Raw genomic sequence first — 144,179 nt, 5'->3', positions numbered from 1 at the left:
GACGTCACGAGGGTTTACGGAATGGTCCGGAGACGAAGATTGATATATAGGATGACCTTATTTGATTACCGGAAAGTTTTCGGCATTACCGGGAATGTGTCGGGAGTGACGAATGGGTTCCGGATGTTCACCGGGGGGGCCAGCCCACCCGGGGGAAGCCAATAGACCTTAGGGGTGCCACACCATCCCTTAGTGGGCTGGTGGGACAGCCCAAGAGGCCCTATGCGCAGGAGAAGAAAAAATCAAAGGAAAAAAAGACGGGAAGTGGGAAGGAAGAGAAGGACTCCACCTTCCAATCCTAGTTGGACTAGGATTGGAGGAGGACTCCTCCTCCCCCCCTTCGGCCGACCCCTTGAGGCTCCCTTGAGCCTCAAGGCAGGTCCCTCCCCCTCCCTCCTATATATATTGAGGTATTAGGGCTGATTTGAGACAACTTTGCCACGGCAGCCCGACCACATACCTCCACGGTTTTTCCTCTAGATCGTATTTCTGCGGAGCTCGGGCGGAGCCTTGCTGAGATAGATCACCAACAACCTCCGGAGCGCCGTCACGCTGCCGGAGAACTCATCTACCTCTCTGTCTCTCTTGCTGGATCAAGAAGGCCGAGATCATCGTCCAGCTGTACGTGTGCTGAACGCGGAGGTGCCGTCCGTTCGGCACTAGATCGGAGCGGATCGTGGGACGGATCGCGGGACGGTTCGTGGGACGGTTCGCGGGCCGGATCGAGGGATGTGAGGACGTTCCACTACATCAACTGCGTTTCTTAACGCTTCCTGTTGTGCGATCTACAAGGGTACGTAGATCGGAAATCCCCTCTCCTAGATGGACATCACCATGATAGGTCTTCGTGCGCGTAGGAAATTTTTTGTTTCCCATGCAACGTTCCCCAACACATGCCATGCAGGTAGAGACAGAAACCGGGTGTGCGGATATCAACAAGTCTGTGGCTAGCGCCCGTGCGTACGCCGCCATCATCGAGGATAAGTATGCCGCCATCATCGAGGAGAAGTAGAACATGAGAGGACGCCGACCGCTTGGGGTCCCACGAAGGCCACCACCAAGGTGACGCTGTTGTACCCAACCGATGTCTTTCTCGTTCTTCTTTCGCGAAGACAACTGTAGATCACGCATGGCTCCAAGGAATTCCTAAAGTTTTGGGTGGAATGGGAATTGCTATTCTTGGGGGAGCATCACGGCCACACGAAGCCACGTAGTCAAAGACTGGGGAAACCTAGATAGCAAATCCAACAAGCTAATCATCACTGTCTTGCACAAATCATTTCGGGCGTTTGCCCTTAGCCCCTTATTATCTGAACTGGGGTAACCTAGATAGAAATCATCATTGATGCTTGACCCCGTCCCAAGTCGGACACAGATCAGGTGACATGCAAACGGCATGTCACCGTGGGCCTCGCGGCCTCCGATCCACCGCCCAGCCTGCATCCAACGGACCACAGCTTTCCAAGGCAAAAACAACATCCACACACAGAACACAGACCAGGTCAGCGGTAAAATCTGGTGGGGAAGGCAGGGAAAAGGCGGGCTTTGGCGCGGCGATTCACCGGCGTCTCGCCGGGGACGAGCGCCACCGCGAACGAGGACGAGCACCGTCGCGAGCAGGGGACCGTTCATCATCGTCAGCGACCACTTCTCAGGTCCCCCCTCTCTCTCTCTCTCTTATTCCATTAGTGCCAGAGGTGGAGCCAGCTTTGAGTCAGCAATATATTCTCTGAATCTGCTAAGCTTTGTGGTTTTAACATAGGAACTACTTCTATTTTGAGTCAGCACTACATTTCTGAATAATTCTATTAACTTGTATACTACAGCACTTGCAGCGAGTATTTCTGAATAATACTATTCAGAAATTTGGCAGCGAGTATTCCTGAACAATTCTATTCAGAAATTTGGCAGCACTTGTATACTACTACAGCACTTGTAATTTGGTAGAATTGTTCTACTACAGCACTTGCAGCACTTGTAGGAAATTTGGTAGTGAGTATTTCTGAATAATTCTATTCAGAAATTTGGCAGTGAGTATTTCTGAATAATTCTATTCAGAAATTTGGCAGAAATTTGACAGCACTTGTATACTACTACAACACTTGTATACTATTGTTTGAATTTCAGTTAGCTTCTATCTTGTTCCACTAATTTGTATGCACCGTGGAACTTGGCAGAATTGTGTTTGTGCGATGGGATCGATTGGCAACACGATACCCGAAGTTGGTATGCGGTTTAGAAATTTGGATGAAGCTTGGGAATTCTGGGTGCAATATGGAGGTCACATAGGCTTTGATGTGAGGAAAAGAAATACCATCAAAAGAAGAACTGATGGAACAATCACTTCATGTAGGTTTGTTTGTTCCAATGAAGCATTCAAAGAAAAAGTCAAACAAATCACGAGTCGAAGCGCATTAGAGCTGAAACAAGAACAAATAATAAAGTTCGGATGATTGTTTCATTTGATCGAGTGGCCAAAAATTTTGAAGTCACTGAAGTTGATTTGGAACACAATCACCTCCTTCAATTGCCACAAACCTGTCACTTGTTGGCATCACAAAGGAAGATTTCAGATGTGCAAGCTTTAGAGATAGAAACAGCCGATGATTCTGGAATTATGCCAAAAGCTTCACATGAGTTTGCATGTCGTCGAGCTGGTGGGAAGTTCAACGTTGGTTACACTTTGACTGACCAAAAGAATCATTTGCGAACCAAGCGGCAGCGGGAGATGGCTTATGGACAAGCTGGTAGTATGTTGAAGTTCTTTCGTGACAGGATAGCTGAGAATCCATCATTCCAATATCATTTGCAGTTGGATTGTGAGGAGCATATAGCCAACATATTCTGGGTTGATGCTAAAATGCTACTTGACTATGCACACTTTGGTGATGTTGTCACTTTTGACACTACATTTGGCACGAACAAAGAGTATAGGCCATTTGGTATTTTTCTTGGGCTCAATCAGTTTAGAGAAACAACCATTGTTGGTGCTGCATTGATGTTTGATGAAACATGTGACTCATTTATATGGCTCTTTGAGACATTTCTAGCCGCACACAATGGAAGGCAGCCTAGAACTATCTATACCGATCAAGATGCAGCAATGGGAGGAGCCATAGGGAAGGTCTTCAAAGAATCATATCATGGACTGTGTACATTTCATATCATGCAAAATGTTGTCAAACATTTAACTCAAGTGGGAGTGGAGGATGAAGTGGAGGATGGAGAAAAATAGCCTCATATTATCACAGATTTTGGTTCTTGTATGTATGGATATGAGGACAAGGCAGCATTTGAAGAAGCGTTTGACAATATGAGGCTCAAAGTGCATAAGCAAACTTGGTTAGATATCATCTACAAGGTTAAAGAAAAATGGGCTGAATGTTATATGAGAGATGTCTTTAGCTTGGGAGTGAGAAGTACACAATTAAGTGAGAGCTTCAACAATGCGTTGAAAAATCATTTGAAAACAGATTTTCATATTCGTCGGTTCTTGATGCATTTTGAGAGGACGGTGGAAGTAAAAGGAGCAAAGGAATTGCAATCTGAATTCAATGCAAGAAAATATATACCAAGAATTAAGATGTACACTCCTATGTTGGTGGAAGCAAGCAAAGTGTACACTTCGATTATATTTGAAGCTTTCCAAGGTGAGTATGAAAGATCAACGGCTGCATGTTGTGGAGTATTGGATGGAAATAACAGATTTGCCGTTGCTATTGCGAGTTTGCATGGTGATTTAGAGTTTGAGGAGGAGCGCATAGTGATAGGTGATCCTTTGACCAAAACGGTTTCATGTAGTTGTGAAATGTTCAATAGGACGGGGATATTGTGTGGACATGGTCCAAAAGTCCTTGATTTGATGAATATAAAGACATTGCCGACACATTATGTCTTGAAGAGATGGACTAGAGAAGCTCGCAATGGAAGTATACAAGATAAGGAAGGAAGGGAAGTGGTACAAAATCCAAAACTTGAAGCTCAACTTCGGTACAGGGATTTGTCTCATCAATTTCACAATGTGGCACATGGAGCAGCCAGCTCCCCACAGTGTTGTTTGCTATTGGCAAATGCACTTGCCTCTGTTGCACGTAGCATACAGGAAATACTCAATGCCACTAGTGCTATGGATGAACCATATAAAGACAAAGAGAATGTTGAACCAAATGTGCAGCAAAGAGATAAATTGCTTAGAGCTGCACGACTGAAGAAAAAAGAGGTTCCAGCAACAAAATTAAGGAGAAAGAAAACTTGGCTTGATAAGTTACTCAAGGGGAAGCGCATACCATTGAAATCTACCGCGCCTACCAAAACGGGAGAAAATGTATGTTGCAATTGGTACATGATATGTTTTTATTCTTCATTTGTAAACTAATTACTATATTTTTCATTAACAGCCAAAAAAGAAGAAGGATGGTGCGTAAAAAAGGAAGAAGGATGGTGTGATGCCCAAGATGCGACCCTATATTCAATTTGGCACGAAGGCCTCGTCAGGGATAGAAGCGCATCTCGTCATGTCGCAAGAATGGATATCGTTACAAGTACATGTACTGAAAAGAAGAGATATATATAGAATTGGCTTACACTCGCCACAAGCTACATCACAGTCACAACAGTACATTACATATTCATCAAGAGTAAGAGCAGGGTCCGACTACGGACGAAAACAAACGACAAAAGAAGAACGACGTCCATCCTTGCTATCCTAGGCTGCCGGCCTGGAACCCATCCTAGATCGATGAAGAAGAAGAAGAAGAAGCAACTCAAAATGAACAGTCAACGCGCTCGCGTCAAGTAACCTTTACCTGTACGTGTTGTAGTAATCTGTGAGCCACACGGGACTCAGCAATCTCATTTCCAAAGGTATCAAGACTAGCAAATCTTAATGGGTGAGGTATGGTTAAGTGGTGAGGTTGCAGCAGCGGCTAAGCATATATATGGTGGCTAACTTACGAGTATAAAAATAAGAGGGGGATGATCTACGCATAACGGACGTGAACTACTGATGATCAAATGAATTATCCTGAACACCTACCTACGTCAGACATAACCCCACCGTGTCCTCGATCGGAGAAGGAACTCACGAAAGAGACAGTCACGGTTACGCACACAGTTGGCATTTTTTAATTAATTAACTTCAAGTTATCTAGAACCAGTGTTAAACAAAAGTTCCACGTTGCCACATAACCGCGGGCACGGCTTTCCGAAAGATTTAACCCTGCAGGGGTGCTCCAACTAGTCCATCACAAATTACCACAAGCCGCATAGAAATCCTCCATCACGAAGCTCGCGATCTCGTCGGATTCCCTAGTGGAAAACCTCAACTCTGAGATTACCCAAAGCATCACCGGAATCCCGATGCACAAGATATTTCGTCAAAGGTAAAAATAATCCAGCAAGGCCGCCCGACGTGTCGACGATCCCGATAGGAGTCGCGTACCTCGTTCTCAGGACACGACGGATGGGTCACACTAGGAGATACCAAACCTCGGGTTGCCCCGCGGTGGCCCCGTAGTCTGCCAATTTGGACCAACACTCATGAGGAGCACTGGCCGGGGGTTGATTAAATTTCCTCGGGTTAATTACTCCCTATGCAGATCATTAGTTATTAGGCAAATGTAGTACCAAAGTTGGGAATTGCCAGACCAGCTTTAATCTAAAACGAATTATCAAGGGGGTCCCCATAACAACCCCGATCGTGTTAGGAGCGCTCGCTTATGGAACATAACACCGGTAGCCGAAACTAAGGGGGCAAAGGTGGAACAAAACACCAGGCTAGAAAGGCCCAGCCTTCCACCTTTTACCAAGTATATAGGTGCATTAAATTAAATAGCATTAATATGGTGATATGACAAGGAACCCATGTTATCACATGAAAGCAACTACACCTGCAACTAGCAACGCTATCAACAGGGTTAAGCAAGCAGTAACATATCCAATCAGTGGTTTGCTAGATTGAACAGGTTGAGGGTAATCATGGCATTGTTGAGAGGCTGTTATTTAACATGTGGTAGGCAACGAGACATAATCGATAGAAGCGATAAACTAGCATGGCAATGATAGTAATGGTATCTGGGGAAATGGTCATCTTGCCTGAGATCCCGCTTGGAAGAAGAACAACTCCGTGAAGTCGGTGAACCAACGTAGTCGAACGGGTCCTCACATTCCGACACGCTTGCGGAACTCTATCGAGACGGAGCAAACCGGAAACAAACATCAACACAAATATTCACCACACGATGCACAACATGATGCACAACCTACTATGATGCATGATCAGTTCAATGATGCAAGGGATGGCATGGCAATTCACCTCACGCAAACTCTACACATTAAATGAAGCTCGATATGCAACGGGTTGCATATCGACGAAACTCCACGTTTAATTATTTAATTCACTACCGTTAATTTACACGGCAATATTAAATTGTTGTTAACATGGCAAGGGGTGAAGCGGTGATCCTACATGGCATCCTAGACGGTTTAACTCGCGGAACATAGAACGGAGCAACGGCACAAGAACATGCAACACAAGATGTATATGCCATGAATGTGTCATGCATGCGAGTTCATAACACAGGCAAGAAGGGAAAGAAACAGGTGTCGCCACGGCGAGCGAAAACGAACCAAGGCGGCAAAACGGAAACGATGCCACGGCAACGTTCCTATCCCGATAACTCATCGAGATAACGTGCCAACGAATAGGGAGCGTGTGCGGGAACGCTAAATAAGGAATGGGGTGATCCCGGTTACCGGGTTCCCATGTGTCGAGGCACAACAAAAGAAGTACACGTGCAACGGGCAACATACGGTGCATACATATATTCAACTCATACAACACATGCATTCGCTACACGACATGTCTCATAGGTATACCTTCGACGCGTGCGAATCGGAGCGGATCGGTTCGAAGCGGCCGTCGTGGAAGTCGAGGTCGTCGTGGTCCTCGGGTCTCGTCGACGGTAGTCGTTCGCTCGGCGTCGTGGTTCACGGTCTTCGGCGTCGGTAGTCGAACTCGTTTTCGGGGTCGTCGAGGACGTAGTTGTCGTCGTGGTACTCGGGTCTCGTCGGAACCATGAAGGCGGGAATGGCGCATGCGGCGGCGGCAAACAGCAGCACAAGCAAGCGACGGAGGCCACGGCTACAAGCGGCAGCAACTAATATCGGGCTACGGCGTCTAGCACTAGTAGCAACACTCGGCACAGCAGCTAGCAAGCAACATCTACTAACAACATAGTAGCAAACTACAAGCAGCAGCAACACGCATCAGCAGGGCAGCAGCAAACAATAGCAGCTACAGGCAAGCAACTAACCTAGCAGCAACAAGCTAGCAACCGGCTAGGCACGCAACGCGCAACAACAGCAACCTACAGCGACGGCAGCCAGCAGCATCAAGCAGCAACGACAGCAAGTAACAACAGCAAGCAGCAGGCACAGCATCAGCTAGCAACAGCGACAGCAGGTGCAGCAGCAAGCAGGCCACGCAAGCAGGCACAGCAGCAAGCAGCAGCGCGACAGCTCGGCAGACACAACAAGCATGCGCAGCAGCGACAGCAAGCGCCAGCGGCAGCAGCACGCAAGCGGCAACGGCTCGGCACTAGCGCAGCAACAGCAACGGCAGCAGCAGCATCAGCGACACAGGGGCCTCGGGCCGGCCGGGAGGAGCCGAGAGGAGGAGGTCGGGGCCCTGGAGGGAATGGCCAGCGCGGCGACCACCGGGGAGCAGGGAGGGGGCGACCGTCGGGGAGCAGGCCATGGCGGCGCCGGCGGAGGTCTCCAGGCGGCGCGGGGACGGAGGCGAGGGCTCGCGCGGGGGCACGGCGGGGCGGAGCAGGCGGCGAGGCGCGGGGTTGGCGGCGCGCGGCAGAGGTCGGCCATGGCGGCGTGCTTGCAGCGCAGGGCGAGGGAGCACGGCGCAGAGGAGTGGATGACGGCGCTTGCGAGGGAGAACGAGAGGAGAAGGGGATCGACGGAAGCTGCGCGCTAGGGCTGGGGGAGCCTGCTCGGCCCTGGGCCGGCTGGGCAGCTCCTCCTCTCCCTTCTTTGCTATTTTTTTTTGTAAAACAGCAAACCCACTCACACGAAAAGGATTTAACAAAAGAAAAAAATAAAAATAATAATGAAAATATATTTTTTAACTACTTAAAAACATACCCCAACTATAAGAAATAGATTGGGCATTTTTTAAGAATAAAAATAAACCTTTCTTTTGAAGAATAAAATAAATCCCTTTTTTAGAAATAGAAAGAGACTCTAATTTAAAAAAAAAAACAAAAGAAAAAAAAATAAAGGAAACCCAAGGGGTTGCCCCCACATTTAATAGAAAGAAATTTTGAAGAGGAGGAACATATTGTTTTGAACCAAAAAAAATGAACTTTTAAATCTGCCTCAACTAAACTGAAAGAAAGGAGTTTGAAAACATGGTGGAACATAAGGGGTAAGAGCTTGATTTTGTTGCACCCAATCACGTTGCAAGGCCCTAAGGCACATACACACATGCGCTCACACTCAAACAACGAGGTGCAACTGGCCACACAAGACAAGCACAGAGATGACATGATGCCATGCATGATGCAATGATGCAAACTAAATGAAGAGACCACAAAATAAAATAACCACACGACGAAAACAGAAATAAAGGAGAATCTTCTGGGGCGTCGGTCTCGGGCTGTCACAGATGGTGTGCAAAAAAAAAGAATAATGATGTAGAGTCTCAAGTACTAGTGGAGAAGTGTGACGACACCAAAGGAGTAAATATGGAGCCCCAAGAATGCAATGCTATCATGAGTTTCACCCAGCTCTTGACAGCTCCGCCTTGTGGTGAGGATGATTTGTTCTAGCGTGCAAGCTCGCTAGAAGTATTTTGAACATAGTTAAGTATAGTATTTTAGACTAACTATAGTCGTCTTTTGGGACCTCAGTGTACAAATCAAATGACACTAAATGGCTGTTAAGAGCTTGCTGAATTCACTGGAAAGTGGTACTGAAACTTCAAATCATGTACTTCTAAATTACTTGTGATGAGGTGGGTTGTCTGAATCTAAATAATGATGAATGGCATGTCTAAACTTCTTATGAATATGAATGTAAACAGTATATTTTTTGTGCATCTGAGTGCAAACAGTATTTAAATATGAATCTGAGTGTAAACAGTATATTTTTTGTGAATCTGAGTAAAACAGTATATTTTTTGTGAATATGAATTTCTTATGAATATGAATGTAAACTGTTGCTTGCACTGTTTCCGGACTAAAAGGTTGATGTTTGTATTGTGTTTTGTTCAAAACACTTATTTGTACTGTTGAATGACTAAAAGATTTGTATCTGTATCATATAAAGTTCAAAACTCTGAAGTTTCAGAGCATATGGGCTGAAAACTGTGAAGTCTGGATGTTTTTGTCTGGAAAGCTGTGATGCGTTGGATGCAGGCTGGACGGTGGAGGGCCGCGTGGCACACGGTTGCATGTCACCTGATCAGTCTGACAAAACAAAACAGCTTAAACACTGGATTCGCACCTGTGAAACACAACAAAACTAGCGGGGATAAATAAACTTTTGAACACATATTATGGATAAATTGAAGTTGGGAAAAGAATAGTTCAGAGCTCACTAATGGCCTGTTCTGAATATCTCCATTCCGATTCTATATTTCTGACTTATGGAAAGATATACTTATTCTGCCATCCTCGCTCTAGCAGGACTCTTACTGCCAGGGAATACTGGCTGTACGAGAAGCACAGGAATTGGAAAAAAACAAACACCAGCAGGTTGAACACAGAAAACCAAGATCAACAGATATAAAACGACTCCAAACATGATGACTATATATGGTAGCAACATTAACTGATGAAGTTCCACCAACACAACCGAACGATACAATGACCAGAGCTTTAAGCAGTTCAAACACTTCTCGAGCTTTAAGCAGTTCAAACACTTCTCGACACAAATAACCCAAGCGACTAAAACAACTATCGCCACCACCAAACACCGCCACCGCCACCATAGATGTGGTAAAGAACCTGACACCATCTCATTTCTTCTTGATCGCAGCCTTGGTAACCTTGGCGCCGGTCGGCTCCTTCTTCTCCACGCTCTTGATCACACCCACAGCAACCGTCTGCCTCATGTCACGCACGGCAAACCGACCCAGAGGAGGGTACTGGGCAAAGGTCTCCACCACCATGGGCTTGGTTGGAATCATCTTGACGAACCCAGCATCACCGTTCTTGAGGAACTTGGGCGCCGCCTCCAGCTCCTTGCCGGACCGCCTGTCGATCTTGGTCTGGATCTCGGCAAACTTGACGGCGATGTGGGATGTGTGGCAGTCCAGCACAGGGGCATAACCGTTGCTGATCTGGCCAGGGTGGTTCATGATGATGACCTGGGCAGTGAAGTTGGCAGCCTCCTTGGCAGGGTCGTCCTTGGAGTTGGAAGCAACATACCCACGCTTGAGATCCTTGACAGCCACGTTCTTGACGTTGAAGCCAACATTGTCACCAGGAAGCGCCTCCAGGAGAGACTCATGGTGCATCTCAACAGACTTGACCTCAGTGGTAAGGCCAGTAGGGCCAAAGGTGACAACCATGCCTGGCTTGATGACTCCAGTCTCAACACGTCCCACTGGCACAGTTCCAATGCCACCAATCTTGTAGACATCCTGAAGGGGAAGACGCAGGGGCTTGTCTGAGGGCCTCTTGGGCTCATTGATCTGGTCAAGCGCCTCAAGCAGGGTAGGGCCCTTGTACCAGTCAAGGTTGGAGGACCTCTCAATCATGTTGTCACCCTCAAACCCAGAGATGGGGACGAAGGGAACCTTGTCAGGGTTGTAGCCGACCTTCTTCAGGTATGAAGAGACTTCCTTGACAATTTCATCGTAACGGGACTTCGAGTACTTGGGAGTGGTGGCGTCCATCTGCAACAGAACAAAAGAGCAATCCCATAAGATAAAACATAATTATTGAAAATTAGAGATGCAAACAAACACAAACACGAGAAACCAGCAAGTACTAGTGTGATGGCAGTTGCAGAGAATAAGGCATAACAAGCAAGCAAACAGTTCATTAGTCACTGAACATATATGATGACTTATGCTACAAGATGACCTAAGACTAGCAACAAGGCAAAAGTTATTCAATTAGAAGCAATTCAGCGGTACTAACGAGACTGGACATTTACCACGTAATTCTGAACCTTCACACATCAAACATATATGGACATTGCACATTTCTAAATTAAGAAAAAACAAAGTGGACAGAGGCCATTCAGTATACAGGATATTTCAGTACTAATGAACATTGACATTGACTTCCGAAAGTAAACAAAACATATGAAGTTGAATAGCAAGTATACCTTGTTACAGCAGCAAATCATCTGCTTCACACCAAGAGTGAAAGCAAGGAGAGCATGCTCACGGGTCTGGCCATCCTTGGAGATACCAGCCTCAAAACCACCAGTGGTGGAGTCAATGATAAGCACAGCACAATCAGCCTGGGAGGTCCCAGTGATCATGTTCTTGATGAAATCACGGTGACCAGGAGCATCAATGACAGTGCAAGAGTACTTGGTGGTCTCGAACTTCCACAGAGCAATATCAATGGTGATACCTCTCTCACGCTCAGCCTTGAGCTTGTCAAGCACCCAGGCATACTTGAATGACCTCTTGTTCATCTCAGCTGCTTCCTTCTCAAACCTCTCGATCACACGCTTGTCAATGCCTCCAAGCTTGTAGATGAGATGGCCAGTCGTGGTTGACTTGCCAGAGTCAACATGGCCAATGACCACAATGCTGATGTGGATCTTTTCCTTGCCCATGGCTGTTAACTACCTGCATAGACAATAAGAGGTGGTGATAAGAGTTCAAGAAATTCAATATTACTGTCTTACATTCAAATGAATAATGATTCATTGACAGTGATAATTTGGAACAACAACAAAATTAAACTATACAAACATTTGTAAATATACTGCATCAAAAAACACAGGCAGTGGCAGTGAAAACAGCTAATCCAGCGTAAGCATTGAAGATCTAATTAGCATCAACAGCACAGGATAACAAACATAATTACACACTGGAAAGCACCACTACAATTAATTCAAATTCATCCAGGGACAAAATTAGAAATATGTCCCAACGCTTCTTAACAGAAGATTAAGATAAACCTAATGACCAGAATACCTTGTCAAGTAGCCAAGCATGATCTAATCCGAAAGGGCAAGATTAGCAGGCAAGGCAACTACTTAACAAGGTAATTCAGGTTGAGAGCAAAGCAAATTGGAGATGCAGGGGGTCGTCTGCAGAAACACCCAATAGGAATCGAACCTATATGAGAAGGCCCCCGCAAGGAGGCCTTCAGTCTTTACCATTAGACGATGGGCACTTTTGCATCTCCAATTTGCTAACAATAGCACCACAACTTGTTACATATCCAAACTAGAAAAATTGCATACCAATCAGCGTAAAAACTGCAGGATGCTACAAACTAGTGCTGCAGGATTAATCAATTCAACATGCAATCGAGATATATAACGAGATGTACATCTACCTACCCCAACGACTGCAAATTAACCGATCGATCTACGGCAGGGCCAGTTTAGAACAAGAGACGTAGAGATCTCATCAAGCTATCAACCATAACCATGACTGACCATAACCATGCAAAGTTAAACAGATTCAGATCCTCGGAGACCAACACGACAAGCTCATGCGACAGGCTCGAGATCAAACCGAGCAGATCTGGGTAACCAGATCACGCGACAGGGTAAGAAACGAAACCGAGCAGATCGACCCGGATATCACCTACTGGCGGGCTAACGACCTACGCATGCGACGGCGTACGAGCGGGAGGGGGTAACCACCGGCGCGGGAACGGCCGGCGGGCGGCGAGGAGGGGTACCTGGCTGGCCGGAGACGAAGAGGAGGGGGGGCGGCGATGGGGTCAAAGCCTGCGGCGGGGGTGGGGAGGAGGAGGGACGATGCCGTCGGCCCCGCCTTATATAGGATCTCACGGGCGCCTAGGGTTTATCCGCGGCCTCTGGATCTTCGAACGGGCGGCTGGGATGGCGGTCACGTCTGGCCCGTTCGATCCCGATCGTGCGGTCGCTGGTGGCGCGCTGTGCTTTCGTTTTTTGGACTTTCGTAGCGCCTACGTTCGCCTTGGCCGTGAGGGAATATCCTCTTGCTTAAAATCGGAAATTGTTGAGGCCAAGTCATGTAAATGAATCTGCCTCAAAGAAAAAAAAGTCAGGTAAATGAATGGATGGATATAGTTGGGCCCGACGAAATTAGTTTTGGCTGCTCCCGTGGATGGAGAGTGATGCAGAGCCAAGATTCACTGACTAATTGACCACACATGTGTCTGCTCCCACCCCCCAAGGATCGATAAAATCAGAAGTACCTAGTGTATATTTGACTGATATACGTTAGTATGTATGTATTTGACCCCCCTATCAACGGTCATATCTAAATTCTGGCTCCGCATAATGTGAATATTCATCTTATGTATATATGAACATGGTAACATGCATTGATAGAAAGATGTTAAAGACATGTAGGCTCACATTGAGCTTTTTTCTACAGGTAGAACCTTACTTTATTCATTTTGAGTTGTTCATGTGTATCTCCCTGGTAAGACAATGGATACAACGCTTTTGAACCATTGGACTAACTTCTTGTGAAGGTATAATAAGCTACAGTTCATGAAAAACGTGTTTTGCGTGTTACGCGGTTCTACGGGGTTTGTTCTACAGCGTCAGCCAGTAAACTGTAAAAAATTAAATTTCACAATTTGACATCAATTTCAATGATTGGCGACAAACTTACACAATTAAACATAGTTTGTGCACAAATTAAATCATAGTTTTCAATCAAGACGCAAAAGAACGTCATGCAAAAGCAGCCACCGCTTTCACCACCATCTTGGTCATCGTTCTTGCTCTCCAAAACCGCAAAAGAACCTCACACAAATTGGTGTAGTTCTTCGATCTCGCGCGTTTTTTCGCTTACTCTTGGTCGAACACCGGCTTGTCAACCTTCTCCAGCCCATCTTCTTCCTTCCCGTGATCATGCACGCCACCATCCAACTCATTGTAATTGTAATAACTGATCGAGGCTTGATCTATGTCGACAATGTTATCGCCCAACAAGTCCACAAACTCGGCAATTGCATCGGTTCAAGCCATCCCTAATACGCTCATTAATTCACAAACAGACGCACTCACGAATAAAGAAACAAGTGAATAAATGAAAGTTTCATACATTGCACCCATTCGGCATGGTAGTCGGCAGGCATCCTCGGGGTTGCTCTTGACGGTGCAAGTGGGGGAGCCGTTGGCGAGGTTGCTCTTCCGGCCGGCGTCGCGGATGGTGGTCCGGACCGGGCGGAGGGAGATCAATGAAGGCGAAGGGAAGGGGAAGCGGGAACCGCCGTGTGGAAACGGCCATCCCGTCAAAAATCACCGTTGATAGGGGTCTAATGTTTACTATGCAGCTTTATTATTGTAGAAGTTGTTGAGCCTCCAAGTGGAGAGTTTTGTAGGACATGAGCAAATTTCCCTTAAGTGGATGACCTAAGGTTTATCAATCCGTGGGAGGTGTAGGATGAAGATGGTATTTCTCAAAAAAAACTGCAATCAAATACAAGAAATCTCTTGTGTCCCCAACACATCCAATACAATGATAAATTGTATAAGTGCGCTAGTTCGGCGAAGAGATGGTGATACAAGTGTAGTATGATAGTAGATATAGGTTTTTGTAATTTGAAAATATAAAAACAGCAAGGTAGCAAATGGAAACCAGCGAGCAAAATGTTGTATAAATGCTTAGAAATAAGGCCTAGGGTTCATACTTTCACTAGTGCAATTTCTGAACAATGCTAACATTGTAGAATCATATGGTCATCCCTCAGCATGCAACAAAGAATCACTACAAAGTTGATAAGTAGTAGAGAACATAAGATGAATTTGGTATAGGTAGTAGCACCACCTCAAAGTTATTCTTTGTGGTCAATCATTTGAGCTATTCCTATAAGTGTCACAAACAACTCTAGAGTTTGTACTAGAATAACATCCATGATACATATCAATCAACCCTAATGTCACCTAGATATTCGAATGTCACCTCAAGTATCTGTGGGTAAATTATGCGACATGCATCAAACAACGTCAGATATATCGTATTCAATTCAACACAAAGAACTACAAAAAGTACCCCCAAGATTTCTATGGGAGAACTTAGTATGAAAACGTGGAATGAACCCCTATGCATAGATCCCCAAGGTCACCGAAATCCGCAAGTTGATGCAATAACATATATGAAGTGAATCAATAGAATATCACATTGTCACCAGAGGTATCCACATGCAAGACATACATCAAGTGTTCTCAAATCCATCATTCAATCCAACATAACGAGATCTCAAAGGGAAAGATAAATTCATCACAACAAGGTAGCAAGGGAAGAACATCATTTGATCCAACTATACTAACAAAGCTCGCGATACATCAAGATCGTGACATCACAAGAACACGAGATAGATAGATAGATAGATAGAGAGAGAGAGAGAGATCAAACACATAGCTACTTGTACATACCCTCAGTCCCGAAGATGAACTACTCCCTCCTCATCATGGCCTTTGCCGGGATGATGAAGATGGCCATCGGAGATGATTTCCCTCTCCGATAGGATACTAGAAAGGCTCCAGATGGGTTTTTCATCGATACAGAGAGTTGCAACGGTGGAGCGGAAGTTCTTTGATTATTTCTAAGGGTTTCTGTATATATAGGATTTTCTTGGCGTTGGAATCACGTTAAACAGAGCCATGTGTGCCCCACAAGGCATCAAGGCGCGGCCAGGGGGTGGCCACGCCTTGTTGCCTTATGGCCCACAAGTGGCTCCCCTCTGGTAGTTCTTCCCTCCAATGTTGCTCATATGTTCCAAAAAAAATGTCAAAAAGTTTCACGCGATTTTGAGAACTTCCATTTTCTGCACAAAAAATAACACCACGGTAATTCTGCTCAAAACAGCGTCAGTCCGGGTTAGTTCTAAATAAATCACAAAAGTGCATCGAAGCCATATAAAAGTATTGTAAAACATAGGTGAATATGACATGAATCACTACCCCTATTAAAAGCACGAGTAGGCAAATCCAAATCACAATCTAAACCGTCTAATTACATAATCAATGGCCTAAAATCTTGGTTAACGAAAATTTCGTTAACAAGACGCTAATCCTCGCAACTCGCACGTCCTCTTCCCCCGCCTCCCCCTTTCACGCCCCTCGGCCCGCTCACCCGCACGTCGCTCGTCCCAGAACCAATCCCCTCTCGTCCCAGAACCAATCCCCTCTGCATATGCGCCTCCTCTCTCCTCCATCGACACCAAGCACCCTAACCGCTCCTCCCCGACATGCCTCGACGCCGCCCCACAACCGTGCTCCCGCACCCTACCCCACGCGTCACCGTCTCTCCTCCCAACTATCGTCGTCACCTCGCCTCACCATCCTCCCAGCAGAACGACAACCGGCATGGTCGGGGTCACTCCCTCACTCGCTCGAGCGTAACCGCCTTCATACAGTGAGAGCAAAGCGGATGCAGCGCTGGATCGAGTGGGCGGCACTGGAAGACGCATGGTTGGGGCGCTGGACTCGACCGGTGCGAGCGCTGCCACTCCTGCATACCAGGTTGTGGGCGAGGACGCGGGCTTGGGTGCCGCTGCTGCCGCCGACGGATCCACCACCACTAGCCAATTCGAGTGCGATGTTGTTTTAATTTTTAGATCCTGCGATTTTACTTTGTCCTTGTCGATTTCCGTCGGATGCATGGATTTCAGAGGACCAACGCGTGGATTTACAATCAGTCCTCTTCTGATGATTCTACTTGCAGGGATACCAATGCGTGGAAGGCGCCGCGGCCATGACAACAACATGGATGGAGCTGCTCCCAGTATGGTGTTTTATCCATTTTACACGTTAATTATGTGTTCCGTGGCTAGGTGTCTTGTGCAGTCCTAACATAGTTTATGCAGGACACTAGCAAGTGTTCCCCGTCGTACCTAGAGAAAATCAAGTTCGATGTATGAAAGGTTTTGCTCTTTCAAAATAAATGCATTTGTAAATAACAACCTTAATAATATTTTTAGGGAGGCTTAAGAAGGTTTCCTGAAAGTACTGAAAGGATCTGAACTTCAAACTCAGTTTTTTTTTCTTTGGTTGCTTGGCAGTACAGTCTGCAGTATATAAAAAATCTTCTCATTTCTTCAGTTATAGTCACATCTCTTGAGAAATCTTGTTAGAGGAAGGCGATGGGCTTTAGATAACTCAAAAAACGGGATAGTGGTAAATAAGAGGAAAATTGATCTTTGTAGTAAGGGCAGATTTATAAAAGTTTGGTACCAAATTTACCCTATTAGAAATAACAATTGATGGAGCTGGCATGTAAAAGGTAAGTACAATTTTTAAGGGAGGGGGGTATAACATCGTTGATTTTAGCTCTTATTGTTATAGATGGGTGGACAATACATCTCTACTCTGTCCTTTCCATAATTCTTGCCATGGTTTTAGTTCAAATTTCTTGACCAGAATTATGCATGAATTGGAGGGAATACTTTGGTACTTTATTAGTTTATTCTTGTTTATCTCTCATATATGTGTGCTCGTAAGCATTTCAGTTAATGTTTTGCTACCATGACAACACAAAATTCAGTTCATTGATTATCGGTTGGATATCTGATTGAACAAAGAAATGTATATTTAGGCATTGGACATGTTTCATGTCTGAAATTCCAGACTAGGCATTAGTTAATGGATAGATATACAAGGAGTAGTCTTGAAGTAAGATTGGTACAAGAAGGTGATCATAGCATCAGATTGTCTTAACTTGGCGCAAATCTCTGGTCATCATGCATGGGCATATCTCTTCCACCACCAAATCCAAGACATAAGTCAATGGTGGCTAACTTTTGGTGTATTTATTTGCTTTTCTTAGTCGATGGTGTAATAGTTATTTATTGGTTAGATCAGCTACCCAACTTGTATCTGTTCCGTTGTATGAGGCTCGAGGGTTAACCCTAGCTCTTGTGACAAACAATTCAATCAGAAAGTTGCTTTTTTTATATTTCGATTATCAAGCATGCATTTGTATACCAATGGTCAATTCTGAAACATAATAAGCAAGACCATGCCCTTTTGGCCATCGAACAAAAAAGTCTCCTCCGTCCTTTATTTGCACCAATCCTTGTGTAACCACATTGAAAAAGACTTGAGTTTCTAGACGGAAATAATAAATCAATGCGAGTTGTACTAGAGTATTGCAGATGATGTTGTTTATGATCATTTAGTGATAACACACAACATGCTATCTGGTTTGAAAAGGTGGTTCGAAATCTAACTTTCTCCAAAAGCAAGACTTGATGAGATTACCACTTATAAGTACTAGACTTTTTAGAATTCTTTCTTAGCCTTAGATGACCTTGATGTCATGAATGAATTTATTTTCCAGTGAATAGACACGTATCTAGCTCTGCACTTGTTTCACCTTTAATTATGAGTAAGTTTGCGACTTCGCCTCCTGCTAGAAATCTTGATTCGTCGCCTGTGATTGATGATGCTTGTGATACTACTGCTAGAGATGCCATGCTTGATACTATGTCTGATGATGCTATGCTTGATACTATGCCTGATGATACTATACTTGATACTATGCCTGATACTAGAGATGCTATGCTTGATACTGCTTTGCCTGATGATGCTAGAGATGCTATTTTGCCTGATGATGTTATGCTTGATACTGCTAGAGATACTCCTTTGCCTGATGTTCCACTAGGAGTGTTCCTTGATGCTCATATTGCTAGAGTTACTGCCAATGCTCGTGATGCTTCTGAAACTGCCGATACTATTGAGATAGAACCTGCTTTTGCTCCTGTTAGATCTAGCTCTCCTAGATATGAATTGCCTGATATACCTGAGGGTTACGTTATAGAGGGAGAGATAGCTGAGGATTTTCTTGCGTGTAAGGATGCCTATGACGCTGAGAAATTACTTCTCAAGTGGAAGGAAAAATCTCGGGAAGCTAGGCTGAAAAATGACCCAAAGTTTGCCACTTCGCCTATCTTTGTCACCGATAAGGATTATGAATTCTCTGTCGACCCTGAGATAATCTATCTAGTCGAATCTGATCCTTTTCACGGTTATGAGTCTGAGACGGTCATAGCCCATCTTGCCAAACTATCCGAAATAGCCAACATTTTCACTAATGAGGAGAAGATCCGCCACTACTATATCCTTAAGCTGTTTCCTTTCTCTCTAAAGGATGATGCTAAAGCCTGGTTCACCTCTCTTGCTCCTGGATGTGTGCGTAGTCCCCAGGAGATATTCAATTACTTCTGTGAAAAATATTTCCCTGCCCATAAGAAGCAAGCTGCCTTGCAGAAAATATACAACTTTGCTCAACTCCAAGAAGAGAGTCTTCCACAAGCTTGGGGAGGCTCGTCCAGCTACAGAATGCTTTGCCTGATCACCCTCTTAAGAAGAACGAGATACTTGATATCCTCTATAACGGACTTACCAATGCCTCTAGAGACTACCTAGATAGTTGTGCTGGTTGTGTTTTTAGGGAACGAACTGTAGAACAAGCTGAGACCCTACTGAATAACCTCTTGATCAACGATAATGCTTGGACTATTCCCGAACCACCTCCTAAGCCAACTCCTAAGAAAAGAGGTATTCTATTCCTCAGTCCCGAAGATATGCAAGAAGCCAAGAAATCTATGCAAGAGAAAGGCATTAGATCTGAAGATGTCAAAAATCTACCACCTATCGAAGAGATCCATGGTCTCGATAACCCGATACAGGTAGTAGAAGTGAATTCTCTGCGTAGGTTTGATGAGAGTGATATTCCTTTTGATAAACTTGCTAGCCTATGCTTTGATGAATTTGACAACTTTGTCGCCAAACAACAGAGTTTCAATGATTATGTTAGCAGACATTTGGAACAAAGTACTCGTATGCTTAGCCATTTAAGTGCTTGTGTAGAGAGAAATGTCAATGATCTGAAGCTTTTGAGTAAACATGCCTCTATGATTACTACTCAGGTAGAACAAGTACTTAAAGCTCAGAATGACTTGCTCAGTGAATTAAATGACAACTCTGTCAGAGTCATTACTAGAGGAGGCAAAATGACTGAGGAACCTTTGTATCTTGAAGGTCATCCTAAGAGAATTGATCAAGATTCTCAAGGAATCAATGCTCATACACCCAGTCATCCTAAGGAGAAGAAGAAGGACGATAGGAACCTGCACGGAAGTTCACCAAATACTATCACACCTGAAGAACCTAATGATATTTCTGCGTCTGATGCAGAAACACAATCAGGTGATGAACATGAACCTGATGACAATATGGACAATGATGTTCGTAATGATGCTCAACCTAGCAATGACGAGGATGTGGAGATTGAACCTATGGTTAATCCTGATGATCCACAACCTAAGAAATACGACAAGAATGACTTCACTGCTAGGAAGCATGGTAAAGAAAGGGAGCCATGGGTTCAGAGACCTATGCCCTTCCCTCCTAAGCCATCCAAGAAAAAGGATGATGAGGATTTTGAGCGCTTCGTTGAGATGATAAGACCCGTCTTTCTGCAGATGCGGTTAACTGATATGCTCAAGATGTCTCCGTATGCCAAGTACATTAAAGATATCGTGACTAATAAACGGAAGATACCAGATCTTGAGATCTCCACCATGCTTGCCAACTACACTTTTAAAGGTGGAACTCCTAAGAAACTTGGTGATCCCGGAGTGCCCACTATACCTTGCTCCATTAAAGGAAACTACGTAAGAACTGCCTTATGTGACCTTGGAGCCGGTGTTAGTGTTATGCCGCTCTCTCTTTATCGTAGACTTGAGTTGGATAAGTTGACACCCACTGAAATTTCTCTGCAAATGGCCGACAAATCAACTGCTTTCCCTATCGGCATTTGCGAGGATGTGCCTGTTGTGGTTGCTAATACCACTATCTTAACAGACTTTGTTATCTTGGATATTCCCGAGGACGATGCCATGGCTATCATCCTCGGAAGACCCTTTTTAAGCACTACAGGGGCTGTTATAGATTGCAACAAAGGCAATGTCACTTTCCATGTCAACGGTAAAGAGCACACAGTGCACTTTCCGAAGAAACGATATCCAGTACATTGCATCAATGTTATCGAAAAGACTTCATCGATTCTCATTGGGAGCTTTGAATGCCCTATTCCTCATGTCAAGATGAAGTATGACTTGCTTGTTCGGGAGATTCATATCCCCATTGTTACAACCCGATGCCGACACCCTAGAAGATTCCCCTTCTATTCTGTTTTCGTCGTGTGTCTATTTTCTTTTGTCGCATCATCATCGCATCATGCGCATCATCGGCATTGCATCGGCACCCCGTTGCCGCCAGTTTTCAAAACTTGCATCCATTGTTAGTTGCCGGTTCGCGTCGTTGTCCGTTCTGAGCCCGACAGCACACGCACGCGCCCGCGGCATCGTCGAAACCTTGTTTTAAAAGTGTGTTTAAAACTTTCTCTGATCGGGGTGAAGCTTGGCATGCGGTCATGATTAGTTATAGCCAGGCCGCCTGTCGAATTTCGTCGCGATCGGAGTTCGTCTGGTACCCGAACGGTCGACCGTAGCGGCACCGTATTCGGTCTACCGCCGGACGTCTGTCGGTGTTTTAAAATTCGTTACCGCGCCGCCCGTTTTCCCTCTCGTCTCCGGTAAACCACTCTACTCAGCTAACCCTAACCCGCCTCTCCGATCGGACCACACGATCGCGATCGGAGGGTCGAAAAACCCCAGATACCCTCTAACCTAGCCCCTCTTCCCTATTTAGACACCCCTAGACTGCCCCTTAGGGAAACCCTATCCACTACATAGTTTTCTATGCCCACCAACCGAACCAGCCGCCCCGAGCGATCTGCCTCTCTCCTCCCCACCGACAGGGCCCGCCAGGCCCACGGCTAGCCCGCCGGCCCCAAAACCGCCGCCGCCGCCTCCCGTGCTCCCGTGCCCCCCGCAGCCCGAGCCCCTCCTCCCGAGGCAGCAGCCTCGCTGCCGCAGTCCCGCGCCGCCCCGCAGCCTGGATCCCGCGCCAGCACCGAGGCCCGCCGCCGCCGGTGCTCGTCCCCTGCCGCCCCGGTCGCTGGAACGAGCGCTGCAGCTTCTCCGGAAGCCCAGATCCCGCTGCAGCTCGGAGCGCCGCCCCGCCACCGGTTGCCCGTGTGGCCGCCCGCAGATTCTCCCGTCGCCGGATCTGGAACCCCCACCTCCGGATCCATCAGTTCCCTGCGTCACCTCGCCTTGCCGGGGCCCCAACCGCCAGTGCCGTCTCCCTGGCGAGCCGCCACCGCGACGTCGTTCCCTGTCTCGGGCACGAGGACAGGGACGAGCGTTCCCTCGTCAATCCGAGTTGGGCCAGCGCCCCGCAACCGCTCCCCAGGCCGCCGCGTGGGCCAGAGCGCCCCACGGCCCAATCGGCTCCGACGGCCTGCCTCCTCTCCAGGAGCCCCTCGGCCCACTGCCTCCTCAAGGCCTGCTAGGTGAGATCCCCCAGCCCCCTTTTTTTACGCATAGCCGCCTCTTAGTTATTTTTTTACGCCTCAGTTTCGGCCCAGTAGCTTTTATAGGATTTATTTTTCGGTTTAGACAATTTCAGGATTTAGACATATATTAGAATCCCCGTATCTTTTAATCCGTAAATCGGATCGCGACGTGTAGTATATGGTTTCGGCGTAGATTTTCGCGTAGAATCTGTTTTTGCAACATGCATAATTGTTTGACATCGTTTAGCGTGCCTAATGCCTAGTTTAGCGTGCTTTATCAATAGGTTTAGTGCCCGCATTTATTTTCCGCGCATGTCCGGATTGCCCAAATGCCTTAGATAAAATGCCCATGTTTTAGGAACCACTTTTCCATGTATTTTGGAGTAGACGTTGGTATTTTTGCGTGTAGGGATTGCCGCTAGTTTATTTTCCCGTGAATAGGTTTTTTTCTCGCATTTTCATGTGGTATTATTTTGTTGTGCAACCCCACATATTTTATATGTTTTCGGGGTTAGTTCGCGCGATATTTTGCCGTGATGCCCTTTTGTTTAATTCATAGGATTTATTCCGTGCTTCGTTTGACGGAGTTGTCAACTAGGGAGTTGTTCTTGGGTGTTTAGTCTAGCCCCTGGTATTTTAGTTGCAATAGAAATGCATGTTTAGGTGTGGTTTGCTTCCTCTCAAGTTGCTAGAAATAGTGCTGATTTGGAGGAGCTGAAATATTTCTAAGTCTGAGATCTGTTATATTTTGTTGCTGTCTTGTCTTGCTTGTATCTTGTGATTTGTAGCTCTTTTGAGGTTGGTCCAATGGAGTTAGTTGTACCTTGTGTTTCTCTAGCATGCTGTGAATTTTCATGCCATTTGGAGTCCTGTAGCTATAGGTTTTGCTGCTGTCAATATGGATTCAGATCGAAAACTGCACTTTCATGAAGTGTAATTTTCACTAAGTCTGAAATAGTGTGTGAGATGCCATTTTGTGTCTTCTTTCCCTAGTGATCCATGATGCCATGCTAGTTGTTGTTAGTTGTTTGTTGTAGTGATTCTTGCCCTCTTTCGTGCCATGCCTTGGTTGAGTATATTTGAGTTATGTAGCTCGTAGTTCTGTGGTGTAGAAAATGCTATGTGGCTGATTTTGGCAGATTGTAGAGATTTCCTGTTTTGCTCGTAGTTGTTGAACCGTAGCTCCGATTTGATCGTGTCCTACATGAAACTTGCTTAGAATCTTATGTAGTTTCATTTTATCTTGTTGGTTGTATGTTTTGAAGTGCTCGTGACCGCCGTTGCACACATATTTTATTCATGTCATCATATCTTGCGGTGCTTGTAACTTTTGATCCGTAGCTCCGTTGGGGATGTTCTCTATGTGTAAATTGCTTGAAATGGCGCGTAGAATCACGTGAACCTTTTTTTTGCTGTTTAACAACTAATTAAATGTGTTAGTTCAGATCTGGACAGAATTGTAAATTAACATGTGAGGTCGTCTCGGAGGTGCTATATGTCATTTCCGACCTCATTTAAAATGCCTAGATAAGTAGTTTAATTACGCTTCACCTCTTGCCATGTTTAACCACATTTAATATTATCGTGTATATAATCGGGATAAAAGTAAATAATCAATGTGGAGTTTCGTCAATATGCTACTCGTTGCATATTGAACTTCACTTAATGTGTAGTGTTTGTTTGTGTGATTTGTCATGCCATGACTTGCATGTATATAGGTGGTCATGCATCATATGTGTTGTGCATCGTGTGATGAATTCCGTGTGTTGATTTGTGTTTCCGATTTGCTTCGTCTCGATAGAGTTCCGCAGCATGCCGGATTGTGAGGACCCGTTCGACTACGTCGGTTCGTCTGCTTCACGGAGGCATTCTTCTTCCAAGCGGGATCTCAGGCAAGATGACCATTTCCCCAGATACCATTACTATCATTGCCATGCTAGTTTTACCGTTGCTACCGTCTATGTCTCGTTGCCTACCACATGTTATTTTATCAGCCTCTCAACCATGTCATGAAAACCTTCAACCTGTTCGACCTAGCAAACCACCGATTGACTATGTTACCGCTTGCTTAACCCTGTGTTAGCGTTGCTAGTTGCAGGTGCAGTTGCTTCCATGTGATAACATGGGTTCCTTGTCATATCACCTTATTAAAAGCTAATTAATTTAATGCACCTATATACTTGGTAAAAGGTGGAAGACTCGGCCTTTCTAGCCTGGTGTTTTGTTCCATCTTTGCCCCCTTAGTTTCGGTTACCGGTATTATGTTCCATAATAGAGCGCTCCTAACACGATCGGGGTTGTTATGGGGACCCCTTAATAATTCGTTTTAGATTAAAGCTGGTCTGGCAAGGCCCAATATTGGTACTACATTTTCCCAACATAATAAATCTGTTAAAATGAAATGCATAGGGAGTTAGCGCTACCCGAGGAGTAATTCTACATAATACAGGGAGGGCCAATGCTGATGGTGCAGGTCCAAAATAGAGCATTGTGCGGGGCCACCGCGAGGAAACTCGAGGTTTGGCACTCGTACGCGTAGCTTATCCGTCGTGTCCTGAGAACGAGATACGCGGCTCCTATCGGGATCGTCGACACGCCAGGCGGCCTTGCTGGATTAGTTTTACCTTTGACGAGATATCTTGTGCATCGGGATTCCGGTGATGCTTTGGGTAATCTCAGAGTTGAGGTTTTCCACTAGGGAATCCGACGAGATCGCGAGCTTCGTGACTGAGGATTTCTATGCGGCTTGTGGTAATTTGTGATGGACTAGTTGGAGCACCCCTGCAGGGTTAAATATTTCGGAAAGCCGTGCCCGTGGTTATGTGGCAACGTGGAAACTTTGTTTAACACTGGTTCTAGATAACTTGAAGTAACTTAATTAAAACATGCCAATTGTGTGCGTAACCGTGACTGTCTCTTTCGTGAGTTCCTTCTCCGATCGAGGACACGGTGGGGTTATGTCTGACGTAGGTAGGTGTTCAGGATCATTCATTTGATCATGAGTAGTCACGTCCATTATGCGTAGATCTTCCCCCTCTTATTCTTGTACTCGTAAGTTTAGCCACCAAATATATGCTTAGCCGCTCCTGCAACCTCACCACTTAACCATACCTCACCCATTAAGCTTTGCTAGTCTTGATACCTTTGGAAATGAGATTGATGAGTCCCCTGTGGCTCACAGATTACTACAACACCAGTTGCAGGTACAGGTAAAGGGGACTTGATGCGAGCGCGTTGGTTGTTCATTTGGAGTTTCTTATTCTTCGATCTAGGATGTGTTCCAGGCCGGCAGCCTAGGATAGCAAGGATGGACGTCGTTCTTCTTTTCTCATTTGTTTTCGTCCGTAGTCGGACCCTGCTCTTCTTCATGATGATTATGTATTGTACTGTTGTGACTCTGATGTAGCTTGTGGCGAGTGTAAGCCAATTCTATATATATATATATATATATATATATATATCTTCTTTTCAGTACATGTACTTGTAACGATATCCATTCTTGCGACACGACGAGATGCGCTTCTATCCCCGACGAGGCCTTCATGCCAAATTGAGGATAGGGTCACATCTTGGGCGTGACAAGTTGGTATGAGAGCAGTACCGACTTAGGAGCCCCCTTGATTGATCGAACTTGGCCGAGTCGAGTCTAGTGAAAAACTGCTTTGAGTCTAGTTATATATCGGAGAGTAGGATTCTTTTTCTCCTCTTCTATGCTCTGGTGAGGAATCTTGACGTAATAATTTATTTCTACTCCTCTTCTCACTCAAAATTTTTTAGGATCACGCGGATATTTTGGAATCTATATGATGTCGATGTGACGGAGTTCTGTCTTGGTGCCTCCTATCTGCTTTGAGTTTCAGGGGAGTTGAGCTCCAGGGGATTCTTGAGCACATCGTTATCATTCAGATTTCTTAGTATCTCAGAACGAAGGATGTTCGTAATTGCTGCAATACTAGTAGTGGCGAGATAACCCCGATGTCTCAAGTACTGGTGCAGATTGTTCGGGAGTACTGCCATACTTTGTATCGTTGTGATCACGAGGGTCTGTTGTAGATGAAGGTCCGAGATTCTGGTTGTGTTTTGATGGATGTGATACAGGTGACGGGTTAGTATAGGAGTTGTGTGATATTACTCCTTGTATCCGTGTACCAGATTGCATGACCAGATATTTCGGGAATTCTTAGGTGGGAATTCAAGTAGCTACTTATAGGACGATCTTCCAACAAATTTGTGTTGCTTCGATGTCAAGTGGTGATTTCAGATCTTTCCTAAGTGGTGTTCTCATATTTTTATGAGAGTACTAATCCTTTTGCTCAAATCAGATTGTTATGTCAATTCTTGTCTACCGGAGTCGTCATATCAATTCTTTTTCAATCGGTGTGCTTCTCTTCAGGAATGCAATCCTCTCCAACTTTGCAACGTCAATCTTTCTATTTTTATTCCAGAGTTTATCTCATCTGTCCCAAGTTGTTTTTATTTTTCCCCACCCTCCTGCCCTTTTTCTCAGTGATTCAATTTTCATCCAAGAGTTTTCTTTTCATTGTGCTTCCGCTGTCTGTTCCTTTCTATCTTATCCGTTGATTCATCGTGAAGATCCTCACGAGATTCGTGTCATATTTGTTCATTCTTGTCATCCGTACCGGTGAATTTAATTCAGTTGTCCATGTTCATCATATTCCTTTCGTCCTTGTAATTCTTTCCTGTGTTGGAATTTCTTATCTAGTCTTCTGTTGGCATTTATCTCTATTCTTTCTGGAGTGTTGAAGATATCCCAGTAGTTTCTTGTTATCAATTCTTTTAATTATTTCAAGGTGCTCAACCTCATCAAGTTTCATTTGTACGGTGCAATATCTCTCTTCCAAGAAATCTTTTCAACGGTGGTTTCTTTGAGTGGCCCCATAACCCACAGGTTCTTTCCCAGGATCTTTCCTCGCGCTTTTAATCTTTTTCCGGAGATCTCTAAATCTTTTCAACTATGACATAAGTATGAATTTCATCAGTCATACCCCTTTTTCAAGATCAATTTGAATTAATTCTCATATTAGTTCAACCTTGCATTCTTCATTATTCCGGAGTGTCTCATTATCCTGGGTGGTGTTCTCCTCCTCATTCTCAGCTTGCAAATTCGAAGGAGTGTTTCTCTCAATCTTGGTCCATTCTATTGTAGATTCATCATTTCAGCTTGGTGTCATCATCTTATTTGCTCCAATCATGAGTGATCCCTTCTTGCTATCTGGTGCTTCTCTGAGTTGTTTTTATTTCTCGTTCCTCCGAAGGCCATCGTTTTAGAAGATTCTTCGTTCTCAGCTTTTAGCTTTCGTCCTCAATTCTTCTCCATTGTTGTCTCTTCGTTCGTCTCTCGTTTATCCGGTGCCTTGTTTTAGCTCCCTCTCAGGTGGCTCATGCTCTCTTCGTTCTCATGTATCTCCATTAATTCGTGGTGTTCCCATTCAATTCTGAATTCTTACCGGTGCTTCCTTCAATTATGCCTCAAGTGGTGCTTATCTCTGTGTCTCTTCAAGTTTCTTTCAAGAGTAATAAGTTGTATGCTAAATCCGTTGCTTGTCATCAATTAAACTTGATGAAGGATAAGCACAACATAATTCTTATTCTTGTTCATAGTAATCTGAATTATTCTTCCGGAGTGGTTCATGATATCAATTCTTTTCTCAAGCGCTTATTTTCTTTTCCGGAGTTCCAAGTCTATCCGTATCTCTTTGTGAAGCTTCATCTAAATCATCGCAAGGCCTTTAATCTTATTCATTTCTACCTTGATATCTTTGCATCATTCTTTTGTATATGGAGGTCCTTCATGGTGGTTCATCAAGGTTTCAATTCATTCCCAAGTGTTCTTCAAGATTCTTGTTGGAGAACCTCAAATATCCTTTCTCTTGCATTTCCAAGTGCATTTGTTCTTCCCTTATCCTTTGAGGTGGTATTATAGCATTCTTGTTAGTGTAGGAGTCTCGAAGAGATTTCCTTCCAAATATGAGATAATTAAACCCATCAATTCTATGATCATGAGATATTTTCAACCCATGATTTCTTCATTGAGCTATCTTGGTTTGGATTTCACCTAAAGCTTTTCCTATGGATTGTTGCTATTATGGTGCTTGTCATTATTCCAAGTTCTCAATGTATCCTCTTGGTGTAAGAAATTGCTCATATCTTGTTTCTCCCAATCAACCCTTGTTTCTGTTAGTGGCTGGTTGTCACTTCATTAATTTGAAAATGTTTCGATAAGACCACTACTATCTTGATCTTTCGTTGTTGTTTTCCAACAACTCCGTTCAATTCTTCTTGCAAGGGTGCTTGTCAAGTTCATTTGTGGTGATAGTTATCATTCTTTTCTTCTTTCTCTTCTTCCGTATGAGCTAGTTCATATTCTCTTGTTCCGGAGGCATTGTGTTATTTCTCTTTGGGTCTAGCATCTTGTTCTATCAAGATCATGGTGTTCCCTTCCTCTATTTAGTTGTTGGTTGTGAATATTGTCTATTTCTTCCATCTTATCGAAATTTTTGGTCCCATTTTCCTACCGAAGTGCTGCCGAAATTTTCCGTGAATTCTTGCTTCTTTCTCATATCATTCCTCATCTCTTTGCAACCTTCAAGGATCGTTGGTTTCACTCGTTTGTCAAAGAAGCGACTAAGTTTTTACCTCCTATTCTTTCTCATCCTCTCCCTCTTTCATTCTTGCATCTCGAGGCGAGATCCTCTTGTAGTGTAGGAGAGTTGTTACAGCCCGATGTCGTCGCCCTAGAAGATTCCCCTTCTATTCTGTTTTCGTCGTGTGTCTATTTTCTTTTGTCGCATCATCATCGCATCATGCGCATCATCGGCATTGCATCGGCACCCCGTTGCCGCCAGTTTTCAAAACTTGCATCCGTTGTTAGTTGCCGGTTCGCGTCGTTGTCCGTTCTGAGGCCGACCGCACACGCACGCACCCGCGGCATCGTCGAAACCCTGTTTTAAAAGTGTGTTTAAAACTTTCTCTGATCGGGGTGAAACTTGGCATGCGGTCGTGATTAGTTATAGCTAGGCCGCCTGTCGAATTACCTCGCGATCGGAGTTCGCCTAGTACCCGAACGGTCGACCGTAGCGGCACCATATTCGGTCTACCGTCGGACGTGTGTCGGTGTTTTAAAATTCGTTGCCGCGCCGCCCGTTTTCCCTCTCGTCTCCGGTAAACCACTCTACTCAGCTAACCCTAACCCGCCTCTCCGATCAGACCGCACAATCGCGATCGGAGGGTCGAAAAACCCCCAGATACCCTCTAACCTAGCCCCTCTTCCCTATTTAGACACCCCTAGCGTGCCCCTTAGGGAAACCCTAGACAATGCATAGTTTTCCGTGCCACCAACCGAACCAGCCGGCCCTAGCGATCTGCCTCTCTCCTCCCCACCGCCAGGGCCCGCCGGGCCCGAAACCGCCGCCGCCGCCGCCTCCCGTGCTCCCGTGCCCGCCGCAGCCCGAGCCCCTCCTCCCGAGGCAGCAGCCTCGCTGCCGCAGTCCCGCGCCGCCCCGCCGCCTGGATCCCGCGCCAACACCGAGCCCCGCCGCCGCCGGTGCTCGTCCCCTACCGCCCCGGTCGTCGGAACGAGCGCTGCAGCTTCTCCCGAAACCCAGATCCCGCTGCAGCTCGGAGCGCCGCCCCGCCACCAGTTGCCCGCGTGGCCGCCCGCAGATTCTCCCGTCGCTGGATCTGGAACCCCCACCTCCGGATCCATCCATTCCCTGCGTCACCTCGCCTTGCCGGGGCCCCAATCGCCGGTGTCGTCTCCCTGGCGAGCCGCCGCCGCGACGTCGTTCCCTGTCTCGGGCACGAGGACAGGGACGAGCGTCCCCTCGTCAATCCGAGTTGGGCCAGCGCCCCGCAACCGCTCCCCAGGCCGCCGCGTGGGCCAGAGCGCCCCACGGCCCAATTGGCTCCGATGGCCTGCCTCCTCTCCAGGAGCCCCTCGGCCCACTGCCTCCTCAAGGCCTGGTAGGTGAGATCCCCCAACCCCTTTTTTTTACGCATAGGCGCCTCTTAGTTATTTTTTTACGCCTCAGTTTCGACCGAGTAGCTTTTATTGGATTTATTTTTCGGTTTAGATAATTTCAGGATTTAGACATATATTAGAATCCCCGTATCTTTTAATCCGTAAATCGGATCGCGACGTGTAGTATATAGTTTTGGCGTAGATTTTCGCGTAGAATCTGTTTTTGCAACACGCATAATTGTTTGACATCGTTTAGCGTGCCTAACGCCTAGTTTAGCGTGCTGTCTCGATAGGTTTAGTGCCCGCATTTATTTTCCGCGCATGTCCGGATTGCCCAAATGCCTTAGATAAAATGCCCATGTTTTAGAAACACTTTTTGATGTATTTTGGAGTAGACGTTGGTATTTTTGCGTGTAGGGATTGCCGCTAGTTTATTTTCCCATGAATAGGTTTTTATCTCGCATTTTTGTGTGGCATTATTTTGTTGTGCAACTCCACATATTTTATATGTTTTCGGGGTAGAAATGATTTTTCTGTGCAAATAGTTTTAGCTTTTGAGCAAGTTAGTTCGCGCGATATTTTGCCGTGATGCCCTTTTGTTTAATTCGTAGGATTTATTCCGTGCTTCGTTTGACGGAGTTGTCAACTAGGGAGTTGTTCTTGGGTGTTTAGTCTAGCCCCTGGTATTTTAGTTGCAATAGAAATGCATGTTTAGGTGTGGTTTGCTTGCTCTCAAGTTGCTAGAAATAGTGCTGATTTGGAGGAGATGAAATATTTCTAAGTCTGAGATCTGTTATATTTTGTTGTTGTCTTGTCTTGCTTGTATCTTGTGATCTGTAGCTCTTTTGAGGTTGGTCCAATGGAGTTAGTTGTAGCCCTTGTGTTTCTCTAGCATGCTGTGAATTTTCATGCCATTTGGAGTCCTGTAGCTATAGGTTTTGCTGCTGTCAATATGGATTAAGATCGAAAACTGCACTTTCATGAAGTGTAATTTTCACTAAGTCTGAAATAGTGTGTGAGATGCCATTTTGTGTCTTCTTTCCCTAGTGATCCATGATGCCATGCTAGTTGTTGTTAGTTGTTTGTTGTAGTGATTCTTGCCCTCTTTTGTGTCATGCCTTGGTTGATTATATTTGAGTTATGTAGATCGTAGTTGTGGGGTGTAGAAAATGCTATGTGGCTGATTTTGGGAGATTGTAGAGATTTCCTGTTTTGCTCGTAGTTGTTGAACCGTAGCTCCGATTTGATCATGTCCTACATTAAACTTGCTTAGAATCTCGTGTAGTTTCATTTTCTCTTGCTGGTTGTATGTTTTGAAGTGCTCGTGACCGTCGTTGCACACATATTGCATTCATGCCATCATATCTTGCGGTGCTTGTAACTTTTGATCCGTAGCTCCGTTGGAGATGTTCTCTATGTGTAAATTGCTTGAAATGACGCGTAGAATCACATGAACTTATTTGTTTTGCTGTTTAACAACTAATTAAATGTGTTAGTTCAGATTTGGACAGAATTGTAAATTAACATGTGAGGTCGTCTCAGAGGTGCTATATGTCATTTCCGACCTCATTTAAAATGCCTAGATAGGTAGTTTAATTACGCTTCACCTCTTGCCATGTTTAACCACATTTAATATTGTCGTGTATCTGATCGGGATAAAAGTAAATAATCAATGTGGAGTTTCGTCAATATGCAACTCGTTGCATATTGAACTTCACTTAATGTGTAGTGTTTGTTTGTGTGATTTGTCATGCCGTGACTTGCATGTATATAGCTGCTCATGCACCATATGTGTTGTGCATCGTGTGATGAATTCCGTGTGTTGATTTGTGTTTCCGGTTTGCTTCGTCTCGATAGAGTTCCGCAGCGTGCCGGATTGTGAGGACCCGTTCGACTACGTCGGTTCGTCTGCTTCACGGAGGCATTCTTCTTCCAAGCGGGATCTCAGGCAAGATGACCATTTCCCCAGATACCATTACTATCATTGCCATGCTAGTTTACCGTTGCTACCGTCTATGTCTCGTTGCCTACCACATGTTATTTTATCAGCCTCTCAACCATGCCATGAAAACCTTCAACCTGTTCGACCTAGCAAACCACTGATTGACTATGTTACTGCTTGCTTAACCCTGTGTTAGCGTTGCTAGTTGTAGGTGCAGTTGCTTCCATGTGATAACATGGGTTCCTTGTCATATCACCTTATTAAAAGCTAATTAATTTAATGCACCTATATACTTGGTAAAAGGTGGAAGACTCGGCCTTTCTAGCCTGGTGTTTTGTTCCACCTTTGCCCCCTTAGTTTCGGTTACCGGTATTATGTTCCATAATTGAGGGTTCCTAACAGGATCGGGGCTGTTATGGGGACCCCCTTGATAATTCGTTTTAGATTAAAGCTGGTATGGCATGGCCCAACATTGGTACTACATTTGCCCAACATAATAAATCTGTTAAAATGAAATGCATAGGGAGTTAGCGCTACCCGAGGAGTAATTCTACATAATACAGGGAGGGCCAGTGCTGATGGTGCTGGTCCAAAACAGAGCATTGTGCGGGGCCACCGCGAGGAAACTCGAGGTTTGGCACTCGTACGCGTAGCTTATCCGTCGTGTCCTGAGAACGAGATACGCGGCTCCTACCGGGATCGTCGACACGCCGGGCGGCTTTGCTGGATTAGTTTTACCTTTGACGAGATATCTTGTGCATCGGGATTCCGGTGATGCTTTGGGTAATCTCAGAGTTGAGGTTTTCCACTAGGGAATCCGACGAGATCGCGAGCTTCGTGACTGAGGATTTCTATGCGGCTTGTGGTAATTTGTGATGGACTAGTTGGAGCACCCCTGCAGGGTTAAATATTTCGGAAAGCCGTGCCCGCGGTTATGTGGCAACGTGGAAACTTTGTTTAACACTAGTTCTAGATAACTTGAAGTAACTTAATTAAAACATGCCAACTGTGTGCGTAACCGTGACTGTCTCTTTCGTGAGTTTCTTTTCCGATCGAGGACACGGTGGGGTTATGTCTAACGTAGGTAGGTGTTCAGGATCATTCATTTGATCATCAATAGTCACGTCCATTATGCGTAGATCTTCCCCCTCTTATTCTTGTACTCGTAAGTTTAGCCACTAAATATATTCTTAGCCGTTGTTGCAACCTCACCACTTAACCATACCTCACCCATTAAGCTTTGCTAGTCTTGATACCTTTGGAAATGAGATTGCTGAGTCCCCTGTGGCTCACAGATTACTACAACACCAATTGCAGGTACAGGTAAAGGGGACTTGACGCGAGCGCGTTGGTTGTTCATTTGGAGTTGCTTCTTCTTCTTCTTTGATCTAGGATGGGTTCGAGGCCGGCAGCCTGGGATAGCAAGGATGGACGTCGTTCTTCTTTTCTCGTTTGTTTTCGTCCGTAGTCAGACCCTGCTCTTCTTCATGATGATTATGTATTGTACTGCTATGACTCTGATGTAGCTTGTGGCGATTGTAAGCCAATTCTATATATATATATCTCTTCTTTTCAGTACATGTACTTGTAACGATATCCATTCTTGCGACACGACGAGATGCGCTTTTATCCCTGACGAGGCCTTCGTCCCAAATTGAGGATAGGGTCGCATCTTGGGCGTGACACCCATTGAGGTGACTTAGTGGCTATTCGACAATTCTCCGTTCTCTTTTGCGATTCGAGAAGGTTTTGTCATAAGGACTTGATCAATCCCATTGACGGATTTCTTTCGATGACCATGAGACGGTTGAATCAGAGAGTCACATACCTCTGTTTTGAGTTTTCCTTTTCTGTTGCTTAGAAGAAAAATGATGGAATTAGTTTAGCTTTTCCTGTTTTCTGTTTTCGCGTCCCGGAGAAAAATACCTCGAAAATAAAAGTTCTCCGATGGTCCTGAAAATTTAGTATGATTTTTTTTTTGGAATTTTTGAAAATTTATGGGCCCGAGAGCTGGCTTGGGGGTCTGACCAGTGGGCCACAAGCCCCCCACCGCCACCTACCCCCCTGGTGGCGGGGTGCAAGCTTGTGGGGCCCACAGGCACCCCCTCCACTCATTCCAGCTCCCAGCCTCTTCTTCCACCTCCAGAAAAATTGTTTCACAGCTCAAACCCGTGTTCTTGCTCATTTGGCTGTGATTTTCGATCTCCTTGCTCAAAGCACCATTCTACGAACCGTTTTGGGGAAATTACTCCTTGGTAAGTGACTCCTCCATTGGTCCAATTAGTTTTTGCTCTAGTGCTTTATCCTTCGCGTATTCTTGCTACCTTGGTGACCCTGTTCTTGAGCTAGAAAAGTTGATTTTAGCTGGTCCCAAGTAGTTTTAGCGTGTGATACGGTCTCTAGGCACTAGTAGGAGTAGTTGCTACAAGGTGTGGTGGGTCTTTATTCACTTTTCTCTTGAACTTCAAAAATTTCAGCATAAGGAAATTATGTTCAGGAGGAAGTTTCATGGTGGTTCCTCAAGTAAGGGTCCTCGTCTCTCCTTTCGGGAGCCCGAACCTTTTCAACTAAGGGACGCACCGGTGCAACCATGTGAATGGCCTTCCGATGAGTTCATGATCGAAGCAGGCTTCAAGGATGAGTTCGATGCACTTGTCCGCAATGCTGGGTTAGAAGAATTCCTCTCAGATAAATGTGAACAGTATGCTATGCTCACTGCCTCTTTCGTGCGTAGATTTAAATTTTTAGCTGGTCGTGAATCATCCATACTGTTTGATCTGTATGATAAATCCTATACCGTGGATCTGGAGGATTTCAATAGGATCTGCAAGATACCTGATGGGGATAGTGTTAATGATCCTCCTAAGTCTTCGGTCAGATACTTTGTCTCTAGTATAACTGTTGGAGAAACCAGAGATATCACGCAAGCCACCATAGGGAGCATCCATTTCCCTGCCTTGCACTACATTGCCCTCTTCATAGGTAGGTGCATTAACGGCAAGGATGCACATTGTCACCTATGCGCTTCCAACCTTAGTATCCTTAAGAGTGCAGTAACAGGTGACAGGAGCTTCAATATGGGAGCTATAATAGCAAGGAGGCTGAATCAAAATGCCAGTGAGGGTGATTTCTTTGGTGGAGTTTATGCTACACGCTTAGCAAATTTTCTTGGAGTATCCATCCATCCGGAAGACCCTCCTCTCCGTACAGCCTACCTTGATCGTGTCGCTCTAACACGCTACCAGTTCCTTGAGAGAGATCATGGATCCCTCCTATACTGCTTGATATTTAACCAGCAGCGTGTTTTCCATATCACCCTTCCTGCTCCTACTTTCTTTGACTTTCAGGTTAAACGAAGATACTACATAACCATAGGAGAGGTAGAGGAGTATGAGAGGGAGGCGACGGCTGCTCGACTTCGTGAGGCAGCTATTCAGGCAGTGGCTGCAGCACTCCCGTATAACACCCATTATGACTTTGGGTTTTGCCAGGATCATCCTTGGGAGTAGACCAAGCTAGGCCAAAAGCCTAAGCTTGGGGGAGTACGTGTTCTCACCGACTTTACATTCATGCTTATGCTTTCACTTTGTTAGCCGGTGTTTACACTTTGCCACTGTATTATCCATTCTAGTTTCTTTTTGTTTTCTTGTTTTCTTGTTTTGTGTCTTTTGGGAAAACCCAAAAAGATTTTTCTTTCTTCTTTTGCTTGTTAGGAGCTTTCCCGTGTAAATAGTTTTCTTTTCCTTTGTGTCAAGGTAGAAGATATTGGTTACAATGCTTAGTGGTTCTTGCATGCTTACCTGTTTAGCTTTCAAAGAGCCATATTATTTTGTCTTCTCCTTTGTGTTTGCCTGCAGATTCAGCTTAGTCCAATGCACGAGCACGCTTATTATTGTTCACATCGTTCGATCGTGCAAATGAAAGGCAACAATGATGATATATGATGAAGTGACTTAGACTGAAAAGCTGGTATGAACTCTATCTATTTTGTTTTTGTAAATATGACTAGCTTGTCGACCCAGATTTAGTTTTGTTGTGAGAGAACCATGTTTGCAATGACAACTTAGAGATCATAGTTTCTGATGCCATGCTTATTTAGCTGAGATCTTATAATGGGTTGTCTTGATTGCCAACATAGATTTTGAGATGACTATGATGTAGTATGATAGGATGGTATTCTCCTTTGAATGTTTCAAGTGGCTTGACTTGGCGCATGTTCATGCATGTAGTTGAAACAAAATCAACATAGCCTCTATGATGTTCGTGTTCATGGTGATTTATATCCTGTTCATGCTTGCATTCAATGTTAGTCAGACTCATTGCATCTTGATGATTGTTGTCGCTCTGTAGTTGGTCGCTTCCGAGTCTTTTGCTAGCCTTCACTTGTACTAAGCGGGAATACTGCTTGTGCATCCACTTCCATAAACCCAAAAGTTTTTCCATGAGAGTCCACCATACCTACCTATTTGCGGCATCAACCTGCCGTTCCAAGTAAATTTGCATGTGCCATTCTCTAAACCTTCAAGAAATAAATCTGTTTTGCATGCCCGAACCGCTCATGTGGTGACAAAGGGCTATTGATATCTTCCATGCTAGGAGTGTTATCCTCGGCATGTGTTTATTCACAGTCATTCACGAGAAAGGGGCCGGTATTTGGGATGCCCAGTTCCACGCTTAAATCGAAAACATAACTGTAAAACAAGACTCCCCCGGATTGATGTTAGTATGGACGGTACCCGAGGATTCGGCTAGCCGTGGAGTGTGATTGATTGGTGGTGGGGGAGTTAAAACTTTACTTTTCTGTTTGGGAACCGCCTATAGCATGCGTAGCATGGAAGATATTGAGAACTCTTGGTCATTGCGTTGACAATGAAAGCATGCCACCCAAAATTATTATCTCTATTTTCAAAGCTTGAGCTGTGGCACCTCTGCAAATCAATGCTTCCCTCTGCGAAGGGCCTGTCTATTTATTTTCCCGTTGAGTCATCCTCCTCTTACATAAGCACCAATTAGAGAGCACCTCTGTCATTTTTATGCTTTGCTTTTGATTGATATTGAGTATGACTATGACTGGATCTTCGTTGCTACGAATTACAATGTTTAGTCAGCCCTTGATCTTTGAAAGTGCTTTGCATTTATGTTTTGCGGTCTCAAAAAGAGCTAGCGAGATACCACCTATTCATATTGCTTCATGCTTGTTTTGATTGAAGTGTTGGTATTTGAAACTCATTATTATTTGCTCGTTAGCTGGTTTTGCCATTGATATTAGTTTACCGTGAGACCTTTGTGTCATTTGCTTATGTGGTTAACCTGTGATCTTGCTGAAATTCTGGTTATGAGTTAGACATAGTTGCAACAACAAGATCAAACAAAGTTTGTCAAAGTTTTTCTTTCTCTCTCAGTTTGTCAACTGAGTTGCTTGAGGACAAGCAAGGTTTTAAGCTTGGGGGAGTTGATACGTCTCCATCGTATATACTTTTCCAAACTCTTTTGCCCTTGTTTTGGACTATAATTTGCATGATTTGAATGGAACTAACGTGGACTGACGTTGTTTTCAGCAGAATTGCCTTGGTGTTATTTTTGTGCAGAAATCAAAGTTCTCCAAACGTCCTGAAAATTTACGGGGAGCAGTTTTGGAAAATATCAAAAATATCTGCGTCAAGTTCCACCTCAGGGGGTGGGCTAGTGGACCACAAGCCCCTGCTCCACCACCCCCTGGTGGCGGTGGGCAGGCTTGTGGGGCCCACAGGCACCTGCCGCCCCCAACTCCAGCTCTATAAGTTGCCTTTCGTCCCAGAAAAAATAAAAAAGAGAAGTTTTCGTCGCGTTTTCGATACGGAGGCGCCGCCACCACCTGTTCTTCATCTGGAGGGCAGATCTGGAGTCCGTCTTGGGCTCCGGAGAAGGGAATCGTCGCCATCGTCATCATCAACCTTCTTCCCTCTCCAATTCCATGAAGCTCTTCGTCGTTCGTGAGTAATCTATTCGTAGGCTCGCTGTGCGGTGATGAGTAGGATGAGATCTATCATGTAATCGAGTTAGTTTTGATGGGGATTGATCCCTAGTATCCACTATGTTTTGAGATTTGATGTTGCTACTACTTTGCCATGCTTAATGCTTGTCACTAGGGCCCGAGTGCCATGATTTCAGATCTAAAATTATTATGTTGTCACCAATATATGTGTGTTTTAGATCTGATCTTGCAAGTTGTAGTTACCTACTATGTGTTATGATCCGGCAACCCCGGAGTGACAATAACCGGAACCACTCCCGGTGATGACCATAGTTTGAGGAGTTCATGTGTTCACCAAGTGCTAATGCGTTGGTACGATTCTTTATTAAAAGGAGAACCTTAATATCCCGTAGTGTCCTTTTGGACGCCGCTGCCACGGGAGGATGGACAATAGATGTCATGCAAGTTCTTTTTCCTAAGCACGTATGACGACACACAGAATGCATGCCTACATCACATTGATGAACGGGAGCTAGCCACTTATCTCTCCGTGTTATAGCTGTTGCATGATGAGTATCATCCAAACAAATCACCGACCCATTGCCTACGAGTTTGTCCTACTGCTGCTGTTACTACTATTGCTACTGGTGTTACTTGTCTTGCTCTGCTGCTGCTACTGCTGTTACTTGTTTTGCTCTGCTGCTGCTGCTACTGTTGCTACTACTGTCGCTTGCTACTGTTGCTACATGCTACTGCTGTCACTACTGCTGTTCCTTGCCACTGCTATTGCTCGTTACACTCCGTTACTCGCTACTTTGCTGTTACTACTGTGCTTGCAGATACTAATCTTTCAGGTGTGGTTGAACCTGACAAATTCAGCTGCTAATACTCGAGAGTATTCTCTCACCTCCTCACTGGCTTATCAACAAATTGGGTCGAATACTCTATCCTCGAAAACTGCTGTGAACCCACGCGCTGGTGGGCCGTCAACAACATTCTTCTAGTTTCATTACTGGGGAGTGCTATCAGCATTCTTCCGGTGTCGTTGCATGAGAAGGTTTGTTGTCATAAGCATTCGTCTAGCTAACGCCAGAGATTGCAGGATCATTCACACATACATCTATGTACTAGTTTTAATAATCAGTAGTGGAAACACATTTTCTGATGAAACATGTCATGTGTTGTCATTGTGAACATGTCACATAAGCATAAGATCGATACCGGGCTCGTTCAGTTCCCATGGTTGGTACGCTTATTGCTGAACCATTTCATGGTAGATATATAATTATGTCAGTGCTGGTCCTTATGTCGCCTTAAAGCAAACCTATTCGGTATTATGATTCTGTGAAATCCAGGCTGCATGCACGTATTCTCGTTTGCTAGATGACCCATTGCGCCCTTGGTGCAAAACAAGAATGTGAACAAAAAGTCAAGCAGGCTATTTAAAGGATTTATTTCGCATGTACAAAGTACGCACGCTACCGAATTATAACATGAAAATTTACAATACAATGTTAGCTTAACCACAAGGGCTATGTTTTCATTGTGCTTGTATTAATGGTTGCTGGCCCAACTCATACCCATTTCTCTCTAGCCCCTGAGGTTAAGAGAATTATTTGAAGGAAATATTTTGTTCAACCATGTAAAAAGTATGCTACTGACTTATTATGACATATTGACATGACAATTTACAAAACAATGTTACCTTAACATCAGGAGCTGTGTTTTTATTGTGCTTGTATAAAAGGTCGCTAGCCCTTCTCGAACCCATTTCCCTAAGACAAACCCATTTCTTTGTTATATAAATTATCTTATCATTGCTTGAATGCGGTTTTCATCATCCATATTTCACGTTTGCCAGCGAGAATCCATTGTCAAGGTTTATTGCTACATAACATTACATTCTTCATATCAAAGAGAGGGGACATGCCAAGGTTTTCATTTGCGGGTAAGGAAGCCACATACGAACAATCGGTTTACCCAAAATAGCAGCCATATGAAGGGCGACATCATCGAGTATGGTCCATACACATTATGCACAAAACGTATATGTTTACCGATGCATATGAAGGGTTGCACCAATCTTACATAGCGACACATTCATGGTATGAGTAGCTAGTAGACATCCCTACTCAATCAACATGTCTTGACTCCCCCGTCCTTTTACCGACCTCTACCAATACTAGAACATGGTTCCACAATTATGAGATGCGAACTAGGAATGACCATGACACTATCTAGTAAGAACCTTTTCGACTAGGACTGAGTGGGAACAAGTGAGATTCTTGAGAAACACTAGACACTATTAAGTTGCTCATTTATTGACAAAACTACAATGATGGATAGAATAATCATGCTAGATTTAATTTCTAACAAATCAAGCATGACATACGTATAGTTCTCTATATATCACATGAAGACAACCATGATAATTTCCCGCTTCCACGGGAGAAACAAACTGCTCGATGTCTATGAATGCTCCTTTGACTCCATAATAACCAACACACACAAGTTTATTACATGCAATCGTAACAGAAAGTACACGGGGAAAGGTGGTGGAGGGACATCCAATTGTAACAAAAATTCGTTATTTACAAAAGGTTGGAAAAAATAAAAAATAAACATCAATTTGTTCTCACGGCATTCCCGAGAGCGGCGAAAATGACATTATCTAGCCCAGAATTCTCAAGAATAAACTCCATTTTGAAACTCCACCCAGGGCTGAACCTGGGTAAAATGACCGAGTCTCGTCTACTGCTAGCGGGATCCCTTTAGACACCACTCTATATACTAGTGCATGTATAAAAAGAAAAGAAAAAGAAACTTTTGACACGCTAGAGCGCTGTGGTGGCGTTGTTGCGGTTGGGGAAGTAGGCTCTGGTGTCGAGGAGGAACCAGGAGGAGTGGCGGGAAGAGTTGGCGACAACGGGATCTACGGTGGTTGGCTGGAAGGAGGCGGCCATGAAGGATCCCTCCATGGCTGGCGGTGGCCGACGAGATGGGATTTCCGAACCAGGGCAAGCCGGTTGTATTGTCCTATTTCCCTCCTCATCCAGTGGCCCCTCCAGTTTGGGGTTTTGAATAAGTATCAAAGACCCACGATCTGACGGAAAAGACCAGGAACCTGCAGGGCCCTTGTTTGGTTTCAAAGAAGGGGTGTGCTATGCATCTACCGGTGGATCTTTTTAAAAGATCCGCCGGGTCCACGGTCGTTAGATATGGCTCCATCTAGGGCCCAGCCTCGTACTCATCACTGTAACAAAGGTAGTGTTGCAAAAGCTTTCAAACAAAGCTCTTGTTGCGAAAACATTTACAATAAAATTGTGTTGCAGATTTTTGCGACGGCGCTTGTGTTGCAGAAACATTTACAACAAAGATTGTCTTGCGAATTTCCTTCGTAGCCTCATGAACTTCTGCAACATAGGTCATGTTTCAGAAACATCCCACCATAGCGGTTAGCTCTGTCTTGCAGCTCAAACATTGTTGTTGAAGCACGAGGGGTGTTTTTGAAGCATCTATGTTTCTGCAACACTGACTATGTTTCCGCAACACCGGTTATGTTGCAATCCTAGTGAGCGGCTCTTCTGGTGTATCTGATGATGGACTAGTGAAGCACACGTGCTATGGCGGCGACACGCAACGCGCTTGCCCTGTCCCCAACGCATCCATCACAGCAGCGCGGTTGTCTCCTGAAGCACTTAGGTGCCCCTTATATCCCCTTTAGCAGCGACGATCAAGGTACACCCTGAGTAGCAGCAAAGAGCTTGACAATCGGGGAAGATGTAGGTGAAGGAGAAAGGTAGGAGACGAAATGGACAAATAAGGTTGGAGGCGAGCGGTTCTCAACTGGTGCATGGTCCACACTAGGACGTGTGGCACCCAGCCGATGCGACCGATTTTTTTGAAAATCAGTCGGCTGAATCCAGCATTTTCCTTCAAAGAAACATTGGTCTGTTAGTAAGAAGAAGAGAAAATATTATATTACTCTTGTAAAGCCAAATCCTAGCTAGCAATGTTGTGCTGGTGCAGATATAACCTTTTTTTTCTAATAGAGCTGCTATTACTCTAGCATGAGTATATTTTACTACATGTGACAAATGGTATGTGTAGTTCTCATGTAATTTTCTGAGTTGTGCATTTAAAATCATGTGAAAATGTGAGAACCTAAGTTTTGCGATTTCTCTTGATTTGATTATCGTGTATAATTTTTTGAAACAAACTAAGAACTTCTCAGTATGTTACTCCCGCTGCCTCATTGCTTTGTGCTATTTTTCTTTAAACCCTCTTGGGAGTCTTCGGACACACTGCATCCAAGGAAGATCATCCTAGGTTTCAACAAAAAATTATTGTTCTTAGGCACATTTAGACATTTTGTGAAACTCCACTCCGATGCATCTTACTATGTATAGCTAGGTTTGAATCTTCTGTCGTTCTTGCATCATCCAAACTGCTAGAAATCCACACTGTTCGAGGAAATTAAGCTTTTTGATGCCGCTACAGACAGGAAGCAAGCTACTGATGTTCATGATGTTTGTTGCATGTGAAACTACTAGCAAAAGGGCCCATGGGTTGCAACGGGAAAAAAATATATAATCTTCAATGATTATGATCACATTATGCCAGGGTGTTGGTCCTCTAGACCTAAGTTCGGAGACTTCCCCCATGCTATGGAGATTCGCCGGCAGTCATGTGTAGCGGCGACGACAGCAGCACGTCCTCAACTCATTCCGACGGATGCGGCGGTTCAATGGCCCCTTAGTGTCTTCGTTGTAATTTTTTTTATCTTTGTGGGGAGCAACTTTGTATCTTGTTGGGTTTATTAATAGATCTTTGTGCCTGTTCGCAAAGAAAAACATGATAAATGATGTTGCGGACAAAATAAAGGTGGGGTGATCTCTTTGTGTGCTCAAGGTGATCCTAAAAATCTTTATAAACACAATTTTAAATAATATGAAAATCAGCATTAAGCCATTTGTTTACATAAGTGGTGAAGGAAACATATACAATAGTCAAGATGGAAGATAATAACATATTTTAAAATCTACATATTTTTCTGATGGATTTTTATATGTAATATGTTAGATCTAGAATTGATATTTGAAAGATATGAATATTTTAAAAGGTATTTGAATCTATTCGAAAAAAAGTTAAACACAGAATTACTCTCCCAACACAGCCCATCAACTACGGATTCGTAGAGAAAGGGGAGGAAAGAAAAATAATACGGAGTAGTAAACAAAAAAAATATGATGGTAGCAAGGATCGAACCCGACTCTCGCGTGCTGGAGAGAGCAGCGTTACCACCAGGGTACCCATGCGCTTGTGATTCTATACGGGAAGTGGGCAGCTAATGTTTCGAACTGCGGGTTTCAAACTGCGGGGGCACGGGACCGCGGGTTAGTTTAGATTAAATATAGGGGGTTTTCTGTAAAATGTAAAAAATGATTTGTTTTCTGACTTAAATCCGAACCGCGGGTTGATTTCAGGAAACGATATGGGGTTTTCTGTAAAACTGCCACGACGGACGACAGAAACCGTAGACGCTTTATTATTACTAGCAAAAGGACCCGTGCGTTGCAACGGGAGAAAAACAATTATAATCTCCAATAATGCTGATCATATTATGTCTTTAAAATTTTAGGACATTTCGCATGAACATTTTTTAAATTACCAAACTTTTTTTTAATTGCACTCAAAAAATAACACACAAACTTTTTTTTTCAAAATCATGGACTTTTATTGTTTTCACCAACATTGTTCTCGAAATTAAGAACATTTTTTTGAATATGCGAATATTTTTACAAAAATCCTGAGCATTTTTGAATTCACAAACATTTTATATTTTCTTCAAACTTTCATTTCAAAATTCCCAGTTTTATAAATTGCAAAAGTTTTTCAAAGTTCTAAATTATTTAAACTAAAAAATGGAACAGAAAAATGAAAATAAAAAATGAGACTAAAAACAGAGGCACGAACTGTTTTTAAGATTTTTACACGAACTTTTGTTTAAAATCGTTGACTTTTTTATTATATGGACATTTTCTCAAAGTTTAAACATTTTTTATATGCAAACATTTTTCAAAACTCCTGAGTAGTTTTTGAATTATAAAAAAAATGTTTTTTTAATATTTTATTTCGAAATTCTCGGTTTCTTAAAATTAAGAAAAGTTTTTTGAAGTTCTAAATTATTTAAAGTAGAAAAACAAAATGGAACTGAAAATAAAAATAAAAACTAAACTAAAAAAACAGGCGTCCACGCATGGGTCGGCCCAAACAGGTGTGCTGCATCTTTTTCCAAGCCAAGAGTATAATATAGGAGGTGCCTACATGGGCCGGCCCAGTCCGGAGATTTTCCTCTTTGAAACATTTTTTATGACTTATAGGTGGCATTGGTGGGTAATTTTAGTCAGCTTTAAGGATAATTTGGATGACGTACGGAAGAAGCACTATTTGCTTTATTAGTATAGCAAAAAAGCCCGTGCGTTGCAACGGAAGCGAAAATAACACACGCTTTGAACGTAATATATTAGCACATTTGTGTTGTCGACGATGGCCTTAGTGCTCACACAACGAAAACGCGTTTGAATGTACAATCACTTGGAATAAGATGAGAAATATGTTTTTTCTCCCCACGAGATTTTCCAAAGGTGTGCATGTGTGGTTAACGATGTTTTCTTTCCTCTTAATTTGGTTTTAATTTAATGAATATTTATTGCAATTCGTATGGTCGTCGGAAAGAGAGAAAAAAAAGACAGTGCATTACAGATTAAGTTTGCACCAAAAATAATATTTAAGAAGTATTCAACGGCTAAAAATAACATCCTATTTAGATTCTACACATTTTTTCAATCAAATTTCATATATAACATGTTAAAATCGAAGTTACGGTTTAAAAGATATGGATAATTTTGTTTTAGATAAAATATGGATTGATTAACTGAAAAGTCAGGTTTTTTTTGTTAAAACAAAAAAGTTTCGGCTGACTTAAATAGCGACGACGGGTTGATTACCTGAAACATCAAGGAGTTTTCTGTAAAATGAAAAAAAAAACGGTTCGGCACTGAATAAAAGATGGACCGCGGGTTGATTATCTAAAACTATGAGGACTTTTCTGCAAAAGGACAGAGAACGGTTCGTTCTGACTTAAAGTTGGACTGCGGGTTAATTAACTGAAACTGCGAGGGCTTTTCTGCAAAATGATAGGTAAGATTAGGGAGGGAAATTCTGTTTTCACGCAGTAGCGATTTCTAAGAGCATGCACATTCTTACGTTCCACGATATCAACCATGATAATCCAGTTGGTGGCTAGGACAATGATATTCCACCTGCTTGCGATGTGCAAGAGACGAAAATGGCTTCATGTGGTGCTGTCGGCCATGGCTGAGGACAGTGTAACATCCTATCGTCGAGTCATCGATGGTGCAAAGAATTGCCCTGGAACAAACGGTTGGGTGAACGGTGGCTGCACTCGCATTGGAGGCATCCATAGGGCAAAGGGGTTATACATCTCATTCAACGGTACTGATAAATACATCCGTCCATAGGCATCTGGTAAAGTCCAACGGGCATAGATATGCCCTTCTGCAAAAATAAAATGAGCAAGTTGTGGTATTACAAATAAAAACTAAATTCATATTATTTAATACATGGACTGGGGCTTTCATCAAGAGAAGCAAGTTGGTCAAATTGAAACGGTTCCACATGGTAGAACAATTGAAGGGAACATTTTTACTTAATCCTAGATATGTTTGTTCTGATTCGATTATCCAATATCAAATTTATCGTAGTACTGTGGATGAACTCTTAAAGCCAAGCATCAAACAACTCAGTGTCGCATTTTCAAACAAATAACTGGTTAAATAACAAGCTCGGCACGGGCTCTTGTTAATGTTAATACAAAATAGAGAAAAAACTTTCATCACAAACCAAGGAAATACTCCAGAGTGTAATATATCACAAATCGCTGAGTCACTCACACAAAGAAACCAAGATCCCCATCATCAGCGCACATAGGAGATGTTTGGTTCGGCGTTGCAAACGCAAGCGTAATCAGTATCAAATTACGCCATTAACGTTAAGGGATCGCGGTCAAATGGAAACATGTTTGGTTCCTCCCGGAAAATGGAATCACGATCTCAGCATGCAATCGTTGTTGCCACCATGCCGGCACCGTCGGCGACTTGTGAGTTTTGGCTGCCGGATAGCAAGATCGCACGAACTAACACCGCCGCCACGGACCAAGTGGAGAAGCTGACCAGCAAGCGCGCCATGGTGCACATGGACGGCTTCGCCGCCGCCGACATCCGATCTGGTCCACCCTGAAACCTCCCTCCACTTCTCTGTTGCCCGGCCGGCCGCTCTGCGCCATTCCAGGCATTGTGCCTCGCAGCGGCGCTGCGAAAACTCGGCGTGGGGTAGAGGTGCATCATTATTGGGTTCAGCCGATGGGTTCGTGGCGCTCGAGATGGCCGCGGCACACCCGGGGCTCGTCCGCTCCGTCGTTGTCTCTGGCGTTGACGTGCAGTAGAAGTAGCAACCGGAGAGAGAAAGACGGCCGTGAGCTTGGTGAGGTCCATGGTGGAAGGTGTCTTGAGCAGAGTCGTCGCCGACGAGGTCGTGTGGCGCCGGCTGCGCGCGAGAGAAATGGGTTGCGACGAATAGGGCTGCTAGTGGAAACAGGTCACGGACCAAAATGGGTGTAAACAGATTTGAATAGGAGCGTCATCCGATTCCACAGGGATCTCATTATTGTGGATGCTAATCAAATAAAAACTAATGTAATCAGGTCCCACCGTAATCGGGTTCCGTTATAAATCCGCGAACCAAACACCTCCATAATGTATTCATACTTTTGTATTGTAAACTCACCAGCTAGTAAGTCTACTCATTGATCACAGCTAGCTTTTGAACTCAGCTTTGCTGCAATGGAAAATTTGCAATTGCAAGGTTGTATTCTTTCATTCAAGATATATTTGTCTGTTTTTGAGAAAAAACACTAACATAGTTCTGCAAAATGAATCAAACTGTACGAATTCCAAAACATGGTTCTTAGGTCATGCAAAGGTTTCCCTTACTTATTTGGCGCATCAAGTACATGATGCGGCTTACAAAAAATATTCCGGTTGATAATGTTGCAAGTTGATAACAGGGTAGCAACTTAGAACATGGTCTCTGATTTAAAAATAATGATTAATTAATTATCCAATTAGGTTTTGTTAAATATGAAACCTCACAAAGACATGCAAGAACATAAAGTTCAACAATCATTTGCTTCTGAATGGCAGCCGCCTGCCATATACAACAATAAAGGCAACATGGTGACGCAAGTCTTTCACATTTTTTTTAATTTATGATATCAAATGTTAATGTTCAATACTTTCTAAAATTTTATAGTTAAATATTTTGAGTCAATAATAACTAGGATAAAATAATAGCACCATACTATAAGGGTTGACAATGTTTTTACCTAATTGAGTTGATGTTATAGACCACGTGGGCTGCCTAGTTTGTGTCAAACTGGGTGGCTGGAATGGGGTTGGCTGCTGATAGTTGCCGTAATATCCAAGGGGCGCACCATAATTGTACTGATCCCAACTTTCATAACGGTTATCCCAATTCCACGCGTTATTTTGAGATTCCTGCACAAAGGAATTACATATACATGTTATTGAAAGAGATGACAATTAAATGAAAACATCTACAATATATAGAAACAAGATGATTAATTACAGCGTGCCTACTGTTGGGGAACGTCGCATGGGAAACAAAAATTTTCCTACGCGCACGAAGACCTATCATGGTGATGTTCATCTACGAAAGGGATGAGTGATCTACGTACCCTTGTAGACCGTACGGCAGAAGCGTTAGTGAACGCGGTTGATGTAGTGGAACGTCCTCACGTCCCTCGATCCGCCCCGCGAACTATCCCGCGATCAGTCCCACGATCTAGTGCCGAACGGACGGCACCTCCGCGTTCAGCACACGTACAGCTCGACGATGATCTCGGCCTTCTTGATCCAGCAAGAGAGACGGAGAGGTAGAAGAGTTCTCCGGCAGCGTGACGGCGCTCCGGAGGTTGGTGATGATCTTGTCTCAGCAGGGCTCCGCCCGAGCTCCGCAGAAACGCGATCTAGAGGAAAAACCGTGGAGGTATGTGGTCGGGCTGCCGTGGAAAAGTCGTCTCAAATCAGCCCTAAAACCTCCGTATATATAGGTGGGAGAGGGGGGCCTTGCCTTGGGGCTCAAGGAGCCCCAAGGGGGTCGGCCGAGCCAAGGGGGAAGATCTCCCCCCCCCCAAACCGAGTCCTACTTGGTTTGGTGGGTGGAGTCCTTCTTTCCTTTCCCACCTCCCTTTTTTTTTCTTTTTCTCTTTGATTTTTCTTCCAATGCGCATAGGGTCCTTTTGGGCTGTCCCACCAGCCCACTAAGGGCTGGTGCGCCACCCTCAAGGCCTATGGGCTTCCCCGGGGTGGGTTGCCCCCCTGGTGAACTCCCGGAACCCATTCGTCATTCCCGGTACATTCCCGGTAACTCCGAAAACCTTCCGGTAATCAAATGAGGCCATCCTATATATCAATCTTCGTTTCCGGACCATTCCAGAAACCCTCGTGACGTCCGTGATCTCATCCGGGACTCCGAACAACATTCGGTAACCAACCATATAACTCAAATACGCATAAAACAACGTCGAACCTTAAGTGTGCAGACCCTGCGGGTTCGAGAACTATGTAGACATGACCCGAGAGACTCCTCGGTCAATATCCAATAGCGGGACCTGGATGCCCATATTGGATCCTACATATTCTACGAAGATCTTATAGTTTGAGCCTCAGTGCCAAGGATTCATATCATCCCGTATGTCATTCCCTTTGTCCTTCGGTATGTTACTTGCCCGAGATTCGATCGTCAGTATCCGCATACCTATTTCAATCTCGTTTACCGGCAAGTCTCTTTACTCTTTTCGTAATACAAGATCCCGCAACTTACACTAAGTTACATTGCTTGCAAGGCTTGTGTGTGATGTTGTATTACCGAGTGGGCCTCGAGATACCTCTCCGTCACACGGAGTGACAAATCCCAGTCTTGATCCATACTAACTCAACTAACACCTTCGGAGATACCTGTAGAGCATCTTTATAGTCACCCAGTTACGTTATGACGTTTGATACACACAAAGCATTCCTCCGGTGTCAGTGAGTTATATGATCTCATGGTCATAGGAACAAATACTTGACACGCAGAAAACAGTAGCAACAAAATGACACGATCAACATGCTACGTCTATTAGTTTGGGTCTAGTCCATCACGTGATTCTCCTAATGACGTGATCCAGTTATCAAGCAACAACACCTTGTTCATAATCAGAAGACACTGACTATCTTTGATCAACTGGCTAGCCAACTAGAGGCTTGCTAGGGACAGTGTTTTGTCTATGTATCCACACATGTAAATGAGTCTTCATTCAATACAATTATAGCATGGATAATAAACGATTATCTTGGTACAGGAATTATAATAATAACTATATTTATTATTGCCTCTAGGGCATAATTCCAACATTCTCCCACTTGCACTAGAGTCAATAATATAGCCCTCACATCATCATGCGAATTACATTGTAATAAATCTAACACCCATACAGTTCTGGTGTTGATCATGCTTTGCCCGTGGAAGAGGTTTAGTCAGCGGGTCTGCTACATTCAGATCCGTGTGCACTTTGCATATATTTACGTCCTCCCCTTCGACGTACTCGCGGATGAGGTTGAAGCCTCGTTTGATGTGTCTGGACTTCTTGTGAAACCGTGGTTCCTTTGCTAAGGCAATGGCACCCGTGTTGTCACAGAACAAGGTTATTGGATTCAGTGCGCTTGGCACCACTCCAAGATCCGTCATGAACTGCTTCATCCAGACACCCTCCTTAGCCGCCTCCGAGGCAGCCATGTACTCCGCTTCACATGTAGAATCTGCTACGACGCTTTGATTGGAACTGCACCAGCTTACCGCACCCCCATTAAGAATAAATACGTATCTGGTTTGCGACTTAGAGTTGTCCGGATCTGTGTCAAAGCTTGCATCGACGTAACCTTTTACGGCGAGCTCTTCGTCACCTCCATACACGAGAAACATCTCCTTAGTCCTTTTCAGGTACTTCAGGATATTCTTGACCGCCGTCCAGTGATCCACTCCTGGATTACTCTGGAACCTACCTGCCATACTTATGGCCAGGCTAACGTCCGGTCTAGTGCACAACATTGCATACATGATAGATCCTATGGCTGAAGCATAGGGAACGGAGCGCATATGCTCTCTATCTTCATCAGTTGCTGGGCACTGAGTCTTACTCAATCTCGTACCTTGTAAAACTGACAAGAACCCCTTCTTGGACTGTTCCATTTTGAACCTTCAAAACTTTATCAAGGTATGTGCTTTGTGAAAGTCCTATCAGGCGTTTTGATCTATCCCTATAGATCTTAATGCCTAGAATGTAAGCAGCTTCTCCTAGGTCCTTCATAGAGAAACTTTTACTCAAGTAATCCTTTATGCTCTCCAAAAACTCTACGTTGTTTCCAATCAACAATATGTCATCCACATATAATATTAGAAACGCCACAGAGCTCCCACTCACTTTCTTGTAAATACAAGATTCTCCAACCACTTGTATAAACCCAAATGCTTTGATCACCTCATCAAAGCGTTTGTTCCAACTCCGAGATGCTTGCACCAGTCCATAAATGGATCGCTGGAGCTTGCACACCTTGTTAGCATTCTTAGGATCGAAAAAACCTTCGGGTTGCATCGTATACAATTCTTCCTTAAGGAAACCGTTAAGGAACGCCGTTTTGACATCCATCTGCCAGATTTCATAATCGAAAAATGCAGCTATTGCTAACATGATTCTGACGGACTTAAGCATTGCTACGGGTGAGAATGTCTCATCGTAGTCAACTCCTTGAACTTGTGAAAAACCCTTTGCCACAAGTCGAGCTTTATAAACGGTCACATTGCCATCAGCGTCCGTCTTCCTCTTAAAGATCCATTTGTTCTGAATAGCCTTGCGGGCCTCAGGCAGTACCTCCAAAGTCCACACTTTGTGCTCATACATGGATCCTATCTCGGACTTCATGGCTTCTAGCCATTTGTTGGAATCTGGGCCCACCATTGCTTCTTCATAATTTGCAGGTTCATTGTTGTCCAATAACATGATTGATAAGACGGGATTACCGTACCACTCTGGAGAAGCACGTGGTCTCGTCGACCTGCGTGGTTCGACAGAAACTTGAACTGGAGTTTCATGATCATCATCATTAACTTCCTCCTCAACCGGTGTCGCAACGACAGAGGTTTCCCCTTGCCCTGCGCCACCATCCAGAGGGATGAGAGGTTTGACAACCTCGTCAAGTTCTATCTTCCTCCCACTCAATTCTCTCGAGAGAAATCCTTCTCGAGAAAAGCTCCGTTTTTAGCAACAAACACTTTGCCCTCGGATTTGAGATAGAAGGTGTACCCAACTGTCTCTTTTGGGTAACCTATGAAGATGCACCTTTCGGCTTTGGGTTCCAGCTTTTCAGGCTGAAGCTTTTTGACATAAGCATCACATCCCCAAACTTTAAGAAACGACAACTTTGGCCTTCTGCCATACCACAGTTCGTATGGTGTCGTCTCAACGGATTTTGATGGTGCCCTATTTAAAGTGAATGCAGCTGTTTCTAATGCATAACCCCAAAACGATAACGGCAAAACGGTAAGAGACATCATAGATCGCACCATCTCTAATAAAGTACGATTACGACGTTCAGACACACCATTACGCTGTGGTGTTCCAGGCGGTGTCAACTGTGAAACAATTCCACATTGTCTTAAGTGAGCACCAAACTCGAAACTCAGATATTCACCCCCACGATCAGGCCGTAGGAACTTGATATTCTTGTTATGATGATTTTCAACTTCACTCTGAAATTGCTTGAACTTTTCAAATGTTTCAGACTTGTGCTTCATCAAGTAGACATAACCATATCTACTCAAATCGTCAGTGAAGGTGAGAAAATAACGATATCCGCCGCGTGCCTCTACGCTCATGGGACCACACACATCGGTATGTATGATTTCCAACAAGTCACTTGCATGCTCCATTGTTCCGGAGAACGGAGTTTTAGTCATCTTGCCCATGAGGCATGGTTCACACGTGTCAAGTGAATCAAAGTCAAGTGACTCCAAAAGTCCATTGGTATGGAGTTTCTTCATGCACTTTACACCAATATGACCTAAGCGGCAGTGCCACAAAAATATGGCGCTATCATTGTTAACTCTAACTCTTTTGGTCTCAGTGTTATGTATTTGTGTATCGCTATCAAGATTCAATATGAACAATCCTCTCACATTGGGTGCATGACCATAAAAGATGTTACTCATAGAAATAGAACAACCATTATTCTCTGACTTAAAAGAGTAACCGTCTCGCAATAAACAAGATCCAGATATAATGTTCATGCTCAACGCAGGCACTAAATAACAATGATTCAAGTTCATAACTAATCCTGATGGTAACTGAAGTGAAACTGTGCCAACGGCGATTGCATCAACATTGGAACCATTTCCTACGCGCATCGTCACTTCATCTTTCGCCAGCCTTCGTCTTTTCCGCAGTTCATGTTTTGAGTTGCAAATATGAGCAACAGAACCGGTATCGAATACCCAGGCACTACTACGAGAGCCGGTTAAGTACACATCAATAACATGTATATCAAATATACCTGATTTTTCTTTGGCCGCCTTCTTATCTGCCAGATACTTGGGGCAATTGCGCTTCCAGTGACCCATACCCTTGCAATAGTAACACTCTGTTTCAGGCTTAGGTCCAGCTTTGGGTTTCTTCGTCGGATTGGCAACAGGCTTGCCGCTCTTCTTTGAATTGCCCTTCTTGCCTTTGCAGTTTCTCTTGAAACTAGTGGTCTTATTCACCATCAACACTTGATGCTCTTTACGGAGTTCAGACTCTGCGACTTTCAGCATCGCAAACAACTCGCCGGGTGACTTGTTCATCCCTTGCATGTTGTAGTTCAACACAAAGCCTTTATAGCTTGGAGGCAGTGATTGAAGGATTCTATCAGTGATAGCCTCTTGCGGGAGTTCAATCCCCAGCTCAGCTAGACGATTTGAGTACCCAGACATTTTGAGCACATGTTCACTGACAGACGAGTTCTCCTCCATCTTGCAAGCATAGAATTTATCGGAGGTCTCATACCTCTCGATCCGGGCGTTCTTCTGAACGATAAACTTCAACTCCTGTAACATCTCAAATGCTCCATGACGCTCAAAGCGACGTTGAAGTCCCGGTTCTAAGCCATACAAGACTGCACATTGAACTACTGAGTAGTCCTCCTTACGTGCTAACCAAGCGTTCTTAACATCCTGATCAGCCGTAGCGGGTGGTTCATCTCCTAGCGCAGCATTAAGGACATAATACTTCTTCCCAGCTTGTAAGATTAGCTTAAGATTACGAGCCCAGTCTACAAAGTTGCTTCCATCATCTTTCAACTTAGCTTTCTCTAGGAACGTATTAAAATTCAGGGTGACTGTCGCGTGAGCCATGATCTACAACACAAATATATTCAAAGTGGACTTAGACAATGTTCAAGATAATTAGAGTTTAACTTAATCAAATTATTCGCTAAACTCCCACTCAAAAAGTACATCTCTCTAGTCATTTGAGTGGTTCATGATCCACTTACACTAGCTCAAGTCCGATCATCACGTGAGTTGAGTATAGTTTCAGTGGTAAGCATCCCTATGCTAATCATATCATCTATGTGATTCATGATCGACCTTTCGGTCTCATGTGTTCCGAGGCCATGTCTGCACATGCTAGGCTCGTCAAGCTTAACCCGAGTGTTCCGCGTGCGCAACTGTTTTGCACCCGTTGTATGTGAACGTTGAGTCTATCACACCCGATCATCACGTGGTGTCTCGAAACGACGAACTGTAGCAACGGTGCACAGTCGGGGAGAACACAATTTCGTCTTGAAATTTTAGTGAGAGATCACCTCATAATGCTACCGTCGTTCTAAGCAAAATAAGGTGCATAAAAGGATTAACATCACATGCAATTCATAAGTGACATGATATGGCCATCATCACGTGCTCCTTGATCTCCATCACCAAGCACCGGCACGATCTTCTTGTCACCGGCGCCACACCATGATCTCCATCAACGTGTCGCCATCGGGGTTGTCGTGCTACGCATGCTATTACTACTAAAGCTACATCCTAGCAAAATAGTAAACGCATCTGCAAGCACAAACATTAGTATAAAGACAACCCTATGGCTCCTGCCGGTTGCCGTACCATCGACGTGCAAGTCGATATTATCTATTACAACATGATCATCTCATACATCCAATATATCACATCACATCGTTGGCCATATCACATCACAAGCATACCCTGCAAAAACAAGTTAGACGCCCTCTAATTTTGTTGTTGCATGTTTTACGTGGTGACCAAGGGTATCTAGTAGGATCGCATCTTACTTACGCAAACAACACAACGGAGATATATGAGTTGCTATTTAACCTCATCCAAGGACCTCCTCGGTCAAATCCGATTCAATTAAAGTTGGAGAAACTGACACTTGCCAGTCATCTTTGAGCAACGGGGTTACTCGTAGCGATGAAACCAGTCTCTCGTAAGTGAACAAGTAATGTCGGTCCAAGCCGCTTCAATCCAACAATACCGCGGAATCAAGAAAAGACTAAGGAGGGCAGCAAAACGCACATCACCGCCCACAAAAACTTTTGTGTTCTACTCGAGAAGACATCTACGCATGAACCTAGCTCTGATACCACTGTTGGGGAACGTCGCATGGGAAACAAAAAATTTCCTACGCGCACGAAGACCTATCATGGTGATGTCCATCTACGACAGGGGATGAGTGATCTACGTACCCTTGTAGACCGTACAACAGAAGCGTTAGTGAACACGGTTGATGTAGTGGAACGTCCTCACGTCCCTCGATCCGCCCCGCGAACTATCCCGCGATCAGTCCCACGATCTAGTGCCGAACGAACGGCACCTCCGCGTTCAGCACACGTACAGCTCGACGATGATCTCGGCCTTCTTGATCCAGCAAGAGAGACGGATAGGTAGAAGAGTTCTCCGCCAGCGTGACGGCGCTCCGGAGGTTGGTGATGATCTTGTCTCAGCAGGGCTCCGCCCGAGCTCCGCAGAAACGCGATCTAGAGGAAAAACCGTGGAGGTATGTGGTCGGGCTGCCGTGGAAAAGTCGTCTCAAATCAGCCCTAAAACCTCCGTATATATAGGTGGGAGAGGGGGGCTTGCCTTGGGGCTCAAGGAGCCCCAAGGGGGTCGGCCGAGCCAAGGGGGGAAGGTCTCCCCCCCAAACCGAGTCCTACTTGGTTTGGTGGGTGGAGTCCTTCTTTCCTTTCCCACCTCCCCTTTTTTTTCTTTTTTTCTTTGATTTTTCTTCCAATGCGCATAAGGTCCTTTTGGGCTGTCCCACCAGCCCACTAAGGGCTGGTGCGCCACCCTCAAGGTCTATGGGCTTCCCCGGGGTGGGTTGCCCTCCCCCCCGATGAACTCCCGGAACCCATTCGTCATTCCAGGTACATTCCCGGTAACTCCGAAAACCTTCCGGTAATCAAATGAGGTCATCCTATATATCAATCTTCGTTTCCGGACCATTCCAGAAACCCTCGTGACGTCCGTGATCTCATCCGGGACTCCGAACAACATTCGGTAACCAACCATATAACTCAAATACGCATAAAACAACGTCGAACCTTAAGTGTGCAGACCCTGTGGGTTCGAGAACTAAGTAGACATGACCCGAGAGACTCCTCGGTCAATATCCAATAGCGGGACCTGGATGCCCATATTGGATCCTACATATTCTACGAAGATCTTATCGTTTGAACCTCAGTGCCAAGGATTCATATAATCCCGTATGTCATTCCCTTTGTCCTTCGGTATGTTACTTGCCCGAGATTCGATCGTCAGTATCCGCATACCTATTTCAATCTCGTTTATCGGCAAGTCTCTTTACTCGTTCCGTAATACAAGATCCCGCAACTTACACTAAGTTACATTGCTTGAAAGGCTTGTGTGTGATGTTGTATTACCGAGTGGGCCCCGAGATACCTCTCCGTCACACGGAGTGACAAATCCCAGTCTTGATCCATACAAACTCAACTAACACCTTCGGAGATACCTGTAGAGCATCTTTATAGTCACCCAGTTACGTTGCGATGTTTGATACACACAAAGCATTCCTCCGGTGTCAGTGAGTTATATGATCTCATGGTCATAGGAACAAATACTTGACACGCAGAAAACAGTAGCAACAAAATGACACGATCAACATGCTACGTCTATTAGTTTGGGTCTAGTCCATCACGTGATTCTACTAATGACGTGATCCAGTTATCAAGCAATAACACCTTGTTCATAATCAGAAGACACTGACTATCTTTGATCAACTGGCTAGCCAACTAGAGGCTTGCTAGGGACAGTGTTTTGTCTATGTATCCACACATGTAAATGAGTCTTCATTCAATACAATTATAGCATGGATAATAAACGATTATCTTGATACAGGAATTATAATATAACTATATTTATTACTGCCTCTAGGGCATAATTCCAACACCTACCACATCGCTTGTAACAGTATGGCCCGATGAAATATTGTCATTCCGCACATAATGAGCAAACTCTGATGCAACTTCGTCATTCTGAGCAGACTCTGCGGCAACATCCTCATTCTGAGCAGACCCTCCTACAACTTCCTCATTATGAGCAGACTCTGCTGCAACTTCCTCATCACATGGCCTTAAGAAAATTAAGAGGCAAAATGTCTGAGGTACCATGTGGTAAAATAAGAACTGGTTTGACAAATCATTTTCTTCTTGAGTGTATGAAGGTTAACAGAGTAGAGTTAAGGGCAACTATAACCGATCCACAATAACCAGTTAAGGGCAACTATAACCGATCCACAATAACCGGTTAGAAGATTAAAAACCTGATTTTACTCCTCTAACCGGTATCTAGCCGATCTCCATTAGTCCATAGTGGACAATAAATTATCCTCAGCCGCCTCCGTTGTCCCTATTTTTTCTCTTCGTTCGGCGGTTGAGTAAAAAAAGTAATTTCTCCACCCCTTCTGCCTGTTCTTCTTCCCCATCCCCGCCGCCGATGATTCCCCCTCCCCCCAACGGTTCCCCGACGCCCCGCTCCTTCCAATGGTTGAATCCCATCGTGGCACTCCCTACCGCCGATCCACATCACCCACCAGCGGGCGTGGAGATTACCGACCGCGAGACCCACAAATAAAGTGGCTCGGCTCATTTCACGCTGCGAAGCTCACTGCCTTGGAATATGACCGGTGGTAGGTGAGGTTCCATGGCACAGAGGCGTGGCTCATATTCCTACGGAGGCCTCCGTTGCGACGCGCTCCCACGCCTCCTGGTCCTCCCGAACCGTCACCGGGAGGACCTCGGCTGTCAGTACCCGAGCTCGTGGAGGCGGAGCAGACGGCCAATGGAGAGGTCATTGTCATCTCCGACAACAAGGAGCAAGGCGGCAATGATGGCGGCATGGAGGAGTTGGATGTTGAGGAGCGACGTCGCGTCTTCTCCGTCTCAGTGACGACGGAACCAACGTGGACCCAATGGGCGGTGGCATGTTGTGGAAAGATTGGCTCGACGTCTACTATGGCAAGGATCAAGATGAATATTAGTTTAGTTTAAATTTATGTTTAGTCCTAGTTTTAAGTATAAGTTTCGGTTGTCAAGACAACAACGTGTTAAAAAAATTGTTGTTTAAATTCGGTTGTCAAGACAATGTGACTAATTTGGTTGTTCAAATCAAAATTAGGTTGAACTTTTATGCAAATTTGGATTTTATCCGGTTATATATAGGGGATCGGCTAGGTCCGGCCAAATTTTAGTGAAGTAAAAATACTTTACTAAGAGTTTGCTTCGCCGGATCCTCCCTTATATAGAGGCGATCTGTTAGAGTTGCCCTAAGAGAAGCAGAGTAAAAGAAAACCTTGCCTTGGACTTGGAGTGGTATTAAGATATTCAAAGAATCCACAGGAAATGGGGTCGAAAGAAGAAGCGGATCTCCTCTGTAAACTAATACAAGAGTGTTTAGATTACTAAAGTAGTATTCTAAACGCTCTTACATTAGTTTACGGAGAGAGTATCATATACTAGTATCATGCATATGATACTAGCGTATGATACCACATCGGTAATACATAGTATCATATGTTAGTATCATAAGGTAGTTCATTTATTGTCATGCAAACCACATATTAGCACATCATTTAATATGATACGGTATCATGATATGATACTCAACCCTCTCTTTCTTCATTCAATTATATGTCACCTCATCGGAATTGCCTAGTTAGCATCCATGATACTACCTATGATACTATCATTACGGACAGCCTTAGCTACCGAGTACTAGCAACCCCAAATTACGGGGCAAAATGATATGTAATAGACCTTGTAAAACAAAAATGATACTTTCATAATATTAAAACATTTTTATAGATCTCGCAAAAGAGAAGACGATGGTAATGAAGTAGCTTTCCGTACACAATGATCATGCATATAATTTTGCCTTTCGCCACTAATATATATACACATCAAAAAATGATTATTGCCTTACTGAATTCACCCATCTACAAGATATGCTCAGTCATGCTATAGGCCAAACTGTCTCAATCACAAATGCCAGACTCGACAAATCCGGTCTCCTATATGCCCGCGGACGCATCTACGCACACCCGTGGACACATCCAGATGGTTTTTCATGTTTTGTTTCGTACATTCACATAATTCATATCTGGACTTTTAAATCCATACAAAGCCATGTACGTCGATCATCCGATACAAATTGTCCGAGTTCAACAATTTTCAGCGAAAGCAAACGATAGCATAGTTCAACCAAACGGACATGCCAAAATAAAGTCAATGTTTGACCGACAAGTTCATCCATGCATCCTGCTGCGCGTGGGCATCCATCTCCGCCCCAATCGCAAATGCGACCGTTTCCTCAATTTCATATTCCACATGGACCGGATCTTCATTCTCATTGATCATACTGGCGAAGTATGTCTTCTATACGTCCATGGTTTGCAAGCAATCATCTTGGTCTCACATATGTATCTTGTAGACATCAACCTAGTTCTATTGAAGCTCCTCCAGAAACATGTTTCAACGCATGAAAATCTTTGTACAGAGCTCGTGATTGCTTGAATAGAACAAAAAAGATGTATACTCTGCTTCAGATGATTTCACCTACAAAAAGGTACGAAATTTGTTAATAGATACAAATACACATCAATTGTGAAAGAAGCAAATCATGGAGTCACTGAACTACCTAACAACATCTTCAGGATTCTAGTATGATGCATCTTGCCACAAGGAAATAAATGACAAGTAATGTTATGGCTAATATTTCAGCGAATAACAAAGACACTAAACACTTTCGACGTCTTCAAGATTCACAACTATAGGACTATAACAAATATAAACACATATATGAGGTAGAAACTAGTGTGTACTCACATTTATAGCAGAAGCGAAAGTCACCAACCAAGAGCAATATCTGTTGCTAGTTTATTACGTAATTGGTCCATGTCTTTATCGCTAGCATCTGAGGTTGATGCGTCTGATGCATTTGGAGGGATGGCTTACCGTTGATACCTTGAAGGGATAGTTGGGACATAGTTGGGATTTATGTCAACTCGAAGAAAGTGAAGATCACCCTTATCATGATATCGAACATAGTTGTGAAGGGTCATAGTTGCAGCCATTATCATCTTCTGAGTTTCAACTGAATAATTGGGCATCTTTAGTAGAATCTGCCACTTCATTTTCCACACGCCAAACCCTCTCTCAATCACATTACGCTTGGATGAGTGTATCTTGTTAAATTTCTCCTTAGCTGTTCTTGGTGCCACACCTCGTTGAAAATCAGGCACATGGTACATCTGTCCCTTGTAAGGTGCCAGATATCCAGGTCTATTAGGATAGCCCGCATCCACAAGATAATACTTACCTACAAACAACAGGCAGATTGCATGTAAGGCCTATGATTTGTTTAAAGAATTTGAATAAACGAAAATATTATATGAACTACTAACCCTTTGGAGGATGAGGAAAGGTATCTTTGTCAGCTTCAATAGCATGATACAAGACACTGGTATCATGCATAGAACCAGGTTCACCAAGTGAGGCGTACATGAAATGCACGTCAAAATCACATATTGCGAGAACATTTTGAGTTATTGATCCCGACCTTCCAATGTATCTAACTTGGTCGCTAGCAGGAATAGAAGCTATGACATGAGTACCATCTAGTGCATGAATGCAGTCCTTAAGATGTGGATTAGCCCTTCTATCCTTTTGAATTCTTTGGTGCACACTACTAAAGTTTGGATCCTTAGGTTTGAGGTAATTTGCTGCGATCTTGATCAAACAGAGCAAAACCTCATGAAACTTACGATGGACTGTATCTCCTGAGTGCTTGAAACGGTTTTATGTTCTCCTATTAGACTCGCAACCTCCCAAAGTCCACAAGAACATTGCAAGTGCCTCATAACTGCTCATGAAACAGGTTGATTTGAAGCCATACCTTTCGACCAACAAGTCATGCAATCGAAAGAAGAGGCGAGCGTTCATCCTCAACATTGTATGTGTTTCTCCAGGTGTTGACACTATCTCTTGCAGCCATCCGAACCCACTGAGAATAGAAGTCCTTGGATCTACCTTGATCAAATAGTTGTCACAGTACTTCCGTGCAAGTGTTGATGCACGAGCATATATGTTGGGCATTGATTGAACATGGTGGCATACCCTCTTCTTCCTTTCTTCATATCTCCAACCCTGGTTATCTGTTCTTGTATAACAAGTGAGGTCTTCAGCTTTTTGTTATTGCCATCCACAACCCTGCCAAGTCTCTTCCCTTTTCCATCAGCATGTGACTCACCTGTTTGTGTCTCCTCAAGATCAACATCGTGTATGTTGTCCACATTGAAAACTGAAGTTGCACTACTAGATTGGGGAATGGTGCCTCAAGCGGGATTCCAATGATCTGTACCATCACTCGTGATATCACCAAACATTATAGATAAGTTATTCTCATTTCAAAGTCCACGCTTTCGAAACTTGCCGCAGCCAGGGATGTCCAGAAATAAAACAAAACAAATATTGATCAGCATCACTACTCAGGAACAATTGCTTATATGGTAAGAACAAATAGGAAAAGTCATGACTCACTATCTTTGCTTTCTTCCACCATTCAACATTTTGTTTGACAGTGTTTCTCTCATAGTCCCACCCACCCCCAGTCTCCTTCAACTTGAGTTTTCTGAAATTGCCGTAATCAGTCTTCACCTTATCCCACTTGTTTTTCAGTTGGAGCCTCGTGTACTCCAGATCTGTTCTGACTTTGAAATCATTTGAAACTTCCTCATAAGCATTTGGAGTCAAGTGCTTGTGTGGCTTGTTGCCATCATGCACTTGTTGGACAAAGAGCTCGGTCAAGATTGTAGTATTGTCGTCACCCCAATCGGCATACATTCTTCAAGAAAATTACATATTAGTTGCAATAATTACAAGTGAACATGTATTGGTGAACAATCATCAACTAGCCTCCTAGTTACATACTAGAAAAGACCATGGCGAAAACGAATCGGCAAAGCTACTCTAGTACAAACAAATAATGATTAACCACCGGATATGGTTGGCTCGCCACCGGTCGCACCGGTAAACTCGCGCACACCTCTCTGTCTATCTTCTGTCCAGCCATACTACCATGTTTCTCCTTGTCAAACTAAAATCCAGAATTAATCAACATCTACTCTGATGGCGTGAATGTGGTACTGCTACTGATCAATTCTTAAGTGTTGCTCCTAGCTAGTGCTGCTTATCCCTAAACTCCATAACAAACAGATTATAACACTGATGGATTTCAGTACAAGATAGAGATGGTGAAAAGGATCGAGATGGACCTAGAGGGGGGGTGAATAGGTACAAATCCAAATTTTAATAATTACTTGGCAATTTTAGGCTAAAGTGCGGAATATAAGTGTAAGCCTAATAATTGCAATGACAAAGAGTAAGCTATTAGGAGTGAAGCAAGGCAAGCGGTAAACAATAAGCAAATACAAGTATGTAATAAGGATTAACACAAGTAGAGAGTTAGGGTTAGGAATAACCGAAACTCCAAGAGAGACAAGGATGTATCCCGATGTTCACTTCCTTGGAGGGAAGTTACGTCACCGTTAGAGGGGTGGATGTTACCACGAAGGCACACCAACGCCACGAAGGCTCACCCTATTCTCCCTTTGAGATAACTCCACGAAGGCGTTTCTCAACCACTAGTGGTAAGCCTTGAGGTGGCTTCCAAACCTTCACAAACTTTTCGGGGGGATATCACAATGGTTTGATTCCTCTTTGAAGACTCCTACCGCCTAGGAGTCTCCAACCTCCAAGAGTAACAAGATCACGGGGATTGCTCAAAACTTGCTCAAATCACAAATCACTTTGGTGGGAAGGAGGAGAGGGAGACGATCTATCTTTTGATTGGAACAACACTCAAAAGGACTCACAAATGCTCTTGGGATCTAGGATTTGGTGTAGACAAGAGTGAGTGAGAGGAAAGGTGTTCTTGGGTGTGTCTTAGCTGTGTTGAACACCCTTTCACGAGGTGGGAGAAGAGTATTTATAGTGTGGAGTGAAATCCAGCCGTTGGAGGTGCAATAAGTCACACAGGGTCCGGACGTCCGACACTTGTCGGAAGTCCGGACGTCCGTGACGGGCCGGACGTCCGACAGGGGTCGATTGTCCGAGGCCTGTAGATGTGCCTGAATCATATTTGAATTCATCAGCATACGGACGTCCGGAGTGGCCCGGAAGTCCGTGTTATACATCACAAGTTCTACTGGTGGTGGCTTCCGGATTTCCGATGGGTGTCGGACATCCGGCGCTCGGGCATCCGGAGGAAGCCGGATTTCCGAGATATAGTGCACACATTCTACTGGTGTTGACCTCCGGATTTCCGGAGCTTGGCCGGACGTCCGGCCCTCGGACGTCCGGAGGGAGCCGGATTTCCGAGATATAAGCCTTGCAGACTACTAGTGTCTGGCTGCGGATTTCCGAAGCCGGCCGGACGTCCGGCCCTCGGACATCCGGAGGGAGCCGGATGTCCGAGGTAATTGGACATATATTGAATTGTAGACAGTGGACAGTATGTGGTGTTTGATGTGTTTGTAGAGATGTGGTATTGAGCAAGTTTATCGCAAAGCCTGTGATCCCCTCTTAGTAGTGCGGGATCCCTATACTCAATATCAGTAAACTCAAAAGACTATTCTACAACATCTCTTCTTAATCCCGAGTCTTCTCGAAATATACATCACCAATCTTTTCAGGCAACCTTTGGCACATAAATCTTAATCTACTAAAGTACTTGCCGTCCTGAGATACACTCAACAAATAGGATTAGTTTCCTATGTATGTGTTGTCATTAACACCAAAAGACAATTAGGGGCATAGCATGCACTTTCAATCTCCCCCTTTTTGGTAGTTGATGACAACATATACATAGGTCTCAAAAATATTAAAACATACATTATAGTCTAGGAGATGTTTAGTACGGAGCTCCCCCTCAAGATATGCATGATAAAGAAATCGAAGCTCCAAATGGATCAAATGGAAGGATAATAGATCATCATGGAAATAAAGGAGCAAGACATAATAGTCTATGATGATATCATAGCAAGTCACAACCATTCATAAGTAGCCATACATGAGTTTTATCCATTACATTAAATCTCCAAAGACTAAAAAAATGACGAGAATAAAAATTTAACTACGATACATTACTCCCCCTTTGGCACCAAGTACCAAAAAGGGAGCCATCAACAACACCAACCAAACTCAAGGCGCATCACCATCATCATCAGCATCATCAGCCAAACCACTGCCCCCAGCCAGACACTTGTCAGAAGTCCGGACGTCCGTGAGGGGCCGGACGTCCGACAGGGGTCGGTCGTCCGAGGCCTGTAGATGTGCCTGAATCATATTTGAATTCATCAGCATACGGACGTCCAGAGTGGCCCGGAAGTCCGTGTTATACATCACAAGTTCTACTGGTGGTGGCTTCCGGATTTCCGATGGGTGTCGGACATCCGGCGCTCGGGCATCCGGAGGAAGCCGGATTTCCGAGATATAGTGCACACATTCTATTGGTGTTGACCTCCGGATTTCCGGAGCTTGGCCGGACGTCCGGAGGGAGCCGGATTTCCGAGATATAAGCCTTACACACTACTGGTGTCTGGCTGCGGATTTCCGAAGCCGGCCGGACGTCCGGCCCGATGTCCGAGGTAATTGGACATATATTGAATTGTAGACAATGGACAGTATGTGGTGTTTGATGTGTTTGTAGAGATGTGGTATTGAGCAAGTTTATCGCAAAGCCTGTGATCCCCTCTTAATAGTGCGGGATCCCTATACTCAATATCAGTAAACTCAAAAGACTATTCTACGGCATCTCTTCTTAATCCCGAGTCTTCTTGAAATATACATCACCAATCTTTTCAGGCAACCTTTGGCACATAAATCTTAATCTACTAAAGTACTTGCCGTCCTGAGATACACTCAACAAATAGGATTAGTTTCCTATGTATGTGTTGTCATTAACACCAAAAGACAATTAGGGGCATAGCATGCACTTTCAGATGGTCATTCATAGAACTAATCCTTTGTTTGTACAAAATGCCATGGATCTTTTGTATCTACTTTCTTTTGTATCTGCACAAAATTTCTTTTGTATCTACTTTCACTACTAATCCTTAATGGAATTGTGGACATGTAGAACAAATCCTTTCTAGAATCTAGAACACACTAATCCTTTTTGGAATCAAGAACACACCAATCCTTTCTGGAATCAAGAACACATAGAACTAATCAGGGATATGGATCAAGAACATACAGAGGAACAAGGGTGCAGAGGGGATATGGATCTCACCTTGCTGGATGTGACGTGGGCCTGGATGCAGACCTTGCTGACGATGAATCCAAGCTGTCGGGGACGAGGACGAGGCCCTGTTGATCTCAGCCACCGGAGGCTGAGGTCGCAGCCGCCTTGAGGAGGCGGGGGGGGGGGTGAGAAGATGGCTAGGAGGGGGACGAGGAGATGGCGAGATCTGGCGGCAGGGGTAGCGGCGGTGGGGAGCTAGGTTTCCATGTCGTGGTGCTAGGAGGAGGAGTAAGGGGATCGAACAGGCAATTTTTAGGGAGGGGGTCATGGGGAGCGAGACTTTAGCGACTCTCCCAGATTCAACTACGATCGGCTCCATTCCACTGTTTTGACTCCGTGGAGTTGCAGCGTTCGGCGCGCTCCTCCCGCTCCCGGAGCGGAGTTGTGGAGTGGAGTGGATCCGAACAGGTCCTTAGTTAAGGATTTCACTTAACACCATTGTTGGTTGAGTGGCTTTCACTATTTGTTTGCACAAAGTAGCAACATTGATCATATTTAAATTTAACCAAGCAAAAAAGGGATTTCTTTTGTCCATGAATGTGCAGTGTTAACAAGTGATATGAGGGAATTCCATAAAACCACTTTTTGACATCACATAAATTCTAGAATGTCCTCATAGTTAAACTAAGCTACGCAATATTATTATTGGAACTTTCCTTACGATATTTGCTAGGGTTGTGCCTTGTAGAACCCCTCCCCCCACCCACCCACCCACACACCACCACGACCACCCATTAAATCGTTTACATATATCAAAATAAATATAGACACATTATAATACAAGTAAGTACAAATTATTTTGCATATGGATGTGATGTTTTCATCTATTTGGGTCTTCTTTAATTTATAATGAAAGTAAGTTCAACAAAATCTCACGAACAAAAAATTGAAAAGGTAACATAGTTTTACATATTATATAGTTCTACTAACAACCAAGCATGTGTGGTGTATGGCAATAGGCTTATAGTTCTAATATTGCCAACAAATTTATATGACTAATGGAGCTACACAATAGAAAAATGATTTTTGTATAAAAATGTATTATCAATTTAAAACCAAGTATGTCATATTTTAGCGATATATAACTAATTAAAAAAGTTTAATATAAATATATGGTAATTAATTATTTTATATAATAAATTTTTAAAAAATAACTATGCATAACTTCCACTATTCTCTCAAACTGAGAGACATGTTGTTAACGATATATTACAAAATGATAATTTAGAATCTCGTCCGCTCCGTCGTTGTCTCTCGTGTTGACGTGCAGTAGAAGTAGCAACCGGAGAGAGAAAGATGGTCGTGAGCTTGGTGAGGTCCGTGGTGGAAGGTGTCTTGAGGAGAGTCGTCGCCGACGAGGTCGTGTGGCGCCGGCTGCGCGCGAGAGAAATGGGTTGCGACGAATCGGGCTGCTAGTGGAAACAGATCACTGACCAAGATGGGTGTAAACAGATTTGAATAGGAGTGTCATCCGATTCCACGGGATCTCATTACGGCCGATGCTAACCAAATAAAAACTAATGTAATCGGGTCCCACCGTAATCGGGTTCCGTTACAAATCCGCGAACCAAACACCTTCATAATGTATTCAAACTTTTGTATTGTAAACTCACCAGCTAGTAAGTCTACTCATTGATCACAGCTAGCTTTTGAACTCAGCTTTGCTACAATGGAAAATTTGCAATTGCAAGGTTGTATTCTTTCATTTAAGATATATTTGTCTGTTTTTGAGAAAAAACACTAACATAGTTCTGCAAAATGAATCAAGCTGTACGAATTCCAAAACATGGTTCTTAGGTCATGCAAAGGTTTTCCTTACTTATTTGGCGCATCAAGTACAGGATGCGGCTTACTAAAAATATTCCGGTTGATAATGTTGCAAGTTGATAACAGGGTAGCAACTTGAACATGGTCTCTGATTTAAAAATAATGATTAATTAATTATCCAATTAAATTTTGTTAAATATGAAACCTCACAAAGACATGCAAGAACATAAAGTTCAACAAACATTTGCTTCTGAATGGCAGCTGCCTGCCATATACAGCAACAAATTAAGGCAACATGGTGACGCAAGTCTTCCACATTTTTTTTAAATCATGATATCAAATGTTAATGTTCAATACTTTCTATAATTTCATAGTTAATATTTTGAGTCAATAATAACTAGGATAAACTAATAGCACCATACTATAGCGTTGACAATGTTTTTACCTAATTGAGTTGATGTTGTAGACCACGTGGGCTGCCTAGTTTGTGTCAAACTGGGTGGCTGGAATGGGGTTGGCTGCTGATAGTTGCCGTAATATCCAAGGGGCGAACCATAATTGTACTGATCCCAAGTTCCATAACGGTTATCCCAATTCCACGCGTTATTTTGAGATTCCTGCAGAAAGGGTTTACATATACATGTTATTGAAAAAGATGACAATTAAATGAAAACATCTACAACATATCGAAACAAGATGATTAATTACAGTGTGCCTACCACGTCGTTTGTAACAGTATGGCCCGATGAAATAATGTCATTCAACACACCATTCTGAGCAAACTCTGATGCAACTTCGTCATTGTGAGCACACTCTGCTACAACATCCTCATTCTGAGCAGACTCTCCTACAACTTTCTCATTATGAGCACACTCTGCCGCAACTTCCTCATCACATGGCCTTAAGAAAATTAAGAGGCAAAATGTCTCAGGTGCCATGTGGTAAAATAAGAACTGGTTTGACAAATCTTTTTTTCTTGAGTGTATGAAGGTTAACAGAGTAGAGTTAAGGGCAACTATAACCAATCCACAATAACCGGTTAGAAGACTAAAAACCTGATTTTACTCCTCTAACCGGTATCTAGCCGATCTCCATTAGTCCATAGTGGAGATAAATTATCCTCAGCCGCCTCCGTTGTCATAATTTTACTCTTCGTTCGGCGGTTGAGTAAAAAAAGTCATTTCTCCACCCCTTCCGCCTCTTCTTCTTCCCCATCCCCGCCGCCGATGATCCCCCCCCCCAACTGTTCCCCGACGCCCCGCTCCTTCCAATGGTTGAATCCCATCATGGCGCTCCCTACCGCCGATCCGCATCGCCCACCAGCGACGGTCGCAAAGGATATACCTTTGCGCCCACCAGCGGGCGTGGGGGACGCGGGGGTGGAGATCACCGACCGCGAGACCCACAAATAAAGTGGCTCGGCTCATTTCACGCTGCGAAGATCACTGCCCTGGAATATGACCGGTGGCAGGTGAGGTTCCATGGCGCAGAGGCATGGCTCATGTTCCCACGGGGGCCTCCATTGCGACGCGCTCCCGCGCCTCCTGGTCCTCCCGAACCGTCACCGGGAGGACCTCAGCCGTTAGTACCCCGAGCTCGTGGAGGCGGAGCAGATGGCCAATGGAGAGGTCATTGTCATCTCCGACAACAAGGAGCAAGGTGGCAACGATGGCGGCATGGAGGAGTTGGACGTTGAGGAGGGACGTCGCATCTTCCCCGTCTGCAGTGACGGCGGAACCGGCATGGACCCAATGGGCGGTGGCATGTCGAGGCAAGATTGGCTCGACCTCTACTATGGCAAGGATCAGGATGAATATTAGTTTAGCTTAAATTTATGTTTAGTCCTAGTTTTAAGTTTAAGTTTCGGTTGTCAAGACAACAACGTGTTAAAAGTTTTGTTGTTTAAATTCGGTTGTCAAGACAATGTGACTAATTTTGGTTGTTCAAATCGAAATTAGGTTGAACTTTTATGCAAATTTGAATTTTATCCCGTCATATATAGGGACCGGCTAGGTCCGGCCAAATTTTAGTGAAGTAAAAATACTTTAGAGTTTGCTTCGCCGGATCCTCCGTTATATAGAGGCGATCTGTTAGAGTTGCCCTAAGAGAAGCTGAGTAAAAGAAAACCTTGCCTTGGACTCGGAGTGGTATTAAGATATTCAGAGAATCCACAGGAAATGGGGTCGGAAGAAGAAGCGGATCTCCCGCCAAAATATGGTTCGATGACTTCCAGCTTCTCTTCAACATCAATGCAAACAACCGGAAAGGGATCGAAAGAAATGGATCTCCCGCGACAATATGGTTCGATGGCTTCCAGCTTCTTCTTTCCAATATCAACACCAGTAAGCACTGCGTCTTCATCCTGAGACTCCACCTTAGTCACGAGGTAGACAACATGACCGCCGTAGACACCGAAGGTCGGGAAGCCTGTAGTCTGCAGGCTTCCCAATGCCCATTTCCTGTCTCTGTCATTCCATGGAGAGTTGAGGTGCATGGGTAGGCTGAGGATATGTCGTCGACATGGAGAGTGTGACTTCTTTCCCAATAGTCCCAATCAACGCTCCTAAACATTGTCCGGAGCTTCCAGCCAGCAGGTGCATGCCGCACAGGTTCGTCATCCGTAACGTCGTCCGTGTCATCGTGCCTGAGGAGCTCCTCGTCAGAGATGGCATCCGCAACGTCAAATCTCTCGGCCGTCTTCTTCAAAGTGCTCTTGACAAGTGTGAACCATCTAAGACAATGCTCGACCTCGACGAAGTTGATGGAACCGTTGGGGAAGCCGACGACGTCCCGCACTTGCCGGGCTCGGCTTCTCCGGTGCAGGTCGAAATCGGCCTTGGGCAGCGGGATGAAGCGGAGAAGAGGCTCCTTGTCAAGCACGTCACAGACGACGATGCCGCGCCAGAGGTCGACCCATCCCACCGTGCTTCCTCCAAGAGAGATCACCTTGTCGGTCTGGCTCGGCAGGTCCAGTGGCAGGACATCGGGAGGCGTCTGCAGCCGCACGTGTTTGGTGCTCCACTCGTTCGTCTCCGACGAGAAGATGTGCAGGTCGTAGTGCCCAAGGTCTTCTCCATAATTCAAGGAAAGATCAGCGACCAAGAAACTGTCATCCTCGCCGGGCACGATGGCCGCGTGCCATGAGTGCCTGTAGGCTGGAGGAGAACGAGGGACGGGTCTCATGGTGTGCTTGCCGCCGGGGGCGGCCCTGTAGACGAAGTACTCGAGGTGATGGGACTCGTCGTCCGTGCTCGGGTCTGAACCTGAAGGCGAAGCAGAGGAGGGCGAGGTCCTTGGCGGAGGAGACGACGCGGGGCTCCGTGGCGCAAAGATCTTGTATGCTGGTCGCGGCGCAGTGGACGCAGAAGTGGGAGACGGCGGGCGGGTCGGCGAGGCAGAAGGTGACCTTGACGTCGTGGCCCGTGCTCGTCGTGGCATGCACGGTGGTGGCGTTGTCCCGGTCGGCGAAGTAGGCTCTGTCGTCGAGGAGGACCCATAAGGGGTAGCAGGAGGGGCTGGCGCCGTCGTGATCGACGGCGGGAGGGTGGAAGGATCCCTCCGTCTTCATGGATGGTGGCGGCGGCGGCTCGCGAGATCGGATTTCTGAACCAGGGCGGCAAGACGAGGTTACTGTCCAGCCTCCTTCCTGATCCGGTGGGCCCTTCCGGTTTGGGGTTAAATCGAACATGACCAGCATAGTTTGACCATTAATTCGAACCATTGACCGGTGACCTTTGACCACTGAGCACTGATTTTAAAAAACAAAAACAAAAACCAGGAATTTGGAACAAAATGGAGAAAAAAAGTACACAAATTTGTGACAAGTTAAAAAAAATAAAAATATTTGAAAAATCATCATAAATTCGAAAAAACTTTATGAATTTGGAAAAAGTACAACACTTGAACAAATCATTATTCGCAAATAAATGTGAACAATTTCTGAATTCCAAATCATTTTTCAAAATTGCCAAGCAGTTTTCGAATTTTTAAGCTTTTCTGAAAACGGAAACAAACCTGAAAACGTGAACATTTTTTTTAAAATTTTGAATTTTCAAATGTGTGAATTTTTTAAAAAGGAATAAAAAAAATGAATAGAGCGGTACAAGAAAAAATTAGGTTTACCAACCTTTCAAATGTGTGATGGTTTGCTCGCTCGCTTTCCTAATGGGCCAACCAATCTCATTGGCTAGTGAATGATCGGAGGCTTAACGTCCACAACGAGCTATACATAGCATTTGTGGTCACTCTACACCGACACCACTCACAGGGTTTAAGAAGCGTTATGGACTGTCAATGGTTATTCAGACCCAAAAGACCAGCTCTAAATGGTATAAAGTGTCCTTTCCAAATCCTAACTTTCTCTCCTTCGTTTCTTAGTCGTCATACTCTCCTAATTCTTGTATCGATAATCCTACACCTACGTAGATGAATACATAAACTTACTTAAACTTCCTAATAATCTACTTCTCTCCCCCCTGATTTTCGTGGGGTGGGGTCAGGCTATTTTTCCTTCCAATCAAATCAATCCAAATCAGTTTTTACGTAGCTTTAAGTAGATTAATTACGTAGGTGTAGCAAAGCCCTTCTTGTATTCCCTTTTGTTCATCTGCCTCGTCGCCACCCCTTCGCACCCCTTCTTTGTATCCTCCACTCTTTGCCGTTCGAGTTCATCTAGCAAGAGAACTTGACAACGGTTCAGCTTCCTGTCGATGTATGTGGGGCTGGAGTGGAATTGGGCAGGCACCACGTTGTGGCGGCCTAATGTCCCTTTCCATTTTCATGGCTTTCACGACAGCGGCGAGAGTAACATCAGAAACGACGCTCACCATGTGACGGCTACCCGGCCAGCCTCCCTGATCATATTCTTCCCGACCTTCCCGATAGCGGTGGTCACCACTCAGCCTCGACACGGTCCGGTCCGGCGTTTGGACCGGCCGCCGGCGGTCCGGACCGGACCAGACCGAGCAGACTTGCCGTCCTGTTTTCGGAGACCGGACCGTCAATCGAGAAGCCCGAGCCGGACCACGAGGACCGCCCACCAACCACCGGCGGCGATGTGGTGACCATAGCGTCGGCGAGAGATGGCTGGGGGACCTAATACAATGGGGGAGCAAAGGGGAAAGGGGTGGTAGGTCATGGCGAACTCGATTCACGCGTCGGGGAGGCCGGAGAACCAGTGACCGCGACGTAATCGACGAAGAACACGAGAGGCCGGAGTCTAGGACGGACGACCATGGTGTCGGCTTCAGGACGAACCCGACCGATTCCTTGCACGGGGACGTAGATTTGAGGACGGGGGAACTCCTAGACATGATAGTTCATGGTCGGGAGGCTGGTGATCTTCATGCTACGCGGTGGTGCTCTGGCTGTGCACTGGACGGTGGCGGCCCCAGCATAGGTGCGTCGCGTGGTCACACATCGGCTGCCACGACCCCTCCACGCATCAGCCACGCCGCTGTCATGCCCCTGGCAAGCCCCAACCACACCTCCGCCACACCCCGTCATGCCCCCGTTGTGCTCTGGTCATGTCCTCGCCATGCCGGTGGATGCTTCTTCGGTCCGCTCGGTCGGGCCGAGCTTTAACTGGACCGAACCGACCGATTTTCGGTCTTGTTTTAAGAGATCGGACCAGCCTATTATGTTGTCGGGCCTAGACCGAGCGGGCCAAGACTGAACGGACCACGAACGGGCCAAGAAGCCCGCTCAATACGTCCACGCTGAGTCACCACGCGACTGTGGCGTGGTGTGGTCCACATTCACGGCTTTCACTAACCATAGTGTCAGGCGGAAAGCTAAACATTTGAATTTTAGGCTTTGGCAGTTTGTGATTTGCTTTGAATGGCACTCGATGATCCCTTTGTGATGACGTAACCACACGAGCAATCTTGTAAAATAAGCAAGCGTTCACCTCTAATCATTCTACGTGTACTACTTTAGCTTTTGCTTAATTGCGTTCCCTGTTTGTGCATCGTGTAGGTCATGTAGGGAGCTTAACTTCATAGCAACCAACACGCACAAGTGTATTACTTTCAAAAAAAAAAAATCGCAATGAAGGCAAAAGCTTTGCCTCATCTCATTAATAAAGAAAAAGAGAATTGTCCGGTTAATTAAGGGGTAACCGAACGAAAACTATTACAACACGTCCACACAAGACACACAGGGCGACCTGGCAATCCGCATAAAAACGCACATACGTCGCCGAGGAGAGAACATCGTTAAGGCTGCACCCGGTGTCATCATCATCACACCTACCCAAGGGCAACTCCGACTCCTCATCGACGACCATCAATATAGCCCTCACCGCAAGCAAACGACGAGGCCTACGTCGGCCACTACCAAACAGTCATACGCACACGCCAATTATCAGGCACCTCCTACTCTGTCGACGAGCATTGTAGGAGAAAAGCACCGAACCTGAGCTGAGCCAGCGCCACAACCGACCACCCGCCTTGCGTCATCGTCGCCGCAAGGCCCCGCCTCAGCAGCTCCGACTCCAGGAAGACAAAGTGAGGCGCAGCAACCCCTCGAACACGCCGGATGAGACCGACTATCAAAACTCAACAGCATACCTACTCCGCCCGAAGCCACCATCGTAACCACATAAGGAGTCGCGCCAACCACATCGCCAGTCGGGCACCTGCCGACCCCAATGTCGTGTGTGTCCAGCTCCGGGAAAGCACGGAAGAGACCAGTGACCCTCAAGGCAACACCCCCAAGGGGCTAGAGGGACGTGAAAGAACGTTTCCGTCACCCGACTCACTTCGGAGTCATAGGCTTTCGCCCGATGTCCATGGTCCGAAGGTGCTGGGCAAGGAAGGGCTCCACAACGACCCCCCAAGGAGGAAAAACGACGTCCGCTGACGCCGTGCCGTCTAGGCTTTCACCCGGAGCAACCTCGCCGAGCACCCCCACGCAACCGGCGGCGCACCACCCCCGATCTGCAAGCCTGATGTCCCACACACCTCCTACGCGACGACGATGCACCCTCACGCACGAGCCACCAACCTGGGACAACACTCGATACCCTAGTGCTTCCCTTGCACGCATGTCAGCCTGCAGCCTCCCAGCGCAGCGCCAGATCCGTGCGACGCCTCGCTCCAGGCCTTGTCGCGCGCCAAGGCCGACCTGCGGCGCCCGGTGTAGGGGGACCGACACCGCCCCTAGCAGCCACTCCCGAGCTGCATGCCCGACCTACACCATTGAGCCGCGCGCCACCACGAGATCTGGTCATCCCGCGCCGCCCGGACACCTCGTGGGGAGGGGAGAGCCCCGTCACCGCCGACGCGCACATGGGCTTTGCCCAGCGGCGTCCCCTGTCGACGGCGGGGGAGGGGAGAGGCAAGGAGGGGGTGGCGGTGGCGGCGACCTAGGTAGCGCCCGGACCGCTCGCGGGAGCAGCACGGGGTTGGACTTATTGTAAGTTTGTAACAGAAAGTACACGGGAAAGGTGGTGCTGGGAGAGGAGGAAATATGAGAAACAAAATGGTGATGCATGGGAGAGAAGTCCACACTATCCCTCTATAATTGTGCTAGAGTTTAAGTATCAACCTTAAACTCTAACTTAATTTACACAACCCTAAACTTGTTAAGCCGTCAAAATGTCTTCGCTAGTCTGGTTTAATCCGTTTAGATCTAGTTTTTTCTTGTGCATGTGGCCACGTCACTCTAACACGTGAGCTAATCGGCCATGACACACATCGAATCAAACTCGTTAGACTACTCATAGTGAGGAGTACGAGATACCAGTATCATGCATATGATACTAATGTATGGTATTACCTTTATGGTGCATAATATCATAAAGTATGACTACATTTGTCCAAGTTTATAAGGTCGCATCTTACTTTGGACCACACTTTGACCATCTATATGACTAATAAAATACAAATTATATGCTACAAAAAATACACTATTGAATTTGTATTTGAAAGAGCTTTCCGATGATATATTTTTGTGACATATATTTTTGCTTCTTGTGGCTTCTTCATAAGCAACAGATTTTGGATCAAGATATTCGCTGGAGTGGTGGCAAAGAATTCCGAAGTGGAGCTTTGGCATGCTCATCACGGATCATGAAATCCATTGCCCATGTCTTCAGATCTCGTCCATAGCGAGAGATGTGAAGAGTTGCATAAAATTAAAGAATCAGTTCTTCATTCCAGTCTTCGTGGTCCATAACGAAAGACAACAGTCCAACATCCCGAAGACAATCTAGGGCCTGGTCAAAACAAGGAATACCACTCATGGTTTCCATGTTGATACGGTTGTGAGGGAAAATCCTGTTCTGGCCATATAGCACACACGTGTAGTTGGTGTGTTGTGGTACACTCCAAAAGCGATCAGATTGAATCTTTTGACGCGTGTATGGATTCCTATCGGAATCAAGGAAAGTGTTGTTGAACCGGAATTCCTTGTCGCTGAAGACAAGAGGACGTGCTGGTCCATATTGTCGAAGACTTGAAGGCCTAGGCATTGGGTTCATAACTTTTGGGCGGCGAAAGATGTTGATTTCATATTGTGGACCCATCCTTGGTGGCGGAACAAGCTTGGCCCATTTTGTTGGCACCATTCCTCCTTCCCTATTGCGAGCCATGACAATATTTTCAGCATTGTCGTTACTCAATGGCGTAGCAGGAACAGAAGGACCATCATGAGATGGAGCATTGGCTTCCTTCAGCAACTGGCGGTTCTGAAGGTGCAACAGTATCATCAGCAACAATGTCTTGAGCTGCAACAGTTCACAAGCAACATCTTTAAGCCTGAGAACTTCATCGACTGATGCAATCGGAGTAACACGCATTCCATCTTCAGGTATGCTTCATCTTCGGGCGACTCACATGTTTAGTGGTTTGAACATGCATGGATGCAAATGGGGATTCAGGTGTTCGTGCCACTGAAGTTGAAAATGAAGTAGGCGGAGTGTTGGGTTTGGCTTCACACACAATTAGCCTTGAGGGGGTGCCAATGTGCACGTGTAAATACACATGTAAATGTCCAAAGCATCTTATACTCCACATTTGTGAACGGGGAGAGTATCAAACAGCCCATAAGAAATTGAAAATACTACTAGTACTAGTAAATCATAAATACACTTGCGCGTGTAGGTTGCCATAAACCCGCAAACTGTTTAATTACACCGCCGGCGAGATAGTGACGCAAGAAGAAAGAAAAAGAGAAAAGCAATACTCTACCCAGCTCTAAACCGGGTGGCCACATGTGCCAGCAGCAGCAGCACCTACACCCGTCAATCTCAAGTCGTGCGGAATCATTTCCCTCCCAGAAATCAAGCGAGGCCCGATCGCACACTCACTCCCTCACTCACTCGATCGCCTAGCTAAGCTGCTGACACCACCAAACACACACGCACGCACACACTAGCTAAGCCGATGGCGTCGCCGAAGAAGACGAAGCCGCGGGCGAGGCGGCCCCTGCTGCTCCGGCGAGCCATGCTGCATTCCTCCCTCTGCTTCCTCCTCGGCCTCCTCGCCGGCCTCGCCCCCGCCTTCCGCTGGACCCACGTGGCGTCCACCGCGGCCACCGCCCACGTCTTCCGCGCGCTCCACGCCGTCGACGGCGCCTTCAACCACACCGTGCTCCTGCTCCAGCAGCAGCAGCGCCAGCTGCAGCACGGGCACGTCGACGTCGCCGCCGCCGCCCTCCCCTCGCCGCCGCCGCCGGAGACGGAGCCGCTGCGGCAGCCGCAGCTGCTGCTGGTGGTGACGGCCACGGAGCGGTCGGACCCGGAGCGGCGGGCCGCGGGGCTCACCCGCGCGGCGCACGCGCTCAGGCTCGTGCCCCCGCCCGTGTTGTGGCTGGTGGTGGAGCGGGCGACGGAGGCCCCGGCCACGGCGCGCCTGCTGCGCGGCGCCGGGGTGTCGTACCGGCACCTGGCCTACCCCGAGAACTTCACGGCCGACGGCGTCGGCGTGGAGAAGGAGCGGCACCATCAAAGGAACGTGGCGCTGGGGCACGTCGAGGAGCACCGCCTGGACGGTGTCGTGCTCTTCGCCGGCCTCGGCGACGTCCACGACCTCCGCTTCTTCGACCAGCTCAGGCAGATCAGGTGAGTGCATGCATTGTCCTGCCTACTATAAGCTTTTGGTTAACCTGTTGATCTCGTTTGTCGATCGATCCTTTGGTAAACTGACTGATAAAGAGTAGCGTAGTAAACTGGTAGTAATAAGCAAGTTGTGGCGGGTAATTAAGAGTTGCACCCAGCTCTATGGGTGTCGGTGGAGGTGACACTAGTTGAGCCGGCCGTATAGCAAATAATGTGCATGCAGCATGGGACTGGCCACTCTAGCTAGCCATACTAGTGATCGGTGATAATATGATGCATTAGCTAACAGTACTCCGGTAGCTAGCTAGGAATCGAGCAGGGATAGCTAAGATGGCATGATGGATGTCACTCAGCGGCACCAGCACTAGTACCATGTTGTCGTGGACGTGCATGTCCATCCATGTGCGCACCATCCTCTGCCCGCTCCGGTGCGCGCGCGCGCGCCCGGGTGTCGGTGTCGGCAGGTAGAAACATGGACGAGTGAATGAACGAATGATCCGCGCTAACTTTGATCTGAAGCCATCCGTACGTTCACTCATTGGCCGACGCTGCTGTTACTGTGCGGCGAGCGGTGATTACTACCCTGCCTGACATACACGTACGTTGTGTGCATGCATGATGCAGGAAGTTGGGCGCGTGGCCGGTGGCGACGGTGTCGGAGCGCGAGCGGAAGGCGACGGTGGAAGGGCCATTGTGCGGCGGCTCGCCGTGGGCGGTCACGGGCTGGTTCTCCACGGCCGGCGCGACGCCGACGGCGAGGGCGGCGAGGCCGCCGGTGGGAACGGTGGACGTGGCGCGCTTCGCGTTCGGCAACGCATTGCTCTGGGACCCCCACCGCTGGGACAGCTTCCCCGTCTCCGAGCCCGACGCCTCACAGGTAATTCCGTGATCGAGTACACTATTAGCCTAATTTGACAAGGACATGATTGGTGCCATAGACGTGGTACGAAGCAAGTCCGACGTTTTTTTTAAGCCGTGTTCGGATTCCCTCCGCTCCGTAACTTCGCGCAGGAGCGGAGTGACGTCCAGTTACAATTAGTGGAGTTGGTCAAAGTGGGCTCTGCGCGCTCCGCTCTAGGAGCGTACCGAACAGGCACTTAATAACAAATCTAATTATTTATAAATAATAATTTTAATTTTAATTTGGATGGCAAGTTTTAGTTCAGAAAAAGTGAATGACAATTCTAGTTGTAAAAGCGTCAGGGCGGTGTTACTTTGTTCCACACGTGTGGCATTTATCACTTAGGTTTGACAAATATGTCCTTACAACATTTGCACCATTGTGAAATTTTAACAGGATTATCAAAACGTAACCAAATCCAACTGGATGTTATATTCGTGAAAATTTTACATGACGATCCGTGCAAAAAAATATTTTTATTTTTTCTTTCCTTTTTATATATACAACTGTTATATTATTTGATTGAGACTTGATGAAATCTCATTTAACTGAGACTTGATTAAATCTCAACCGACTGAGATCTAAAAACATCTTTAATTAGTCACACATAGCAAATATGATACTTTAAACGCCCGCGGATGCTCTCGGTCAATGATCAGGCGTGTCCGCTATTCATTCGTCCGTGCAGTAACATTTTTTATTTTCTTTCTCATATGTCGGGTCGTTTGCACCTGATTGACGGAGAGTGAAAGAGAGAATGAAAATAATGAATAAATAAAAAAATGTTCAGGATTGGATCCTACATGACGGACTAAAAGATGATTTTGGATGGATCGCGTCCTACATGGCGGACTGCCGGGACTTGTCCGGATGCGTCCGCGATCCTTTATATCCTTTCTATATTTAAGATGAATATGAGGTTCGCAGGCAGCCCGGACATATATGGATGATATATGGGGTCCGATTGAGTTAAATTTTTTTCTTTTTCTCTTATGTCCGGTCATTGATCGGACGCGTCCGCTAACATATGAGGGATCGTTTGAGGTGCCCGGTTGTAGATGCTCTAAGCATACCTTTTTTACTAGGGAACGCCTGCCGCCTGGACCTCATTCGACTGAGCAAACAATTGGTCTCAGTCGGATGAGGTGGCAGTTGACGTGGTGAACACTTTTCACGTCCCTTTTTCAGGATCGACTCGGACAGGAAAAATAAAAAGAAACCCAGTTATTTTGTTTTGTGTTGCTAGTTCTTTGTCCTTGGTTGTCGGTTTTTATGGGTTTGTTAGATTTTTTCAACTGTTGTTTGTCCAAAAATAATAATTTTTTTTGTCTTGTGGGTTTTTTGTCCTGGGTAATGGGACCTTTTCGCTACGGTTGCAACTACTACAACAATAAAAAAACAGGGTGTGGTCGCATCTTACGTCTTGCAGTTGCGGTCGTGTCGGGGTCGGTTTTAACTACTAGCCTTAGGACAAGCGTTTGCAGTTGGGTATCATAGGTTGCAGTTGCAGCCGTGTCGGTTAGGTTGCAACTGCTACATAGAAAAAGAAGAAGAAAAGGATGCCCTCCATCACCCCGCTTGTTGCGGTTGCGGTTGGGTGTGCTTGATAGAAGTTGCAGCCGTGTCACTATGGTTGCAACTACTGCAAAAAAAAAGGAAAAAGCAGGTTCCGTTCGCACCTTACGTCTTGCAGTTGCGGTCGTGTCGGGCCGGTTGCAACTACTAGCCTTAGTACAAGCATTTACAGTTGGGTATCCACAGTTTGCAGTTACAGCCGTGTCGGTTAGGTTGCGACTGCTACATAGAAATAGAAAAATAGAAAAAAAAAATGGTGCTCTCCATACCCCGCACGTTGCGGTTGCGGTTGGATGTGCTTGGTTGCAGTTGCAGCCGTGTCACTGCGGTTGCAACTACTACAACAAAAAAAAGGAAAAAAGCAGGTTCCGTTCGCGCCTTACGTTTTGCAGTTGTGGTCGTGTCGGATCGGTTACAACTACTAGCCTTAGCACAAAACGTTTACAGTTGGGTATCACAGGTTGCAGTTACAGTCGTGTCAGTCAGGTTGCAAGTGCTACATAGAAAAAGAAAAAAAGAAAAAAAAAGTAGAAAGATGCCGTACATTGAAAAAGTGAATGATGCCAATTTATTTCTCATTCGAATGAGTTTTAGCAAAACCGTTTTTACTAATATTGTGGGTATATCTTTTTTTTTTCAGGATTCGATAAAGTTTGTGCAACGATTGGCCGCACACGAGTACAACGAGTCGAGAGGAATGCCTGATCCCGATTGCTCGGAAATCATGGTGTGGCGTGGAGATCAGCTCGTCGCTACCTAGATCGCTCTGGATGATCATAATACAACATACTAAATGTCTATGCGCGTTTATCGCAACACAGCTAAGCAGGTTTTGTTAGCTACAGAGTACTAGCAGCCCCAAATTACGGGGGCAAAATGATATTGTAATAGCCCTTGGAAAACAAAAATGATACTCCCTACGTTTTATAATATAAAAACGTTTCTATAGATCTCGCAAATGAGAAGACGATACTGTAATAGGTGATAAAGTAGCTTTCCGTACACGATGATCATGCATGCAGTTTTGCCTTTCGCCACTAATATATACCGCCTCCGTTTCAAAATAATTGTCTTAACTTTGTACTAGCTCTCGTACAAAGTTATACTAAGTATAATGTATGCATGCCTTCTTAACAAACTTTTTCATGTAAGCATGCCTCCCCAACATTCAGATCAAAAGATAGGTTTATGTTTATTAAATAACATATACTTCTCAACTCTTAATTTTTTCCCTCATCAACCGATAACTGACAGAATTGTGGGTCTAAGGAAGATGTTTATGGCTCCCATGTTGGCAATACATTTGAAAAAGGTTTATAGTTCCAGTGTGGCATGTTCATGTTGCTCATGACCCTCTCGAGGAGTTGGCACGTTCAAAATGAATCAATACACCATAAATCTCCCCCGCACATGTATGTTTTCGTAAATTTTTCTAAAATTTCTTAAACTCCTTATTTGGCATTAAGATGAACACTTACGTTGAGCTGGTTAAAGGGACAGATGTGATATCGTATGATCGTCCTAGTGTGGCGCAAGTGCACGCGCTCAGGCCCTAGGATGTAATCCAACGATTAAGGGATGGGTCAAACTAAATATTGATGACTCTTATATTTCGAGTAAAGATGTGGGTGCGAGCGTGATAGTTTGGAACAATGCCGGAACCATAATTTTTTTTTGGCATGAGAGCTTTGTTTCCTTGTAGTGATGCACCGGGTTATGTACATACACAGGCTATTTTTTTTTTCTTTTTGCTATTTAGCTTTCCGAGCTACCCATAGTTATTGAAATGGACTCAGTTACGACAATGACCATGATTTCTTGTGGAGAAGCCGATCGCTCGGTCTATACTTCGCTGGTGAATGAGATCAGATATCTCACGAGTTTTAGACACACTTGCACTATTTACGTTTTTCGTTATCAGAATAAGGCTGGTGATAATTTAGCTAGCTTTGGTAGAGCTCATGCCAGGACAATGACTTGCCTTGGTCCAGGTCCTCTTGAAGTTTTGAAGATAGGTCGAGTTATACAAGTATTTCTACTGCAAAAGAAAAATAATGTGTAATTTCTTATTTGAGATTCGTTTAAAAACTGTTGTATTTCTTAATTTGTTGTTCCGCGGAACCACACGCCATTCAATCGGTTAGTAACTAAACTACGTTGCGACGAATTGATCTCCGCGCCACACCATGATCTCGGAGCAATCCCGGTTGGGCATCCCCCTCGACTTGTTGTAGTCCTTGGCGGCCAACCGTTGCACGAACTTTACGGAGTCCTGAAAACAATACATATATAGGGTTATTAGCCAGGACTGGGCCATGATACTACTGATTAATCAGTATTTTGCACTAATAGTAGTACTAGTGAAGATGGAGACAAATGGAAGCTGGTGCGGCGGTGCACGCCGCGCACGAATCACGGCTTTGGTTTACGTCCTGTTCCGGCCGTTTGTTTTGCCGGCGCACAGCAACAAAATCGACGGGACAAATTTCACGGACGAAAAGCCGCACGCTTTGCGGCCGCTTTGACGACACGGCCGCCGTCGACCGTCGTCGTGCGCGGAGCCGCGGATTGAAATGTGGAAGCTATCCCATAGTAGTTAATTGAGCGCTGTACCTGTGAGGCGTCGGGCTCGGAGACGGGGAAGCTGTCCCACCGGCTCGGGTCCCAGAGCAGGGCGCTGCCGAACGCGAAGCGCGACACGTCCACCGTGCCGGCCGGCGGCCTCGCGGCGGACCTCACCGCCGGCGCCCCCGCGGCCGTCGAGAACCAGCCGGTGACCGCCCACGGCGAGCCGCCGCACACCGGGCCTTCCACCGTCGCCTTCCGCTCGCGCTCCGACACCATCGCCACCGGCCACGCGCCGAGCGTCCTGCACCATATGTACACAGTGTGCGTGTCAGTGGCACGTACCAAAAAGCGACGGCTAATGAATGAGTGCACAGAACTGGTTCAAATTGATTGAAGGTGGTGGCAGTGACGCCAATCATTCGTCCATCCATGTGTTTCTGGAGTGGACGGCGCTGCCGACACTTGGGGCGCTGATGCAGAGCATCGAGAGCATAGCAGAGCGTGGTCCGCACATGCATGCATGCATGGGTGCAGTCGCACGGACAGCATTGTACTGCTGGTGCTGCCGAGTGCTGTGCTGTGACATCCATCATGTCGGTCGCCATGGTCACCATGGCCTACTTTCAGTCTAGTGCGTATTAACTGCTTGTCAACCATCCACTAATGCACCCTCACACTCCACCGACACCGCCGAACACTCACTATAACGAACCATGTTCGAGATCAACATCAACATCGTGCATCCAGCTGCTATCTCACTATGCTGAAATGCGGTTTGTAATGGCGGCAGTGCTAAGATGCTGCATGATCCCATCGGTAGAAGGAAGCAGCGAAAAGTTTAGGAGTCACGACGCGCGCGCGCACCTGATCTGCCTGAGCTGGTCGAAGAAGCGGAGGTCGTAGACGTCCCCGAGGCCGGCGAAGAGGACGACGCCGGCGAGGCGGTGCTCCTCCACGTGCTCCAGCGCCAGGTTCCGCTGGTGGTGCCGCTCGGCCTCCGCCTCGCCGTCGGTGAAGTTCTTCCCGTAGGTCAGGTGCCGGTGCGCCACCCCGGCGCCGCGCAGCAGCCGCGCGGTGGGCAGGGCCTCCGCCGCCGGCTCCACGACCAGCCACAGCACGGGCGGGGGCACGAGCCTGAGCGCGTGCGCGGCGCGCGTCAGCCCCGCTGCCCGCCGCTCCGTGTCGGACCGCTCGGTGGCCGTGACGACCAGCAGCAGCTGCGGCTGCCGCAGCGGCTCCAGCGCCGGCGCCGGCGAGGGGAGGACGGCGACGTGGACGCGCCCGTCCCGCAGCTGCCGCTGCTGCTGCCGGAGCAGGAGCACGGTCTTGTCGAAGGCGCCGTCGACGGCGTGCAGCGCGCGGGAGACGTGGGCGGAGGCGGAGGCGGAGGCGGCCCAGCGGGCGGCCGGGGCGAGGCCGGCGAGGAGGCCGAGGAGGAAGCAGAGGGAGGAGTGCAGCATGGCCCGCCGGAGCAGCGGCGGCCGCCTCGCCCGCGGCTTCCTCGCCTTCTTCGGCGACGCCATGAGACTGATAGCAGCTTAGCTAGAGCTAGTGATGGGTGTTTGGTGGGTGAGTGAGTGTCAGTGTGAGCGTGTGATCGGGGTGGCGCTTGGTTTCTGGGTGGGAAATGATTCCGTCCAAGTTGGACTTGGGTCGGCTCTGGGATCGTGGATGGATCGGCCAAATCTCGACTGACATGCACACGTGGCCGGCACGCCGGGTTCAGACTCCGGGCACTGCACCTTCCTTTTTTTTACTCTCCTGATGACTGGCAATGATGCGCATTTCATAGCAGATGGATTAATCCATGCTTAATCACACACAACTAATCCGATTCAGATATACAGTAGATAGCGATGCGAGGTGGTATATCATAGGGTAGTCTGTCTGGTCACCGTCTCCCGCCGTGCACTCAACGGCAAACGATACGGTCCATGTGCTCCTCCGCCGTCGGCGATTCAATTCCGTCCGTCGACCTCCTTGTCAGTCGTTGGGGGTACTTGGCTTGCCTATCATACAGCAGTACCTGCAATCAATGCACGCTTTCCATACTGTTTGCTCGTCGGTTCGATCGGCGACTTGGTTTCTATTTTTCTCTGTAGGGAAAAAAAGGAAGGTATTAGTTCAGCCTATTTTTTTTTCTTTTTTATGTACAGAAAGCTAACTTGTTCGTGCTGATAGGTACGCATTGGCATCTTCAGTTGATGCCAAGAGGGGAGACTGGCATCAAGAATGGCTTTGCTTTCCTTCCTTATCTTTTTTTTTTTTTTTTTTTTTGCGAAGAGCTTTCCTTCCTTATCGAATGAACCAAACAGGAATACAGGATTCAGTTTCTGAAACTGGACTCAACATATCAGCAGGAATAATATACAGCGTAGGATGACGGGAAGCAGAAGAAGAAATTTTCTTCTCCGTGTCCTGCACAAATAGATCTGCCGTCAGATTTCTGGAACAAATACATATAAATATGGTTTTAAAATATCCAACACACGGGGATGTAGCTCAGATGGTAGAGCGCTCGCTTAGCATGCGAGAGGTATGGGGATCGATACCCCACTTCTCCAAATATGTTTTTTTCCCTGTTTCGCTAGACACAACTTCGATATCAAACTGGATTGTCTGTTGTCTCCCTACAAAAAACTTTCGCAAAAATCAACATGCTGAATCAGATCAGATGTTTGCTTTCATGTTGGTTCTAAACTGAACCTGAACCATGGACATCGCCAAGTTTTTGTAGGAAACTACCCGGTGCTCTGGCCTGAATCTGAATAATTAAATCTTACACACAATTGCATAACATAAGATGGAAGTAGTGATTAATTATGCTTGAATAGCAATTGACATGAGAATTCTGCTCTGTGGTCTGCCTGAATCTGAATAATCAAAACACAATCTGCTTGCTTCACGAGACTACTACTGTCAATTCAGGAGACTCAATAACTATCTATCTCCTCCAAATTAACCTGTATTTCTGACAACACGATTAACATATATAGTGATCTGTCTCCAGCCCAAACTTCGGAGATTGTGAGCGAAGATGATGATACTTGTGTGACGTGTTTCTCTCACTTCTGAATTTTTTATCTTATCCCAGTCCACTGTGGCCCAGTACTTGGTGCTTGTCCCGGAGAATGTGTGTTGCAGCTTCTTTTGTTCCCCGATATTTTCTAGTCTTTCTATATGAAGTTACTTATATACAGTTTCGCTCCCTTCATGTAGATTACTTCCATACAGTCTTAAAGGTACTCTTGTGGCACAGCCCCATCACACAAGTCTTCTCTCATAACGCAGGGGGTGGGTGGCTCCCTAGGGTTCCCTCCCTCCCGCCCCTCTTCGGCCTCCCTCCTCCTCCTTCCCTCCCTGCCGCCGCCGACGGACGCCCCCGGCACTTGGTCGGGTGGTGTTGGCGGCGGCGGGACTGCGTGTCCCCGTGCGCGCGGCTCTTTGCCCGGGGCATGAGGGCGACGGCGGTGCTCATCGGCTCGACGACGGTCCGGCGACCCGACAACAGTGGCCGGCGACGCGCGAGGTGGTGGTGTTGCTCCTAGGCGATGAGACGGCGTGGTGACGAAGGTGGTCGGTGGCGCGCCCCCGGCCCAGATCTGGGCCCTGTGGCCCCATCTGGGTCCTAGCGGGCCAGCTCCCGGCGTGGCTTCATCGTCGTCTGTGTGGTGAGGAGGAGCCGCAGCTCGGACGGGGGGGGGGGGGGGGGGCGGCGACGCCGAAGGCGCGCCTGCTGCAGCGCGATGGCGGGAGCTTCACGGGCGTGGAGAGCCCAGCCGGGCCTGTGGGCCCACGGACTTGGTATGCTCCTGCTATTGTGCCCGGTCGGCTACCGTCGTCGACGGTGGAGGTTGTACCCTCCCGCGTGCCGACGGTGTTGTGGCCCCTAGTCTCGGCTCCTATTCCCCGCTGTGCAAGCCTCACTTTATGGTGCCGTGGTGAGACGACGTGGAGGCTTCATGACCGCGGTGGCGCAAGATGGTGGTCGGTTTGGTGGCAGGCTCTCGAGCATCCGAGGTGAAGGTTGGGATCGAGGGAAACCCCTATCGGCCTGGCCGACACCGACGCAGCGACGCCTGTGGGTGCCGCCGGACCTTCCTGGAGGGCGTCGAGGGCGACCCTTCCTCTTGCCTCGTCACGTAGCGGGGGAAACCCTTTGCAGCAGCGTCGTCATCGTCGCGGTCCTTCTTGGAGGTGTTGATTGGTACCGGTGCTTCGGAGCCTTAGAGCTTGGTGGGAGATCTTCGGTGGGTGTAGTGGTCGTGAAGCGTTTTCGTTTCCGTCGATCCGCCGTTGTCGGCATTTTTCTCTTGTTGTTTCTCTTTTGTTTCTTTTGGGTGGGACTGTGCTGCTTCCGTCCCAGCACCTGCTGTTGACTGTATCGGTTGGTTGCTTTGTAATACAAAGCGAGGAGAAACCCTTTTTCGGAGTAAAGGTACTCTTGTGTTATAACGAGTGCTGGTAGAATCAATGATTAGTTAGGAATAAAACTATAGACATCACATCCTTCTGTAATTTATTTCCTGCAATGGTGTGGACTAATGAGTCATGACCAAATGGATTTATGTGATTGCTCAACTCAGTTGTCATAGTTGAAGAAAATGCTACTAATTGTAGAGAAATGACCAGTATTTCTCTACAGTTCATATAAAACTTGAAATATCTATATGCAGCATATTTGTTCGAATTAAGGGAATCGTGAGTTGTGACCCATTTCATATTGTTAATACAGAAACACGGGTTAACACTCTGTACTTGTTGATGCTAGGTTTTTTCGGTTTGTTACTGTAAGTAAATAAAATGTGGTCAGCTCTAGAAAACCAAGGAATTCTATTTTAGGTGATATCCTAGAAAATAATGATTAATAAATTGAAGTTATTTTCATATTTTAGGTGATATCCTAGAAAATTATGCAATGGACATATCTATAATTTGAGTTCCACATATATTCATGCAGCGCTAGTGCATTGTTCCGGTTGTCGCCTGAAGAACACCTTAATCACGTTTAGTTTCCAATAGGACACTACTACATGAGAGGGTTGGCCAATATATTATATTGAGCAAGTTTTCTGAAATAAGCATGAGATTCAACTATATACGAAATATATGCTTGTAATAAGGACATGAATCTTTGGGAGGTGATGACTGCTTGTGTGATCATGCACAACATGATCGTCGAGGACGAGCGTAATGACAATATCTTCGACCAAGGATTTGATTATCAAGGTGAAAACGTTGAGCCCCTGCACCAAGAACCGACCACGTTTCAACAATTTGTCCAATTCCATCATGAGCTGCGTGATTGACACACTCGTTCGGATCTTCAAAATGACTTGGTTTAGCACATATGGGATCATATTGGCAACCAATAGATGTATTGGTTCATTTTATGTTCATTCAAGACAATTTTAATTTTGTTGTAAAACTATTTTATTTAGAGACAATTTCGATTGGGTTGATGTGCAAACTTGTTTTAATACGAAAATATGGACATTTTAGGCCTTGACGGACAGAATGAGGCAAAAGGATGCGGCCGCGCGTCAACCGCATCCGAGGACAGGCCCGGACACGATCCATCGCCCTACGCAAACGGACAGAATCCGTGTAAAACGGACGTCCGTTTGAGGTCGCACGGTGGAGTTGGTCTTATAGGGCCAGTCTGGTCACCATCTCCCGCCGGTGTACTCAAGGGCAAACGAAACGATACGATCCATGCTCCGCCGTCGGCGATTCAATTCTGTCCGTCGACCTCCTTGTCAGTCGTTGGGGTACTTGGCCATCATACACCAGTACCCATTAAGCGAGTACGGACGTGGTACCAGTAGCGGCACTGTGCCTGCAACTGCAATCAATGCAGGCTTTCGATCCTGTTTGGTCGTCGGTTTGATCCGCGACTTGGGTTACTTCTTCTGTAGTAGTAGTACTCCTGCTGATTTTTTTGCGGGAACGATACAGAAAGTCGTTCACTCGGCCAATTTATTTTTACAGAAAGCTAACTTGTTCATGCAGATAGATAGGCATTGGCATCTTCAGTTGATGCCAAGAGGAGAGATTGGCACCATACGTAACGTAAGTACATACGCTTTGCTTTCCTTCCTTATCGTCCAATGAGCCAAACAGGATTCAGTTTCAGAAACTCGATTCGACATATCAGCAGGAACAATACAGCGTATCCAAGGGATGACAAAAAGAATCTTCTTTTCCGTGTCCTGCAGAAATTGATCAGCCGTGACATTTCTGAACATTGTATGTTTGGACTCTCTATATAAATCCCTGTTTTTATGGCATGAACACCAGGGGATGTAGCTCAGATGGTAGAGCGCTCGCTTAGCATGCGAGAGGTATGGGGATCGATACCCCACTTCTCCAAATATTTTTTTCCTTTTTTTTTTCTCGATGGTCTGGCATGAATCTGAATAATCAACACAAGCTGCTTCCTTCAGGAGACTACTGTCAGTTCAGGAACACACTAGTTATCTCCTCCAAATTTATATATTGATCTATCTCCAGCCAAAACTTCTGAGACTGTTGTGAGCGAGAGTGATGATACGTGTGACGTGTTTCTCTCACTGCTGAATGTTTTCTCTTATCCCTGTCCACTGTGGCCCAGTACTTGGTGCTTGTCCCAGAGAATCTGTGTTGGAGCTTCTTTTGTTCCCCGGTGTTTTCTAATCCTTCTATATGAAGTTACTTATATACAGTTTCCCTCCCTTCATGTAGATTACTTCCATACAGTCTTAAAGGTAATCTTGTGTTATAACGAGTGCCGATAGAATCGAGGATTAGTTAGGAATAAAACTACAGCCAGGCTATCTTGTTTTTCACAATTTTTTCGTGCAATTTCTTCCTGTTATGTCCTTTTGATCTTTTTGATCAACCCCACCCTTTTGTATTCCCGCCATGCTTCCTGCTATCTAAATATATGCCAGCCAGCAGCTGGATCTTTCAAAAAAAAAATATAAGTCTTTATAGAGATTTAACTAGTGGACTACATACGGATGTATATAGACATACTTTAGAGTGTACATTCAATCATTTTGCTCCGTATATAGACACATAGTAAAATCGCTTAAAAAACTTATATTTAGAAACGAAGGGAGTAGTTAGGAATAAAACTACAGACATCCTTTTCTTGAAGCTGCTCCTTCTGTAATTTATTTCCTGCAATGGTGTGGACTCATGAGTCATGACCAAATGGATTTATCTGATTGCTCAACTCAGTTGTCATAGTTGAAGAAAAGGCTACTAGTTGTAGAAAAATGACTAGTATTTCTCTACAGTTCATATAAAACTTGAAATATCTATATGCAGCATATTTGTTCGAATTAAGGGATTCGTGAGTAATGACCCCTTTCATATTGTTAATACAGAAACACGGGTTAACACTCTGTAATTGTTGTCGATGCTAGGTTTTTTTAGTTTGTTACAGTAAGTAAATAAAATGTGGTCAGCTCTAGAAAACCAAGGAATTCTATTTTAGGTTATATCCTAGAAAATAATGATTAATAAATTGAAGTTATTTTCATATTTTAGGTGATATCCTAGAAAATTATGCAATGGAAATATCTATAATTTGAGTCATATATTCATGCAGCGCTAATGCATTGTTCCAGTTGTCGCGTGAAGAACACCTTAATCACGTTTAGTTTCCAATAGGACCCTACTACATGAGAGGGTTGGCCAATATATATTGAGCAAGTTTTCGGAAATAAGCATGAGATTCAACTATATACGAAATATATGCTTGTAATAATACAAAGGTTTCTGAAAAGCCTCCTAAGTTGGTCTTTTAAAATGATGGGAAGCCTTGAGTGTTGAATGTTCTTGAACCAAGGATGAGGAGCTCTCCCGAGAGTATTGGCTAGTGAGACAAGGTTCCACTCAGCCCACCCGGGTTCGAATCTCCTCACCCACTATGAGCTACGCCAAGGGGGTTTCTTCCCCCCTTTCGGCCTAGTTCTTGAACCATGGATGATCCTCTAGAAGTGTAGGTCATCGAAGCATGATACGCCTATTTTGCATCATGAATTACTATTGATATTTGTGTTAATTTTGTCCATTATCCCTTATTATCATATAATTCTTAAATTCTTTATCTCTCAATATGCAAGGTACATCACCGAGAGGGAAATATCTGGAAATTGTAATTCTCGATCGGGAAATAGACAAAAAGGAAAAAAAAATAAGTTCCTCCAAATGGCCTGAAACTTCATGGAGAATTTTTATGAAATATTTAAGAATTTTTGGGCCAAAATATACCGGAGAGGGGCCACCTGCTGGCGACAAGCCAACAGGTTGCCCCCCTAGGTTGCGCCCTCATGGCTTGTGGGGCCCCTATATGTCTCCCAACCCCTATCTTCTTCTATATGGTATGTTCTACCCTAGAAAATTAATCATAAACTATCTTTTGGGACGAAGATCCCGCGTCTCGAGGCGGAAACCTGGGCAGAGGCCCTTTTCCTCTCTGACAGAGAGATTTTGTCGGGGAAACTTCCCTCAGGGAGGGAGAGATCGAAGTCATCGTCATCACCAACACTTCCTCCTTCGTGGGAAGACCAATGTTCATCAACCTCTTCACCAGCACCATCTCATCTCCAATCCTAGTTCATCTCTTGTATTCAATCTATGTCTCAAAACCTCAGATTGGTACCTGTGGGTTACTAGTTGTGTTGATTACATCTTGTAGTTGATGATTGTTGGATTACTTGATGAAAGATATTATATTCAGATCCTTAATTATTATTATTATTACACCTATGATCTTGAACATGTTGATGAGGTGTGAGTAGTAATTATTGTTCCTGAGGACATGGGAGAAGCCTTGTTATTAGTAATCATATAAAGTTGGTATTCGTTTGACATTTTGATGATATGTATGTTGTTACTTCTCTTAGTGGTGTCATGTGAACGTCGACTACATAACACTTCACCATGTTATGGGCCTAAGGAAAGTCATTGTGGAGTAACAAGTAGATGATGGGTTGCGAGAGTGACAGAAGCTTAAACCCCCGTTTATGCATTGCTTCATAAGGGACTAATTTGGATCCACATGTTTCATGCTATGGTTAAATTTACCTTAACTCTTATTTCGTAGTTGCGGATGCTTGCGAGAGGAGGTAATCATAAGAAGGTTGTTAGTTCAAGTAAGAACAACACCTTAGCACCGGTCCACCCACATATTAAATTATCAAAGTAGCGAACACGAATCAACTCAATATGATGAACATGACTAGAAAGAAATTCCCATGTGTCCTCGTGATCGCTTGCTTCATATAAGAGTACTTTCAGGCCTGTCCTTTGCTATAAAAAGGATTGGGCTACCTTGATGCACCTTTGTTACTATTGTTACTTGTCACTTTTTAGCAATTATCTTGCTACAAAACAATCTATCACCGTTACTTATAGCACTTGCAGAGAATGCCTTGCTGAGAAGTGCTTATCATTTCCTTCTGCTCCTCGTTGGGTTCGACACTCTTATTTATTGAAAGGACTACGATTGATCTCCTATACTTGTGGGTCATCAAGACTCTTTTCTGGCGCCGTTGCTGGGGAGTGATGTGCCTCTAGTAAGTGGGAATTCGTAAGGAAACATTTTCTACACATGCTGAAATTTACTGATGCTTGTCACTATGAACGCTCACCCTTTGAGAGGTTTGTTCGGGTCATCTTTGCCTCAAAGTGAAGATGGGGAAGTTGTTCCTCAACCTACTGAACCTACTGAAAATATTCATCATGAAATTCCTTTGGATATGCTTGAAAAACCGTTATCTAATCCTTATGATGGTACGACTCATCCTGATTACCATTTGATATTTGTCGATGAGATTTGTGGATTGTTTAAGCTTTCAGGTCTACCCGGAGACAAAGTTAAGAAGAAAGTTTTCCTTTTATCTTTTGAGGGAAAAACATTAATGTGGTATAGGATATTGGATGATATTGGATCATGGGACTCGAATCGCTTGAAGTTGGAATTTCATCGGAAGTTTTATCATATGCATCTAATCCATCATGATCAAAATTTTATTTATAATTATTGGCCTCGTGAAGGAGAAAGTATCGCTCAAGATTAGGGGAGGCTTAAATCTATGATGCACACCTGCCCCAACCATGAGCTCACAAAATAATTGATTATACAAAAAAATTATGCTCGACTTTCTCATGACGATCGAACGTTACTTGATTCTTGCGATGTTGGTTCATATATGAAGGAGACTATTGAATTTAGATGGAATCTTTTTGGAAAATATTAAATGCAACTCTTAAGATTGGGAACCCGGTGAAGTTAAAGAGTCAGGTATAAATCTTGATTTTGATTGTATTAAATCTTTAATGAAAACTTCTCCTTTTCATGAGTTTAGCAATAAATATGGTCTTGACTCTGAGATAGTAGCTACTTTCCGTGAATCTTTTGCTATCTATGTTGATATTCCCAAGGGGAAGTGGTTTAAATATCATCCTCCCATTGAAAAATTACCCGAGGAACATGTTAAAATTAAGAAAGGAGAAATAATTGTTAATCATATTGATCTAATTGTTCCTACTGCTTACATTGAGAAACCTCCTTTTCCTGTTAGAATTAGAGAACATGCTAAGGCTACAATGATGGTTAATAAGAGTTATGTTAGGACACCTAAACCTTCTAAACAAATAAATGTTGATCCTAATGTTGCTATAGTTAAAGATCTCCTAGTTGATAATATTGATGGGCAGGTTATTTATCTTTGTGATGAAGCTGCTATAATTGCTATCATGGCGTGTATGATATAGGTGCTAGTATTAGTGTTATAACTTTTACATTAGATCAAGAAATTATGCATGATATAGCACCCTTTGAAATTGAAGATATTGATGTCACTATTAGGCTTGCAAACCACGATACTATTTCACCACTTGGGATTGTTAGAGATGTTGAAGTCTTGTGTGGAAAAGTCAAGTACCCTAGTGATTTCCTAGTACTTGGTTCCGAACAAAATAACTTTTGTCCCATCATATTTGGTAGACCTTTCTTGAATACGGTTAATGCTGAAATTAATTGTGCCACTGAGAAGGTCAAAGTGAGTTTTGGTGATATTTCTCATGAGTTTAATTTCTCCAAGTTTAGCAAACAATCACATGAAAAAGAATTGCATGACAAGGCTGAAATAATTGATTTGGATTCTATAGTTGTACCTCCTACTGATCCACTAGAACAATATTTGTTAGAGCATGAGAATGATATGCATTTGAACGAAAGGAATGAAATAAATAGGATACTCCTTGATCAATAACCTATCCTTAACCACAACTTACCAGTTGAAATTTTAGGTGATCCTCCTCCACCAAAGAGAGATCCCGTATTTGAGCTTAAAGCTTTACGTGATACTTTGAAATTGCTTATCTTGATGACAAGAAGATATATCATGTTATCATCAGTGCTAACCTTTCAGAGCATGAAGAAAAAAGATTACTGATACGTCTGCAATGTATCTATAATTTTTTATTGTTCCATGCTGATATATTATAATTCTAGAATACTTTTGTGGTATTTATTTACCAATTTATATTATTTTTTAGCACTAACCTATTGACCCAGTGCCCACTGCCACTTGCTGTTTTCTACATGTTTTTCACTTTTTAGGTTTACCATACCAAACGAAGTCGAGTTGACCTGAAACTTTTTGGAGATTTTCTCTGGATCAAAAGAAGACCACCAAGCATCGGAAGATTGTTGGGGGCCACACGAGGGGCCCACAAGCAAACCATGCGACCTAGGGGGCGCCCTGTTCTTTTGTGGGCCCTTCGAGGCCCTCCCGACTCCGTTCTCTGGGTTATAAATTCCCACATAACCTAAAAACCCAGAGGTAGTCTCGAAACATTTATTATGCTGCCGCAGGTCTCTGTTCTGACGAGAGGTCATACTTGTGATCTGCGTTGGGTTTTCCGTGAAGAGGAACGGGTTATCGCAACACAATGTGGGTAAGTATTTCCCTCGGTTATGAAACCAAGGTTTATCGAATCAATAGGAATATCAACCACAACCGTCTTCATCGTCTGCACACAAAAGAACAAACAACTTGCACCCAACGCGAGCAAGAGGGTTGTCAATCCCCTTGTACTTGTTATGTGCAAGCGAGTGACGTGTGTAGATAATTGTAAATAGTTGTAAATTGCAAAATAAAATAAAAAACAAGTAAATGGCAGCAATGTATTGAAGGTTTTATAAATATGTTGTGAATAGACCCGAGGGCCATAGTTTTTCCTAATGGCATCTCTCATGAAAAATAGCTTACGGTGGGTTAACAAATTATTGTTGGAAAATATACAGAAAAGCGGATAGTTATGCGATATTCACGACAATGATCATGTGTATATAGGCATCACGTCCATAAATAAATAGGTTGACTCCTGCCTCCACCTATTACTATTACTCCACTCATCGACTTCTATCCAACATGCATCTAGAGTATTAAGTAAAACAGAGTAATACATGAAGAACAATGACATGATGTAGACAAAGTAAACTCAAGCAATATGAAGAAACCCCAATCATTTTATCCTTAATAGAAGCAACACAAAGACACATATTGTCCCCTTCTATCACTGGGATATAAAAATTTACCAGGTTGAACCTACTACAACACACCCCTCTCACCGAGGAAATATCAATCTAGTTGGCCAAACTATTTCAATAGATTAGAGAGAATTACGAAGCTATCATAATCATGCACATAAGAACCATATTAGTATTCAGAGAAGACTCAGATATTTATCATGAATAATCTGAACATAAACCCACAATTCATCAGATCCCAACAAACGCCCCGCATAAAAGGAATTACATCATGTGGATCAAAGCGAAGATGCGATGATCATTGTATTGAAGAGAGAGAGAGAGAGATTGCCATCTAGGTACAAGCTATGGATCTGTAGGTCTGTGGTGAACTACTCACACATCATCATGAGGGCAACAAGGTTGATCAAGAAGAACTTCGTGATCGATCCCCCTCCGGCAGGGTGTCGGAACGAAGCTCCAGATGGCCTCCCTTCACAACAGAGACTTGCAACAACGTAAAAAGTGTTCCGGGACTACCTCTGGGGTTTTTAGGTTATCTGAGAATTTATAAGCTAGATAACGAAGTCGGGAGGGCCTCGAGGGGCCCACAAGCCAATAGGGCGCCCGCCCTTAGGCCGCGTCGGGTTGGCTTGTGGGGCCCTCGTGTGTCCCCCAACCTTTCTCCGATGCTTGTTGGACTTCTTTTTGTCCGGAAAAATCTCTAAAGGTCAATTGGACTTCGTTTGGTATGGAAAACCTGAAAAGTGAAAATCTGAAAATTTAGTATTCGTTCAATTTTTTGATGATATGTATGATGTTACTTCTCTTAATGGTGTCATGTGAACGTGGACTACATGACACTTCACCATTTTATGGGACTAAGGGAAGTCATTATGGAGTAACACATAGATGATGGGTTGCAAGAGTGATAGAAGCTTAAACCTCAGTTTATGTGTTGATTCATAAGGGGCTGATTTGAATCCACATGTTTCATGCTATGGTTAGATTTATCTTAATTCTTTTTCGTAGTTACAGATTCTTGCAAGAGGGGTAATCATAAGTAGGTTTTTAGGTCAAGTAAGAATAACACCTTAGCACCGGTCCACCCACATATCAAATTATAAAAGTAGCGAATGTGAATCGACTCAATATGATGAATATGACTAGATAGAAATCCACATGTGTCCTCGGGAGCGCTTGCGTTATATAAGAGTACTTTCAGGCTTGTCCTTTGCTATAAAAAGGATTGGGCTACCTTGCCATCTTTGTTACTATTGTTACTTGTCACTTGTTACGAATTATCTTGCTATATAACAATCTATCAATGTTACTTATAGCATTTGCAGAGAATAAAGCACAAAATCTTCACTAAAACGTGTGAGTAGCCCACTGATACCGTAAGAGACCAGACCACAAAAAAACACCAAACTCTAACAGAGACTCACCAGATCTGGATGAGCACATCTATGAAGAGAAAACCCTAAATTCCGCAAGATCGAACATGTGAAAACAAGACATTTCTAGCTCTATGGCGCTAGCGGGTAAGGCGTCGTCATAACAAGAGAAGATATTCTCACAGCATCGTCCCCTCTACCTAAACGTCACAAACAAAGAGCATAAAACTCATAGTACTTCAAACTTATAAACATGCCTAGAAGAACCCCCCACCTAACCTCACACATCTACATGTGAGGGAACCGACAAGATTGCAACCGCCCAAACCCTAGCTGCTAGTGTAAGCACATCTTGTACAAAAATATGACATGTAGTTTTTTGTGAGGTCATGTAGCACGACATGCTTTGTTGGGAAGGATGTAGATAGAGAGGTGAAATAAAGGAATACATGTAAGACCATATATGTTAGTTTTAATAAAGGGTAACAAAACCTTGTGTGAAATACAATAATACTCCTCATTATAGCCTACAAAAATGAGCACGGCCAAAATAATAATGTGTTGCCTCGTTTGCAAGGAAACTATACGCCCCTTACTGAGATTAACCATCACTCTCGTGGTCTGGTCCTACTCGCCTCCTTGAATTTTGTGGCTAAGTGTGCAAGCCCGGAGTATGAAGAGGTACTTGCATCTTGGAGGCATCTCTCTCCATATGGGATGATGCCAACAGTTGTTGAAGTCGTAGTTTTACTTGATTGTAGAAATTGTGGATAGATAGATAAGTGCTCGACCATGTAGTTTTGTGATATGAAGAGTATTCTCTAGTTTATCCTAGTTTTTTTCTGACAAGAAGAATATATTAATATAACGGAGATATCAATTACATCAAACCCGTGCAACAATGCAATGTCGTAAAGACATTACGGATGCACACAATCACAAAAACAAAAAGAAGAAAGAAAGATCCCGCTATAGAGATCAATTCCTTGTAGCTACAACACGAACCACCACCTATACAACACCCGAAGTCTAAACTCTCCAAAAGTGATGCCTCCAAAAAAACAGTGCACAAACACCGTCATCACCCGATCCTAGATCTTAGGTTTTCATCCTGAAGAAGATCTGCGCTCTCTAAACAATGCCTTAAACAAGGTCACCGTCAGACACAATCATGACAACATAATCAATTAATAAGAGGCCTTGGGTTTTCACCCTGAAAGCTAAGACTTTGTACTCCACGTGTGTTGCCGCCCCCACTTGCCGATGTCGCTGCTACGAGCCACAAAGACTCGATCCGTCATTACAAGACTTCGGACCTCAACTGCCATGACGTTCTCCGTCATTGTATTCATCATGGAAACTGAAATACCGACGTGTCTCATAATGTCAAGAGATATCGAAGCTTCGTGTCACACCCTCCTGAAGCCAGTCAGGCTGAAATAGGGGCGCACATGACCGAATCCCATCCGATCCAGCGATCTACAAGCGTCAATCACCCAATGAAGATCTTTGGCGGAGCATTTCGGAACTCGTCAATGACGAGATCCATGAGGGCCGGCAATCGACAGAAGTTATTCACACTTTTAGTTTTAGGCCATTAGCTAGGAGGAATTTGCATTCTAGCGGTTTGCTATATTGCAGCGTATGATTTGTATCCATGAGCAAATATAGCTATTTTTAATCATGTTTGACATGGTTTTTCGACTTGCAACGTGTATTATCCATGCTCAACTTATATAGCTAATTATAATCATGTGGTGCATCCAATAAATAAAGTTTCCTCTTGGTAGAATTGTTTTTATCGTAATCGATTGTTACTGACATATAAAATCGATGGTTACTGACATTGGACTTCAAAACAAGATGAAGATTTCATTCAGTGAGGAAAAAGAAGAGACCATGTTAGTCCATTTCATTGTTACAAATTTTATACAGGTCTACAAGCCATTTAACAAAGTAGCCCATGCGCCACGTGTCGTCGTGGGATGCTATCGACAAGGTGTGCGGTGTAAGACTTTACATGGACATGGTACATGTTGGTTTGCACCTTATTTCACTCCCTTCGTCATTTCTGACAAATGCTCTCGTGGATAAGGGCATAGAGCCAATACTAGTATTGAAACTACCTAACTCAGTAAAGTTAGATAAATTAAATAATAAAGTCAGTGTAGACACATCTTGTAATAAAAATGACAAAATTACAATATATTTGTGTGAGGTCATAGTGTGCCATATCACAACATGCTTTGTCGGGTCGGGGTATGGATATAAAGGAGTAATAAAGGCAAGCAACATAAGACAATATCTATGAGTTAATAAAGGACAACAAATCTTCATGTGAAATGCAATATTACTCCTCACTTTAGTTTATAAAAAGATCACAACCAAAATGATTAGTGAACGTAGTTGCCTCATTTGTGAAGGAAACTACCGAGTATTGGAATTTTGTGGTTAAGTGCAATAACGAAATACAAAGAGGCACTTGTAGTTTAGATTGCATCATGCTGGTTATGGGATGAATTTCATGCTGACAAATGTTAAAGTTCATCATTTGACTAGATTGTAGAAACTGATGTGGAAAGATAGACAAATGCTCGACTACGTGGTTTGATGAGATGAAGACTCTTCTCTAGTTAACTCCGACTTTTCTGGTAATAGATATGAAGATAGGATTCAAGGATTTACTCACACTTTAATCACACTCGTACGAGAAATTTTCATTCGTGCAGTTTGTCGCCTTGCGACGTATGCCTTTGTATTTATGAGCAACTTGTAGCAAACTGTAATCATGTTTCATGTGGTTTGTTGACTTGCGGTGTGTAACTGTATCCATGTAAAACTTACATAGCTCGTTACAACCGTGTAACACAAGTCACTAAATGGAGTAGCTCATAGACCACATGCCGCCATGGGATGCCATCCATGAGGGGGTGGCCGTGTACGGTGTACCCCAAGCCCAGAGGACTTTACATTGACATGGTATTTTGGCATCCAAGCATCGTACAACACAAGTTACGTTCATGACATCAAAATCTCCATGTTAGTTTGCACCTCATTTTGTTGCCTTCGTCATTGGTGACATATGCCCTTGTGGATAAGGATAGAGCCAATAATAACATCGAAATTGTCAAGCCCATTGAAATTAGATAAGAGAATTAGCGCAAACACATCTTGTAATAGATATGACATCACCATAATATTTTTGTGGGTCATGATCCGTCATACCACGTCATGCTTTATTGGGCGGGATATGGATAGAAAGGCGAAATAAAAGCATACGATGTAAGACCATATCCGTTAGTGATAATAAAATGGTAATGGTAACAAAACATCGTGTGAAATGCGATATTACTCCTTGTTATAATGTGTAAAGAGAGCGCGGCCAAAATAATTAGTGAACAATGTTGCCTCATTTGTGAAGGAAACTAGATGCCCCGTCATTGGAATCATTATACATAACTCTCATGGTGGGTCATAGTATCCTCTTACAATTTTATGGCTGATTGCCCAAAAACATAGTATGAAGAGGCACTTGTAGTTTGGGGGCATCATTCTCCTTATGCGATGGATTTCCTGTCGACGATGATCGAAGCCATCGTTTTGCTAGATTGTAAAAAAATGTATCAAGAGATAGATCCATGCTCGACCACGTGGTTTGACGAGATGAAGAGTCTTCTTCGATCGAAAGTTGATCCCTGATTTTTTATGACGATAAAAGTGAAGATAGAGGGTTGTGGAGCTATTCACGCTTTAACGTCCTTGGTTAGAAGCAATTTGTATTTGTGCAGATCGGTGCCTTTTTCCATGGTTTGTTGTCTTGCCGCGTGTAACTCTATATCCATAAAAAACTTGTAACTAACCGTAACCATCCGTTTCACACACGGTTTGTCGACTTGCGGCGTGTAAAGGTATCCATGATCAACTTACTTGATCGATGATAATTATATAACTGCGTAGTATTTATGATAATAAAATCCCTGTCTCGCCAGAAAAAAGATAGTTAGGGAGGGATCAATCGATGCTTTCCTCACACCGGAGTTTCAAATTAAGAGGAGGAAGATTGTGTTTAGTGGAGGAAGTGAAGAGAAGAGAAGGCAAGGCACCCCCACCCCACCCGTTCGTCCTTTTGCTTCATTATTCCACTTGATTCACTCCTCCCATCGATCCAGCAAGCGGAGCGGGAGGGGGAGCCAAGCCAAGCCCAAGCCCAAGCCCTAGCCAGAAATCCACCATGTCCGACCACATCGACCTCAACGCCGCCGCCGTCCCCCAAACCCTAGCCCCCTCCAAGCGCGGCCGCGGCCGCCCCCGCAAGAACCCCCCGCCCCCGCCCCCCGCCCCGGCCCCCGGCATCGCCGCCCCCCCGCCCCCCGCGGCGCCGGATCCGGCCGCCCCAGCCCATGCCCTACCCGGGTCTGGCCCCTCGGCCTTCGCCCCCAAGGACCTGGTCTGGGGCAAGAAGCTCTCCCACCCGTCCTGGCCGGGGGAGGTCCTCTCCGTGGCGTCCGGCGGCACACAGCTCCTCGTCTCCTTCTTCGGCGAGAAGGCCCTCGCCTGGTGCGACGCGGCCCAGCTCAGGCCCTACGAGGCCTACTTCCCCGTGGGGGAGCTCTACGACGGCGAGGCCGACGACTTCGACGCCGCCGTCGACGCCTCCCTCGACGAGTTCTCCAGCCGCGTCCAGGCCGCCCTCACCGCCGCCGCCGACGCCCCCGCCTCCCTCAGGCGGCCCTTTGTGCCGCGGGATTTCCTCGGGTCGCTCCAGGATTTGGCCGCCGACCGCATGGGCTTCAGCAACCGGGTGCAGGCCGCCATCACCAAGGCGCATCTCAGGGCCCTGGATGCGTTCAGGGGTCTCCCTGACCCCCCTGTGTACACCTTGGAGCTCGGTATAGCGAATGCTGATGCTTTGGCTGCTCCTTCCCCCATGGATCGGGGCAGGAGGAGTGCAAGGGAGGTTAACTGCGACTCGTCCGCGACCCCGCCGTCCCGGAGGGGGAGGAAGAGGAAGGAGGAGGTCCAGGAGGCCGATTCCGATGAGGACTGGGACCCGCGCAAGAAGGGGGGCAGTGACTCTGATACTGATGTGGACATTGAGCGTAGGAGGGCTCGGAGGGGCAGGGGTAGCGGTAGCGCCACACCACGCGGTGGCGGGAGCGGGAGGCCACGTGGGAGGCCTAGGAAGACGGATTCTGCTGCGAAGCCCTCACAGCCCTCAAAGGTGAAGGATGAGGAGGTGGAAGAGAAAATAGAGTATCCATCGGCCGCCGAATTGTTGCTTCATCTCACATCAGTTGCTTCTGATCCATTCAATTTCAAGGGTTATGATTCTGTGGGTGTGATCTTTAGCTTCTTCTCGAAGCACAAGGGCTCGAAAGTGCCGAGCGCTTCGGATGATAAAGAGCTGTTGGAGATATTTGGTGGTAAGAAAGGAAGGAAAAAGTCCGTTGGAAGTTTTACCAAGGCGAAACATGAGATTGAGGCAGAACAATTGGAGTTGGAGACCGTGGATGGCCAGAGGGGCAGGAGGAAATCCGCGGGGGGCATTTACTCGGCTCGCAAGGCGGAAGATTCTTACTGGTGTGACATTATCATCAGCGATTTTGACGATGGAGACACATCAAGTGATTATGAAGGCCGCAAAAGGAAGCGGGTGTCTCAGAATAGGAGTGGCAATAAGAAGACGAAGCAGGAAGCGGCGCCTCAAGATGAGGCTTCTACTGATCTTCCAGATGAGAAACCAGCAGATGGTCCAGCAGCTTTGATTTTATACTTTGGTAGTGCAGAATCCATTCCTTCTGTGGATCGTATCAACAACGTGTTCCGTGCTCATGGAGCGATCATCGAGGGCCAGACTGAGATCACCAGGAAGGCAAAGACTGCCAAAGTAGTCTTCTCTAACCATGCTGATGCGGAGCAAGCCTATAGCACTTCAGGAAAGTACAATGCTTTTGGTCCAGCGCTTCTCACATATGAAATTAAATACCTGCCATCTGCTCCTCAAATTCCTTAGACGGCGCCGGCTAAGGCGTCTATCTTATCATTGGAGGTACGCATAATTTTGATCGTTTTCAACAATTTCCTGATTCATTCGCCCCTGCCAATTTATTGCAAACCTGTATCAACATCCTAAATCATGAATACAGGGAACTGCATTATGAAGACGGGAGCAGGGGAACATAAGTGCGTGTCACCGACTTAGATCTAGGAGATTCGCTGACCAGATCATGTGGGTTATTGAGTTGGCCAGTTGAGTGAGAAAAGTTGTAGGTTCTCTCTCTAGTTTCATGTATCTGGAAGACTGCCTGTGTACTTGGGGTCAGAGGTGGTTTAAACTGTGTGTTAGATGGTACCTTGGTAACTTGTCCTGTTGTATGTTTTGTCTAGAAGTCATTGCACAGCTGTGGATGTTTATGGTACTATGTTGTGTCCTCTTATCTTGTGTTTCCAGTTTTGGCCATGGTTCTCTTTAATTCCGTCATAGAATGTATCGTTTTAATAGCTGTTTCTTTTGCGACGAGTAATTTAATAGTTGTCATTTCAAGAAGAATCTGTGGTAGGATGCAATGCTGAAACATTGTTTGGTTGGTTAGGCTGGTCATAAGTTCAAGTCTAGATAATAAGAATAACTCATGATCACTATCCCACGAAACTAAATTTGGACAAATGTTTTTACACACATGCTGTGTGTCTTGTATCTGCTTATGCCCTGCCTTTGGAAGTCAATGCTGGAGCTCAGTTAGGCCTTGTACAATACTCCGTATAATGCAAGGCGCTCAAGGAGGAAGGTGTTTAAAATAAGCTGAGTTGTACTTAAACGTATACGCTTATCTCTAGAAGAGGGGTGCTTAATTAAGCACCTATTTCCTACTAATAAGCATCGGTGCTTAAAAAAATACTGGTTTATTTCTCTATGCGCCTTGAAGAAAGGCTCTGACTTCGGACCAAATTGGATTCAGAAATCAGAGATATATAGAGCTTTGTAGAACAAGTGGGTACTTTTATATGTGATGATGGTCTTATTCTAATGTCGTTTGCCGCCAGTTCGTGTTGTTTGATGTGAACCCCTTTATAGCATGTTCAGGCATCATGGTGCATAAACTTTTGCAAGATTGGGCATATTTTGTCACAGGTGCTCCCTCCGTCCCATAATATAAAAATATTTTTCAACAGTTTTAGCTTGAAAAATGGTCTTACATTTTTAACTGTTTTAGCTTTAAAAACGTTCTTATATTATGGGACAAAGGGAGTAGGAAGGAAGTTTACACGTGTCATCTTCATCTTTTTCGTTGGAAAACTTCCATGCTATCATGTTTTTTTTTTATCAGCAAAATGTTAACTCGTTGACAGTTCGTGTCCTTATTTTATTTGTACCGAGAAAACCTTCTTGACACAAACCAGCAAATTATGTTTCTTGCTGAGGCAAAAAATTCGACAAGACAACCTTTCTCGGGATAGGCACACATTGGTAAAACTTGCTAGTAAGAAGTCAAGTGTCTCAGTAATATATAAAAAAGGGAAAAACAAAGAGGATAGTGCTTTTTGGCTTCGGAGCTCATCTACACGTGTCATAAACAGTAAAATCAGAACATTCAAAAATTCTGATGTTTTTTCACATGGAAATTGTATCAAAAAAAATACTAGAAATATTTCAAAAATTCGGTTTTCTTTTACATGGAAATTGTATCAAAGTAAATAGTACTAAATTAAAAAAAACCAGATTTTCTTTTGCATGGAAAAAATTTCAGTGCGTGAGGTCTGTGTCAAATTTCAGCTTGTGTTTGAACATCTGAGTGGCTCTCGGCAAAAAATATAAATTTAGGATCTGTGAAACAATGTATTGTTCGAAATGATCTGTCTTTCTACTGAGAGCTACTCAGATGTTCAAAATACCTGAAATTTGACACGGACCTCAAGCTATGAATCATCTTCCGTGCAAAAAAAATAAATATCTTATAGACATTTTTATTTTATTTTAATGTTTACGAGGGCGCAGCCCACAAAGCCGTCCAGGCCCACCTCCACCCCGGCGCCCAGCCCACTTTTACCCGTCGCCGGCGACGAGAGGAAGCCTCGCGCCACCGCACCGCCGCGGCCTCGTCGTCTCTGCTCCGGCTTCGCGCCTCCTCTCCTCTCCCGATGGAGCGCTGCCGGACCCCCGCCCGCCCGCCGCAGCCCCAGCCCCAGCCCGCTCCTGCCCCAGCCCCAGGTGCGGCGCCGATCCACCCGCCAACTCACTAGCTCGCTCACGCACGCACGCACGCACGCGCCGCCCGCCGTTCCGCCGCCCTCGCTAGCTAGCTAGGGTTTCGGCACGGCACCGCACGCCGTCACGCGATTCGCTGCAGCGCGCTCCGCCGACTAAGCCGTGGCGGCCGTCCGTTGCCCGACACAAGTGGCTGAAATGTTTTGCTTGCTTGCGTATGTGATGTGCTGATGGGGATTCATGGCCAAATTTTGATTGGAGAATCCTCACTGAAACACGCGCATGTATTCAGCCGCGTAGCCATGGCCGGAGGAATCGCCCCTTTCGTTCTGTTACGTGTGGGAGGACCCAAGGCTAGCTGTGTGTGGTTCCAATGTTAGGTTCAGAAAATTCAGGAATTGTTTTGCTGAATGTAAGGGCCAAAGCTGTGATACTGATGGCTATGGATGGATGGATGGATGCTTTGGCAAAAGCAAGGCCAGGCGCCACTGCATACCAGAACTACTGAGCCACAATTTGTCTGCCATTCATTTGTATCCCCGTTCATTTGTCCATTGCTTGTATCCCCATTCATTTGTCCATGGCTCCTCCTTCATATCACCTGACATAAACATCTTTCTGCCTGCAAATTTAGGTACTGCACTACTGATACTATGAGTATATGATTAATTCTTCTTCTATCTGTGTATATTATGTTAATTGCCTGGCAGAATATTATGCTTCGACTTGGAATGTTTGTTCATGCTGAAAGATAATTAAATCGTCATACAAACAACGTCACAGTTAACCATCTGCTGTTTTTTTTTTGACATATCTATATGCTGAATTAGACCTTAATGGTTCCGCTGGGTGTCGTGTCGCAGGCCGTGGAATATGCATGATGAGCACCTCGTGGAGAGACAAGCAGGACCACCACCTTATCAACTTCATTGGTGCATTCCTGGCCGCTAACTCGTATCGCCTAAACTTCCTGCCGATATCTCCTGTAAGCGCCTCTTCCTGCCCTGCAAATCACAAGTTGCAAATTGCTTCAGTGGTGTGTTTAGAAAAAAAATGTGATCAAGCAGGTGTATTCCAGGACTTCATCTTCAACAATGGGGGGCTATCAGTTGCTTTCATCTTTGAGACGAACTGGGACTGCGGGAATGGAGCTGCTGTTTTTAGCAGGTGTGACACTCTTCCCTGCTATGTTTTAAAGCAGCATGCTGCTATGGTGTTTGTTCGCTGTAACGATCATAACGGTGGATCCACTGTTGGAATGATTCCTGTTGTAGGGTGAATGCACTGAAGAGGCAGTACAAAAATCTCTACGTCATTGTTGCCGTCCCCACGGTGGAGCAAATCGAATCGTTTAATCAGTCTTATTTCAAGTAAGCACCCAATATGTATTTTGGTAGTGCTGGGTTATGTTAGTTGGGTCATTGTTACTCATGTGTGCCATAACCAAGGTATGGCATGGAGCTTGGCTGCCCTACATTTGTGCCTGTTAACGATTCAGAGATGGGATTTGAGATGATGCTCAAGATTGCTCATGCCCGTGGAGGTAAACATCTAACTTCATTTGACTCATGATCAAGTCCTAAGCTGCAAGCATCTGACAGATCAACACTTGTTTTTCGTTCAGTATGCAAGCAGCAGGACATTAGCTCAACAATGAGGAATGAGGTACTTTCACATGCGTCCATATCTGTTGCTGCACTATCTGTAGCTCTCTAAGCGATTTCTCGCCTGTGTTTGTAGCGGGAGCAAGCAGTTCAGTCCATGGATGCCTATATACGAGTGGTCACCTCTATTCCTGGTATTGATGACCACGATGCTAATATGGTGTGTACTGAACTATCTTTTATCCTAATATGTAACTGGATGATCTCTTGGTTACTGACTAGTCAATTTCAGTTTTGAGTTATTTGCAATTTTTGTCTCTAGTGAGAAAAAACAACACAAATGGTTAGACACAATAAGTACAATCATTCGCCTTGCCGTTGGCAATCATTTTTATAAAAGCATGGTTGAGGATAGTTCACGGTAGACCAGTGCTCAAAGGCTCAGACATAATTATTGTGCCTTCTCTCATGAAAATACTTGACTCTATGCAACTATTCAAGAACGAGTACTAAGCATTTGCTGGGTTATCTAACTTGAGAAGTCCTCCATTCTCTGATACCTGCTCTGTTACAATTTGTCATGCCATGCTAATTGCAGTCTAAATCTATCGGTGAAGAGTGAACGCTAGATTTCATATTTCCATTTAACTGCCGTGTGTTTTGTGTCTCTACAGTAATCATATCAGTATCGTGCCATGCTGATAGTCATGTTCTTGATTTCATAGCTTGCCCAAGCTATTGGCTCTATTGAAGCAATCGCAAAAGCATCCAAGACTTCTATTCTAGAAAACACTGACCTCTCCACGGATAAGGCAGAGACAATTGTCAGGTTCTTCAGGGATCCGCAGTTCTACTTAAGCCCTAAAATCAACTAATTTTTGCAGGTATTCTGTTCGCCTGACTTAGGATATGTAGTTCACTTTCTTTCTGTACTTTTGATGTATGGCCATTGTTACAAATTTTCCTGTCAGAGAACTGTATGCCTGTTTTTTTTCCATTCATCATCTAACTCATGACGGGTATGTGGCGTTGTGCAATTCCTTGTGCACGTTTAATTTTGTATTCTCCTGTTATTAGCTTTCTTCTCTAAGTTCCTCTGGTCTTACTCATGTCATCACTTCTTTTGCTGAGCTAATGTGCACGCTCAATATTTTGCATCTAAATCGTTGGGTTCAGAAGTGTAGAAGTTAAGCTACATATTCTGGAAGCAAGATACCTGCCATGATGATCAATGAAAACCATATGATTCGAACTTCGTATGCTAGACCCTGATGCACTCAACATGATACCGATTTTGTTGTTTGGCAGGCGAATTAGGGTCGATTAGCTACGGAATCTGCAGTGGGATGAACTCCATTGACTGCGGAAGCCGCAGTGGTTAAAGATGCTATGTTGCTGTAGATTGCCCACAGATATGTGTTTCTGATGATGTAGTGCAGTAACGATGCCATACTGTTTTTGCTTCGGATTTTTTACTGCAAAAATCAGCTTCTTAGCTTAACATGGCGACTGAGTTCGAACAGCTTTGCCCAACTCTTGACAAGGTCGACGAGTCCAAAATATATGATAGTTTTGTCAGTCATTTGGTGCCTACATGGTAGGCTTGGTGGAATTTTATTGCGCTTGCACGTTGCTTTTTGTTGGTTTTATCAGGAAACATCTATTAGAGAAAAAAATATCGTATGGAAGGAATCTCAGGAAATTGTGGTGGAATCACATTACTCAATGTGACTAGATATAATCTTAGGAAAAGATACACAATCAAACTGCCGGAGTGTGTTTTCATGAGTCTACATTCCATTTGTTTTTTTATTGTGAGGTGGCTAAGAACGTTTGACCCTTTGTTTGAGAGTACTTTTAAATATCAGATGGGAATGATTTTGAATCCATGGCTAGATTCTTGATTTCAAATGATAAAAACTCTGCTTTGAATACTGTCGCTTCAGCTGTGATTTCGTGCCTGTGGAAGTATAGGAACTTTGTGATTTTTGACAATGCCAAATGGATCTCAGTTGTGCAGATACTGAGACTATCCTGAGAACTATCAAGCTCTGGGCAATCTTGTCCCCGGAGGAAAACAAGGTGAAGCTGGACCGATTTGTGGAGGCACTAACAAAATTCTCACAGAAGCCCCCGTTGCCCATGAACTGCTCCTCTTAGTGAGATGATGTATGAACTACTTGGGATTTCATTTGATAATGAAGCCGGGGAGAACCTCCCTGTTTTTCTAAAGAAAAACTAAAATTGAAGCCTTCGGTTGTAAACCTGGCTGCTGGTTCTTAACCTCTCTGTTATATGAGAACAAATTTCAGACGCTCCCACTTTTACCCACTGGGAAGTAAGAGGAGAACTTCATCCTAGCCGTACCAAGGAGAAATATTTTGAGAGATTTAATGTCATTGCCTTCCGAAAATAGAAGTTTCCGCCTGCACTATGTATGGTTGGTGTATTGTGCGTATATTTTCCAGATATGATTATTTTTTCTTTTATTAGGTTTGTACAACAGATATACTTGTGCATTTTCTTATCACGCAAAAACGTCTGAACTTAATTCTTCTTAATCCTTAAGATATGCATGTGATATTATATACATATGTGTTAAAAATGGTATCCACCATTTTTTTCTAAATTCCATAAGTAATTACTGGTCAATAGTCCATCTATTCCTTTATGTAAGGTGTATTATTTCTGACATGATGATCAAGACGCGTAATTATACACATATTAAGATGAAATTAACCTTGGCAAAATCATTGATTAAAGGCAGCAAAATCATTTTGGCTAGGAAAGTAAGAGAGACACACAATCATGACAGAGATTCTTTCTTTTTTCTCTTTACATGCAATCAGGGAAGAGATTTTTGTAACGCTAACCATGGAATTACGGAGAATTAGAAGAAATGCACTTTGAAAAATTAGAAGAAATACACCTTACATTATGAAATTTTATCGAAAAAACAAATACACCTTTATATAAAAGAACGGATGGAGTAAGCATACAATCTGTCAAACAAATTTAACATTCTTACGTATGCGTACAAACACTAACATATGAGTAACGATGGCACCCGCAGGGTATGGATACGGGTGGAACCACCCCATATCCTTACCCGCTCCCCGTGAGCTTATCCATCACCCTTACCCGGCCATACCTGTCAATGGATACAATTTTTTCTCATACCCGTTATCCGACATGATAGATGGGTACCCGTGGATAAAATTGTCCATGTTTGTTTAAACAATTTATAGTCATATTCAGCAACATAAAATCATAGTTTAAAGAAATAGATTAAAACAACATATACTTATAAACAATATTATATAAGCCATAAAGAATAACACATAGTCATACATTTTCTGTTCAAAAGTTCTTGACATAGTGTAGACTTAAAGATAATTTTGAGTTTACATAGTTTTATATGGGTACATGCGTATGTGGGTATGGGTTATATGATCCCATACCCGTACCCGATATACCCGTTGGGTTTCAGATTTTCCTATTTATATACTCATGGATAAATTTTTGTCCTATATCTTTACCCTAATAGGGGTTTTACCTGCAGGGTATGTGGGTAATGGGTATCCATATTGCTCCTGCGAGTGACACGAGGGAACCCTTGCCGCCACCTAAATTTCTCCTCCTAGCCCCTATATCCTCGCTACCGCCAGAGTGCGTCATCGAGCGAACCCAGTTGGCGTGCGAGGCAGTGGCCCCCCCGCTCTCTTCAACGCGGGTGACTGCTTTGGGTGTAGGTGCGGCTCTGTGCGGGGTGCTGCGGTGCGGAGGACTGCATAATGGCGGTGGGGGCTATGGTGACGACGACTTTCAGATCCGGTGGTCGTGCTCATGCGTGCGGCGCATCGCGGCGGTGGTGTCCTTGTTTCTCCTCGGTCTGAGTCGACGACGCATGGGGTTGGGTGGATGCCCGCTGCACGTGCAATGATGATGGCTTTGACTTAGGGCTCACACCCGGGTGGGCCAAATCTAGGCTCTAGGTGGGTCGGGGCTTTCGCTTTGGGTAGGTAACATTGGGCTCTGTTCGGGTGGTGCTCGCAGATGGTGAGGCGCCTCTCCTTGCGAATACGGTAGGGCAAGGTGGCGATGGTGGTTGTGGCATCTCCGGGAGGGGCAGTTGCTCCGTCGAACAAATCGGCGCCAAGGGCAACGGACATGGCGTCGTGAGGGCTCACCTAGGCCAATGCGAGGGGTTATGGCGGGGGCTTGCTCGGAGACTGTCGGTGGCAGTCACTAGGTCATGGCTCCCTCGTTCCCCGATCCATCGAGGCTGTTTGGGGATGTAGGCATGGTCGCTTCATCAGCAGACTGCCATGATTTGGTGGTCGATGCCGGGCTACGAGTGGAAGGTGGTGCCTTTCGTTTTTTTCTCGTGGTTCGTGTGTTGCCATGTGTATGGTTGGCTGAATGTCAGGGATATGGATGCTAGGGCGGCAACCTCGGATGGCGGTCCGCGCATGGTTGGCTCTCAGGTGGGCATCATGTTGGAGGTGATGGCTATGTCCTTCAGTTATGTGGGCGATGAGGGGTGTACCAGCTGATGGCTCGGCCCACTCAGTGGTGGCGCCCACATCTAGATTTGGTGGTCTGTTCTCATCACAGTTCTCTTGGGTGCCTCGTGATGGTACGGGTGAGCTACCGAGCAAAAACTCCATGCTTTGGCGCCAACACCGGTTACGTCTGCGGGTGCCACTCTCCTCTTGAGGACGTCGTTGTGGTTCTTCTCCATGTGTCAGGGTTTCAGATGAAAACCTTTTCTCTATTTTGGACTCGGTAGTGGCGATTTTTAGCGTAGTTTTCCATCCCGAGCTCGTTGTCGTGGAGTTTAGGTAGTCTAGGACGGAAGGCTTGGCCTTTTGGCTGGGTGCTTTTTCCCACTTTTGTCGCCTTAGTTCCGGCTACTGGTGTTAAGTTCAATATTGAGCGCTCCTAACATGCCTGGGGTTGTTATGGGGTCCCCCTTGACTTTTTTTTGGGATAAAACTCGTCTTACAAGGCCCAATATTGGTACTATATTTTCCCAACATAATAATACTGATAATTAATTTGACACATAGGGAGTCAACGCTACTCGAGGAGTAATTCAACATAATACAGGGCGGGCCAGTGTTCATGGTGCTGGTCCTAAACAAAGTACTGTGTGGGGCCAACCCAGGGCAACTTGGGTGATTTCTATCACGCACCCGTATGCGTAGCTTATCCGACGTGTCCTGAGAAAGAGATATGCGGCTCCTATCAGGATGGTAGACACGTGGGCGGCCTTGCTGGATTTATTTTACCCTTCTCAAACATCGTGTGCGAGGGTTTCCGAGGATACTTTGGGCTATCTCGAGGTTGACGTTTTCCACTAGGAATCCGAGGATATCACGGGTTTCCCGCGGTCGAGGTTTCCAACGTAGGTTATGGTAGTTTGTGATGGACTAGTTGGAGCACCCCTACAGGGTCAAATCTTTCTGAGAGTCATGCCCGCGGTTATGTGGCAACTTAGAAACTTTGTTTAACATCCGGTTCTAGATAACTTGAAGTAAATTTAATTAAAATATGCCAACTATGTGCGTACCCGTAATTGTCTCTTCTCGTGAGTTCTGCATCCGGAAGAGGACATGGTGGGGTTATGTCTGACGTAAGTAAGTGTTCAAGATCAATGATTTGATCATCATTAGTTCACGTCCATCTATGCATAGATCACCCCCTCTTTATTCTTGTACTCGTAAGTTAGCCACTCAAATAAATGCTTAGTTGTTTGTTGCATCTTCACCACTTAAACATACCTCATCCATTAAGCTTTGCTAGTCTTGATACCTTTCGAAATGAGATTGCCGAGTCCTTATGGTTCATAGTTTACTACAACAACAGTTGCAGGTACATGTAAAGCGTTACTCTGACGTGAGCGTGATGATTGTTCTATTTGGAGTTTCTTCTTCTTCTTCTTCGATTTAGGATGGGTTCCAGACCGACAGCCTGGGATAGCAAGGAGGAACGTCGTTGTTTTTATTGTTTGATTTCGTCCGTAGTCGGACCCTGCTCTTCTACATGGTGATTGGATATATTGTTGTATTGTGTTGTTCATGTTGTAGCTTGTGGCGAGTGTAAGACAATTCCATATACTCATCTTTTCTGTACATGTACTTGTAACGATATCCATTCTTGCGAAACGAAGAGATGTGCTTCTATCTCTATCGAGGTCCTCGTGCCAAAATAAGGATAGGATATCATCCTGGGCGTTACATCCGGCCAATGCGGTGCCAGCCGCTCCGGCTCCGTCACCAATTCCGGACCTCGTGGTCCTCGGTTCGGTGGCGGCGGTCTTGCTGTTGGTCGGAACCCCCGTTGGTGAGGTTCCCCCTTCCCCCATCCGAGGGTTTGTTCCATGGATGTCGGCGCCATCCTCCTTGACCGCGTGCGTGGCCACGAGCACTGGCCCAAGGGCAACGACCATCGGCATTGGCGGCTCCTCCTCTTCTTCACGGGCCATCATCTCCCTGACGGGGTTTTCTCCATGGCCGCGTACGCTACAGCCGCTCTGGTAAGAATGAAACCCCATCTATGCTCATAGATGTGTAGATTACGGTTTTCATCACTAGCATGCAATGTATTGGATTCGATTTGACTCGATTAGGATTTGATCCCTTTTGCTTGGTATAGTTCATAGGTAGGATAGTAGTGTTCTTGCTGTGTGTATCATGTTCATGCGTATTGCATACTTCTTAGTTCTTACTACTTTAGTGCTCATGATGCACACTATGTTCACGACAAGGTTGATGATGCTAAGGGTTGCTGTTGTGTTTGATATTCATGGTCTTCTCTTTTTGATGCTTAGGGTACTGCTTAATGCTTACTGCTTTAGTGCTCATGATGTACACTGTGTTCATGACAAGCTTGATGATGCTTAGGGTTCTTATTGTCTTTGATGTTCATGTTCTTCCGTGTTTCATGCTTAGGGTACTCCTTAGTGCTTATTGATGGGGAACATTTCATGGGAAACAAAAAAATTCCTACCCACACACAAGATCTATCCATGGAGATGCATAGCTACGAGAGGGAGAGTGTGTCTACATACCCTTGTAGATCGCTAAATGGAAGCGTTAAAAACACGGTTGATGTAGTCATACGTCTTCACGATCCAATCACGATCCGTCCCGATCAAGCGCTGAATGGACGACACCTCTGCGTTCAACATACACGCAACTCGATGATGTCTCCACCTCATCGATCCAGCGAGCGAGGGAGGAGTAGTAGATGGGATCTCCAGCAGCACGACGACATGGTTGCGGTGGTGATGGAGCAATCCCGGCAGGGCTTTGCCAAGTGCTACCATAGATGCGATCAGAGGAGAAAACAAACTTGGGAGAGCGGAAGGGCTGTGCCTAAGTCTTGAGATGTGTCTGCTCTCCCTCTCCCTCTCTATTTATAGGAGGAAGGGGTAGGTAAGGCGCCGGACCTATCCCCTGCTCTAAGGAAGGGAGGGCCGGCCAAGGGGAGGAGTCCTCCTCCCACAAGGAAGGTGAGCGCCTAGCGGAGGAGTCCCTCCTCCCCAAGGCACCCCACCTACCACTAGGGCGCATGGGCCCTTAGGGGAGGGGCGCCCAACCCACCAGGGGCTGGTGCGCCTTCGTCTTAAGCCCATGTGCCTCCCCAGGGTGGGTGGACTCCCCCCTCCGTGATGGACCCCCAGAACCCTTTCGACACTCCCAGTACACTACCTAAAATAACCAAAACCTTTCCGAAACCCGAATATCACCTTTTCATATATAAATATTTACCTCCGGACCATTCCGGAACTCCTTTGACGTCCGGGATCTCAACCGGGACTCCGAACAACATTTGGTCACCAACATACTTATCCCGATACTACTATATCGTCATCGAATGTCAAGCGTGCGGACCCTACGGGTTCGAGAATCATGTAGACATGATCGAAACGACTTTCCGGTCAATAACCAATAGCGGGACCTGGATGCCATATTGGTTCCTACATATTCCACGAAGATCTTTATCAGCCGAACCACGATGTCAAGGATGCAGTCAATCCCGTATGCATTTCCCTTTGTCCATCGGTATGTTACTTGCCCGAGATTTGATCGTCGGTATCTTCATACCTAGTTCAATCTCGTTACCGGCAAGTCTCTTTACTCATTCCGTAATACAAGAACCTGTTACTAACTCCTTAGTCACATTTCTTGCAAGCTTGTTGTGATGTTGTATTACTGAGAGGGCCCAGAGATACCCCTCCGTCATTCGTAGTGACAAATCCCAGTGTCGATCCATGCCAACCCAACAAACACCCTGAGAGATACATGAGTACCTTTATGACCACCCAATTATGGAGTCACGTTTGATACACACGAGGCAATCCTCGGGTGTCAGGGAGTTGCATGATCTCATGGTCTCAGGAACATATACTTGACATGAAGAAAGTAGTAGCAACAAACTAAGTGATACGATCATATGCTATGCTTAGTGTTGGGTCTTGTCCATCACATCATTCTCCTAATGATGTGACCCCATTATGAAATGACAATTCATGCCCATTTTTAGGAAACCTTAACCATTTTTTATCAACGAGCTAGTCTAGTAGAGCATCACTAGGTATACGGTGTTCCTTATATATCCACATATGTATTTAAGTTTCCGGTCAATACAATTCTAGCATGGATAATAAATTATTATCATGTACAAGGAAATATGATAATAACAACTTTATTATTACCTCTAGGGCATATTTCCAACACTTCCTTATTTAGTGCTCATGATTTACACTGTGTTCATGACAAAGTTGATGGTGCTTAGGGTTCTTGTTGTGTTTGATGTTTATATTCTTGTTGTGTTTGATGCTTAGGGTTCTTGATGTGTTCCCTACATGCATGGTATTCATGTTAGGTAGGACCAAGGTGTTTGCTACTTTAGGTAGGATCAATGCACATGTTACTAATGGATGCCTTCTTTCCTCACAAGGTGATGAAGACGGAGTACGACAGGGCCGGGGGAGGAGTCCCTGTTGTCGCCGGCGCCGAGGCCGCAGTGGACTTCATCTCCATGAACCCCTGTCTCAAGGTGGTGAATCTGCCTGGTAGGGTCGCCTTCATGAGGCAGTGGCGTTCAAGGGGACGAGCTCCTCGGACCAGCCACGAGGAGGGGGCCGAGAGCCTCTTTGCTTCTACGTGCAAATCAGGGACGAGGAGGCCTCACCATGGTCATCATCCCTCCCAAGTTCATGGAGGTGATGAAGGAGTGGTTGACGGTGATGCTCTCGCGCGTGGTGAGGCTCTCGACCAACAAGTGGTGTGAGATCTGGGTTCAGGTCTAGAACTTTGAGGGTCGGATGGTCCTTGGCAGGGGCTGGGACTACTTTTGCCGCCGCCACAGGATCGTCCCCGGCGACCTCGTCGTGTTGCGCATCTCTGGCCTAGGGCCCAAGGCACAAATCTACAACCACGACAACTCCATCGAGTGCAGGGTGCATTGCAGCAGGCGCTGCATCGTGACGTTGCTTTCACCCTCGGAACATGTTGTTAGGATGAACTTGTAGTTAGTTTGCGGTGGTGATCTGAGACATTGCTGAGAACATGTTAGTATTTTGCCAAGGTTCATGTCACGCCCAAGATGCGATAGGAGTCGCGTACCTCGTTCTCACGACACGGCGGATGAGCTAGACATCGGGATCGCTAAACCTCCGGGTGACCAGAGGGGCGCCGGACATCGCTCAGGTGGGACGAACACTCATGAGGAGCACTGGCCCGGGGGTTGATTAAAATAGTCCGCGGGTGCCGGCGGGTCCCTATGCATTATTATTAGGTTATTAGGCAAATGTAGTACCAAAGTTGGGCCTTGCCAGACCAGCTTTAATCTAAAACGAATTATCAAGGGGGTCCCCATAACAACCACGATCGTGTTAGGAGCGCTCATTTATGGAACATAACAAGGGTAGCCGAAACTAAGGGGGCAAAGGTGGAACAAAACACTAGGCTAGAAAGGCCGAGCCTTCCACCTTTTACCAAGTATATAGGTGCATTAAATTAAATAACATATAATATGGTGATATAACAAGGAACCCATGCTTTCGCATGGAAGGATCTACACCTGCAACTAGCAACGCTAACACAGGGTTAAGCAAGCGGTAACATAGCCAATCAGTGGTTTGCTAGGTCGAACAGGTTGAAGGTTAACATGGCATTGTTGAGGGGCTGATATTTAACATGTGGTAGGCAACAAGACATAATCGATAGAAACGGTAAAACTAGCATGGCAATGATATTAATGGTATCTGGGGAAATGATCATCTTGCCTGAGATCCCGCTTGAAAGAAGAACGCCTCCGTGAAGCAGACGAACCGATGTAGTCGAACGGTCCTCACATCCGGCACGCTTGCGGAACTCTATCGAGACGGAGGAAACCGGAAACAAGCATCAACACACGATATTCACCACACGATGCACAACACAAATGATGCATGAGCAGCTGAATGCATGCAAGTCACGGCATGACAATTCACGCAAACAGACACTACACATTAAGTGAAGTTCAATATGCAACAAGTTGCATATTGACGAAACTTCACGTTTAATTATTTAGTTCTATCCCGATTAGATACACGGCAATATTAAATGTGCTTAAACATGGCAAGAGGTGATGCGCAATTAATCAACTATCTAGGCATTTTAAATGAGGTCGGAAATGACATATAGCATCTCCGAGACGACCTCACATGTGAATTTACAATTCTGTCCAGATCTGAACTAACACATTTAATTAGTTGTTAAACAGAAAAACAAATAGGTTCACGTGATTCTACGCGTTATTTCAAGCAATCAACACATAAAGAACATCTCCAACGGAGCTACGGTTCAAAAGATACAAGCACCGCAAGATATGATGGCATGAATGCAAAATGTGTGCAACGGCGGCTACGAGCACTTCAAACAAGCAACCAGCAAAAGAAAATGAAACTACACGAGATTCTAAGCAAGTTGCATGTAGGACACGATCAAAACGGAGCTACGGTTTAAAAACTACGAGCAAAACAAGAACTGACTACAATCTGCCAAAATCAGCCAAATAGCATCTTCTACGCCCCACAACTACGGCTACACAACTCCGATAAACTCAAGCAAGGCATGACACGAAAGAGGGCAAGAAGCACTACTACAAACAACTAACAACAACTAGCGTGGCAGCAAGGAGCACTAGGAAAAGAAGACACAAAATGACATCGCACACACTATTTCAGACTTAGTGAAAATTACACCTCATGAAAGTGCAGTTTTCGATCTGAAGCAATATTGACAGCAGCAAAACCTATAGCTACAGGACTCGAAATGGCATGAAAATTTACAGCATGCTAGAGAAACACAAGGGGTACAACTAACTCCATTGGACCAACCTCAAAATAGGTACAGATCACAAGATGCAAGCAAGACAAGACAGCAACAAAATATACTCCTCCAAATCAGCATTATTTCTATCAACTTTAGAGCAAGAAAAACACACCTAAACATGCATTTCTATTGCAACCAAAAATACCAGGAGCTAGACAAAACATCCAAGAACAACTTCCTAGTTGACAACTCCGTCAAACGATGCACGGAATAAATCCTACGAATTAAACAAAAGGGCATCACGACAAAATATCGCACGAACTAACTTACTCAAAAGCTAAAACTAATTGCACAGAAAAATCCATGGGATTTTTCTACCCCGGAAACATGTAAAATATGTGGGGTTTCAACACAAAATAAAGCCACACATTAATGCGGGAAAATAACCTATATACGGGAAAACAAACTAGAGGCAATTCCCTAAACGCAAAAATACAAATGACCGCTCTAAAAAGCATGGAAAAATGGTCCCTAAAACATGGGCATTTTACCTAAGGCACTCGAGCAATCCGGACCGCAAGAAAAATAAATACGGGACGTATCCTATTGGAACAGCACGTAAAACTATGCATTCGGCACGCTAAACCGTGTCAAACAAATATTCAAGTTGCGAAAATGTATTCTACGTGAGAAATTACACGAGAACCATATACAACTCGCTCCAATCCGACATACGGATTAAAATCTACGAACGTTTGAAAAAAACTAAATATTCCTGAAACTGATTTAATCTCCGGAAAATCCTAAAATCTATATGGGTCGAAACCTAACTACTGCTGGGCCAAACAGAGCAGAAGCTAAATAGCTATGCAACGCCTCGGGCAGAAGATAGGGGAGAGCAGCGCTTACCACGGCCTTGGGCCGGCTGGAGGGGAAGCTGGGCCTGGCGCGGTGGAGGCGAGGCGGGTCGAGGCCAGCTGTTGGTGGGGGCGGCTGCGGTGGCCTCCTGGGCCTGCTGGCGCAGGGCCCAGGTGGGCGCTGGTGGGCTGCTGCGGCGCGCCTGGGCCAGGGCGGCGCTGGGGCAGGCCGTGGTTGGGAGGCCGGCCCAGGACGGGCGACAGGAGCAGGGAGCGAGCGCCTCGTTCTCCCGTTCGTCGTCCTCCTCCCGAGGGGAGCTAGGAGGGAGGTCGCGGGAATGGCGGCGGCGGCCATTGGAACCGACGGCGGGGCGCATGGGAGGCTGGATCCAGTCGGGAACCACCGGATCCAAGCGTCCGAGACCGTTGGGGGTGGCGAGCACGGGAGGAGGAGGCCCATGGCGCGGCATTCCTGCGGGCTGACAGGGGAGGCGGCAGAAGGTTGGCGGCGGGAGCAGGCTGGCGAGGTTACAGCGCGGGGTCCGGTGCCGGGGCTGCAGCTCGATCCGGTGCTGGGGCGCCGGCGGGAGCAGACGCGGGCGAGAACTGGCTCGGGGTTTCTCCCCTCGAGCAGCTTGGGCAGATCGGGCGACGGGGAATCCGGGCCCGGGAGGGCATAGGCGGGCCCCGATCTGGGCTGCTGCGGGCTGCGGGAGGTGGGAGAGAGGCACGACAAGGTGGTGGCGCCTCGTTGGGGGGGCACGGAAATTGAGGCAGCTAGGGTTTGTTGTCTAAATAATAGAAGGGGGTCTATATATAGACAAATGGGGGGCTAGGTTAACCGGAATTTCGTTCCGGATCCAACCGTGCGGTCGGATTCGGACGATTCCGAACGCGGGATCGGATAAGTGGCCGTGTAGTGGGGATAACCGGAGACGAGAGGGAGAACGGGCGGCGCGGCAACGATTTAAAAACATCGACAGACGTCCGACGGTAGACCGACTACGGTGCCGCTACGTTCGACCGTTCGGGTACCAGACGGACTCCGATCGCGACGAAATTTGACAGGCGGCCTGGCTATATTAAAATAATAGCGCACGTCAAATCTCAACCCGATCAGAGAAAGTTTTACGCACACTTTTAAAACAGGGTTACGACGATGCCGCGGGCGCGTGCGAGTGTGGTCAGGCTCGGATCGAACAACGACGAGAACCGGCAACTACTAACGGATGCAAGTTTTGAAAACTGGCGGCAACGGAGACGCCGATGCAATGCTGATGATGCGCATGATGCGATGATGATGCGACAAAAGAAAATAGACACACGACGAAAACGGAAAGAGAGGGGAATCTTCTGGAACGTCGGCATCGGGCTGTCACAACTCTCCTACACTACGAGAGGATCTCGCCCCGAGATCCAAGAATGAAAGGGGGAGAGGATGAGAAAGAACAAGGTAAAATTTAGTCACTTCTTGACAAACGAGTGAAACCAACGATCCTTGAAGGTTGCAAGGAGATGAGGAATGACATGAGAAAGAAGCCAGAATTCACGGAAAATTTCGGCAGCACTTCGGTAGGAAAATGAGACAAAAAATTCGACAAGATGGAAGAAATAGACAATATTCATAACAACAACTAAATAGAGCAAGGGAACACCATGATCTTGATAGAACAACAAGATTGACCCAAATGAGCAACATCACAATGCCTCCGGAACAATAGAATAGGAACTAGCTCAAGCGGAAGAAGAGAATGAAGAAAGGAATGACAACTATCATCACGATAGAATTGAAGAGCCTCCGGATAGAAGAATAGATGGAGTAGTTGGAAAACCCACAACGAAAAGAACAAGATAGCAGTGGGCTTATGAGAATCGTCTCAACAAATATGAGGTGACAAACAACCACTAAAAGAACCAAGGATAGATTACGAGAAACAAGATATGAACAATTACTTACACCAAGAGGAAACATTGAGAACTTGGATTAAATACAAGCACCATAATAGCACAATCCATAGGAAAAGCTTTAGGTGAAGTCCAAACCAAGATAGCTCAATGAAGAAATCATGGGTTGAAATATCTCATGACCATAGAATTGGTGGGTTTAATTATTTCATTCTTGAAAGGAAAACTCTTCGAGGCTCCTACACTAACAAGAATGCTATAATACCACCTCAAAGGATAAAGGAAGAACAATTGCACATATAAATGCAAGAGAAAGGATACTTGAGGTTCTCCAACAAGAATCTTGAAGAACACTTGAGAATGGATTGAAACCTTGATGAACCACCAAGAAGGACCTCTGTATATAAATGAATGATGCAAAGATAACAAGGTAGAAAAGAATAAGATTATGGCCTTGCCAAGATTTAGGTGAAGCCTCACAAAGAGATACTTGATAACCCTTGGAACTCCGAAAAAGAAAAGATAAGAACACTTGAGAAAAAGGAATTGATCTCAAGAGCCACTCCGGAAGAAGAATTGAAATCTCTTGGAAGAAGGAAGAATAAGAATAAGAATTAAGTTATGCCTATCCTTCATCAAGTTTAACTGATGACAAGCAACGGATTTAGCATATCACTTATTCTACTAGAAATGAATCTTGAAGAGACAGAGAGGAAAAACACCACTTGAGGCAAAAATTGAAGGAAGCACCGGTAAGAATTCACAGTTGAATGGGAACACCACGAATTAATGGATATACAAGAGAATGAAAAGATCATGAGCCACCTAACAGAAAACTTGAATAAGGCACCGGAATAATCGAGAGACGAACGAAGAGACAACCATTGAGAAGAATTGAGGATGAAAGCTGAAAGCTGAGAACGAAGAATCTTCTAAAATGATGGCCTTCGGAGGACGAGAAATAAAAACAACTCAGAGAAGCACCGGATAGCATGAAAGGGATTACTCATGATTGGAGCAAATAAGATAATGCCACGAAGCTGAAATGATGAATCTGCAAGAGAATGGACCAAGATTCGAGAGAAACACTCCTTCGAATTTGCAAGCTGAGAATGATGACGAGAAACAACACCAAGAATACCGAGACACTCCGGAATAATGAAGAGTGAAAGGTTGAGCCAAAGAATGAATTAATTGAAATAGATCTTGAAAAAGGGATATGACTGATGAAATTCATACTTACGTCATAATTGAAATGAATTAAAGATCTCCGGGAAAAATTAAAAAAAATCAGAAAAGATCCTGGGAAAACCTGTGGGTTATGGACCCACTCGAAGAAACCACCGTTAGAAAAGATTGCTTAGAAGAGAGATATTGCACCAGTATGAAGAGAACTAGATGAGGTTGAGAACCTCGAAATAATTAAAGGATTGAAAAGCAGGACTACTGAGATAACTTCAGCGCTCTGGATAGAAAAGAGAGGAATAAATAACAAGATAGGATGATAAGAACCTCCAACATAGAAAAGAATTACACGGATAAATAGGATATGATGAACACGGACAACTGAATTAAATTCACCGGAAAAGATGACAAGAATGAACAAATATGACACGAATCTCCTGAGAATCTTCACAATAAATCACCGGCTACGAAAGGAAGAAGAGATAGTGGAAGCACAATGAAAAGAATGCGCTTGGATGAAATCCAATCACCGAAGAAAAAGGGCGGGAGGGCGGGGAAAAACAAAGACAACTTGGGCTAAATGAGATGAACTCCGGAATGAAATGAGAGAATGATCTTGCAAAAATTGGAGAGGATTGAATCCACTTGAAGAGAAACACACCGGTTGAAAAGAATTGATATAACAACTCCGGTTGACAAGAATTGATAAGACGATTGATTGAGCAAAAGGATTAGCATTCACATAAAAATATGAGAACACCTCTTAGGAAAGATTTGAAATCACCACTTGACATCGAAGCAACTTGAATTACCATAGTTCAAGAAAACAAAGGGTGAGGCTTATGAAACAAGCCAGAACAAACTCATGAGGAAGATTTCGTCCGATATTTTCGTGGACAGGAATCCACTAGATGTCGAACCCCAACCTAACATCATGCTTTTGTTGGAAGAATGTCCTATAAGTAACTACTTAAATTCCCACCTATGAATTCCCAAAATATCTGCTCATGCAATCTGGTACACGGATACAAGGAGTAATATCACACAACTCCTATACTAACCCGTCACCTGTATCACATCCGTCAACACACAACCAGAATCTCGGACCTTCATCTACAACAGACCCTCGTGATCACAACGATACAAAGTATGGCAGTACTCCCGAACAATCTGCACCAGTACTGGGGACATCGGGGTTATCTCGCCACTACTAGTATTGAAGCAATTACGAACATCCTTCGTTCTGAGATACTAAGAAATCTGAATGATAACGATGTGCTCGAGAATCCCCTGGAGCTCAACTCCCCTGAAACTTAAAGCAGATAGGAGGCACCAAGACATAACTCCGTCACATCGGCATCATATAGATTCCAAAATATCCGCGTGATCCTAAAAAAAATTTGAGTGAGAAGAGGAGTAGAATTAAATATTACGTTAAGATTCCTCACCAGAGCATAGAAGAGGAGAAAAAAGAATCCTACTCTCTGATATATAACTAGACTCAAAGTAGTTTTTTCACTAGACTCGACTCGGCCAAGTTCGATCAATCAAGGGGGCTCCTAGGTCAGTACTGCTCTGATACCAACTTGTCACGCCCAAGATGCGACCCTATCCTCAATTTGGCACGAAGACCTCATCAGGGATAGAAGCGCATCTCGTCGTGTCGCAAGAATGGATATCGTTACAAGTACATGTACTGAAAAGAAAAGATATATATACAGAGTTGGCTTACACTCGCCACAAGCTACATCAAAGTCACATTAGTACATTACATAATCAACAAGAGTACGAACAGGGTCCGACTACGAACGAAAACAAACGAGAAAAATAAGAACGACGTCCATCCTTGCTATCCCAGGCTGCCGGCCTGGAACCCATCCTAGATCGATGAAGAAGAAGAAGAAGCAACTCCAAATGAACAATCAACGCGCTCGCGTCAAGTAACCTTTACCTGTACCTGCAACTGATGTTGTAGTAATCTGTGAGCCACAGGGGACTCAACAATCTCATTTCCAAAGGTATCAAGACTAGCAAGGCTTAATGGGTGAGGTATGGTTAAGTGGTGAGGTTGCAGCAGCGACTAAGCATATATTTGGTGGCTAAACTTACGAGTACAAGAAATAAGAGGGGGAAGATCTACGCATAGCGGACGTGAACTACAGATGATCAAATGAATGATCCTAAACACCTACCTACGTCAGACATAACCCCACCGTGTCCTCGTTCGGAGAAGGAACTCACGAAAGAGACAGTCACGGTTACGCACACAGTTGGCATATTTTAATTAAGTTAACTTCAAGTTATCTAGAACCAGTGTTAAACAAAGCTTCCACGTTGCCACATAACCGCGGGGACGACTTTCCGAAAGATTTAACCCCACAGGGGTGCTCCAACTAGTCCATCACAAATTACCACAAGCCGCATAGAAATCCTCAATCACGAAGCTCGCGATCTCGTCGGATTCCCTAGTGAAAAACCTCAACTCTGAGATTAACCAAAGCATCACCGGAATCCCGATGCACAAGATATTTCGTCAAAGGTAAAACTAATCCAGCAAGGCCGCCCGACGTGTCGACGATCCCGATAGGAGTCGCGTACCTCGTTCTCACGACACGGCGGATGAGCTAGACGTCGGGATCGCTAAACCTCCGGGTGACCAGAGGGGCGCCGGACATCGCTCAGGTGGGACCAACACTCATGAGGAGCACTGGCCCGGGGGTTGATTAAAATAGTCCGCGGGTGCCGGCGGGTCCCTATGCATTATTATTAGGTTATTAGGCAAATGTAGTACCAAAGTTGGGCCTTGCCAGACCAGCTTTAATCTAAAACGAATTATCAAGGGGGTCCCCATAACAACCACGATCGTGTTAGGAACGCTCATTTATGGAACATAACACCGGTAGCCGAAACTAAGGGGGCAAAGGTGGAACAAAACACTAGGCTAGAAAGGCCGAGCCTTCCACCTTTTACCAAGTATATAGGTGCATTAAATTAAATAACATATAATATGGTGATATAACAAGGAACCCATGCTTTCGCATGGAAGCATCTACACCTGCAACTAGCAACGCTAACACAGGGTTAAGCAAGCGGTAACATAGCCAATCAGTGGTTTGCTAGGCCGAACAGGTTGAAGGTTAACATGGCATTGTTGAGGGGCTGATATTTAACATGTGGTAGGCAACGAGACATAATCGATAGAAACGGTAAAACTAGCATGGCAATGATATTAATGGTATCTGGGGAAATGATCATCTTGCCTGAGATCCCGCTTGGAAGAAGAACGCCTCCGTGAAGCAGACGAACCGATGTAGTCGAACGGTCCTCACATCCGGCACGCTTGCGGAACTCTATCGAGACGGAGGAAACCGGAAACAAGCATCAACGCACGATATTCACCACACGATGCACAACACAAATGATGCATGAGCAGCTGAATGCATGCAAGTCACGGCATGACAATTCACGCAAACAGACAATACACATTAAGTGAAGTTCAATATGCAACAAGTTGCATATTGACGAAACTTCACGTTTAATTATTTAGTTCTATCCCGATTAGATACATGGCAATATTAAATGTGGTTAAACATGGAAAGAGGTGAAGCGCAATTAATCTACCTATCTAGGCATTTTAAATGAGGTCGGAAATGAAATATAGCATCTCCGAGACGACCTCACATGTGAATTTACAATTCTGTCCAGATCTGAACTAACACATTTAATTAGTTGTTAAACAGAAAAACAAATAGGTTCACATGATTTTACGCGTTATTTCAAGCAATCTACACATAAAGAACATCTCCAACGGAGCTACAGTTCAAAAGATACAAGCACCGCAAGATATGATGGCATGAATGCAAAATGTATGCAACGGCGGCTACGAGCACTTCAAACATGCAACCAGCAAAAGAAAATGAAACTACACGAGATTCTAAGCAAGTTTCATGTAAGACACGATCAAAACGGAGCTACGGTTCAAAAAACTACGAGCAAAACAAGAATTGACTACAATCTACCAAAATCAGCCACATAGCATCTTCTACGCCCCACAACTACGGCTACACAACTCCGATAAACTCAAGCAAGACATGACACGAAAGATGGCAAGAAGCACTACTACAAACAACTAACAACAACTAGCGTGGCAGCAAGGAGCACTAGGAAAAGAAGACATAAAATGGCATCTCACACACTATTTCAGACTTAGTGAAAATTACACCTCATGAAAGTGCAGTTTTCGATCTAAAGCAATATTGACAGCAGCAAAACCTATAGCTACAGGACTCCAAATGGCATGAAAATTTACAGCATGCTAGAGAAATATAAGGGCTACAACTAACTCCATTGGACCAACCTCAAAAGAGCTACAGATCACAAGATGCAAGCAAGACAAGACAGCAACAAAATATAACAGATTCCAGACTTAAAAATATTTCAGCTCCTCCAAATCAGCACTATTTCTAGCAATTTGAGAGCAAGCAACACACACCTAAACATGCATTTCTATTGCAACCAAAAATACCAGGAGCTAGACAAAACACCCAAGAACAACTTCTAGTTGACAACTCCGTCAAACGACGCACAGAATAAATCCTACGAATTAAACAAAAGGGCATTACGGCAAAATATCGCGCGAACTAACTTACTCAAAAGCTAAAACTAATTGCACAGAAAAATCCATGGGATTTTTCTACCCCGGAAACATGTAAAATATATGGGGTTGCAACACAAAATAAAGCCACAAATTAATGCGGGAAAATAACCAATATACGGGAAACTAAACTAGAGGCAATTCCCTACACGCAAAAACACAAATGACAGCTCTAAAAAGCATGGAAAAATGGTCCCTAAAACAAGGGCATTTTACCTAAGGCACTCGAGCAATCCGGACCGCAAGAAAAATAAATACGGGACGTATCCTATTGGAACAGCACGTAAAACTATGCATTCGGCATGCTAAACGGTGTCAAACAAATATGCAAGTTGCGAAAATGTATTCTATGCGAGAAATTACACGAGAACCATATACAACTCGCTCCAATCCGACATACGGATTAAAATCTACGAACGTTTGAGAAAAACTAAATATTCGTGAAACTGATTTAATCTCCGGAAAATCCTAAAATCTATATGGGTCGAAACCTAACTACTGCTGGGCCAAACAGAGCAGGCGCTAAATAGCTATGCAACGCCTCGGGCAGAAGATAGGGGAGAGCAACGCTTACCACGGCCTTGGGCCGGCTGGAGGGGAAGCTGGGCCTGGCGCGGTGGAGGCGAGGCGGGTCGAGGCCAGCTGCTGGTGGGGGCGGCTGCGGTGGCCTCCTGGGCCTGCTGGCGCAGGGCCCAGCTGGGCGCTGGTGGGCTGCTGCGGCGCGCCTGGGCCAGGGCGGCGCTGGGGCAGGCCGTGGTCGGGAGGCCGGCCTAGGACGGGGTGACAGGAGCAGGGAGCGAGCGCCTCGTTCTCCCGTTCGTCGTCCTCCTCCCGACGGGAGCTTGGAGGGAGGTTGCGGGAATGGCGGCGGCGGCCATTGGAACCGACGGCGGGGCGCATGGGAGGCTGGATCCGGTCGGGAACCACCGGATCCGAGCGTCCGAGACCGTTGGGGGTGGCGAGCACGGGAGGAGGAGGCCCATGGCGCGGCATTCCTGCGGGCTGACAGGGGAGGCGGCAGAAGGTTGGCGGCGGGAGCAGGCTGGCGAGGTTACAGCCCGGGGTCCAGTGCCGGGGCTGCGACTCGATCCGGTGCTGGGGCGCCGGCGGGAGCAGACGCGGGCGAGAACTGGCTCGGGGTTTCTCCCCTCGAGCAGCTTGGGCAGATCGGGCGACGGGGCATCCGGGTCCGGGAGGGCCTAGGCGGGCCCCGATCTGGGCTGCTGCGGGCTGCGGGAGGTGGGAGACAGGCACGACAAGGTGGTGGCGGCTGGTTGGGGGGGCACGGAAATCGAGGCAACTAGGGTTTGTTGTCTAAATAATTGAAGGGGGTCTATATATAGACAAATGGGGGGCTAGGTTAACCGGAATTTCGTTCCGGATCCAACCGTGCGGTCGGATTCGGACGATTCCGAACGCGGGATCGGATAAGTGGCCGTGTAGTGGGGATAACCGGAGACGAGAGGGAGAACGGGCGGCGCGGCAACGATTTAAAAACATCGACAGACGTCCGACGGTAGACCGACTACGGTGCCGCTACGTTCGACCGTTCGGGTACCAGACGGACTCCGATCGCGACGAAATTTGACAGGCGGCCTGGCTATATTAAAATAATACCGCACGTGAAATCTCAACCCGATCAGACAAAGTTTTACGCACACTTTTAAAACAGGGTTACGACGATGCCGCGGGCTCGTGCGAGTGTGGTCAGGCTCGGATCGAACAACGACGAGAACCGTTAAGATGATGCGCATGATGCGATGATGATGCGACAAAAGAAAATAGACACACGACGAAAACGAAAAGAGAGGGGAATCTTCTGGAACGTCGGCATCGGGCTGTCACAGTTCAACACCCTGTGTTGAAGCAAGGGGCATCGGATGCCCTTGTTGTCTTAAAACTAACTTTTGTTAGCACTATACATGCTAGTTAGTTAGCATGGTTTATCTGTTGTTTACCTCCTTGTTTTCTATTGTTTGATATTGTTAACTTACTTGTATAGCCACTGTTAGTGGTTTGCTTGCTATTGTGCATAATGTGGTGGTAAGGCCACCACATTTGAGTGAGGTGAGCAGAACATAAACATGTATGCAGCCAAACACTTGTGGTTTGCATCTGCTCACCCCTTAAGCACAAATACGGGCAACCAAACATCCGGCCCTAAAGTGACCTTTGATGCAATGTAGGCAACCAAACAACATGCAAATGTTGGTTTGTTGCCTGTTTTTGCTCAAACTGGCTGGCTCGAGATGAGAATGAAATGCAGCTATTATTCATTCTAGGCAACCAAACGCGCCCTTAACCATCCATGGTTTTGTTTGTCTGTTCTGTCAGACATTTAGTTTCTTCAGAAACATACAACATCTGCTACGACAGTCCAAGCACCAAGAGCGAACCAGTGGATCCCTTCGGAGGAAAACTATGTGGAAGTCAATGTGGATGCAACAATATCAACGCATGGAGCTTACAGGTCGGTTGGTGCAATTTGTAGAGACCAGGGAGGGAATTTCATGGGCGCATCTACACTGTTTTTCCCACATGTGGATGACCCTCCAACACTTGAGGCTCTAGTAGCCATTAGAAAGGGTCTAGCTCAGGCATAAGATCTTTATACTCACCATATCATGGCCGCCTCGGACTGCGGGACGGTCGTAGAGGATATCAAGTCAGGAAGTTCAACTAGTTATGGAGCTGTCATCACAGAAATTAGAGCTAGTTCTTTACATTTTACTTCCAACTTTTTTTAGACATGAATTTAGAAGCTCGAATGGGGAGGCTGGCAATCTTGCAAAACATAGTCTTTCGTCGGGGGTTAGGCGCCATGTGTGGTTAGGCTAACCCGGCGATCTTCTCTTCACCCATGTAAACATTGTGACAGATTAATAAAGTTTTGTGAGTTTGTCTCAAAAAGAAATTCTAATCAATAAATACTTATGTGGAGATGTTTCTCGCCTTGGTGACTGCATCTACTATATTGGTGCTAGAGGTTTCATATGTTAGAGTTTATGAGGAACCACAGTACAAGGTGATACCCATGAGTTGGGTGGAGGGTAAGAGGATTGCTGGGAGGGAGAACCTCGGGGTTCGTCGTGTAGACGGGTGGTCTCGTCCCGGTTTGGATGTGTGCATTTGGATTCTTTATTGTGTGCAGCCTAGTTATGTACTCCCTCTGTTTCTTTGTATAAGGTGTATTTGTTTTTTTGATAAAATTCTATAATGTAAGGTGTATTTCTATTAATTCCTTGTAATTCCATAATTAGCCCTTCAGAAAAGGAAAATATCTCTCCCCTGATTGCATATGTTCTTGTAAAGAGAAAAAGGAAAGTATGTACTTACTGATTGCATGTATCTCTTGTTTTTTCCTAGCCTAAATGATTTAGTTGTCACAAATTAATGATTGAGGCAAGGTTAATTTTATCCTAACATGTGTATAATTATATATCTTAGTCATTGTGACAAAAATAATACATCTTACATAAAGAAATGGTGGGAGTATCTTTTAGTTTCATTGGAGCTTTTCTCTTTTGGTTGCCTCTTTGTCCTTTTTTAGGTTTGTTTTTCTTTTCTCTTCTTCCTATATTTACTTTTCCTTATCATATATCTTGCTTCTTTTTCATGTCCTATCATTGTTGCCTGGGCAGCTGATGGATGTGGGCTGCCCTGAATGCATGATTACTTGTGCAAGATTTTTTTCAGACAGTTACAACATCTGGTTTCAATATTTTAAGGGCGCTATATGTATATTTCGACTGTCTTTTACAATAGGTAAATGCTTACAGCCGGAGCGTCGGCCGAACAGTTCGGCCGGTCACTCACGGCTCGCGCGCCTGGCAGCAGCCATGCAACATTGTTTTAGTGCAGATTTGCTGCAACCATGTACAAATTTGATACATTGGTCCACACATGCAACATTTTTTTAGTGCAGATTTGCTACAAACGCGGTTAAATTTGTAACATTTTTCATTAAAAAAGTTGCATCCACGTTTGGTTGTAACTCGAGTTCGTTGGAATTTTTTTCCTACAACCGTGTTAATTTTTGCTACAACCGGCGTCATTTTTTGCTGCAATTGTTCACTACAAAAGTTGCATACACGTTTACGTAGATATTTGCTACAACCGGCGTTTGACTTTTTGCTACCACGCACTATTAACTTCGTTTTTTTGCTACGATCACGTTAGCTACAACTTTTTTTGTTGCAACCGTTGTTGAAATTGCTGCATCGTAGACAAAATTTGTTGCATCGAAAAAAATTGCTGCACGGAGATCTAACGGCGCGGCCTGCGTACAGCTGGCGGATCGGACGGCCCGCGCGCGACCGGCCGAACGATTCGGCCGGCGTGCCGGCGCAGAGCATTGCCCTTTACAATACGCATCGCAGATAGCATGTTCGGTTGACCGGTTGATTGTTGACTTTTTCAAAAAAAAAAAGTGAAACCGCTTTATTTTTTCATGGATTTTCAAAAATAAAGTCACGAAACTGAAAAAATTACAGTGTTGAAAAAGATTCACGAGTTTGAAAAGGTTTGCAAATTAATTTGAAGAAAGTTCATCGATTTTGGGGAAATCATGGATATAGAAAAAAATCTCATTTTTTAAAAAAAAATCACAACTTTCCATGCAAAACCAAAACCATTTTACCTAAAAAAGCTTGCTTGGTTTCCATGTTTAAGCACATTCTCCACCAATATATACGCGATTACATTCTACTAACAGAGATCTCGTGCTTTTCTTCTCTGTTCATGGTAAACAGGGTGTGTCATCGAGATGACGGCGTCTTTCTCGCCGGCGTGGGCTCTTGTCGTACTGCTCGCCGCAGTCGGCTCCGTCTCCCTCGCATCCGCCTCCGCCTCCGTCGCCGACGCAGGTAGCAGCCCGTCTCTCAATTCTTCCTTGTAATCTGTCTGTACGCCAACTCTAAAGCTAACGTACGGTGTTTTCCGGCCCCGTCGGATTTCTGCAGGTGAAGAAAAGAATCCGCGTCTTGTTCTTGCGAGTTTTTTCTCCATCCCAAAACAACCGGAGAAACTTAATTATGCCTGCCTCGCTCAATCTTGTCTCTTTTGTGCATGCAGCCGTGGGCGCCGACGTGCCGCACCGGGTGAGCCTCGGCTGCGCCGGCGCGGCCGACATCGCCATCGAGCAGGGCCCGGGGACGACGCTGCCCAGCGGGATCCCGTCCTACACGGTGGACATAATCAACCGCTGCTCCGGCGCCGGGCGCCGCGCCGACTGCGCCATCTCTGGCATCCACGTGCGCTGCGGCTGGTTCAGCTCCGTCACCCTCGTCGAGCCGACCAAGTTCCGGCGGGTGGCGCCCGACGACTGCCTCGTCAACGACGGCAAGCCGCTCTTGGCCGACGACACCATCTCCTTCGAGTACGCCAATTCCTTCGCCTACAAGCTCTCCGTCGCCAAGGCCAGCTGCGTCCACCCGGCCGCCGACACCTCCGACTAGTCGTACCGTATGCACGGGCCGGCTACCTTCTTATTAGTACTACCATGCAAGGATGGGCGATATATATCATCGGACAAAAATATTAGGTATTTGCATGATTTGATTCTATAGCTATTACTAGCAAAAATGCCCGTGCGTTGCAACGGAAAAAAATAATTGACGTTACGTGCAAGCACAATGTGACACATTATGCACAACTATATGTGCTAACGGATGTCTTGGTGATACGCGGACACGATCAGTTGTTTCTCCACCTTGGTCGAAGCTCTATGATTCCCAAATTCATACTGAAAGGATGAGCAAGCAAGTATTGTTGTATAATAGAGCATACATATAGTGGAGTATTCGAGTGAGTTGGAAAGTAGAGCTTCAACTCCGACATTACCACCTCTTCTCCTCTTCTGAGTAAAAGCAATCTAAGAAGTAAACCCGACTGAATGTTATTTCAGCCATCGTCAAGGTTCAATGACATTGTGAGGATATATGACTTTACCCTCGTGATATACTGGACAAAGAATGTACGTTCAGTATACGGTGGTTGCATGAGCAACATGTATACACCCGTGAGGCCACGGCCCATCTCTGCATTTCAAATTTCAATAAACATTGCATGTTCAGGCAATATAGACACTACGGATTTTAACAATAATGGGCACATAACACCGAAACTAACAATTTGCAATTAGAAGAACATGAGGAGAGAGGTGCAGTTAAGGAACACATTCAGATCTACTCCCTCCGTTCCTAAATACTAATAGACTACATATGGATGTATATAGACATACTTTAGAGTATAGATTCATTTATTTTGTTTCGTATGTAGACTTCTAGCGAAATTTCTTAAAAGACTTATATTTAGGAACGGAGGGAGTAATAGATATAAAGCACTAAGCAGTTAAGCATGGCACATAATTTACTTTACCATACACTAAGTTGTGAAGAAACCATTTTTCATCATAAACATAAACCAAAAAGAAGTTCAATGTATCGAATAAAGTAAACTGGTAATTAACTATTTACCATCCTAAATTCCATAAGATCCAGCTCCATTCACGTATATAGTGACCCTAACACATCTACTATGTGAATCAATGGATGCATGATAGCTGATGTGTTAGAGAGAGGGCTGCTGCAGGGTTATCTATTGGGTGTTACGTACCTTCAAGAATAGTATCTATTACAAAACAGTTGAAACAATGAATAACAAACTTCATGTATATTCGTGGACATTTTTTTTTCAGCAATAGAATTATAGTAGACACAAGCATTGTACCCAATTGAAATCACAATTGGTTCATTTTTCTAAATTTGATCTTCACGGCTATAGAAAAGGAGAATAAATAAAGATTAAGAAAAAATGAATCACAACATAGTCTACTGATATGCAGTTTCGAAGATAGCTTGGAATCACACTGACTCGTCTTGAGTGTGCTTGTTCACCTTGCCATTGACTGTGCAATGGCTATCAATCAATGTAAAAACGGTGGCCATCCCAACGGGTGGTGAGAGCAAAAATGATCTGTAGTGGAAGTATCCACATCTCTTGAAAGTAGCATGCATAGCCCCACAAGCCGCATATCAGGGGCCATGTAATTCACAAACCTCACCGCTCGTATGGCTCTGCATTGAGGCATTCGACAGCAGGCCCTTCCAGTACACCATAGCTGTCAGCCTTCACATGGATCCCAATGACTGTCCACGCTCAACTACAACCGAACAACAGGCGCAGATGTAAACTTCCTGGGGGACGCAATTCTGCCACTGAGGTAGTCCCCCAAGTAGTTGATCAGGTTGGGGACGACAGAGGAAACACGTTGTTCATCGCAACAAATCACACCAGAATGACCTGAGTATTTCCCATCTCAATGATGGCTCCTTGCTGGGGCACTCCATCCATTGGTGCTCACATCAGAATTTGGCACCATCCTTGTGAGCCAACAAAGCAACAAAGGTTGTGCCACGAGAGTAATAGCAACACCTGCGGAATTTGGGGCCGCAAGCAGCTGGCTCCTCCTCGACATCTCTCTTCTACCCTCCAAGCAACAGTGGCATGCCCATATGCTACCCGACACGGAGCCAATTGTTGAGTAAATAGGCAATTTTCCGAGTATATTAATCCACGAAATAATAACTAGCATGGCATTAACTAGACTAATGACATACTGATCTTGAGCTAACCTAGCACATACTACGCATATAGTGGATACATCTATGCAAACAAGTAGTACTGCTAGGATAAATACGAACATGAGGATAAACGAGTCATACCCTCCAATCGGCCAGTTGGCCGTAGCAGCAGCGGCGGCGGCGGCAGTATCCTCTGCCGTCTTTTTCTCGGCTTCCTCGCGGAGACGGTCGGCTTCGCTTGGTGAAGACATGGCGATGACGAGGGCGACGCGGACATAGACGAAGCAGACGGACGGAGGCGAGCAGTCGCGTGATCGCTCCCCAAAAACCTAATCGCCCCTCTCCCGTACAGGAACCGGAGAGGCGAGGTTTCGGAGGCCTGCTCTCCCGTCGACCGTGTACGCGGTAAACGAGACGGAGTCGCCGGCGGCAGCGGCAGTCAAGGAACGAACGCGTGAGGCAGATGTGATCTGATTCTCGTGACATCTAGGGTAGGCGATCGCGTGCTTATAAAGGCGGCTGGGTGGAGAGACATGGGCCATGCCCACGTCCGAGTCGGTAACAGCCACGATCCGACGTCTCGGATCGTGCCTTGTCCGTTACGTATTCTCCGTTCCTGACCGGCAAAAATAAGCACGTAGGTATGAGCTCGGCTCGGCTCATTCCCGCAACCCGCGGCGCGTCGTGACGAGGCGTGGCGTGGCGAGGAGTGCGCGAGGGCACCTTCTCTTCTCACTCTCCAATAGCATGTGGAAGAGAGACCCTTATAAAGGGGTCCAAACTCTCCTCCACTAGCGGGGTGGGACTAAACTCCCACCACCTTGTCATGCCACCACCTACATGGGCCCTTGGAGATTTTTCTGAAATTCTCTAATGGGCCTAAAGCCCACCTCCAAATTTCAACAATCCAAACGGCGCAGGACGACACGCCATTGCGGCTCGTGTCGATCAGGACAGAACTGGCCGCCTATGGGGAGGAGGGGCTCAACGGCAAGGTGTTGCGCGTCTTCCAACAGGTCGACGACGGCGCGCGAGGTGCAGACTATGTGGTCGTTTGCTGATGCTGGCACCGCATTGGCACCGGAAAAGCTCACCTAGAAGCAGGGGAATGATGCCGCGGTGAACCCTCTCTTTCTCGTCGGAAAGATGGACTTTCTAGCGACGGTAGGCAGGTCGGCGGCGGCGGGATCGACACGGCGACGAAAGGTGTAGTGCGCGCGGGGGGAGGCGAATCCGAAGGTGGAAAAAACGTTTTTCGCCTGACAATGATGGTCCATGTGCCGTTTTTCCTTCCAGGCGACCCGCTCAGTACACTGGGTTCGGTCAAGGATCACCGTGCCAAAAAATGGACAGAACCGGTGAAAATCGACGTCCTATGGACGCGACTAGGGGGGTTTTCGACGCCAGTGGAAAAAAACGTACCTTGAGGGGTCTGTTGAGGGTGCGACTGAAGAGGGTTTAAGGAGATGCAGTACTACTTTAAAATCAAGTCCATGGCATGCATGGGACCATGGAGATGGACATATCGACCAATTGGCATCGTCCTTGACGCCGACAATATCGATTCCATCTAGGTGCAATTCCGGTCCTTGTTGCAATCTCACTTCTATGAGATCCTTTTTACAAGTTATACGGGGCTTATCTACAATTTGCAGTTTCTGATAGGTTCTATTCCAAAAAAGAGGAGACTTTTTGCCACAAAGAATATTTATTTCCTTCATTTATTTTTAGTCTGCATATAAATTTTGTCTGAAGTTAAAGTATATCTAATTTGACTAAACTTATAGAAAAAGTATTAAAATTCACAATACCAAATTAGTATCCTTAGATTCATTATGAAATGTAGTTTCATATTATATATTTGGTATTGTGGATGTTGGTATTTTTAAATAAAAATTTTGGTCAAATTTCTTAAAGTTTGACTTGATACAGATCTTATACACGGAGTAAAAAAGAACAGAGATAATACGTCAACCTTTTTATTTTTTTCCTTCTAATTCCCATGGATGCCATCAAAGATTTCTTGTGCATCGGTACCCTATTTTCTCATGTTACCTATGCAGAGGTGTATTTTAATTAGTTAGAAGCATAGTACTCCCTTTGTTTCAAAATAAACCTCTTGATTTTATATTAACTATAAATAGCGCACTATCTTGAGACATGATGTTTTTGCATCCGAGCTCAAATGAGTTTGGTTGAACAGTAAATTCATAAAATATTGTAAAAATGTTAAAAAACAAATCAACTCTGACAATTTTTTAAGTGTCCGTATAATTTCATCATGAAATCACATTTGTGAAAGTCGTGGCAAAAAAAACAAAATCGAAACTCTAAAAATGCTACTTTCAGAAGCATTTTGAAGCACTAATTTTTTTTGGTCACGACTTCAAAAAATGTGATTTAGTACTGAAATTTTGCAAACTATTAAAATATTTGTCAAAGTTTGCTGTAAACAAATTCATATTTTTAAAATATTTTACAAAGTTACTGTTCACTTCCACTATCTTGATGTATAGTTGTCTTCTAGAACGTTTAAAGGGGCCTTGCACTAAGTATATCATGTACTTCCTCCATCTTAAAATAAGTGACGATGTTTTAATACAAAAATTTATCAACTTAATATTAAATTTGTGTCACTTGTTTTGGGATAGGGGAAGTGCAATTTAGTGCGCTATGGCGTCAATGACAGGGCATGTTTGGTTCATATACATATCATGCCACCATTTATCACATTTTTTGGCCAATGGCCATATATGTTTTTATTGTTAGGCGTGCAAAATTGACGCCATACTTTGCCACACTTAGATAACTTTGTCACACTTTTCGAAGCCAATAACATATGGGGTCTAATTTGCATTAAAAGAATCTTGCCAAAAGTATGGATACAAACCAAACAAGGGGCTTAACCCGGTCGAACTTGTGGCGTGTGGGCGCGACAAAGTGTGAAAAACTTAGGGGCTGTTTGGTTGGAGACTTAAAATGCCACGCCTAAGGTGAGGTGCCAGCCACACCTGTGGCTTGCCTCAATATGTGGCAAAATCAAATTGTTTGGTTGGTAGCCATGCCTTAGGTTAGGTGTGGCAAATTTTGTGTGGTGTTCGTTTGGATTGCTTCCACACATGTTGGCAAAAAACTGTGGTCTGTGTTTGGTTTTCTCCCACATATGGCAAAAAACACATATATATATAGCATGCTCTAATAAATGTAAGAATATTTAGTCACAACAATAATAACAATAAAATAGATTCGAGAATTTCTATTAATCCCATCAGCGTAAAAATAAGCAACCCCAATCAGTATAAAGATACAAAATAAGATAGATGCATGCAAGTTTCAAGCATCATTCATAAAGTCGCGAAATGATGTTTTCAAGAACAATGTCACAATTAATAGTTCTAGCCATATCACAAGTTTCAGCCAAGTTACAATAAAGTGTTACACTACACATCAAAAGATCCACTTCCCAAAAGCAATGGTCATAGCACAAGTTCAACTCCCAAAAGTAGTGAGCAGACACATCACACGTTATCATGTCCTAATTACCAAAAGTTGTCATCTTCTAAAGTTCACAAGTTGCCATCTTCTAAACATCACAAGTGAGAAACTTGCAAACTTCATAGGTTGCTATCTTCTAAATGTCATCTTTGTTAAAGAACTTCCAGACCCAAGTTTCAAAAGTTTTGTCGCTTGCACTACATAACCAACTACGCAAACCTTCATTGTCCTTGGAAGATAAGTGCACACCAACAGCAATTCTCTGATCAGTGGTAATTGGGAGTACCTCCAACCTCTGCCATAAACTAGCATAAGGGTCAACAACTTGGGGCATTTGGGGAGGAGCAGCGGCAATAAGTGATTGCTGGAGTGACCTCAATGTGGAGTTGATTTCCTCAGCGGACTCCACGAAACGACTCTTGGTTTTTGATGGCTTCTTAGGTGACCTGCTACCTCTTGGGCGCTTCGTACCAACACGACTAGTGCTAGATGAGGAATTATCACCACCTACAGGAATTGGAGGCCTTTTAGGAACATATGTTGTTGGCAAAGTACCAGAATCCTCCTCAAGTGGCCCCTCATATTGTGGATAGCTGTTAAGGTCATACAACCCTTCATCACTGTCCAAGTCATCAGAATCAATTGTGCATGTATGCTGGTCCATGGCCAAAGAACCATCAGCACTAGTGCCTGTGAATAACTCCTGCATCTCATAGTAAAACTTGATAGGCTTGGAAAGCAAGCGCCTTGCTCTATCCTGCATCAAAAGAACAAAGAAATTAAGTTCCTAAATGCAATAATCATAGTAAGTTTCAAAAAGAAACTATATTATACATACATTGAGGCAAGACTTTTCTGACTCGGAAATGGTTACCACACATCTAATAGCATCAAAAACATTGCCACTCTTGCTGATTGCTGCGGCAATGTACTTCCAATTTTCTTTGTAGTGCCTGAAGTGACGATCAACTTGAGAAAGTTTCACCCCCATAGCAAATTTTCTATTTAAAGCATCAGCACACTTCATAAGATGATGCTTCCTGAACCTAAATCCTGCATGTTGTTCCTTCATGTATTCAATGCACCAATCTAACATAAACTTGGTCTGATCATCAGCCCAAGAAATAGTCCTCTGTTTCTCATCACCATCAACCTTCACCTTTCCCTTAGCCATCGTTGTTTCTAACGGAGAGAGTCATTTTAATAAAAAAGTGGTGAGGCAAACAGGCATGAAACAACCAACAATTTTACTAAAGTGCAAATAAGTGCAACAAGTTAACAAAGGTAGAACCAACATAGTCTCACATATAACAAAATAACACTCATGTTTGATACATAGAAATATGACATATTACATATTCACTTCTTAATCGTCTTGATCTTGATCTGCTAAGTTATCCTCCCACATTTTTTGAGCTAGTACATCCCTTTTGTGTGCCCATGCCTGACTCTCCTGGTAAACGTCACGACGGTTTCTTCTACTCCGTGGAAGAGCAGAGTACCAAGTAGCATCATCATAGACATACTCATCCGGACCATCATCTAGGATCCAGTTATGGAGTGCACAACAAGCAAACACAATTTTTATTTGTGTTTTCAGAGGGAAGAATGGCTGACTTGCAAATATTTTAAATCTGTTCTTCAAGGTACCAAATGCTCTTTCCACAGTTGTTCTAAGTGAGGAATGGCGATGGTTGAATAACTCTCTTGGGTTCTCCGGCTCTCTAGCTCCCCTATATTCTTTTAGGTGATATCGAACACCACGATATGGGGGCAGTATACCAGGTCTTGCAGCATATCCCGCATCCGCTAGAAAAAATTTACCTACATCATCATGTTGCTAACACATTAGCTAAGGACCAAAGCAAGTTTTAGTTTGAAGCCATGGGTTAGAATCCCACCTTCTGGTATTTTAAGGCCATTGGGACGAGATAGGGCATCTTGGAGCACATAAGAATCATGGGCAGATCCCTCCCATCCAGCAAAAACATATATAAACCTTAGGTCAAAATCAACGGCTGCTAGCACATTTTGTGTGGGAATGCACTTTCTACCCCTAAACCTATCCTGCATGTGGATAGGCACACATGCCGGTATATGAGTACCATCCAGAGCTCCTATGCATCCCTATGAAAACATAGAACTAGTTTCAAATGGACTGAATGGAATCTATAAATAGATTGCAGATACTAATGAATAGTTTTGGATATACCTCAAAGTAAGGGTGAAATCTGGAGCTACTTGTTATCTTCGAATGTGTTTCAATGGATCTTATGCATATGACATCACGGGCAAGGACACACAGGGCATCTAAAACAGCATTGAAGTACCTACTAACTGTCTCGCCTGATCGATAAAACTCAAAACCAACTGATCTGTTTTTCCAGTTATGTCCCACAACATGGATGAACATGGCAATTTGCTCCTCCACTGATACATGGAAAGTGTCCACCAACAGACCACGACGTCTCAGGTTGGCACACAACTTGTGAAAAACAACTTTCCGCATGCGCAGCTCACTTATGCAGTGAGCCTCAGTTCCATAGTACATACAGTTTAGTCGTGACACCCTTTCAACATCTCGTTCGAGCATGGGAGCATAAGTTACATATTTTCTCTTCCTTTTTTGAATATTAATCTTGTACCAGTACATGGCTAAACACACAATAATGGCAGCAAACAATCTTCTCCTCCACATGTGGTACAGATAGTAATGCGTGTAATATTGTAAGCATAATATACTTGAACCCATCTATGAAACAATAATACAGTTAATAAAACTATGATGGCATCAGTGTGTATAAGTACATAAAAAATTATCTGAAAAGAGTTGAACAGAGGGGAACTTTAATTACTCAAGCAAAGAACCTATGATGCACCAGATCTTTGAGAAAATAACATAGGAAACTCGAAATCTTACATTCACACAGCATATTTTACATTGCATTGATTATTTGTTCTGTCACTCGTACACACATGAAGCAAAATACAGAAGGGGGTGTGTTGTTACCTTATCTCTTGACAGAAATTTGACCTCTGAATCTGAGAGAGAAGACAGTAGTATACGCACAATAGGAATACAAACAATCAGCCGAATATATTGGGAAATCCCTCAAATCTTGGTAGATGGTTGTTGTTTTTTCTTGAAAAATAAAGAGGCCCAGATCTGCACATACGTGATGAATATGAGCCAAGGGAGAGATGAGATGGATGAGATGATTGCTGCGGAGGGGAGGAATTTACCAGCTAGTATAATATTGCATCTTATCTTCAACGAGATCAATTAGAGATTCAGGGGAAGCTCTCTGTCATGGGGTTGTAGTGAGGGGGAGGGGAGCAACGAACTGGAGGATGGGGAAAAAAGGAAGGGGCGACTTTAACGAGTTTGGCGCTTGGGGGGGGGGGATTTTTCTCGGCTGCGTTGGCGCGCCGCGGGCGGTGCGGCGGGAAAAATGAGCGCCACACATCTGGCGAAAAATTCTGCGGCATAATCCCCTTCATGTTGTGGCGAGCCTAATCTCAGCGCAGAACCAAACAGGCGCCTACGGACTTGTGGCTCGCCTAATGTTAGGCGTGGCAAGCTGGGGCTGCCAACCAAACAGCCCCTTAGTATGCCAACTAAACACACCCGTAGAATGTCATAACCCCCTATGCGAAACCATGGTTAGAACTTAGAAGATTGTAAAAACCACAGAGCAGAAGAGAACTCTGCAAATGGAATAGTAAGCATCATGGAGGCAGCAGCTGGGTGGCACACTGACTCCATTATTTGCTCATCTACCTACGCTAGCTAGGTACTAATGTGGCAACGTGACTAAAACTGTGGTCGATTGAGTGCCCGCGTGAGCATTGAAGCACCGTCTCCTCACCAAGTGATTTGACTGATCATGAATTAGCTGACAAAAACAGCGATCCGCTCTGGCTCGGCTTATTCTCGGCGCTCTCCCCTCCGCCGCCGCGCCAAGAATGCTGCACCGTACCCAAGCCTTCCTTGGCTGCTACAGTATAGATAGATATATATATATATAAGCAGCGACGAAGGCTGCCTATAAAGCTGAGAATGGTTTCATACTTGAACCATACTCATACATTTATCTCTTAAAATCATACTTAAATCATACCCATTTGATGTCGTTTTCAGCCCAACCAAAACTAAACCCATTATTTTTTCCACCCAAACCAACTTAAACCCAATACATAACCGTGAATTTATAACCAATACATAACTATGGGTTTGCTTTAATGTACATATAATTACACAAATTGACAAGTTAAAAAGCAAATGAGACAGAAAAGGTATAAGTGCATCTACAACAGTTTGAGAACAAAAATAATCCTTAAAATAAAGTCAACACACATCAAAAGGCAAAAAAAATGTCCATGTTTGAATAGCTCACTAACAAGTGTATTAAAACAAAATTGCTTAGCCAAATCACAAGCAAATACTTCCGATTTTTATGTGGTATTTCTTGATAATACATAATTATATAATGCGTTACAACATGCATGCGGATCAAAGATATTCGTTCTCGGTCATAGTTTGTTATTGCACATAACCAATGCCTAGAAACCGGTTTGAATTCATAGTTTATAACCGTTTATAACCAAACTGTTTAAACCCATAATCAACTATACCTAAACTGGTTTCTTCACATACCTAAACCAAAATCAAACTAAAAAAAGCTCAACCCAATAAAATCTAAACCAATCAAACTTAAAGTAATGACCGAACCGTTAAACCCAGTTTTGTAATAACCGTGAACCGTTAGCTCGGGGTTCAGGTCCATCGGCACGCAGACTGCTCTGAACGAAATCGCAGAGAGAGAGAGAAGGGGGGGGGGGGGGGGGGTAAAGCAGGACGGGAGAAACAGTTGGCCGTCACGTGCCTGTCACAGAGATTTTACGAAAGATTTTATCAAGCAAGGGAAAGAAGGGAATATCCATGGATTGTGCACGCACAAATCATGCAGATTCGGGAAGGTGTGCGCCGGGACCCGAGGGCTTCTTCTGGCCACCGATTTCACGTCTGATTGGCCGGAAAAGGTTCTGGAAAGGGAATGAATGGATTGTCAAGTACAAGCCTCACACGGTACGGGCACGACAAGATCCTGCCTGCAGGGCTCTGTACTCTGTATCAGTTCCATCTCCGGTGTTAGTCTTATACCTCAGAGAGATGAGGGCGTCTATCTCGCCGGCGGCGAGGGTTCTTGTCGTGCTGCTCGCCGCGCTCGGCTCCACCGTCTCCATCGCGTCAGCCCCCGTGGACGATGCGGGTAGCTAGCGTAGCGAAGCTTTTCTCTCACCTCCTTACTTCCTCAGCTCTCCTTTCTCCACATTTTCTGTCCGCGAATTCTTAGCTAACGTCAAGCCGGATTATCGCCGGAGCACGTGCCGCCGCTCGCCGTTCCCGCCTCGTCTGCACCTAGCAACGTCCTACGCCGCCCAGCAGCGGGTAACTTCAGCCTTCTTGCGAGCTTCTTGTTGAAATTGGCAGGGGCTTTAGGTCCATTAGAGAATTTTAGAAAAATCTCCAAGGACCCATTTAGGTGGTGGCATGACAAGGTGATGAAAAATTTAGTCCCACCCTATTAGTGGAGGAGAATTTGGATCCCTTTATAAGAAACTCTCTTCTACATGCTATTGGAGAGTGAGAAGAGAAGCTGCCCTCGCGCACTACTCCTCCGCCGCCCGCCTCGCGTACCTACGCGCTTATTTTTGCCGGTCGATCTGAAGTTTACTTCGGGAATGGAGCGAGTGCTTCTGTTCTTGGTGTTGGCACGGTCGATCTGAAGTTTACTTCGGGAAGGATCGTGCAGCTGAAGAACGTGCAGCATGTCCCCGCCATCAAGAAGAACCTCGTTAGTGGCTCCCTTCTGTGTAGAGAAGGGTTTAAGTTGGTATTCGAGTCTAATAAAGTAGTAGTTATGAAATATGGACTTTTCGTTGGAAAAGGTTATGAGTGCGGATGTCTATTCCGCCTTTCTCTTGCAGATTTTCGTAATAAAGTCGTGAACAATATCCATTCGAGTGTTAATGAATCTGAAGTTTGGCATTCACGTCTTTGTCACATAAGTTTCGGTGTTATGTCGCGGCTAGCAAAACTGAATTTAATCCCAACTTTCACTTTAGCCAAAGGTTCTAAGTGTCATTCGTGTGTGCAAGCAAAGCAACCTCGCAAGCCTCACAAGGCTGCAGAGGAGAGACACTTGGCACCATTAGAACTCATACATTCTGATCTTTGTGAGATGAATGGTGTGTTGACTAAAGGTGGAAAGAAATACTTCATGACATTGATAGATGATTCCACTAGATTTTGCTATGTGTATCTGTTAAATACTAAAGATTAGGCTCTACACTACTTTAAAATCTATAAGGCAGAAGTTGAGAATCAACTTGAAAAGAAAATTAAACGAGTCCGGTCTGATCATGGTGGAGAGTTCTTCTCAAACGAATTTGATTCATTTTGTGCGGAACACGACATTATTCATGAGAGGACGCCTCCCTATTCACCCCAGTCAAACGGGGTTGCCGAGCGGAAAAACCGTACTCTAACTGATTTGGTTAACGCCATGTTAGATACATCGGGTTTATCCAAGGCATGGTGGGGGGAGGCTATATTGACCGTGTGTCATGTCCTGAATAAAGTTCCTACAAAAGATAATGAGGTCACTCCCTACGAGGAGTGGTCGAAGAGAAGGACGACACTCTCGTACTTACGTACTTGGGCTGCTTGGCGAAAGTCAATGTACCGATCCCCAAGAAGCGTAAGCTTGGACCAAAGACTGTGGAGTGCGTTAATTTGGGATACGCTAAGAATAGCGTAGGCTATAGATTTCTAGTAGTGAAATCTGAGGTACCTGACGTGAAGGTCGGTACAATAATGGAGTCGAGGGATGCTACATTCTTTGATGATATATTTCCCATGACATTTATGCAAAGCACTTCTAGACAGGAATCTGAGATAACTCCTGAGCCTGCCATTCCTATGGAATACTATGAACAAACACATGATGACAATCCTGAGGAAGATGACGAG

The 144,179-nt window shown here is 45.0% G+C and overlaps 7 protein-coding genes and 2 non-coding genes across 11 annotated transcripts; 6 read left to right on the top strand and 3 right to left on the bottom strand.

Moving 5' to 3' along the window:
• Nucleotides 1–9,798: 9,798 nt before the first annotated feature.
• On the bottom strand, nucleotides 9,799–13,022 carry LOC123424588 (elongation factor 1-alpha). Its single transcript, XM_045108227.1, has 3 exons — nucleotides 12,894–13,022; nucleotides 11,350–11,824; nucleotides 9,799–10,912 (listed from the first exon to the last, which is right to left on the bottom strand). Exons 2-3 carry the CDS (start codon nucleotides 11,809–11,811, stop codon nucleotides 10,031–10,033), a joined length of 1,344 nt encoding a protein of 447 aa, XP_044964162.1. The 5' UTR covers nucleotides 11,812–11,824; nucleotides 12,894–13,022; the 3' UTR covers nucleotides 9,799–10,030.
• Nucleotides 13,023–76,481: 63,459 nt separating this feature from the next.
• On the top strand, nucleotides 76,482–80,829 carry LOC123429364 (probable beta-1,4-xylosyltransferase IRX9). Its single transcript, XM_045113408.1, has 3 exons — nucleotides 76,482–77,354; nucleotides 77,976–78,228; nucleotides 80,468–80,829. Exons 1-3 carry the CDS (start codon nucleotides 76,678–76,680, stop codon nucleotides 80,585–80,587), a joined length of 1,050 nt encoding a protein of 349 aa, XP_044969343.1. The 5' UTR covers nucleotides 76,482–76,677; the 3' UTR covers nucleotides 80,588–80,829.
• A 1,074-nt stretch (nucleotides 80,830–81,903) lies between these two features.
• On the bottom strand, nucleotides 81,904–84,180 carry LOC123429363 (probable beta-1,4-xylosyltransferase IRX9). Its single transcript, XM_045113407.1, has 3 exons — nucleotides 83,260–84,180; nucleotides 82,441–82,696; nucleotides 81,904–82,099 (listed from the first exon to the last, which is right to left on the bottom strand). The coding sequence occupies exons 1-3, from the start codon at nucleotides 83,916–83,918 to the stop codon at nucleotides 81,980–81,982; spliced, it is 1,035 nt and encodes a 344-aa protein (XP_044969342.1). The 5' UTR covers nucleotides 83,919–84,180; the 3' UTR covers nucleotides 81,904–81,979.
• A 706-nt stretch (nucleotides 84,181–84,886) lies between these two features.
• On the top strand, nucleotides 84,887–84,959 carry TRNAA-AGC. The gene has a single exon. It is a non-coding gene; the product is annotated as a tRNA-Ala (tRNA).
• Nucleotides 84,960–88,694: 3,735 nt separating this feature from the next.
• TRNAA-AGC lies at nucleotides 88,695–88,767 on the top strand. The gene has a single exon. It is a non-coding gene; the product is annotated as a tRNA-Ala (tRNA).
• Nucleotides 88,768–100,456: 11,689 nt separating this feature from the next.
• LOC123424585 lies at nucleotides 100,457–102,761 on the top strand. Its single transcript, XM_045108223.1, has 2 exons — nucleotides 100,457–102,373; nucleotides 102,471–102,761. Exon 1 carries the CDS (start codon nucleotides 100,556–100,558, stop codon nucleotides 102,335–102,337), a length of 1,782 nt encoding a protein of 593 aa, XP_044964158.1. The 5' UTR covers nucleotides 100,457–100,555; the 3' UTR covers nucleotides 102,338–102,373; nucleotides 102,471–102,761.
• Nucleotides 102,762–104,448: 1,687 nt separating this feature from the next.
• On the top strand, nucleotides 104,449–108,637 carry LOC123424586 (protein PARTING DANCERS homolog). 3 transcript variants are annotated; one of them, XM_045108226.1, is made up of 9 exons: nucleotides 104,449–104,533; nucleotides 105,394–105,515; nucleotides 105,609–105,697; nucleotides 105,805–105,900; nucleotides 105,979–106,073; nucleotides 106,155–106,195; nucleotides 106,271–106,354; nucleotides 106,860–107,018; nucleotides 107,443–107,716. In XM_045108226.1, exons 1-8 carry the CDS (start codon nucleotides 104,464–104,466, stop codon nucleotides 107,007–107,009), a joined length of 747 nt encoding a protein of 248 aa, XP_044964161.1. In that variant the 5' UTR covers nucleotides 104,449–104,463; the 3' UTR covers nucleotides 107,010–107,018; nucleotides 107,443–107,716. The 3 variants fall into 3 exon arrangements, with proteins under 3 accessions (XP_044964161.1, XP_044964160.1, XP_044964159.1); XM_045108225.1 differs by lacking the exons at nucleotides 104,449–104,533; nucleotides 107,443–107,716 and adding exons at nucleotides 104,713–105,164; nucleotides 108,147–108,637; XM_045108224.1 differs by lacking the exon at nucleotides 104,449–104,533 and adding an exon at nucleotides 104,715–105,164.
• A 22,193-nt stretch (nucleotides 108,638–130,830) lies between these two features.
• On the top strand, nucleotides 130,831–131,521 carry LOC123425125 (TPD1 protein homolog 1A-like). The gene is made up of 2 exons (XM_045108797.1): nucleotides 130,831–130,930; nucleotides 131,139–131,521. The coding sequence occupies exons 1-2, from the start codon at nucleotides 130,831–130,833 to the stop codon at nucleotides 131,519–131,521; spliced, it is 483 nt and encodes a 160-aa protein (XP_044964732.1).
• A 206-nt stretch (nucleotides 131,522–131,727) lies between these two features.
• LOC123425124 lies at nucleotides 131,728–138,317 on the bottom strand. Its single transcript, XM_045108796.1, has 4 exons — nucleotides 137,982–138,317; nucleotides 137,363–137,900; nucleotides 132,015–132,103; nucleotides 131,728–131,808 (listed from the first exon to the last, which is right to left on the bottom strand). The coding sequence occupies exons 1-4, from the start codon at nucleotides 138,315–138,317 to the stop codon at nucleotides 131,728–131,730; spliced, it is 1,044 nt and encodes a 347-aa protein (XP_044964731.1).
• Between the last annotated feature and the right edge of the window lie 5,862 nt (nucleotides 138,318–144,179).

The sequence above is a fragment of the Hordeum vulgare genome, chromosome 2H, assembly GCF_904849725.1.
Source record: "Hordeum vulgare subsp. vulgare chromosome 2H, MorexV3_pseudomolecules_assembly, whole genome shotgun sequence".
In the NCBI taxonomy this organism is placed as follows: domain Eukaryota; kingdom Viridiplantae; phylum Streptophyta; class Magnoliopsida; order Poales; family Poaceae; genus Hordeum; species Hordeum vulgare.
The sequence above is the reverse complement of the archived record's forward strand: the minus strand, read 5'-3'. Positions and strand labels throughout refer to the sequence as shown.

Bases quoted from the DNA above. Each gene is read 5' to 3' on its own strand.
- LOC123424585 (XM_045108223.1), top strand. From the start codon at position 100,556: ATGTCCGACCACATCGACCTCAACGCCGCCGCCGTCCCCCAAACCCTA.
- LOC123424586 (XM_045108225.1), top strand. From the start codon at position 104,981: ATGGATGGATGCTTTGGCAAAAGCAAGGCCAGGCGCCACTGCATACCA. The intron at 105,165-105,393 runs GTACTGCACTAC...GTCGTGTCGCAG, and splicing joins CTTTCTGCCTGCAAATTTAG to GCCGTGGAATATGCATGATG. The intron at 106,074-106,154 runs GTAAACATCTAA...TTTTTCGTTCAG, and splicing joins GATTGCTCATGCCCGTGGAG to TATGCAAGCAGCAGGACATT.
- LOC123429364 (XM_045113408.1), top strand. From the start codon at position 76,678: ATGGCGTCGCCGAAGAAGACGAAGCCGCGGGCGAGGCGGCCCCTGCTG. The intron at 77,355-77,975 runs GTGAGTGCATGC...TGCATGATGCAG, and splicing joins GACCAGCTCAGGCAGATCAG to GAAGTTGGGCGCGTGGCCGG. The intron at 78,229-80,467 runs GTAATTCCGTGA...TTTTTTTTTCAG, and splicing joins CCGAGCCCGACGCCTCACAG to GATTCGATAAAGTTTGTGCA.
- LOC123425124 (XM_045108796.1), bottom strand. From the start codon at position 138,317: ATGGCTAAGGGAAAGGTGAAGGTTGATGGTGATGAGAAACAGAGGACT. The intron at 137,901-137,981 runs GTATGTATAATA...CTTTTGATGCAG, and splicing joins CAGAAAAGTCTTGCCTCAAT to GATAGAGCAAGGCGCTTGCT. The intron at 132,104-137,362 runs GTTTGCGTAGTT...TTTGAAATGCAG, and splicing joins ATCTTCCAAGGACAATGAAG to AGATGGGCCGTGGCCTCACG.
- LOC123429363 (XM_045113407.1), bottom strand. From the start codon at position 83,918: ATGGCGTCGCCGAAGAAGGCGAGGAAGCCGCGGGCGAGGCGGCCGCCG. The intron at 82,697-83,259 runs GTGCGCGCGCGC...CATATGGTGCAG, and splicing joins GACCAGCTCAGGCAGATCAG to GACGCTCGGCGCGTGGCCGG. The intron at 82,100-82,440 runs GTACAGCGCTCA...TATTGTTTTCAG, and splicing joins CCGAGCCCGACGCCTCACAG to GACTCCGTAAAGTTCGTGCA.
- LOC123424588 (XM_045108227.1), bottom strand. From the start codon at position 11,811: ATGGGCAAGGAAAAGATCCACATCAGCATTGTGGTCATTGGCCATGTT. The intron at 10,913-11,349 runs GTATACTTGCTA...GTTCTGTTGCAG, and splicing joins TGATTTGCTGCTGTAACAAG to ATGGACGCCACCACTCCCAA.
- LOC123425125 (XM_045108797.1), top strand. From the start codon at position 130,831: ATGACGGCGTCTTTCTCGCCGGCGTGGGCTCTTGTCGTACTGCTCGCC. The intron at 130,931-131,138 runs GTAGCAGCCCGT...TTGTGCATGCAG, and splicing joins CGCCTCCGTCGCCGACGCAG to CCGTGGGCGCCGACGTGCCG.